The sequence below is a fragment of the Sinohyriopsis cumingii genome, chromosome 10 (assembly GCF_028554795.1).
Source record: "Sinohyriopsis cumingii isolate HCF-2022 chromosome 10, ASM2855479v2, whole genome shotgun sequence".
In the NCBI taxonomy this organism is placed as follows: Eukaryota; Metazoa; Mollusca; class Bivalvia; order Unionida; family Unionidae; genus Sinohyriopsis; species Sinohyriopsis cumingii.
Genome location: NC_142970.1, coordinates 81674696 through 81818874, shown reverse-complemented (window position 1 = coordinate 81818874; position 144179 = coordinate 81674696). Strand labels below are relative to the sequence as shown.

Below are 144179 nucleotides of genomic sequence, written 5' to 3'. Positions count from 1 at the left end.
CAACAGAGAGAAAATATAATGCACCAAGAGTCTTGCGAATGTTCCAAGTCGGAACAGGATCTGTTTCCCATGCCACCCATCATGATGACGATGCAATAATCCCAATGTGTAGAATTTCATTCTATCTCCTCTGTAAAGGACTCAGCTCCCATCAAAAGTCGAAATCAAAACCTTTAGATCACATCGATCTGAATAGGAGCTACTTGTACCTGAAAGTCAAAGTTCAAGATACGAGCAACAATAATGTAGGCGGCGAAAATAAAATCGCTTCCGTCAACAATTTCATGCATTCCTTGTCCACTGGTGTGGATTTGTATTTAAATAACAAACTGGTCAGTAGCAGCATGGATACTAACCTTTACCGAGCATACCTAGAAAATGTCGACGTACTGAAAAGAAGCCAAGAACACCCATTTGTATGTCTGCCTGGTATGAAAACCGGACAAGGCAAACAAGTCTGACATCACCGATTTACTGAAAAAAGTTGAAAATATCATCACAGACCAGAATGCGGGATTCATCGAACGTCGAGAGAAAATCCTACTAGGACGATCGTTAGAACTAATGGATCGCTTGCATTTTGACATGTGGTTGCAAGGCAAGTATGTGCTGAACGGAGTGGATGTCCGCCTGAGACTTAATCGAAGTTGTGCCGCTTTGCATTTGATAGATGCTACTACCGATTACGAAACCATCATCCAAGAATCCCGAATCTATGTTCGCCGCGTGGAGGTGTTACCCAAAGTGGGAAACGATATCAGTCACACTTTGAGCAGAATGACCTCCAAGTGTCCGATACGACGAGTGGAAGTGAAAACCTTCACCATTCCCAGAGGACAGCGATCTATGATCAAAGATCATCTGTTTCAAGACAATAACCTAAACGTTTAATCATTGGTATCGTCGAGAATTTCGCCATAAACGGATCCCTCGATAAAAATCCTTTCAATTTTCAACACTTCAGCGTGTCTAAAATTTAAGTCAGTCGAGATGGCAAAACCTTATTTACCAGACCCTTCGAACCTAACTTTAGTGCCGAGAAGAAATACTTGAGGTCGTACCTGTCCCTGTATGAAGACACGGGACAGTTAGGGACCAACACCAGCCATGGTATTTCGTACGACGATTATGCATGAGGTTACACATTGTGGCTTTTTGATTTCACTCCTGACCAAGGCAGCGACGAGGGACATTTTCACCCTATAAAATCCGGCCAACTTCGTATGGAACTTCAGTTTCCAAAACAACTGGAGGAGACGGTGAACGTCATCTTGTATGCTGAATTCGACAATACGATAGAAATCAACAGTTTGAGAGAAGTGATTCTAGACTATTTGAAGCTATGGAAGACTCTTATCCCTCTTTGAATTGTGACTCCACTTTGAAGGATATCTTGGAACCCACATAAAAAGACAAATACGAAGAGAAGATGGTGATGTCCAGATGGCCAGAACAAAAGGAACATTTAGTCTCCTGTTTTTCCAAAGATCTGGCCGAAAAAATACAATGTTGACCAAGAAACATTGCTATGGATGTCAAAACGATCATCCCAGTCAAATTCAATATGATAAATGCCTGATGATGAGTCAAGAAGAAAAATTTAGACAAATATCTGGATGACTCTTCGGGTCTCATCTCGGAAGAAGCAGTCTTGCATCAGTGGTAAAAAGACTTGCGTGAACATTCCTCTCCTCCATTGACTTGTCTGGAGATCCGTCCCATCGAAACTCTCTTTGCTCTTTGGAGTGTAGGGTCCATTCCCTATCGAAAAGTTGGAATTCGCCGACACCATTCGGTGCCGGCATGGGGTAGCCGCTTACCAGCCGGCCCAGAAAACTTGAACGACCTTTATTCGAGATATATCTGCATGAAATCGATAGGAATATGATTTATTTTCTCAAAAATCGTAAGCATAGCATTCGTCATGTCTTTAATCTGCTGACAGAGGAGACGAAAGTAGTCCTTGCTGAAATTTGACCTGGATCTGGCAATTTGCATCCCGAATCACATGACAATACAAATCTCGCAACCAACATGTCAACGACATCAGAAGTTATATAGTCACGTGATATCGATAATGAACAATTTTCCAAAGTTGTTTGTACATAGAATTTGGACATATTATGTAGAAGTCACTTAATATTTGTAAATAAATGCACACTTAATTCTCAACATATTTATTCTGAGAACAACGACCAGAAACCTCGGTATCGCAGCAGGGTGGAGAAAGCCATTTTCAAGAAGTACCAAGCACGTGTCAGCGATGTTTTTGTTGGTGTCACGTGACTACCACATTGACATGTGCTCTCTGCATAGTGAATCTGGTTTCCTTCAAATTGCTCCAACATTTAAAGATTTTCGGTTGTTGTTTTCACAATAAATATTTTGAGAAGATTCAGTTTTTCATTTTTCTAAACAAATTACGTGACTTTCTTTTATATGTTCGATTTGTTTTCCTTCAGCAACACTAGAAATTGTTTATTGTTGATATCAAGTGACTGTATGACCTCTGATGTCATTGACATGTAGGTTGCGAGAGTGGTGTAGTCACGTGACTAGGAATGCAAATAGCCAGATCCAGGTTAAATTTCAGCAACGATGTATTTTCATCTCCTCTGTCAACGGATTAAAGACATAACGAACGCTATAATCGCAATTTCTGAGAAAATAAATCATATTCCTATCGATTTCATGCAGGTATATCTCGAAGAAAGGTCATTCAAGTTTGCTGGCCGGCTAGTAAGCATCTACCCCATGCAGACACCAAATCGAATTCCAACTTTTCGATAGGGAATGGACTCTGACCCTACACCCCAACAAAAATGTCCAAATATCAAAAACGGGGTGGCAAGGGTCAGAGAAAACTCGGACTAAGAGAATGCTTGCAAAATTTAAGTACACATCATTTAGCATGGTTGTCCAAAAACAATTTACAAAATGGAAAGTAGCTTGAAATATAAATACAACATTAACAGCTTAAAGTGACTCTGTCCAAGTTAGTATAGAATGCATCCAAAATTTCATTTACATGGTAATTTTCTAACAAATGTAATGATACAACAGTGAAATTTACTCATTTCATTTGTTTTTAACACTATAATTTACATGCACCAGAGTAAAATTAGAAGTTATACGCGAGCAGTAATTAGCATCCAAAGCCTTCCTTCCTAGTATATAGAGTGTCGATGTATGCAACGCTTTGGCGACCGTTCTCTTCTGTTCTCTTTTGGCTATCCCTCATGGCTTCACTTTCCTTTTGTTCTCTGTCCCTTCTGTCTTGATGGTTTCCCATGTCCCAGGCTTGCCTATGGTTTCCTCTGACCTCTTGTTTTGAGTTTCCTCTCTCTTCTTCCTTTTGGATCCTGCAACCCTCTTCCTTTTGATATTTTCGCCCCTAGCTTTTCTCTTCGTCTTCAGCCAATCTATCATGTTGTTTCCCTTTCTCAATGAGGTGTCCTATAATTTGTGTGATGTTATTATTTAGTTTTATGTAGGTCTCGGTTTGCTACTGAATGGCATCTGTCAGTATCATTACTAAAGCTGCTGACTGGGTGTTGTTTTCCTTTAGTATCTCGCCATGTTTTTCCATAATACCTCTCAATTTATCAATGCCAGTAACTAATTTGCTTAACTCTTCCTTTGTGCCACAGCTGTAACTACTAGAGGAAACTGATGTTTTGCTTGCAATTCTTCGCCGGTGCATCTCAGCAGCAGTCACGTTTGTTTGTTCAGCGCAAACTTCAATATATATTTTGGCTTTGAGTTCCTTGGATGTTGACTTTGATGGGACTCCTGTTGTTCTACAGTAGTGGGATTAAGCATCACGGTGTTTAGTGGGACTGAAGTCTGTTGGCTGATTTTTTTTTTTTTGGGGGGGGGGGCGGGGCTAATGGGCGACAGAAAAATTCTTTGGTGAACCACAATGCAAGAGTTCATCCAAAAAATTATTTCTGAATGTGACAATGATTGTTCAACAAGTGCACCACTTCTTTCTGCCTGAGCAAATTTCATGGGGGCAGCTGGATGTGGGAGCGTGATTAAGGCACCAAGTTCTGAATCTTCCTGTACAGTCTCCTTCATGGATGATAAATAGTTTCCTGCCTCTCCTTGGCGTGATCTTTCACTCCAAATCTGTTCTGAGTGTTTGCGACCAAGCACCTCCAGGTCACCGTCCCCAGGAATGTATGGATGCAAGTTCTGAAATAGGTTAGCCTCCCCATTCACAGGATGCCCCAGTTCTCTCAATTGATTCACTTTCTCCCTGTGTGCTGGGTAATACTACACGTGTCGCTCCAGGTCATGTTAGCATTGACATCTGAAGGTGCACAGGTTACAGTAAAATGGTACTTGATCGAATGGCACGTGTTTCTTGTAAATGTGAATTATCACCTTGCTCTTCTCTCCAATGACATCAACTTCTGATGGGCAATTGCGACACCAATAAGCTCTTACATTGTGATGGACTTGATGGTAATCAGTCTTGCTGGCATCTCAATCTGAAAAATAATAAGTCAATACCCTGGTCATTTCCAGTGTTATGCAACCATTTGGCTGCATTGCAATCCATACAATTATCATTTTACACTTCACTTCTATATAGATTTAGTTATTTCTTGTTTATTTATTATTAACCAGGTTACTTGTGCCCAGAGCACCTCCACTGTGAATGAAACAACAAAAATATCTTGACAAATTATTTAAATGATTGAATTTATTCAGCTCCATTTTACAACATACATTCATATATGTAATATGCTTCGAGGCATCTTGTCTTTTTCTTCATCCCTATCCAACCTATTTTCTTCCGCATTTTGATTGTCCATCCTGGTGGATTTTCTCCAACATAAGGCTTGATTTTATTACGATGCAAGAGCTTCTCCCTTCCTTTTTCATCTTGTAGAATGACATAATTAAGATCATTTATCTTCTTCTCGACTATAAACGGACCATCATGGAGCTTCTGTAACTTGGGGGAAATACCCTTGTATCTAGACTCAGTTAGGATCCAAACCAAATCCCCAGGACTGTAACAGAACTGACACAATTTCACATCGTACAGATCCCTTTTGGCGCTTTGCTGCTGTTTCTAAATGTTTCCTGGCTACATCATGAGCATGCTGCATCCTATCCCTTAAGATGTCCACATATTCCCCATAAGTGGTAACTTGATCATTTATTGCAACTATTCCAAACACTATCTCTGCAGGCAATTTAACTTCACGGCCTAGAATCAGTAGGTTTGTTGTCATACCAGTAGATTCATGTGGTGTGGCTCGGTAAGCTGCAACTAAATGCATATCCCAATCTTCTTGTTCGTCTTTAAGGCATGCTTTTATCATCCTCAGCAGTGTCCATCACAAAAGCCCACACATTCTCCAAATGTATGCTTGTAACATATCATCCGATCTTTCCATCAGATAATGTTTTCGGTATGTGTAGCCAGAGTGCATCATTCAAATCAGAAGAGCTTCAACATCCACTATCTCACAGTGGATTGTCACCACAGTGAAGAGACCTTTCTTGAATGAAGCTACACTAAACTGAAGCTCGTAGACCTACCTAAATCATTTATCGTTGGAGGACATCATGAAGGTAGCATTTTGGCGATCCCATAGTTATCCCACTTCTACCTCCACTTCTTAGCACAACAAAGTGGATGCATTTTTCTGTGAGCCATTGTTACTGCATGTGGTCCAGAGAGACAGTAACATTCTGTAACTGGATCACTCCCTCTAATGGTGAGTATTTTCCAAATTTTCTGTTGATTTTTCTTCTTCTTCAGTTTATAGGATCCGCTTACCCACCTAACTGGCAAATTTAGCTGCATAATAGCGACGGGTAAGTTATTGCTACATTTAAATTTTTTTTTTTTTATAATTTTTTTTTGGAGGGAGGGTATTGCCCAATAATCCTCTCCAACCCTGCTCTGGTGTTCTGGAATAAATGTCGTATACGAAAAAGCTGACTATTCTGCGTATGGGCAAGCGATGGGTACGAGTTGATAATACTGCACTCTGCGGGAAGATGTATTCATATCAAACGGTCTAGAGTTTTCTACACGTTAATGTAAAAGCTACGCAATAGCATTGACTTTGGATAACAACTGGAGTTCTACAATACATTCAGTATCATTTGGCTAAACACTGTTTGGGTTGCATGCACGTTGGCTAGGATAAGTTTTGTAGACGCAAATATATAATGTCCAGGTCATAGTGATTCTAGGTCCAGAACTGACTTTAGTGCAATAAGACCTCATACTTTATCGATGCTTTTTGTGTATTTCACTTGAAACAAGGAAGAAACTTGTTTATTTTCGATTTGGGGTGCCAAAGGCCAAGGTTACAGTTATCAAATGAAGAAACATGATCAGTGCCGGATTAAACCCTGTGGAGGCCCTTAGGCAGTCGAAATCTTGGGGCCCCCCATCAAATTATCTCCTAATACGTTTTTACCAATATTATTTAGATCCATTGTCGCAGGACCCCTAGGCCGGTGCCTACTCTGCCTATTTAGTAATTCGGTACTGAACATGATTCATGCATTATAATTTCACTTCCAGATCACATGCTTTAAACAATTTATTGGTGGCTTTAACATTAGGCAGAGGGAGAAACCTATACAATAAGGTCTCAAAAGATCAAAGTTGAAGTAAAACAAAATATATGACGTTTATGTATAAAACATATCCACTCTACTCTAATTTAAATATCAATAGCAAGAAATTGGTTAGGGAGCTTTATTGGTGACAGTCAGGTGAAATATCAAGGATTTTATTATTGTGCGAACTTTCGACATGTGTATCTCATTTGTTCACCCACCCATTTATAGTACTGCACCAGGTCCTCTCAGCCAAAAAATCATCAGTGATCAATACACAAGACTCAAGATGGGGGTGTATTAGTATACATTCTGTCTGTAAACAACTGAAAATACGTGCTGAATGTAATTTGAAATCATGTAAAATATGCTTCCAATACCACAGTGACCTCCATTTGTGTCAGATTCGTGCTGATGTTGTGTTGAACCAAATGATATGGTGTATATCATGGTTCTCAATAGACGTGTACCTTAGGTTCTGACGCTTGAAATTTAAAGGTGACCCATTTCTAACCCGTGAAAATTAGATCTTGTGTGGGTACGTGAGAAAGCCTGCCAGTAGCTTCTGGTGGGTCGGTGGTTCTTCCCGGGGTTTTCCAGGATTCTTCCTCCACCTATTATACTGGCCGCCATGTATAGCCTATCTTGTGCTGAAAAATGGCGTTTAACCATTCAACAACAACAACAACTTGTGCGCTTTTTGCGCACATAAATTTGGGCTGCGGCTAATAATATTTAATTACCCTTGATTTGCCTTTGACTTAATTTCCCACTGAGCGCGTGCTGTCCATTACAAATACTGTATGTAACAGTGATTGACATTTGCTCGGCTACTGTTAACACCTTATCGGACAATGATATCGCACCTGTGTAAAATCAATACGAACTCGGCGGAGTTAACAGGTCACTGTTGTCACGCTTAGATTTGCATAAATAAATCAAAGTTAAAGGTTTTGAGATTAATTTTCATGTGTATGATCGTAAGATGCAGTGGGAAATAATCATTACTTTAATGAATTATCTTATCTGACTCAATAACTGCATGTTAAATTTCCCATCAAATTATGATGAATTTGACAACTCCGTGGAAGACAAGGCCCGCTAGCGAAGCCAGCTGAAAAATTAAGTGGACAAAAGCATTAATTGTGTTTTATCGACGAAAAATTTGCTTCATGCGGCAAAACGTTAAACAGTTTGGAAGCAGTTTGATTATCTCCTGGTCAAATATCGGCGTTCGTTTGATTGCGCATCAAATTATAATTGGTTGGTCTATACTGTGGAAAATAATGGTGGCTAGGGAAGTCACTTTCAAAAGGAAGTGTACAAATAGTAATTGTGTTTTATTGGCGATTTATTTGCTTCAATCGGCGAAACATTTAGAAAAGTGGTGTATTTCAATAGATTTATCATTCAGTAAAAATTGACAGGCAATTACACTCGGTAAATACATATGAATTGCAAAGCACAATGGAACCAAGAAATGTAACGACCTGTCAGTGATACATTTTCTGACCGTCAGACTCCAAAGAAACAGAACGTTTATGTTTACTCTGAGACGAAAGAGATTAAATCTCTTAAAGTTGTGTTAGAAATCTTAAAAAAGAGTGGAAAAAGTGAACTTCCGTGTGTGACCAATAATTTTAAAGTTGGAAATAAAGTGCTGGAAAATCAAATCCGGTTGACGTTGAGGGCATATCCAATCTTCACAAACGTGCCCTAAGCCGTCATAAAAATTCCATGACCATCTGTTTATAGTTGAAGCTCGCAAGGCAAGAACAAAACACCAGACTTGTGCTGTTACCGTTGGAACAGTCACTTACAGTAGCCCTTTAGATTTGTCTCACCTTTTTAACTCTTCTTCATAAAAAATACTAGAGAGCTCAAGAGTTATGCTAACTGTAATTCCTCCAGAGGAAAGTCAGTGGAAGACTATTGCGCATGCGATAGAACAGGTCGACACATCTTTTATAAATGGTAAAGAGCCAAAGATCTGTTCGAGAGATTTTTCGTTGTGAAAGAGAAACACTTCTACAAAAATAAGTAATGACCATGTCAGCCTCACTCTCAATTTGTCAGCCTGTTACAAAATATTGTACAAGTGTTTAAATCTATTGAGAACTCACTGTGTTTAGATGTTACAATATGTTGTCACTATGGCTAGCATTCACCATAGCACACTCTTCAAAGGAAAAGATGGGCTCTTGCACCAGGGCGCAGTCATCAAGTGAGGTATTTCACAGTTGAGGGGCTAATGATGATTTCAAAAACAATTTAACGTGATACACGTTCTTATCATGCTAATATATTGCAGTATCAGACAGGCATTGAAAAACAAAAATCTATAAACGACTGGCAGCAGTGATAGTGTTGAGAAAAAATTCGCTTTTGCAACGGTCAGGTTCAGTTTGATGACCAGAGATTGATGGAGCAAAATATTTTGTACGTTAGTATGAAAATTGTTTAATCATTACAAATGTCTTCTCGCTAACATGGTAATTGAATCCCTGAATACAATCGGGTTTCTTTCCAAAATTGTATTATGTCTGAAGGTGTAGTGCGTGCAAAATAGGGAAGCCTATTTAGTAAATTTCAGATCAATAGTATCACGTTGAATAAAGTGGTTAATTTTCCAATAAAAAAGTCAGCATTATAGCAAATGACATCTTATAAGGATGTTTGTTTGCATTAGGTGTGGATGGTTAGCATTTACTGTTATTTTAAATATGACCTGGCTGGCATATATCAGTATCTCCAGTAGCTAAATCCTCAATGTCTGTAAATCAAGCACTTCATTTACATGATGCACATCACATGCCAGTTAGAATTATAAGATATCCGTAGGTGTTATTGCATATACTGTGCATATTACACACCATCCTAGCTTATTACAGCACCTTTGCAGTTGAAATGATTAATTCTTGGCTGAAACACTTCTTTTTTTCTAAATATGAGCTTACCAGAGGATTTCTTTTCCTGAACATTTGCGAAATGATTCCATAAAGGCACAATAATGCCTTTGATGCTGTTCTATTTTCTTTGTTTTCTTTAGTATTTAACGAAGTTATCCTCCATTATCCCGAAATTACCCTCTTTTTATATCTTACCAATCCATTGTAATATTTCTGAGTGGGATTGTGGCAGTAAAGACATCATGTATTCCATCTGATCATATGTAAATAGCCGACGGATGCAAAGACGCGCTAAATTTGTATAAATTATTTTGATATTGCTCCGTGCTAATATCATAGTGGGCCGTTTAAATCTTTTAGCTCCATTATGGTATAGCCTAGATCGAAACCTGTTAATGTAATACTTGGCCTGTGTGTCTCAACATGTATAGTTATAAGCAGAATCATCAGCTAAAGAATATATATGTAGAGCGTGATGTTTTGCAGTTCCATTAAGACCTTATCAACAAGGAAAATGCATCTCTCACAAAGATAATCAGGTAGTACTTGGTATTCCCCAGTTTCCTTAGGCTGTACATACTTAACACTCAGCCTATGTTTGGAAGAATAGCAAAGTATCAAATTATTTATATATTTCGCATGATGATAATCATCAGCAATAGGGAGAAATGTATTCTGCATGTATAACAGGAATTCGGAGACTAAGGTATGCAAACACTAACTTTGCTTCAAGCCTGAGGAAAGCAACTTTTAAAAGCATTCAGTTATGATGCAGAAAATTTCAAGTGACGCATTTCTAGCTCGATTATTTATGTCGAACTTTTATCCCAAATTAGGAGAGATATATCAGTGTTGTGATGTCGGTTCTTTAATTACACTATAATTGTTAGCAAGATAGCTCACAAATTAATGAGTCCAACTTTACCAACGATATTTAAATACATCGAGTGGGTTCGTTAGATCTGGTGACTGTCATTTGAGGGGCCCCGAGTGGCCGAGTGGTCTAAAGCGCTCAGCGTTACGGATCACTGCCATCTTACATCTGTCTGCCTGGTTTCGAGTCTCGGGTTCGGCCAATGTGGGTTTGTGAGACAGCTTGCCAGTAGCTTCTCGTGGGTCGGTGGTTCTTTCCGGGGGTTTTCCCGGGTTCTTCCTCCACCATTAATACTGGCCGCCATGTATATCCTATCTTGTACTGAAAAATGGCGTTAAAACCTACAATAACTACCATAATAACAACAACTGTCATTTGATGTTTCAAGGTTTTAAAGTTTTTTAAGTTTCTAGAGTCAAGAATCTCCGGGCAAAATACCATGTTAAGCATGCATAAGCAAAAAGCACTTACGATGGACAACTGCAATTTTGCAGACATGTTTTGTTTGTATGCATATGTTGATAACGTTACTGGATTTTCATGTCGTTTTTTAACTTTGCATGTATTTGAATTTGTGGGACTTGGACTGATTTCTTCAGAGTTTTGCTCTTATATTTCATTCAAAATTTCCGCCGCGCTATCACTCTTTAGGAGGCATATTTGTGTTAATATGTTGATAACATATTAAGATTTGTAGGTCAATATAAATGTTTTCCATGATTGTTCTGCACGTTTTCAAACGTTTGGGATGTAGACTTCTTTGTACTAAATGTTTTAAGCATGATTAAGCAAACATTACACAATGCAGGCAAATTAAGTTTGGTAGGCACATTTGTACTAATAAGTAGATGACCTGGTTGGATTTGCAAGGCCTCGTATCACTCGAGATACATGTAAACAAATGAAACCTGGTAAGCATACTGTATACAACCTGGTTATATTTTCAGGCCATTGCAGCAAATGTTTCATCTTTTGCACATGTTTGGAACTTTTATTGGTGCAAAACAATCTGTTGCACAATTGAGCATAAACCAATTATTATATACAAGTTAAACTGGGCATGCGTGTTTGATGGATTTGTTGCTGACTTGGTTAGATTTACATGCCATATTTCTACAAATTATACTGTTGTGTATGTATGTATTGTATGCTTAACTTTTATCCATGATTGTAGGTTGTAGCTTAAGCTAATGGCCAAGCCAATATAGGAAGTGGATATATATATATATATATATATATATATGTGTGTGTGTGTGTGTGTGTGTGTGTGTGTGTGTGTTACTTTAGAATTTTAATTTATTGTATACCTTGAACTCCAGTAGTTTTGTTTGTGCATTTAGCTTAGTCAAAATTTGTATTCCAGTAGTACCTCGAACCCTTTCGTCCGACCTCATTCAATTATTTTTGAAGATAATCGCACAATCGACACGATTAGAACGCGGGTGCATGATAGCTAGAAAGGGTATTCAGTTTCTTTCGGCGTGGGATCAATTGCAGCTTTGTCATAAATTATATTTTGAAAATATTTGTGTCATTCTAATTCCATTATCCTGGACATTCCTACTATCCGTAAATGCAGTGATGGATCTAATTTCATGCATATATAAGAAGAAAGACAAATTCCAAACATAATGCATCACTAAGCACAGTCAGGCCTGAATGCTTTAGAGACAGACTAGTCTATTTAGGACATTTATTAAATGGAAACATTTGTATCAAACACGCACACAACGCACCGATCACAAAAACACATGAATATTAAGAATTAGACATACTTTAATATATATGTTTTAAAAAAGGCTAATTATATGCAAATACAGTGAATTGTTGTTTAACAGTTACATTCCGTTGTAACACTTTAGTTAAGATAGTTCTAACATTAGCACATCTGCCATATAATCTTGAGAGGTGTCTTACAAGCAAAATTATCCTGCCCAGAACGTATTACCGTTCCTAGAATCTGAACCATGCGACAATTTTATTATTGCAGTGGCATGATCCTCGAACATTTTTGTTTTTATTAACAAATACAAATAATTTTAGTGTTTGATCATGGTTTGTATTATCTGACTGCACACGAGACAAGGCTAATATTTTGCACTGTTATTAGAAATACCACCGTATATTTCCCTGTTTACGTAATATGCAACCATGTGTACTTGTGTGTCTGTCTGTTTATATGCATGTTGTTAACGTAGCTATGCGTTTGTTGGTTTTTAGGGAATCGTATATCTTGCACTTAGCAACATACTTTGTACATTTAACCTTTTCTTTGAAGAGTGTAAAAATGAAGTTAGTATGTGTCAAGAGTGATACTTTAGTCCCCAAAGCCCAGATTGGATAGATATATGGCAAAAACAGCAATGATAACTGAAGATAAATTTTGAAATATGATTCCACGTTTATCATTTTCATCCGTTGATCGAGAAGAAAATGTGTAGGGAGAATACGATATAACAATTAAATTTATTCAATATTTCTGATTACTTGTTTCGATGCCTTTTCTTAGAACTCTGCTTCTAATAAATTTAAAATGATAATATTGAACAATAGCCGATTTTTTCCTTTCTCAAATTCTCTTGATATGTTGTATGTTAAGTATATGAGGTGACTCTATCTCATCTTTGACATAAGGTTTGTAATCACGTGGGGATGCAATGAAAACAGCATGGGGAACAACGATCGCATAAGACATATTACCCAATCCTCATTTGCCATGTATTTCGCATTTATTGGCCCATACATCAATCATGCTTTAAATTCAAAATCGTCATTTAAACGATTGAATCGTGCGGAGGTGGGTGTTTTTTTTTTTTTTTTGTTTTTTTTTTTTAGGAGTAATGAATATCCGGCATTGACACTGACGGAAACAAGCACAAATCTGAAAATATTTTTTACTCTTTTATTACTTTCAGTTTCTACGCTAAGCTTTCTTATAAGTACGGTTTCAAATTATAAATATGACATATATATTAAGGTTTCCTGAACAACACTATCTTTATGGAATGCATCTCAGTCCCTGATAATTCTCGCTAAACAATAAACTGCAGGTCTGTACACTGTTGTTGTTACCCTTCTGCAAAACAAAACTCCGTTGTTAATATCAATATGTGCATCTCTTTTTTCTGTCATTTGAAATATAAACTATTTGTTTCCGTCGTTTATCCCCATACTTATAATTGGACTTTACATTTCATGGATCCTCACTCCCAAACAACCTTACCAAATTCCGCGTGTAACGGTTCTCGTGGTATTCGAGAAATATAAGAAGAAAGCAACGGCATCAATACCTGCAATTCACTGACATAACACAAAAAATGCAAATACATTTCCCTAAACATGTCGCAAAGAGTTCGCCAGATGTCGTTCACACTTCTCTCAAGGTAAACTTTTCGCATATTTTGTGCATATTAAAATTCGGCAGTTTTGGAAGGAATTAGCAAGGAAACCGTCGTAGGTACTAAGCATAGTATCATCAGTTGCTGATTATAGAAAGCTTGTTCTAGCCTGACTCAATGAATGATTAAAATAATATAATGCTTAAAATTTGGAAATTTATTGAAGAAGTCAATAAATCCACGACCCAGTGAAATGCCAGCACCAGTACTGCAGTTCTATTTTTACACGTAGTAGCTCTCTTACACGAGGTGAATATGACGGACGAGCAGCTATGCGCCAAAGTTGCATAGCTAAATGTGTAAATATTGTAATAGTTAGACACTAGTCCATCCTTGCTTCACGATGATATTTTAAAGACCAGTAGCTTAAACATTCATATTGTGTTCATCTTTCATTGCGGAGCCTTGACTAACTTGGAATTTAAAAAATTGCTAAATTGATTAAATATTCTGCAATTCGTTTCTTGTGTGAAATAAAATTACTATAAAATATTATGATTTGTATATCGAACCACAGATAAACAATCTTGACATTTCTTAATACGTAATTTTATTACACTGAGGGTAGAAAACGGCTATTATTCAATATGATCTTTATTCATCGTTCTCGTTAAATCGAGGAAGAATTTATTCTGAAACGATTAGACAATAAGGCCGGCGTTCAAAATTCAACCAATTGCGACGAACGTTTTCTACTTTCTGATTACAATCATATTATACGATTTTTCTAGTTTTTTTTTTTTTATAGAGCCTATCAATTCTAACAAAGAAACTTAAGCCCAAGAAAGTATCAGGTGTAACAAAACTGAGTATTACCTTAGTATATTAATATAAGCATTCTGAATTGATATCCGAACAGATTGTTGGAAATAGTGCTTTTTCTCGATGGATGGAAGCTAGCGAACGTGTGAATAACAATATCATTCTTAATATTAGAAGACCGTTAGAAACACATTTCCCTTTTAATATTTACATTTATTTGCCAAGGTTTGCCATCCTATGGCTTTTTGCTACTTTTGAGTTGTTATATTTCTGGAACTTCATTTCAATTGGCATGATATATTCATGTTTATGCTAGGGTGCCGTTAGATGATAATACATGCATGCAGACATACAACCATGCATACATATCGTCTAATTCATACTGTTGGAAAAAATTAGAAACCCAACTCCTTGTTCATCTTTACATTTCTTTTGTGCAATTCTTTGATTGCGCATCCTCAGAACATTATTTTTAATTGGTACAATATAGCCATATACACATACAAACATTTCGCAAGGTTACTTTTGGAAGCACGTTAAAAACACATTTCCCTCATCATGTTTACAATGAATTCGATGGCTGTATCTTTTACATTACTTTTAATTGTCACCATGCAGGAACTATTGTGTTGATGTGCAGATAAAGGCAAATTCATGCATTAAAATCATTTCATGCTTAATTTGGTAGAGCGTTATTTTTCCTCCCTTCAATTATAACTGAAATACATATTATACAGCACCCAAATTTTGGCTTTATTGTCGTATCACGTCACGTTTCCTTTGTGTCGGTCACTTAAGCAGCTCATATTTGGGTAAGTTAAAGGCAAAAGAATGTTCTTTACAAATTGAATTACCCGATGTTCAAATATAAAAATAGCTTAAAGTATGCAGATTTCGTCTTCCTTAAAGATATATTAGCATCATATTCTTTGAATTTGGTTTCAATTACGCAACAGATTGCATATATATATATATATATATATATATATATATATATATATATATATATATATATAATATGGTTTATGTTTTTAAATTGCAATTTTTATATCTTTATGTTGTTCGCCTTGAAAATGAATTTCCATAGATCACAAAAGAACATGGTCAGTTTCACAGAGTTACTGCACTGTGCCTGTTATATTTGTTTCCTCTACCATTTTTCGATGACGGAAACGATCACTCACAGATTCGATGAATTGAGAAAGATTGTTATTTGATATATTGTTTGTAATAATATATATATATATATATATATATATATATATATATATATATATATATATATATATATATCTGTGTGTGTGTGTGTGTTTACCGTTACTATTTTAAAATGTTTATGTTTACTTTGAGATGCAACCCCCATTTTAGAATAAACGAAGCCGAAAGAGTTTTTAGGTAGAACCAGATTTTCTCTACTTTGAAGATTTCTTACATTAAATTTTGGCTTTGCGAGACAGGTGAACGTTGTATGATATTAAATATATGAAAGGTTAATATCACTTTTTTATATAAAAAATAATTTATCAAAAAGCAGATACAGACTAAATATTTTTATTAAGATTTCAGTCTTAGCACACGTTATCATTACTTTAGCAACGGTTTTAATTACAAAAAAAGAAAACACATAGTGATGTTTATATTTTGAAACATCCTCCCGAATCAAGACTAGGTGCATCTTCTTTTCTTTAACTGCGCAAATATTCATAGGAAACCTGTAGATAACGGTACAATATCTGAGCAAGGATTTGTGTTTTTATACGACACATTTGCTTTCATCATTCTCTTTTCTCCTTTTAATTCTTTCTGTAGATACTAATTTTAATCTTTTTCTTCCTTACACACTACATGCGATCTATTATCAATGTTTGCAGTCTCTTTTGTTTTCCCATTAAATTGGTGATTATATCCCCGGAATAATAGGACCATAAGGCAAAAATAATCCATCGTCGTTAAACCATTTGATAAAGACTCTCTGACGATTGACGAAGAACTTGTTCCACAAGAGGATTAACCGGGTATGCAGTACTCTATAAATTGTATACGTCTTAAATCTTTTAAAGGCAGTGATAATTGAGACTGAATTTTATTTGGTTTCAATCTGTTTGGATGAAACATGCTATTTTCAAAATGAACGATTGCTAACTGCTAACATTTACCAATAAACATTTACTTTACAGGTGAAGAATCTTGCGAAAGTGTTTATAATGTTTTCTTCATACTAGCAGAGCAAGCTATTTACCTATGCAAAACTATCGTTTCGTCTGTGTCAGTAATCCGTATATATTATATATATATATATATATATATATATATATATATATATATATATATATATATATATATATATATATATATCAGACACGTCAATTTTCTAAGCTTTGTTAAGATGATGCAAAACTATCTTATCATTCCCGTCTTTAATCTATACCTCTTATATTTGTATTAGATTTTAGACATATCAGCCGTCTCATCTAGTTCCTGCATGTGAAGTACTCTTTATACCGCGCCATATCACCCGATACGTCCATTGTTACAGCCTACAAGCCTGGAATTGTTGATATTGTATACGTTATGTAGCTACCAAGCCTTAACAATGTTATATATTGCAACAAGTGTGTTAAGGAAATATTAGGATAAATATACCAGCATAGTATAAGCTGTCATATGGGCCTCAGTCGACATATTTTCCATTTCAAATTCTCAACGTTCTGCTTTCAACTACTTAATTACGCACAGCTTCCGCAACCGGATGTTTTAGTTTTAGAAATTGCGCACATGCGCAACAGAGAAAATATTCCAACAACATTGTTAAGGCTTGGTAGCTACATAACACATACTGCATCGTACGAACATATACGTTGTTGCGGTTTGAAGGCCTTAACAATATCAACAATTCCAGGCTTGTAGGCTGTAACAATGGACGTATCGGGTGGCCATATTGTTGGTTAAACGAGACTACAAAAGACACAGTGTTCAAGATAAATATCTCTTTCTCATCCGACAGTGTAAAGCAAGACAAAATGAATAAATATTATATTTTCTATTGACATATATCACATATATATTTGCAAAGAAGCGTTTATTTTGACATTTGCTTGAAAATATCGGGTACACGCACAACTAAAAATCCCACCGACAGTGCAGGTTTTATCACTTACTCACGTTGCCCAAGCCCGAGATTTGAACACACGCGGACGAAGTGAGATGGCGGTGATTATTAAAAGCTAACACCACCTGGGCCTCCCTGATTATATTTGTGTTTTCGTGAGAGTTGGGATATAAACGGTTTGTAAACGTTACGGTTTTGCAAGGCTTTCACTGTGAATATGAATGCATAAAGTTGACAAAATTTTGCTTTTGTTAAAGAATTTCAGAATAGCTCAGATATTTCAAATTCGATGTATTATTGGGAGAAGTTTGTGCAGTATTAAATTTCTACAATTTAAACGATTGTATCATCCCCAGTTATGAGACCTCTTTCGGTATATATGTAGTTGACATTCAATAGCCTTGAAGATCAAAACTTTGTTAAGCTATTACAAAGAATCAGTTACTAAATGTAAGTAATTTCACTGTGGTGCTAATTTTGACGTTGGAAAGAGTGACTGACAATATGCTGTCCTGAGCTACACATATTCTGACTGTAGCTTTCAGAAAGGATGTCTTTAATATCATTATTGTCCCGAATAACAAATTAGGAAAGAGGGAATCACCTTGACAACCACGTTCAATATAATAAAAAAATGCGAAGCAAATCCATTCTAGACACGTACTTTTGCATATATATATATATATATATATATATATATATATATATATATATATATATATATATGTATATATATAATCAACCCGTAAAATTATACCGTGTATAGTATTCTCTTCTGTAAAGCTTATATTATCTTATATCAGTCTGACCACCTCCACCATAGACCTACCTTTCATAAAGCCTTTTGATTTTCATATATTAATTTTGTCAAATATGTTTTTATTCTGCTTGCTATAACTGATGAGGCTATTGTATAGAAAATATTTAACAAAGTAATGGGTCTCCAATTTTTCAGATATTCTCTACATTTTTTTCCTTTGGCAATAATGTGATAATTCCCTCCCTCGGTGTTACAGATAGAATCCCTTTCTTCAATCCCTGATTTATTGAATTTATTAAAAACTGTCCTAAATCTTTCCAGAAGAATTTACAAAATTCAATAGTGAATCCATCATTTCAGGACTTTTACCATTACTCGTGTTCTTTTGGCATTTTTAAGCTTCCGAAAGAGTCATTTCACCCTCTAATTGTTTTGATTCATCGTTTGTCAATTTAGGAACCTCAGATCTCAGTATACCATCTAGTTTTAATTGTCTACAATTATTATCTTCTTTACTAAATAATGTATGATAGAACTGTTTCACCTCATTCAAAATTTAAACTGATCAGTGATTATTTGCCCCGACCCATCTGTCACTTTTGTTTTTGTTTCATTGATCGTTTAAAAATTAGATTTGAAGAAATAAGAAAAGAAAAAGGAAAGGGGATGATACTCCGATCAAAAAGTAAATGAATAGAAGAAGAAGAAGAAGAAAGCCGAATCATACTGCTGGGTCGTAAATGGCAGCAATCAGTCTCTTCTCTGTTCAAGATACTCTCCTCTACCGACACGGATTGCAACTCACAGCAAACAGGTTGCCTCCGTTTAGTCGCCACTTACATATGAGTAGTCTTCATCACCAAAACTGTAAAGGGCTTTGAAATTAACATGGCAGATAATATTTGCGAAATATAATATATGTAAAGCAAAACATCAATATGAGAAAAAATATTAATATATAAAAATATTAACATGCCAAATTATTAACTGCAACAATATGTGCCATTTTTTGTTTCAGATTCGATGTTGATGCGGCTTATATTCAGCCTAAGTTTGTTGTAAACAATTATTTTCGAACTATGCTTTCTTTCTATACTAAGAAAATATCCCATAGAATGTGATACATTATCAATGGAGTATGCAACTTTATTCATTGCAAACTTTATCGATAACAACCTTTTTCAAAAGTTATCGTTAACAACCTCGAACGAAAGTGAAGCAAATGGTAGGGAATTTGAAATGGTTTCTTACGGCTACATGAACATAATTGCAGTAATTTACTACGAGGGACTTTATTCACCAATGTCGAAGATATATGTCCGACATTGGATTACCTGGTACATTGAGTGTGAATCAGTCTTGATAACATAGCATTTCAAATTCCTCTAAGATATTGTTTAACTTTTTAAAATCAAAATCATTTAAGAAAATATCTTCTCAACATCAATCCGAATATCGCATGGTATCGCTTACTTTGGTTTTAATGGCATATTTTGGAACCCCGTAACTGGAAGACAATCACGAACACTAATGAACGACGATGGAGACCCACATGAATCATAAAATAGACTAAAATGAATAGATGTGGAGACTTATTCCTAAATGGAGACATAAACGAAAGTGAAGAAGCTCAATGTAAAGAAACAAGTACTATTGGAAATAAATGGGTCAAAATAAAATTCAACATACTCATGCAGAAACCTAAACTAACTCAAAAAGAAATGGAGTTCTCCAATAGGCTTTTTTATATTCATAATGTATAGGTAAGATGTTGTAATTGGCAGTGAAGTTAGAAATGTGCTGAAAGGTCTTGAGATAAGTAAGGCTTGCATTCCAACGCAACAGTGTGGGAATACGACAACATACAATGACAAATCCCGAATCTCAAAAGAATAGTAGTTCTTACACCAATGCACTCGTATAAGGAAGAGAACACTAAGGCAAAAATTAAAACCTTTGTATCGCACAAAAGCAAAATTGTGAAGAGATTCCTAATTTGATTTTTAGACACATCATGCATAATGGCACAAAGCTACCTCATGTTGAATTTCAACTTATAAAACAAGGCGGTAGACATATTTTATAAGCTTAACATTAAAGCAGTTATATAGGTATCTACAAATACAGCCAACTTGCTTGCGGGTCGATAACGAGGTAAAAATAATTGTATACAAGAATTACATTAACATGGAAACTACATAAAATGTATTCTCCAGTGAGAAATAAAAGAGACAGTTTGAGGATTACTTGCAATGAAGTTGATTTCAATAAAGCAAAATCAGTGCAGTATGTGAATGGGATAAATTATGCTTCTGATGTAAGTCAATGCACCGATTTGCATTCAGATCAATTTAGAAAACATATCGAGCATCTCGTAAACTTTGCAAAGAAAACTGACAATATCTCCACAAAACATATATAGAATTTATATAAGATAATGTTCAATTTAAGACAGCATATATTGACTCAGTATATGAAAAATCTAGTTTAATATCGCCCATAGGAATAAACAATACCAATGGCCTAGACAATTAAAAACTGTAGCAAATTGCTCAAAATAAAAATACATGCTTATGCTGTAGCCCAGTTGGTCTGCTGAAAATATACAAAGACTATTTGAGGAGCATAAATTACTCTTTCAATGTTTTAAATCTCTTTCCAAATGTCAAAACAGTGTTTACGGCATCTTTACTATGATTCTAAAAGTATAGTTGCTTCTACAGATATAAACAAATACTGGAAACAAATTAAAGGGGACAAATCTAAATTAAAATAGACTTAATTGTTGAGAAAAAAAATGATTAAACAAGAAAAATCTAAGTAAACATTGCAAAAAAGTCTATAAAATGTTAATGATGTCGATGACCAGTGGCTAGAGAATATTGTTGAAATGAGTGCATAAGAACAATACAATAATGGATTCAAATACGTTTTTGCAACGATATGTATTTTATTGAAATACACTTGGAATCAAAATGTTAAAAGTTATCACGGGAAAGAAAACGATACTTTGTGATAAATAATAATCTAAGCAAAAAATAACAGTGAAGTATAAGACAATGTATAAAAGGTAAAGATGTTTAAACCTAAAATCACGGGAAGATTTTTTTGTTTATTTATTTATTTATTTATTGTTTAACATGTGATACAAAATTTTATTGAAACTACACGATCAACTATGCATTTCACTCGGACATTGTTCGTACCATGAACATTTAACTTCTTTAGAGAACCTTCAATCACAAATATTTACATCAAGATTGCGAGTTTAGTTCACGACATAATGGACGGTTTAAGTCCAGTGAAAGATTCAACGTGTATGAGAATACAATTGTTCTTGTGGAAACGTAGAGAAAAGCAGGTATTGAAGATACACCTGTTTCTGTAGACTGTCACAGCAAATCAGAACACGCCTCATGCAGTGTAATTTTCTTGGAATCTACATGAGATGCATAGTAACAATTAAAATTCAGGTACTCTCACGTGCATGGAACAGTTATTATTCGAGATACGCTGAGTTCTAAAATGTCATTCATTCAAAAGGATGCGACTTATAGAGAAAATCGAAAATGGAATCCAAAATATCAGGTATGTAAAAAGTGTGGAAAATCAAGAAGACGAAAACAGTATTCAGTTGTAAACAAATGCACATATTGCATGCACAAATACACAAATAGCGGCATCTGGTCGAAGAAGAAGGAACAAGAGGATATATGTGCCAGCGAAAGTTAAGTTAATTGTATGTAAAATTCTTAAACTTAAATTGCGATTTTTACTCTATATTGTTAAAAAGTTTGCCGAATTTTTTTGTTTTGTTTAACTGTTAAGGCTGAAATACGAACAATCTGTCTAGTCGATAAATCCTCGGTATTTGATTCTGTCAAAATTGAGTTGCCAACATTAACACTGTGGATACATGCGCTATCTTCACTGACAACAGAATCACGCGTTTGTTATCATTTATGCAAGCTGGAACCGCTTCAACTCTTTTCTTGTAATTTCTTGCACAGATGCGTACCCACCAAGTCGTACTATGGGGTAGTTTACATGACAAATAAGTAAGCAACATAGTCTTACTGTACCAATCAAATGTTAGTTGCGTTTCAAAAATGTAATTCGAGATAATGACCAAGTGCATAACAAAATGATATTTGACAACTTAGGAGTGACTGAAATTTCTCCGGAAATCTTAACTGGAAATGTCCCAGTTAGTTGACCCAAACACAACTCACTCAGCTTAATGCGGTCAAACATAATAACACCTAAGTGATGCTAGAATTGGCCAAATCAGAAATGATGCAATTGCAAAAGACCGATGCAATAATTCCATTCGTTGCAGTGATTCCAGTGTTGTTGGAAGAAGCAGTTGCTGCGGTTGCAAAAGGTACGGCGTTAGGGGCTGTCGGAACAGCAACCGGTATGGCATTGAAAGAAGTGGTTGGGGGTTGTATACGAACAAAACAAAAGAAAAGGCCTTCGACTACCATCGGGGAGGGGTTTTCGATTACGTGGTACGATAGGTAGAAGGCCGCACCATTTACCAGTTTTGATTTACTCAGGATAGTAAAGTCAGTTAAGCATGTTCGTGGTGTCTTGATGCGAAATGAACATATATTCATGCCGCCATGAACACGTGAAAACGGTATTGTCAGCCTGGATTTACCAACAGGACATGGCTCTCACTCAGTTGCATACTGTAAAAAGATAACCGTGTGGGATTTCCGGATTCACAACAGAACACTTTTGACGATGATATAAATACAATGTTTAATAATGAATGAATTGAATAGGCAATTAATTATGAATATGTGCGTGTATATATAATCCAAATATTGGATTAATTAACATAAGAACGCACAGACTTAATAATGAAAAATACAAATAAATTACTTTACAAAATAAACCATGTAGAATTTTACTCATCTAGTAAAATGAATTCACTCGGATAGTGAAATTATGCAAACAAGGGGACAGATATACAAATTATCTTTACAGTCCCATAAGATACAATGGCTTCTACTAGCCCCAAAATTAGCCCACGGCTAAAAGATTATATGTAAGGAGATACACTCAGTCATCAACATACTTTATTTCAGCTCAACGGCTGCTACAGTTCAGCTTAACAACTGCTACGGTTAATTCCTGTGGTTGGCTTTTCAGCTTGCATCACGACGACCTCGATCACTCCGATAACTTTGAACGCTCGGGTCACTCTAGACACTCTAGCCACTCTGGACACTCCAGACACTCTGGACAGCTCTACACAGCTCTACACACTCCGGACACCTCTACACAGCTCTACACACTCCGGACAGCTCTACACAGCTCTACACAGCTGTACACACTCTGGATAGCTGAAAATATATCAAATACCGTCTACTATACATGACACGGGCTATAAGGTAAAAAGTAATGACGTTATACAGGGTAAGTTATACAGATTACATTACCGGCACAATAATTACAAAACAACAGGTTCAGAAATAAACCTAACCCTGCCCTATAAGTATCCTACTGTACTAAACATTTCTAAAAAAATGTAGCTTTATAGAAAACATACAAAAATAAACGTGGTAGTACAGTAGTTATATCTTATATACAAGAAATTAATAAACTTACATACCTCTACAGCTGAAGATGTGCAAGTCCTTAAAGTATACCGCTGACTGACAAGACTATCTGCAATGTTAAGAGTTTTACCTACGGTGAGCTATTTATACATAGATGTCGTATGTGCACTGAAGTCATTCGGTTCTTCCCATCGAAAGAACTTCGCATGTGCGGCATAGGATGAACCGAACTCACTATTTCGAAATACAACACCATATACATAAATCATACTCGGGTATCGTTGTACACAAAAAACCAAACCCGATACATGTATTTACTAAATAAAAGAATTTTTACAATTCCGTGACACATACGTGTTGACACTTCGTATATCATTTGAATTTTCACTCTTATGGACTTGCATCGCCAGCTGAAGCTGTTATTTAACGGGTACTAACTCTCCCAGTGGTGGACCTGATGACAGAGTCGTCTACCACTGTTTTATTTGACTGTACCGTTGCGAAACTCGTTTGGATGGACCAATATGAAGTGATCTTGTTGCTGAAGAATTTCATGCACTGAAGAGCAGTAAAGCTAGCTCACCACCAACACCACAAGCACTCACTGATTTTACATTATAATAATTTTAATATATATTAAAATTTCTGTTAACAGTTACAAATTTAACTGAGTTTACTAGTCCTTTTGTCATTCACATCGATCAATGTAAGCTTGTCATATTTTAAGATAAAACTGGTCAACTGTTAATGTCTAATGTTGACTTGACATTCAAGATATTATTGTCAAGTTCAATAGCGCTGTTGCAAAGAACCTGGCTGAGGTCACTGAAAATGATAAAATCGGAGACAGCGGTATGTTGGATGCTTATATCAAAGTGTATGTTAATGATACATATGCAGCAACAAAACAATAGATGGATGAACAAATTTTTAGCCGGCACCACCACGCTAAGTAAGTTCATTTACAAAATACTTAGAGCTGTTAACCAGCAAGGGTGAGGAAAAAATAGCAATTGTTTTTGATAATGTAAATGGTTTTGATAAACCTAAATCTAACATCTTAACAGTGCACAAGTCTGGATCATTTTTATTTAATATAAGGTTATTAAAGTGAATGGAGTCAAGTAACACCATTGATAACACTGATATACAGCCAAAATGCTTCCGAAATAAATTCTGGGCCACTGAGAAAGAAAATGATGCTTAAAAGTGTGTGTGTGTGTGATTTGGATTTTTAACGTAGCTTTAACAATTTTTCAGTCATATCGCTACGATGTCTGCAGTGTGACAGTTTATAGTGATGTAGCACTGGTGCATCGTGCCGCAGACATGTAGCATGATGTCCCACCCAGTCACATTATCCTGACACCAGGCCGACCAGTCCTAACACTAACATGTTAATGTTGAGCGCCAAGCGAGACAGCTGTTAGTGCCATTTTTTGTAAGTCTTTAGTACGACTCGGCCGGGGATCGAACCCACGACCTCCCGCATCCGAGGCGGACGCTGTAACCACTAGGCCACCGGAGCGGTCGCTTAAAATTGTTGATTGGTTCTAGTTTTAAATATATGATACTGGGTCAGTATATATGACCCTTGACTTGGGAATGGAGGAGGATAAGTGAGTTTAAAAGGAAAGGGATATCGATTTAAACCAGAAATGACTAAAGTACATCTTTGACTGGATCTATGAATATATCTATGACAGGGTTTGGACAGTACTTACTTCTTAGGCAAAACAATGGATAACGCACTCATAACTAAGCTTACAGCACTCTGCTGAACAAATTGCCCTATATCATCTTTAGAAATAATACAGTGTTGTGCTCTCTTATTTGTCAGTGTTTGAGTTTGCAAAGGGACATTTCTGTTTAGCCAAAGTGAGCAGAGATGCCTCATACTTGTGTAAACAATGCAGATAACTTCTGTCTTGTTGTGGTGAAGTGACTTTTTCATCACAAAAGTGCAGTATAACCACTATGGTTAAGAAAGCCTGTCACCTTTATTTTGGCTGCAAAATTGGAGATCAGGACAAGAGGTGGGCCCCATACTGCAACACTTGTGCAACAAATCTTCGCCAGTGGAAAAGGAAATTTATACCTTTTGCTGTGCCAATGATTTGCAGATGGCCAACAGATGCTATCAGCAATTGTTATTTCTGCATGGTGACTCCAGTTAGAGAAGGTGTGTCAAAGAAGAAAAGTGGACTGCGCATTATCCAAACATTCCATCATCTATACGTCCAGCACGCCACGGAGAAGGACTGCCGGTTCCTGATGCACCAGAATCATTCTCACTTGAGCCAGACAATTAAGAGGGAGAGGATGAAACTTCTAGTCCTGAACCATCGATGTCACAGACCCATATTTTCTCCTCCTCTGAACCACACCTCATAACACAGGGTGAGCTGAATGATCTTGTCAGAGATTTGGAACTATCCAAGAGTAAGACAGATCTGTTGGGCTCCAGGCTATAGCAGTGGAATCTCCTGGCAGGTGATGGTAGGGTTTCCATGTTCAGTGACCGTCAAAGGGATCTTGTCCCATTCGTGTTCATGGAAGGTGATCTTGTAGCCTGCAATAACATCTTTCGTGTCATAGCAGCCCTCAACATCGTTCATGATCGAGATGAGTGGAGGATGTTCATTGATTCATCAAAGACTAGTCTTAAATCTGTTTTGCTGCATAATGGCAATGTATTGCCATCAGTGCCAGTAGGTCAAGGAGTCCATATGAAGAAAACCTATGAAAATATGAAACAACTTTTGAGGTGCATAAACTATGAGCAACATCAGTGGCAGTTTTGTGACGATTTGAAAGTGTTTGCTCTTTCTGCTTGGTCTGCAAACCGGATTCACAAAGTGCTGCTGTTTTCTAAGAGAAATGGATAGTCGTGCAAGAGATTCCCACTACATCAAGAGAGATTGGCCACTCCGACAGTCATTGGAGCCTGAGATGAAAAGTGTTCAGCATCCACCATTTGTTGAATCAAGGAAGATTTTGTTACCACCCTTTCACATTAAGCTTGGTCTGATGAAGAACTTTGTCAAGGCAAAACACAAGCAGCTTTGAAGTACCTCCATGGAAAATTTCCAAGGTTAAGTGAAGCTAAGATAAAGGAAATGGTCTTTGTTGGTCCTCAGATTCCTGAACTTCTTGGAGATGATGCATTTGATCGTGAACTGCGTGGCAAGGAAAAGATGGCATGGAAAGCATTCCAGTTAGTGGTAACAAATTTTCTCGGAAACAACAAGTCATACAAAAACATGGAGCTGGCGGGAAACATCCTCAAGGCATACAAAAGCCTTGGTTGCAACATGTCACCAAAGATACATTTCTTGCAATCTCAGCTAGACATATTTTCTACCGAACTGCGGAGCAATGAACGACGAGCAAGGCAAGCGATTTCACCAGAACATTACAGCAATGGAGGAACGCTAACAGGATAAATGGAGCCCATCAGTGTTTGCAGACTATTGCTGGACAGTGCCAAGAGATACTCCATTTGATGAATACAAGAGACAAGCCAAGAAGAGCCGAGTAGACACTGAATAAGGACGAAACTATCTACTTAACATATACATATATTTTTTTCCCTTTTGTTTCATAATAAATTTTTATTTATATAACCCTTCTGATTTTTTTAAAGTGTTGCATAAACAAGACAGGTGAAATATTATTATGTAGAGCAACCATAAACACACGAAAAGACCTAGGTTTACTATTTATGATTAAAAATGTACTACCTACACAATATACAAAGACGTAAAATGTTAAAAAAACTTAAATATCTTGGAAACAGTAGCCAATCAGTTGTTTTAATTATCATATTTGAATTCAGCAGATCAAAATCCATAATAAATAGCACATTTTATCTATAAAGCAAACGACTTCTAAAAAAACTGTAGACTAATGTAATCAGATTAACGAACCCGACACGGGTAATCCGTTCTTATATAAAATATCAATATCATTGATAGCTAAAGATGATATTCAGTTCAGTTCTACCCGGCAGGGTGCTTAAACACCCTCGGCATTGTGCTGAAGGTTAAATTTTGTCATTATGTATACGTGATAGATTCTGACCGTGGTGATGTGGTTGCATAATTTACCGACGGAGTGTTAGAACAAATGGCAGTAGATGCTAACATTGATGATGATTTTGTTCCTCTTATCCATACATATCTCCATCAGTGGCGTTACCAGACCCTCGTATACACTAAAATATAATCTTGTTAACTACCAAATAGAAATTGACCCTTGGGACCACCCTGGTGTACCAAAACCACATCAGTCAGCTTGGAAATATCGCAAATGCAAATGCCCAAAAGTTGACTACACCACCAGTTGTTAAAACACTCAAGGATAGATTGTTACAGCGCCAACGTGGTATTAACCGCATCTACTCCGGTTACGTTCGGTAACGGATATTTTAGACCAATATTTACTCAAGTGAGACAAAATAATATCTCGACTGTCATTCAACAGGGATGTACTTAATCGGGTAACAGTTATAGGGTGACAATGATAATTAGACGTAAAACTGTACAGGCGTAATCGGCGTGTTTTTAAACGAAACGTATGGTAGACCCCCAGAACGCACAATTACCGGAAATTTAAATATTCCCCATGAAGCTATTATAATGAGAAAAATCCATGGACAGTAATGTTTGTTTCGTATAAGCTAATTTTCGTTTCATTAAAGTTTTTGCTTGATTATAAATGTTAGCGGGCTTTGTGGCACCGTCTAGTGTCTTATGTTTTGGATCATGTGATTCCATCTATGTATATATAAGTGCCAACTGTGGTTGCAATGGTGCTTATTTTTCATTTTTCAAATTTATCAACTCAGTTGATTTGATTAATTGCAGAGATGGTTAACACATTATTGGTATTATTTTGTCCATATTTACAACTGGACTTGATTTGAACTAAGAACAGGCTGGCGTTTCGGGGAGTACTTAGCGTCCAGGGCTGGCTTGCTGAGCACCTTTTCCTCCTTTACCTCGGACATCGTACACGTGGCGGAATGTGGAACGAATTGCACCCGCCACAAAATCAGGTGTCCTAATGTCACGTCATCGCTGCCGACCAATCGTAGCGGGCGTCACATACTGCTTGGGTTGACACCTGGGGCGTTCAATACAAATTTGACACATGAGTGCGTGTAGTACTATTCCCACTCATGTAACAAGCCTTTCACTCAGGTTGTTATGGACTTAAAATAGTCCTACAACCTGACGGCTTAAATAAAAATGTGTTATATGAACACATTAAAGCCTAGGGGATGTGGCACTCATTCCTTCCCCCAGGAACAATTAAAAAGCCAGCTGTGCTGGCACAAACTAGTGATACATGCACCATTCTGAGCGAACATCACTATACTCCAACTAAGTTAAGTGCAATGTCGTATGTTATAAAGCAGTATAGTGTGAAGATGTCACCTTACAAGTGAAGCAGTGTAACTACCCACCAGAGCAAGCACATTTGGTGGCATTTCACCGTACACGAAAGGACCAAACCAGGGAATTTAAACAGTGTAGGGGCAAGGTCATTCATCGACCAGGAAACAGTTGCTATAAGACTCGACCACGTCAGCGACACAGTCGATGACTCTGTGGCCCAGTTGGCGACTATGCGACTAAGTCAACGACCCAGTGACTCAGTCGGCGACAAGACGCAAGGAACAAGACGATATCCCGCTGAAGCAGAAATCTCTCGCACTCTGGAGCACCAGTCCTGAGCCAGATTCAGCAGGATATCACTCCAAATACAAAGATCTATCCGAAAGAACCCGAGATAGCGAGACTCGGGGTAGTGTAGCCAAGGGAGTTTCCACTACAACAGTTGTGCCAGTAGAAAAAGGTTAATTGGCTAGAAGTTTGTTTGTTAGCTTTAATTTTTTTTATTTATTTCATTACTTGCTATAGTAATGTAACATTGCATGCTGGACTTGACCTTGTCCAAAATTGAGTTCATTTCTACTTGATTTGATTGATTTTTTGATTTTTTTTGTTATATTTCATTTTATGTCAACAACTAATAAACAGCTAAATTATTCTCTATGTTAATGGGCTAGCAGCAGAGAGGGCGAACAACCTCTAATTGGTTCACACTCCATATCGCCAAGTAAGCCTTCCTCGAAAATCGCAAAAAAAACCCAAACATCGCGATTGTCTCAGTAACTGGTATGAGACAACCCTGTCAACGAACTTAATAGACTCTAATTGACCTACCCAGCCTATCGCTGATAAATTTCTTTTGATCGCAAAAAATCGCAAGAAAAGTCAGCGATCGCGTCGGTACCAAGTTGAAGGCAGCGCCCTCTCTGCTGCTATTATCCAAAAATTGTATCAAGACCGACTCGGTATCGTGCTCGAGGATCGTGTAGGTTTATTGCTATAAATCCATGTGGGGTTAACTGAGCCCGACTAAATAAATTTTTGAAATTAATTATGTCCATATCGCCGCTGCACCAAGTCTGATGAATATTTCGTAACGTGCGAGTGTCAACTCCGTTAAACACAGCTAGAATATTACAATTATCCCTGATCACTTTAGGAATTTGTGTATACCGCTGGGTTACATAAATCACATCCGTGTTTCTATGTCTACCTCTGGAAAATATTCTAGCTGGATTGGACTGTTTGTGCAGCATTACATCATCGTACACGACTAAATTGTTAATAAACCCATCAATATCATCAATACTTGACGCTTCATCGATGTCAGTGATAAATTCAACACCATCGTCTCCGTTTTCATTTAACGATTTTGCATTTTCATTAAAATCCTTAAGTACATTATAGCACCGCTGGTCATCTACAGACGGAGCAACCAGGTACAACTTATCCCACCTGAGCCATCTCATTATCAAGTTAAGTAACAGTTGCGTCTTACCACTTCCAGATGGACCTATGACAAGCATACGGACAGAATTTGGCAGCGCTGCATGATGCTTGGCCGGCTCACGCTCTAGTGTTGCAGAAAAATCAATTACATTCATGTTATATAAAAGATAAATAAATATGGATTTATATTGTGTGAAATGCAGGGCGCGTACCCTAACAAGTGTACTAACAAATATTACAACAAAAAATAACAGATCAGCAGTTACACGTAAGTCTGAATGATGTGGTACAAAGAAATTTAAATTTATTCCCGCACAGTCAAAGCCAAAATAGTATTTAAAAAGAAAAAAACGAGGAGGTGATATTGCCGCAAAATTAACAAAGTTACCCGGGACTCCGTGGGCTAAATATCCAGGAGAAAAACACCTCCCATGATAAAATTATTGTGGCCCTGGAACCAGACTTGATATCAGACTTGATAATCAAGATCAACCAAGACCTGGTGAATATCCGATAAATGAAATTGATTGAGCTTGTCATGCTTATGATGTAGCTTATAAAAGTAAAGATCTACAGCATAGACATATCGCAGATGTAAAATTAATTCATGCGCTAAATTCCATTACGAATAAATCTTTCAAAGAATCATTGGCTAATTGGTTGGTGAGATCCGCGATGAAAGATAAGCTTGTATTAGGAGCTGGTAATTAATCAACCGATTATTATTATTATAATGGAATCAATTTATTATTCTCCAAGAGGATATTGGAAAGGTAGATCAGCAATTAGTAAACTCGTCAAAGCAGCAGGTGTCGAACGTTCTACTGCTGAAGAGTGGTTAGCACGACAGGCTATATGGCAAATGTATCTACCACCGCCTAAACGAATTCACTTTGCACATTTTGATTTCAGCGTTCCTAATGAAGTTCATCAGGCTGATATTTTATTTTTACCACATGATACTATACGTCGTAAAACGTACAAATATGCGTTAACTGTCGTTGATGTTGCAAGTAGATAAAAAGAAGTAGAGCCGTTATCAACTAAAACAGCAACTGAAGTTGCTTCTGCAATTGAGCGAATTTATCAACGTGGTAGTCTACGATGGCCACAGCTGCTACAGATTGATCCTGGCAAAGAATTTCAGGGTGTAGTATCATCTTTAACGAAAAAACATAACGTCATCATCAGACGAGGACATACTGCAATTCATCATGATCAGGCAATTGTTGAACACTTGCTGAGCGGTTATTTGGATATCAGTACGCGAAGGAATTCATTCAAGACAAGAGATCTCGCGAATGGGTTGCAAGATTACCAAGTGTGATAGCAGGGCTAAATAATGAAATAACTCGAACAACTACGTTGAAACCCGTTAATGCAATCAAAAGCGCGCGTATATCAATAAAACGACGTGATTTTTCAAAACAACCAGTGCTGGGTAATGTGACTGTAAGATATTTATATGAACCCGGTGAACTTGAAGGTCGTAAAAAAAGAGCGACTGATCCTATCTGGAGTATCACATCACATAAAATTTTCAGCGGGTAATATCTACTGGTAGACCTGCAATCTACAGATTAGATTCAGCTGCTCCTCAACGCGGATTTGCACGTGAACAATTACAAGTAATTCCCGAAGACACACAATTACCACCGCGATCACTTAACTAGCAACAAGGGTGCTAGCACCCGACGTCGATTACATTCAAGACAGGTCAGCATCACATTTACTCGTGTATGACCGCGACTGTTATCGTTTCTGTCCACGGTAAATTGTCTTGGATAATTACTCGAGTACTGTCATAACGTTACACAATTACAGCTCGCACAGTGATTATTTTGCTGATGTTTTAGCGCGTTGATAAATTCAACGTCAAGATCAAAATCGCGTTTATTTTTTTGTCACTTTGTTTATAACTAACTAATTTTTTTCTTATTAAATCGCTGTCAATATCATCATTGATCACTGACGCGTCCATGACATTTCTCCGCAGCTGAGAAATTCTTCTGACTCGAGACACTGCGAGATAAACTAAATTCGACCATTCGATACGATCATCAACGATCCAAACAACTGTATCAGTAATAGTTAACCCCTGAGATGAGTGAATTGTCATCGCGTATCCTAGCGTCCACGGAGATTTGTCAGCGTGTAGCGCATCCTCAACAACATTGACAGGGACTAAAACAACATCATTTAATACAAGATTCTGTTTCTCGGTCTGTCTGGTATATCAACGTCGATATTCTGTCGTCGCGTATCAGCTGGTCTATAACATAACGGTACACGTAACACTGAGAATTTTTCCTTGTGTAACTGAAATAACCGCTGTTGAAGTGTGTCTCTGACTATCTTTCTACTTGCCACTATCGAATCGTTTGGTCTCCACCTTTCCCAAAAGTCGTTCAAAGAAGTTTCTGGAATTATTTTACGCGCTATTTCACAATGAATTTTATTCGGTTGAAGTCTGATTAATTTTTTAAACTCCTTTAATTCTTCATCAAGAGATTTGTGGTCGACATCAATCTCCGAGTAATAATCTACAAAATTCTTCAACCAATCGTGTGGAGATAACCCAACAAACGCTGGTGGTTGGCCGTGATCGCCGCACATTATCACAGCTGTATTTTTTGTTAATAACCAATCAAGAAATGTTTTTAATGTTTCTAACGACACTGTGCACACGTCATCCCAAATGATGATCTTTGGAATATATTTCTCTCCCATTCGGTCAGGAGTCCATGTGCCACCGCTGTATCGAAAAAAGCTGTGATAAGTACATGATTGCACTCCTCGTTGTTTCATCTCCCTGGCGAGTCTGTGTGTTGGTATTAGCACAATCATATCATCTAAATTCTGTCGAAATAATTCAATAACTCGTGTTGTCTTGCCACAACCTCCCGGTCCGCTCAAATAAACGGTTTTGTATCTGGATACTGGATCATACACGGATGGTTTCAACGACAATTTTTATATCTGATTGCTGAGATGAATATCTTTAATCGTAACATCTGATTCTGAATAATGACGTAACGTTTCTTCTTTTATTCTCCACGAACCCCATGATGCATCAGTATTTGTAAAACGAGCCAGTAATTCTGAATATTTTTATCGATATAAAATGAATCCGTGGCAACTTTGACTGCGGTGTGAGGAAATCTATTTATCATTGGTAATAAATTTATAGAAACATAAGCGAGCATTGAGGATCTTAGATGTGTATATTGCGGCGATTCTCCATCAATGTAACTAATAATTGTGTCTAATTTTATTCTGTCAGGTAAGTAAGCGTCTTCCCGATTACAAAATATATTTTTCGCTGCTCCATCAGCGACCACGAATTCATATTCGGCGGGATCCATAATCAATCTTGCACAATGCCGTTGATGATCATATGCACCACCCTGAGTAAATTTACCGATTATTTTTCTACAAAGATCCTTTGCTGTTTTTTCACTGTTACTAAGTTTAATCTTGAGAATATTAGGAGCATCATTAACGATGACATCAATAGGAGTATTTGGACATTCCTGCTGATATTCTTCAATAACCTCATCAAGACTGATACGTTGTGGCGTTGGTAACAAAACTTTAGTTTGTTTTCGGTATGATATAATTGCCTCGCTGACCGTCAGCGATATTAATATTTTACTGTCAAGCATATATCGTAATAACACTATTGGCACCCAGCGTTTTTCTGAGGAGTGTCTACCAAACCAAACATAACAACACGGATGAAGATCTTTAGCGAATTCGAACGACACTACACAAGCGAATACTGTCAAGTCAAAATTGGGTAATGGACCATTAATTGCCACTCTTACCATTTCATGACAGGGATGTCCAAATCGCTTAAAATACCCATGACACTCACCCATCCCTAGAAAACTCCCCGGATAGCACGCGATCATATCAACGGATATCATATCGTCACGATCATACCTAGTATTCCTCGAGAAATCGAGTTTGTGTTGGTTTCCACGAATTTTTCTCTCCGGCAAAATGAGCCGCGACTGACGGAACTATAAAACAATTACTCAGTAACTGCTCAGCGTTTTTCACCCAAAATCTTCCCGCGAGTTTTTTCATTGTTTCATGAAGAGATTCTCGACGATATAAATTGCCGTTGGGTCTTACAAATTGATTATATTCTTCATCAGAACGTTTAAAAAACCACACTGACACAATCGTTTTTATCTATCTGACTAATAAAATCAAACATGTTTTCTGGGGGGTAAAATTTTACAGTTCGATCTCGTGGAAATATTGTTACTGCGCTAGTCCACGCGTGTGCATTGTGATCAATAATTTCAATTGGTGTCCCTTTTCCTTTGTTCTTTGATTCATATAAAATCTCTCCGGTTAACTTTTTCATTATCATTGAAAATTTTAATATACTTGATAACACAGCGACATCATTTATTGTAGATCCGGTATCCTTGACCGATTCAGCCCATTTGTTTATCTTTTCACGTCGCTGATTAGTTAAACCATTTCCACGCATCGCGTTTGTAAAATGTTCGATTGCTCGTTCGGCTACACAATTCAGCCTTGAAAATCTCATTGGTGCAAGATCATCGATGTTGGGTTTATCATTTAGCTGACAAATTCCATAAACAACCTCAGTCACAGGATGCACTCGAGCGTAATATGGTCTGTCAATACCAGTCAGCATTCCTGGGTTGGAAATTTTACTTAACATAGCAGTTTTTCCATTAGCAAGGACTGGGTCACGTTTGTCACGGATAATCCACGTAGCGGAATCTGCTAGCACAATAAACTTTATTCTGAAAAGATATTTCTGATCGCCTTGATGAATATCAAGGTAATCGATAATCGTTTTCGCCCGTGTATCGTTCATTGTAGCATCAATGACAGAGTCCACACCCTTGTCAATGACTTTGTCATCGCGTATAATTTTAAATGTCGACCACGTGTGAGATGCCCAATCATCACGAAATCTTTTTTAGCATCTCTGATAATATTAATCAGATTAATAGTTGGATCAGTCAGAGTACGCCTCCGCAAGTTAGGGTTTAGTCTGTCAAGATCAAATCTGGAAGTTTTCCAAGTCTGGATTGTAGATAATCTCGTAAACTCATCCATGTTATAATTAAGACAAGTATTTAAATAGAAAATATTATATATAATGACTCAAATAAGAAATCAATGTAAGTGGTTGGTGATAGGGTCTGAAACTCCTTGTAACAAATCCTGCGTAAATGAATTTTGCCGACAACATTTGCCTAGTGTAAAAATAGGGAGTCTAGGTCCAAAACCCTGCTTACGGTGTGGTGTTGGAGTTAGAAGTAAAACACAGCTGTGTGTGCAGTGTGGTGGTAAAAGATATAGAGAATTGAAGCGATATTACGATAAAAATAATAACGACTCTGTAACCCCCGAAGATTATTTAGCCAGATTTTGTAAAGATAAGTTATAATTTAGACAAATAATATTATATATAAATGGAGCAAAAAGAATTTGTCCGACATCATATCATTGAGAATTATGAAGCATCTCGTGATGTTACAGACACTTTCGGCTGAAGAAACCAGTTGGTGTTGTTAATAATGCTGGTTATCTTAGATTCGCCGCTGGGAATAAAAGGTATTACAATCATAGGTTTATTTTCGAGACTTTTTACGGGGTGATCAAAGACGGTGTTGTGATCGATCATATTGATAGCCGAAAACATAATACTAATTTATCTAACCTGCAAGCTATCACGCATAGCGAGAATTCTGCACGTGGGAATATTGGGAGCTGTAAAACAATTGCTAGGAAAGCAGTAAGGTCTGTCAATATTTCAACCGGCGAAGAGATAATATTTTAGTCAATGAACGCAGCTGGCAAGTATTTAGGTATTAACCCATGTTCAGTCCAACGTGTTACAAATAAAATAAACAAATCATCGTTTTCATACCTGTATGAAAACTGGTTTTCATTTTCTTATTTCCCAGTAGTGTTAGATACAGATAACGGAGATAACTCTGCCGCGGATTGTGTAAAAGTTGATAGAGTTCCCTTCCTTGACTTTCAGAAGACTGTACAATAATGTTGAAATACACACCATTTCCTATTTTATAGGTATTATATATTATCCAGAAAATAAATAAATTTTCAAATCTGACTTGTTAAGTAGAACTAAATTGAAGTTGTATTATTTTCTTGCAATCCAAAAATAACTGTATAATAATTTCTGAAACATATATCAATATAACAAGGTTCCGTGGCGCCTTGGTAGAGCTCCGAATTATCGTTCTCGAAGCTTCGAGTTCGAATCCAGTGACTGGCATATTGTCGACGTAGGCGATATTTCGCGATTTTATATATAATAGGGGGTTCACCCCAAGCTCGAACTTCAGTAGAAAAAATTCACACTCCCCTCACGTCGTCACCACGGCGTGGTGCTCTTTTGCACCCCCGGGGTTGATTTCGGGGGGGGGGGAGTGTGCTGAAATCTGTTGAATGTAGAGAAGACCTCCGTATGTTGTGCTGTCCTTGTTGTAAATAGTGTAAATACCTGTAAATAGTGTGTTGTGTTGTAAATATTTTAAATACCTGTAAATAGTGTAAATACCTGTAAATATTGTAAATACCTGTAAATAGTGTAAATACCTGTAAATATTGTAAATACCTGTAAATATTGTAAAAACAATGCTGTAAATAGTACCTGCTGTAAATATGCTGCTATAGCTACTGTGCCGTCCTTAGAATTAAGTTAATTAAGGTTGTATGTTGTGCCGTCCTTAGAATTAAGTTTGTAAATACTGTCAATGTGTAAATACAATGCTGTAAATATGCTGCTATATGTACTGTACCTTCCTTAGAATTAAGTTAATTAAGGTTGTATGTTGTGCCGTCCTTAGAATTAAGTTTGTAAATACTGTAAATATGTAAATATGTAAATACAATGTTGTAAATATCCTTCAAAAAAAAAGGTCAGCAATGACCCTCCCATTTTTCTTTTAAATATATAATATACTGTATAATGAGTTACGAAAATATCAATGATATTATTTCTGCTATTAAAAAATTAGAGCGCGACGGCACAAATTTATCTGATGAACTAAATCCTAAAAAACTTATTTCTGATTTTGAGACACTGCAGGAAAGAAAGGAAGATGGGGCATATACGCTGCTATCTGAGTACAGATTTGTGAAGAAAATTCAGACGGCTATGTGTCAATCGCTGGCTACAATAAAAGAAAGTGAAGTAAAGGAATTTGTCAGTCTCTCTCGGGCCATTGAAAATATTAGATCAGAATTATCTCGTGAATCTGAGGCAAAAAAGACAATTTATTCTCGCGTGAGGCAACTAAGAAAGATTATATCCGGAAATGAAAATGAAAGTTAGACTCCCTTGATAAAATCAAGGACGTGGAAATGAAAATTAAAGTATGTCCCTGACTCGGTCAGGAGAATTATTTTTTTCCTTGTCCTTTATCACTGACCAATTTTCAGAAAAATGTGTTTTTTGTGAAATCTGTCCACCTATTACCCTATCAAAATTGAGAAATCAGTCGATTTACACGATTTTGACTACCTATTACCCTATTGGAATTAACAAATTCGACAGTTTTGCATGATATTCGACAAAATAATTATTTTTATCACCGTAATCAGTTAAAAAAATTGTGAAATCTTAGCGACAGCTTGGGTCTAGTCAGTCAGTAAAAACAAATATCCAATTTGACTGTCAAGGATAAGGAGGAGAATTTTTCTTTTACTGTTTTCTTGATAACACTCTTAGATTTGAAAATCCTTAGGATTTCACATATAAATTTATACTTAGCGTTACGTTTCTTAAATCCAGCAAATGCCCGGACTGGTCAGTTAGTTTGAAATTTATTCTTGATAACAGTGGATTATGACATCGTAGATATACCGGATTGATCGGTTCTTGTACAATCAGAAATCCGGGTGGTTCTTTCGGTGTGAACGAATAAAGAATAAATCCTTGCTGCGCTTGATTTATATTGTTGCGTCTGTTTTGTAACTTCCATCAAGTACATCACACACAAGATTGACCGCGACCGTTGGAGTTATATTTACGATTTCCGGAGATACATGGCCACCTTCTCCGTGTGGATTATTGTTGTATCGGAGAATAGTTGCCGGTGGTAGTGTTTTTCTCCGTTGTTCAAGTATTTTAGAAAAGAACTCATCGATGATATCGTTGACTGATTTTCTTAACTCGGGTGCGTTTTACCTGGGAAATTTAGAATTTGGTAGTTCAGCTTCTGTTATCGAATATGCTGTAAAAAATCTTTGTTTATTGAGATTTACGTTGTCAGTGTAATCAATTGTTGCCTGAATTACTTGCTGGTTAATATATTCCATGTCGGATGCAAGCTGATATAATGTTTCTATTTGTTTAATGATTTCACTGCGTGAACTTGCAATATCAAAAAGATGTTCTTGGAAACTTTGCTGTAGTCGCTCTCGTTGTGTTTTATGTTCTTGATTAATAATTTTAAAGTATTCAATAATCTGATCTAGGTGAATAAGCAGACTTAGTTCCTCCTCTGGGAATTCGTTCATAAATAAAATACTAGTGTATATTGTTTTCGCTATAGAAACTAAAATTAATACCCAACATTGCATTTTTTATAGCAAGTAAACGATCCTTGCATGATTGGGTAATTTCGTGGTATGATTGTCTATCCGTGATGAAATCAGACCGCTTTGGTTCAGGTATTGGCGGTGGTTATTCAAGTGCAGCTTCAGGCCAACCTAACACTGTTCTAATCGATGACTGATATATATCCACGACGTAATCGGGAGAGTTTATCTCGATCACGGAAGACAGTGTTGGTTCATGGACTGTTATTGCTATCTTGGATTCCTTTCCTGTGATATTTTGTATTCTGCGCTGTAATTTCTCATTGATTTCTTTGATTTGATAGCACCCGGTGGATATTCCAACAACGTTCCAATCGGGTGTACCATCTGGTTTATTTTTATTTGCAAACACCAACGAATTATTTGCTGGTAATCCACCATATGATTTTGATCTGATATTTGGCCAACTGTGGTATACTCGCAATTGTGCTAACGCGATCTCGCTTACCGGAATCGCAGTTGGAAAATTAATACCGAATTCAGGTTTAGTGGAACTTACTGTTATCATCGTGGTTCTTGCCGGAGTTGTATTTGCGGCTATCTGTTGAAGTAATTCTGTCATTATTGTTTTTATTTTCTTTCAAATGGTGGTTTTCTGCGTTGATTACTTCATTGTATGACTTAACCATTACGGCAAATTCGGAATCTGCCATCGTTGTATCGTTGAGGCTTGATATATCAGCGTCGATAATTTAGAATACGCGCGTGTTGCCGTGTTTAATTTTACAACGTAGTCGTTGAGTATTGTGCTCGTACACTTGGATATCTTTTTCGCGATAATATTCAAAACACATATTGTTACTGCTACTGCAGTTGTTACTGGTGTTAGCGCTGATAATACTACCCCGGTGGACGGAACTAACCGAATAAACTATAACATCCAAAGCAACTACACGCCGCTATTATTTTTTTACTTTTAACGTATACTGGTCAATGATGGTTTTTAACGCTGCTTGCCATTCGCGTACCTGATCATATCTATATTGTTGAACATTAAATGTTGTTGTTGACGCTATCAACGCCATTATTATTTTACGCAGTAACCAATTGAGGTGTTTCAGCTACAAATTCTAAACACCACCATTAAGATGTTGTGGTTAATTTCTTATCAGCTGCTTCCAGAATAAATATTTCTTCGTTTCCGCTATTTAACACAACAGACACAACTCCAGAAAACTTATCGGTTGAATGACACCATGGATACGTTGTAAATATCTCAAATTTTGCAGCACTGAACACAGACAGCCTGTACACACCAGTGACTGTTGAGGTATGTTTGAGTTTTATTTTGTTGTGACCATGATGCAAATCCCAATGACACTGTGTATACTATGTTAGTAATCTGCCCCCGAGTTACTCCGAGTGGGATTTTAATCAGATTAATTTTGTTAACGATCTCAGGAATTCCACTTACGACATCTTCGAGTGTTTTTTTAATCGTATCCAATGTTTTTTATATCAGAGAGTTTTGCGTCAACGGTCAATGGAGTACATAAGAATTCCTCTGCGGTTTCGTTAATTTTTCTAAAATTTCTACAGAGATTCGTAAACATGTTTACGTGAACGTCATACTCGGCCCGCAACGTGGATAATTTACCATAAACGGTGCTGTAGTTAATTTCAACATATTTTTTTGTTGCGGCATCTTCATCAGATGTTGGAACTCTTAAAACCACTATTTTGTTTCCGTTCATGCTAAGTTCGCCTGTCATTGTGTCGCCTGTATTTTTTAAACGATTAGCTGCGCTTCTTGCAATTTCATCTCTGATGGTTGTAAATGATTTACTCGAGTCTCTGATTTTTCCGCTGTCAGTAAACACAGGGATGTTATCCGTGACCTCACCAAGAACACGTCTAACTATGTCATTCCATTTGATATTGCTGGTTTTTAACACACTGTATTTATCCTGAAAAACAACAACCTCATCTCGGTCAATCCCAGAGAGGTTGATAAGATTATCGATTTCATCTTTAGTCACATATTTTGATAAATAAATATCATCGCGTTTTTTGCCTTTACTTCGCTGAGAGATCTTCCGTAAATATCAACCATTATTATCTTTAAGGGCTGTTTAAAACGATGATGAGTTAACAAACCTGCTTGCGGTATACTCGTGCACGACTTTGTAAGGTGGTTTGACTTTGATAACGCGTCAAGTACATTAATTACTTCACGGCCACATATTGGTGGATCGGTTAATGTTTGTGTTGGTAGCGTTGAGTACCAAACTGGAATTTGAAATCCGTTGATGTATTTTAGAAATTCAACTGGAGGTGCTAACCCATACGAATCGAAATAAACGATTCCACGTGGATCAATCGCGTAATCAACCCAATGAGTTCCTGGACCATCGCTGTTATCAAGATTAATAATTCCTGTCTCAACGCTGTTTGGTTGTTGTTGTAACTGATCTCGCATAAAACACCTCTAAAAAATTTATTTTGAGTTGTTTAGCAGCATCAAGTAAATCAAAATTTGACAACGGTGAAACACTCTGTGTGTTTTTCTCAACGACGTTTGGGGTACCATGAGGGCGGTGTTCCCGGTAGTCTTAGACCCTTTCCGTACCATGAAGGCGGAGTTCCTGGTAGTCTTAGACCCGCTCCCTTTTTTATAACCTTTCCCAGCTGCTTTCTTTAATGCTATTCCAGCAGTGGTTCCAACAGCTCCTAACGCTGATGCTTTTGCAACAGATTGGGCTGTTGTGGAAATTAACGCTGGTATTGCTGCGAGAAGTGGAAATATACCACCGGTTTTAATCATGTCTTTGATGGCACCTGGAGCGAAATCAAGTTGAACTCCGGTTTTTGCTTCTCGCGCTTTATTTAAATGTTTTAGTTGAGTTTTAGTCAACGATAACTCGTTTGGACCACCACTAGTAATTTGATCTCGCTTCAATATTATTTTTGTCCCGCATATGCTCGCGCTTTTTTATTGTAATTTTTTCACTTGACCGGGAGTCAGAGTGACATTAACGTGACCATATGACATTTTATAATTAATGTGGTTGGTTTTATTGTATAAATATTTTCCACTGGGGCATCAATGACTCTCATTCGCCCACCAACACCTTCAAGTAACATTGATTTGTCGCCGAGTATAACAGCAATTACTCTGTAATTAACACCACCTGAGGTTACGCGAGCTCGAAAATGTATATCAACGACAGATTGCTTAGCTAAATCAAGATGTTCCAGCGAAAAGTAATAAATCGGGTACAGCGTTGTAAAATCTAACTATGATATTTGTAAACCAGTATCAATATTTTGATCACGTCTCATAAATGTCATCAAACGATGATATGCACGTGCTACATAATTATTCTCAAAATTTAACAATATATCTTCAGATGATTCTTGATGTCCATTTATTCTTAAAGATACTTCAGAGACACCAAGTTTGTCAAATACCATTGGATTCTTTCTTGATTGTTTACTCGCGCAACATCTTGAAGAGCAACAAAGATATGCCTTGGTGCAGAAACACCTTGCTGTGATGATATATGACAGGTAAATAAACCGTCGACGGTACTGTGAACACTATCGGTAGTTGTTGTTAACCATGATAATATCGATTTACCGCCTTGATCCATAAACGAAAGTAGCCGTTGTCCTTTATCGAGTGATGGAGTCATTACCGGTACCCACAACGAAAGTTTAAATAATATTACTTTACCAGCAGCAGCGCCATCGTCTCGCCAGATAGCATCGTTATCATCACCTTTTCGCACAAGTACAATTGTATGTTTGGCTCCAAAAATAACCTTTCGGACATTTCTGCAAAATTCAAAGGTGTGGGACAGTGGAATTGCACATGAAAATCTTTTACATTCACCTTTCCACATTAATTTACGTGTTCTAAATCCTAAATTGTAATTTGGGTTGTCATGAACCACCGCCCATACATCAGCGTCAGCGTTGTTGGCAAAGTTTCTTGGTCGTCTTACAATATTAGGTCTAACATCAGGATAGTCAAAATTATCCTTGGCGAACATCATAGTCGTACCAGCTGATCTAGTATAATCATCTGAATATTTTGCTAGACCCATAATCGTTGTAGCAACGTCAACATTATCTTGGATTGTATCAATTTCTTTTCCATCGATCATATATATAGCACTTTTGAATAGCGCCATGATGCCATTATTAACAAAGCCAACTCTGATATTAGCTCCGTATGCTGTATTAGCAACGACGTCTGTTACAAGTTCACCTTTGACTTCATTAAATGCTTCAGCGGGCAAGAAATATCTACTTGTATCCTGAACTTATAATTCAACTCGTCCACGCTGATTTGGCTGTCGTGCTTCATAAGAATACTACTGATAATCGCGTATAGATTCATCCTTCAGTACTGGTGCATCCATATCAAACGCAGGGTCGGATAGACGCTTAAACATTTTATTATAATTTGTTATCGTCTAACACGAAGACCACTTCCTGATATCAGACTTGTATTTACTAGTTCAACCCTTTGATTTATCAAGGCTGCTAGTTTTTGATTTGCGGCTTGATTTATTACTTTACTGACATTTGCAGGCATCACTTCAGTGCTTGGTAATTTCACTGGTTGTGGTTGGACCGCTTTCGGTCTGCGTATTAATCGTGCTAGTCTGTCCTTGATTGCCAAGAACGCTTTACTGGCAACATTACCAATAGCACCAGTAGCTTTATCATGAACAGCGAAAAAAGCTTTCATTGATAATTGTTTTGCTATCGGTATTGCTTTGGGGGCTATCCTTCTGAATAAACCCTGAACAACATCACCGAGTCCATCTCCATAATTTGCTTTATAGATTGGTAATCGCGAATTTATCACCCTAACGGCTACAGGTCCACGATGAGCATTATGTATAATCATCTTATTTGTTATTCATTTATCTAATCGCGATAACTAGTCACTATGATAGTCATCGACGATTTCATCAATGACTTCCCGAGAAACATTAATGTCCATGATACCGCCTTGAAATAATCATCGACAAATATCAGCTGCTTCATTAATAATTTCTGGAGAATTATTTCCAGCTCGTTTACCCCCAATCAAAATTTCTAGTCGTTGTACGTCAGAAAGGACGTTGTTAGGACACGCAATAAGACCACTTCCCAAACTACTACCAGTAGCACCAGGCGCATCGTAAAACTCTTCTGGAGGTTGTGGTCGAGTAGTTTGTTTCTTTTGTTGCTGCGGTGGAGGAGGGTGTGGTTGTTGCTTTTTCTGTTGCTGCGGTAAGGAAAGTTGTATTTGTGGTTGCTGTATTCGTGTAAAATATTTATCTATTCCGTTAGAAAATGCAATATATCTAGTATCACTGTTTCTAGCCTGATCAGCATCATATTATATACGAAATATCCACTTGTACCAATTTTCACGACCTACAGCATCACCGGTATACTTGGATTTTAAAAATCTGTCTCGTTGATCATAACTTCGCATGGCAAACTCAGCTAATTTATTTATGTCTTTAATTTCCTTTATGGAATTAATACTTTTTCGGCAAAATTATCGTTTATATCAACTTTAACCCTGGCTTGTTCTGTTTCTGTTTCTGGTATGCGATCTTTTATATCACCGATTTCAGTACGAACTTTGCCAATACCTTCAAGTATTTCTTCACCGACAGGTGGAGGTTGAGCTGCAGCTATTTCAGTTGGAAGTTCTCGTAAAATCTTTTTTGTTTTCTTAGTTCTCGCTGCTATTTTTTCAGTTTGCTCAGCGGTTTGTTTGGAAAGTGGAAGAAGACCTTCTGTAGCTTTTGCAACTTTTTCAGTAACCGCTGTAACAGGCTTAAATAATTGTTCTGCACCAGTTGCAAATTCAACTTGTGCTTCTTGTCTTCCTTGTAATTCTTCTTTGACAACATCTCGTACGGGAAGTTTTTTTGTTATTGCCTCTTGTCGCTCTCGAGCTAATCTATTGGTATATGCTTCTCCGATGTTTGCCATTATTGATATAATAATGATTTAATTTATAGCAGCAGAGAGGGCGCTGCCTCCAACTTGGCACCGACGCGATTGCTCACTTTTCCTGCGATTTTTCGCGATCAAAAAAACTTATCAGCGATAGGCTGGGTAAGTCAATTAGAGTTTATTAAGTTCGTTGACAGGGTTGTCTCATACCAGGTACTGAGGCAATCGCGATGATTTTTTTTTTGTTGGTATTTTTTGCGATTTTCGAGGAAGGCTTATTTTGTGAAATGGAGAGTGAACCAATTAGAGGTTGTTCGCCCTCTCTGCTGCTGGGCTTAATATTGGGATCGTTATTAATGGAAGATGTGGGTCAAACTTTTGGAGTTTCCTACGTGAATTATACAGGTTATCGTTTTAATTTTGTTAACATCAGGATCATTCTAGAAGGTTATTTTTCATTAGGTAATGAATTTTTTTAGAAAATGCTAATTGTGACTCGAGGTCAAGTAGAGAACGATATATTCTTGTATTTGTAAGTACTTGGTCATTCATGTTTTAACATTTAGCACCTTCAAGTTGTATTATGTTGTGACCAGTTTGGGCTGAATTTTATTTTCTTCAAATTATTGAATTCAAGTGATTTTTTTCTCTGGAAATACAAAAGTGCTCTGGTAAAATTCTTGGATAAAGACATTCACTGGAATTTATAATGAATTCAACAAAGGCTGTTGACACATCAGCACTCCATAAGCTATAACAGACACGTCATCGCCTTCAGTTTTGGATCTCTTCAGGAATTGTACTGAGTTCTATTCAGGGCTTTATATTACTAGGACTTGTGTTGTAATTCTTGGATTATTCTAGGATTTAATTTGCAATACTGTAAGTTCTTTTTCTCATTTTCACTTTGTATTTTAGGGAAATAAATTATTTGTTAAATTTTACAAGGACTGTTGTTTTTCACTCTTTTCTGTTAGTTATTTATTTTAAGAGCATAGACTCATAACAGTATTTATTTCAATATGTATCTATCTCCAAATTTATTTAGCTTTTTATATAAGAAAATTACAGGAAAAAAACATAAATGTTAGGTTTTGAAACTGTACAAGTGTATAAAAAAATAATCCCTTAAGAATATACTAAATATCACTAATTTTCGATACAATAAATGCTTTCATAGTAAGATTTCATAAATTGTAAAACAACATAAAATCTGAACAGAAGAAAAACAAGACAAAACAAAACAAAATACCAAGTACATTCCTGGTCCAAGTATGGGCACTAAATGCCAAGGACCTATTTCACACCAGGTAAACTCCTCCTTGGTTATCAAACAGCACTGCACCATTTTAGTATATGTGTGTGTATCAGATAAGGTTGCAAAATGGTCATTACCACTGGATGGTAACAATAAACTAATAGAGTCAATCACCTGTCATTGCAATTTATAGTAGTTGCCAAGAAAATAATTAATATTTGTCTACAAACTTTCTTGTAAAGTGGCCTGCCAGTGAAAAATGTCCTTTGCATTCAATAGAAAGCAACATTAAAGCCTAAACTGAAAGTATACATTTATTGAGTTTAGCCTATTGGCTTTTGTGCATAATACCATAGGAAGCAGGCATGATTTTTCTGGTTCAAGATAGGTTACTTCATTCAAAACTTTCATTAAAAATATGAAACATTCGTTATCTCTACAATATATAGATCACCTCTGTCTGCGTGGGTTCGAGTCTCGGATTTGGCCAATGTGGGTATGTGAGAAAGCTTGCCAGTAGCTTCTCGATGGTCGGTGGTTCTTTCCGAGGATTTCCCGGGTTCTTCCTCCACCATTAATACTGGCCGCCATGTATAGCCTATTGTGAGCTGAAAAATGGCTTTAAACCCTACAACAACAACAACAACAATATATAGAGATGCGGCCAGGATTTTATCTAAAGGAGGAGAGCTCTCCCCCTCTTTGTAACAAAAATAATGGGGGAGTGGAAAAAAAGGAGGGGGAGGGAGGAAACAGCCATAGTTCAATATTTACTAAACATAGTAATATAAATGTTTCTTTCTTCCAGCTCCGCTCTGTTAAAGCTCTATTGCAATCAAAATCTTTTAAAGACGTTATCTCAAGTTGTATAAGCATTAATCTGTTGAGTGTTTCTAGGCCGAGATCCCCCTTTCAATTTGTCTAAAGGTGCATTTGCTTAGCTAGTCTAGCTAGCTTGAACAAGCTGAGAAACTGTTTTTTATGGTTGTTATGTACAATTTTCACAGCTCATAGCTACTGTCTTTTGGATACTTCTCTGAAGAAAAATTATTTTAAATTGTCTGCATTTTAATTAGACTTGCTATTCTGTCTTTTCTACGTTTAGTTTCGAAATAGGGATGAAAGAGAGAATGACCAACATGCCATCTGTTTTTGTTCATCCAGCATGTACTTCGGACTCACATTCAACATTTTTGGGTTCAAAATCACTCTTCATTAATACTTTCCCAACTCCAATAATTCAAAACAGTTCATAACTTTAACGATCATTATCTTTGTCAATATCATCAGCCATTATATGCTGAACAAAACAAAACTGTTATCTTAAGATGAACCATGCTAAGAATCAGCCATTTTGATGTTCTAGGTAGCCAGTATTTTAAACGTTTGTAAAACTTCCGTGAGGCAATGTCCATCTATGGCAGAATGTTTGTTCCGGAGCTCAACGTTCCAATAAAATTTAGTTTAACAACCATTCATGTCAAGCTAAAGAACCCAGATGTGTAAACAACTGCCTACCTGAAAAGACAGAGATGTGGCGACAAGTACTATGATACTCTTTCTATGACTACATCGTAGTCTTTTTTTTACTTTTATTTATATAAAACAAACAGTCTTTAAAGCTGACAATGTGTCATTTCTAATCTCATTAACTCCATAAGAAATTTTATGAACTCCTCTTTGTGGAAGTGGCTGTTTTCAACATGTGGTTTATCAAAGACAACCATCACAAAAGCTGATGCTTAAAATATTGAAAACAAAGGAATCAGTCAGCACATATTTTACTGAATACCTCTTGATGACAAAGAGGAACTACCGGTATTATCATTTTATAAAGATCACTCCATTGACACAGTCATTTATCTTGAATAAACAAGCTATACCATGTCTACTTATCTTTTAAATGTGAAACTTTGGATAATTATGACAGCATCCTGTAAATGTCTTCTTAAAATAGGACTGCTTCAGTGGCCAAGTGGTTAAAGCATCCACCTTGGATGCAGGAGTTGTGGGTTTGAACCCAGGCTGAGTCATATAAAAGACTTATAAAAAGGGTACTAACAGCTGCCTAGCTAGGCACTCAGCATTAAGAGGTTAGTGTTAGGATTGATCGGCCTGTGTCATGATGCCCCAGTGCAAGACATCAGTGTAAACTGCCACACTGCAGTCATCATAGCGATATGACTGAAAAATTGTTAAAGCTATCTTAAAAGTCCAAATCACACACACATGTCTTAAAATAATTGCCGTTCATGAGAACATTGGTCAAACTCCAGTTTAATTATACAATCAAGAGAGCAAATAGCATATTAAACAATTAAAAAAGGAGGGGTCTCTATCTATGGAAAGTGAAAATGTTATAAAAAAAGAGTCATATGTATGCCTATACATACTTTGACAGAAAATTCTGACCCTAAATATTTGTTAGCCAAAACAAAACAACAATGAACAAAGTAATTTTGAATGTCGAAATGTTGATGGTAATTATACAATGTATAATTTAACTCATAATATATAACCAGGAAGAAAATTACCGTGTTTGGTTTCTTTTGTTTTCTTCCTGCTTGTAATTCTTTGCAACAATTACATTATAATCCATACTGTGTATAAACTCTGAAGACTTTGAAGACATCTTCTGGTATCAACTACACATATGTATCCAAACTAAGAGAATGTCCCAACCTAGTGCATAACACACTCTGCAAAACTGACTTGATTGAAACCTGGGATTTAATAGCAATAAGTCTAAAAAAACCTTTCATGAAAACATTACTTATTTTTAATTTAGTACCAGAAATGGTCTGTATTTTTAATTTTGTTAAAAGCAGTCCTTTAGTACTCAGTTAAATATTAAATGAACAATTTTAAAAAATCCTCCAATTTCTTACATCAAAACAAACATTAAAAAAATTAAATTCTAAATTGCTTTCTTTGTCTAGAATTAGCATTAAGTCTTCCTATTCACTGTAAAGTATAGTTTTTGTGTCAGCCATATGACATGAAATAATCAAATTTTTACATTTTCTCTCGAGTCTCAAGAAATATCAGTGAAACTTTATCATCTTATCGACTTTATCAGTCATCTCAATGACTTATGGAGTAGCTCTGTTAATAAACAGAATTTAGTTTCATATGAAAGAAATCATCATGCCTTCTATACCATGTTGTTACCCAATGTTTACTTGATTTATCTCACTTTCGAGCAAAGTTTTCAAAAAAGCATCTGATAAAATTATTTTGTAAATATCTGTCAAACAAATAATACAAAATCTAAAATATTTAAAATTCTGTTTGACAATTGGAAACAATCATCTTACCATTACCTTACTGACTATATATATTTACCACCAAATAAAAATAACAAATTAGCCACTTAGAAAGATATATCATGAAATAAATTATGTATTTAATACAAAACACAAAATGAAAGAACAAAAGCAATAATTGTATCCAAACAAATTAAACAATAACACATTGAATTCAAATTGGTTAACCAATTTTTAATCATACTTAAGTGAACCAATAAAACTGGGTATAACAAATCAATAATAACTAAAGCATATGTAATTAATTGTATCTCAAAACACTAAAGCAGTTTCAGTCAACAAGCAAAACAGCATCTGTAGTAGATATAAGACCTAAAATTAGATATATGCATGTACATTATATAATGCTAAACCACAATAAATTAAGAATTGCTTTGGTCCATGTTTCTCATTTCCATTCTTTCATTCATTCTTGCTTTCTTTCTCAATAAATATCCCTTTTGATCTCCTCCATCACCTACATTCTTTTTCTTCAAACTTGTTTCAAAACTGAGGTATGCACTCTCTCTCTCTCTCTCTCTCTCTCTCTCTCTTAAAAAAGGAAATAAATATCACAATTTAAAAACTTTGAATAAACAACAGATGATAATATGTTCAAATGAAAAACAAATTCAATTACTCATGGAAATCATTCTAGCAATCAAAATATTAGCCATTTTCCATCTTTGCTAACAAAGGTTCATCAATCCACTTTGTGACTCTCTGACCCATGACTTATTTAGCTAGTTAGAACAGTGTTGTAAAGAAGTGCCCCCTTGTGGATAAAAGAGTTACTGTCTCTAGCAAGCAAAATCAACTGATCAATGAATGTGCTTGTTACATTATGTCTTCCGTATGCAATATGGTGCCTCATACATAGTTTTAATATACTTCCTTCACTTCATTAAATTCAAAACTTGGTTCCAGTCCCACAATATGTATTGAACCAGCCTAAGACTAGAAGAATGACAAAGAAAACATGGTGACTGATCATTATTGTAAAATCTCAGAGTTTTGAATGCTACTTTAGTAGCATTAAACTCAGCAGATATATACACCAAAAAAAATGGTAACCTGTCCAATTCATGAATGTCTTGTTCATTATTCAAACATTACCATATGAATACTGGGGCCCTGAGTGGCCAAGTGGTCTAAAGCGCTCTCTGTTACGGATCACTGCCATCTCATCTCTGTCTGCATGGGTTCGAGTCGAGTATTCAGCCAATGTGGGTATGTGAGAAAGCTTGCAGGTAGCTTCTCGTGGGTCAGTGGTTCTTTCCAGGGTTTTCCCAGGCTCTTCCTCCACCATTAATACTGGCCACCATGCATAGCCTATTGTGTGCTGAAAAATGGCGTTAAACCCCACAACAACAACAACAACAACCATATGAATAAAGCTATCAAGAAAAACACTGGTATTACCAATTATTGATCAAACTGTTGTCTGCTTGAGAAATATTTTAGTTCTCTGACAAAGACTCATATTTTTATTGATTTTATAAGCATGTTAAGTCATATCAATTACATAAAAAAACAGAAATACCTTTGCAACAATATCTGTCTTTTCATAGTTACAATTCTGGCAATTAAAAAATATTACCAAGTATGGGAGCATTCTGTATCACATAATCAAATTTAACAGTCACATGCAATGTGAAGAAAAAGAAAATTATAGTTACTTTCAAATATGTATATTAACATATTAAACCTAATGTAAAAACAAAAATATCATTCTCACAGGTTTTAAAAAGAGGAAAACATTGTTTATAGAAATGTTTATATTATTTCCACTTCATGACATAAACCAATACTGATTCTTGCAGAGAATGGGAAAACAACTCTGTCACTGAAAATCCTGATGGATGCACCACAATGTACAAACTTACTTCCCTTGTGTGCAAGACTGCAAACTGAGATCTCGATGGATGCATCACATTATAGAAACTTACTTCCCTCGTGTGCAAGATTGCAAATGGATGCAAAACACTATACAAACTCACCTCCTGGATTGCACCAAGATCTTTATGAATGCACCACATTTATACAAGCTTACATTCCTAAGTACAGGGCTGCACATTGGACAATGACAAAAATAAAGTTTCCCATCTCAAACAAATAAAAGGTATTAACTTAGATTATATGCACTCAGAAATCTGACATACTGGTATATTTCTTGTGTTACTGATATAGTTTCAAAGGTGTGGCAAATGAAAGGATGGTAAACTCCAAACTGTTATTGTTTTCTTGGATTCAATCAATCAAAATTAAGGGCATCAAATTTAAATTAAAAGGCAATGTCAATTTAAGAGGATGGACAGGATTCAATCTGCTAGTAGAATTATCTGTCAGGGCTACAGACAAATGTTTCAATATAAAAACTGTCAGGATGCGTGCATAATAATCTATCATTGCAACATACAAAGTTTGAAAAAACAACTTTCTCAGGATGAATGTAATATATTTCATACTTTGTATTACCTTTTTTAAATTCACAAACAGATCACAAAAACAAATAAAAGATGTTAATTACATACTATAATACAGTAATACACCAGCATTGTCAAACATTTATCTCCAGATTTGCTGACACCTTCAAGTTTAGTATGTTAAATACAATGAATTTCTGCCCTCTGATACCATAGTGAGGTCATCAAACAATGATAAAATCTTACTATGACTCTGGTGACAGAGCTGTATTGTCACTAGACAGACATGGAAAATAAGAAAGTGTACTGGTTTTGTCTCAACAGCATATGAGCACAAGTGCTGGTGGAAACTGATCAGTCATATCAGTGTCGAGGTCACCTTGAACCTGAAGATAGAACCTTGACTGTAATACCAACAATGCCATCAAATTAAGAAAGAGAAATGTATCATGGTTTATACATGTACCTAATTCAGCCTTCAAGATATAAAGTAGAACAAAAGAAACCTGAATACTTTTACCTGTGACTTTGCCCATGAAGAGTGAAATCCCAAATGTTAAATGCAAAGCATCAACACATCTCACAGTCATTTTATGCAAGTATAACTAATTTTATCCATTTATCATACACAGCTCTTAAGCTAAAGTGCAAAAGAAAACAAAATAACGTAATATATTTATTTGTGACCTTGACCTTGACCTTGAAGATATGATCTCCAATGTGCTTTGTAACACACCTTTTAGCAATTTATCTCAAAGATCTAAGGTTAGTGGAAAGAAAAGTGTGCAGGAAAACTAAAATATTGAGCCATCACCTTAACCTTCAAGATAGTGCATTGTTAGTATAAAGATATTCTAATGCTCATCGCCTAATCTCAGAGGCTAAAAAGTTATGGGGAAGAAAAATTGTAATGGAAACCTAAAATGACCTTGACCCTGAAGATAGAAATTTAAATATGGTATGTGAGATACCTTTTAATTATGATTTATAAATACAGCAAGTTTCAACACTTAATTTCAAATGACTTATGTTTGATGGAAAGCTTAAAGTATTGAACCATGACCTTGAAAACAGAACCCCTGATTTAGTACATGATACACATTCTAATGACAAAATATAAGATTGCTTGGTTTCATCCTTCAATCTCAAATGGCTTGAAAGTTATACAGCAGAACATCTGAAGGAAAATTTAAATTTAAATTTACTGAAATGTGAACCTGATTTATAACATGAAACAGAAAGTGTGATGCAAAACTGTAACTCCTGACTTTACTGTGAAAATCTCCTGACCAATGTAATAAATGATATATCTACTACATTTTAATGATGTATTAAGTATGTCAAGCTTCATTCTCTAATCTCAAATCTTTCGGAATTTATGGGCAGAAAAAAGTGATGGAGGGACAATTGGATGGATAAGCTACTACTATGATATAATTAATGATTTGTGATCCATGGCTGAGAAACAATGACCAGTAAGTGATCCATGGAACAGTTATGATTACTGGTAAGTAATCGATGGAACACAAACAATTACTGGTAAATGATCCATGGAACACTATCAGTCAAAATTATGTGATGCAAGGAACACTAACAATTACCAGGAGGATATCCAAGGAGCACTATAAATTAACTGCCAGTAGCCTTGATACACTGACAAATGCTAGCAAATCATTTATGAAACACTAACAGTTACCAATAAGTTAGCCATTGCACACCTACAATGGCAGGTAAGTAATCTAAGGAACACAGGTAATTACCAGTGAGTGATCGGTAAAACACTAACCATATATTTCACCGACAGCAGCATTATTGTTTTAAATGTCATTATGAATTCTAATACACTTTCAAAACCTGTCAATCAAAACCCAAACTCTAACTACATTAAGAATCATGATAATTATACAATGAAACAAAAACAGCCAATCAAATTAAGAAAATAACAATAAATCACATGGCTAGCATTTTAAACAGTCCTTTTAGTAATGATGAATGAGTAAAACATTACCACTATCTCTCTAACTGGGTAACAAATATGGCAGAAGATGGCTTAGCAGATAAAGCCATCTCAAATTTTGGAGTTGGACATGAATGTGGCTGAGTCATATTTTCTTTCTGCTTCTTCAGCCGAACCTCTCTTTTCCTTGCTATGTAAGCTGCCAATTCAATCATCCCTAGCCGCTCAGCTCTCTCCTCGGGCAGGTAATATCTAAGTTCCATTTCTTCACTTTCATGTTTCTTCTCGTACTGTGGGATGAAAAAAGTTATGATATACAAAAAGAATAAAAATGAGTATTTCACACTGTATTGTAACAAAATAAAATCAAATAATAAAAGGGGTCCTGGTGCACAATCTTGTTTAAGAAGAAAAATGATAAACATGACTGGCCTCTTGGGAAAAATGGATAATGCTTTGTCCATAACTTAGCAGGTATGGGTATTATCTTAATTTTTGTATTGCAATGTGTACCAATATATTGTAAGATGCATCACAGTACAACTGGACGATTTTAGTAATTGCAAAATAGTATCAAAGAGTGAACAAGAAGTCAAAGCTTCAATATAACTTTCATGTCATTACAATCTCATAAAGTAAACAATGACTGTTAATGTGGACAAGTCTAAATGTGGACAAGTCTAAATGTGTATGAGTCTCTGAGTTAAACAAAAGTGTAGTTTGCATCTTCTCAACTCTGGCCACATTGGGGACTAGGATGAGATGATGTCGACAAACAATACCAGTCAAATTCACCATCCTAACTGCAATTTTCAATTCTGTATCCCAACAGACACCATTGTTATCAATTAATTTGATGGGGCCCCGAGTGGTCGAGTGATCTAAAGCGATCGCAGTTACGGATCACTGCCATCTCACCTCTGTCTGCAGCGGTTCAAGTCTCGGATTCAGCCAATGTGGGTATGTGAGAAAGCTTGCTAGTAGCTTCTCATGGGTCGGTGGTTCTTTCCGGGGTTTTCCCGGGTTCTTCCTCCACCATTAATACTGGCACCCATGTATAGCCTATTGTGTGCTAAAAAATGGCGTTAAACTCCACAACAGTAACAATTAATTTGACGACCTTCATGAGTCATGATCCTTCAAAAATTCTTCCAGATATGTGATTTTACTGGTTTTTTCAGCACCTGATCATTTAAAACTGGGGACTCCACTGCAGCCAGACTGGATATAACATGCAGATAAAGCTGTTTCTCGGCAGATACATCTTTCAGAAATGCACTGTGCATTATAGAACAACACACAATGAAAGAGACAAACATTTCCAATATACAAAATAATGCTTAAGTAGAAGTTTTAGTTGTATGCTATTTGAAGAAATATAAAAAAACTAATTGGTTAATTGGCAATGTACTGTGGGACACATAAAAGCAGTCTCAATACCACAACATACCAGTTACAACACAAATCCCTGCAAATTAGCAGGACAACTTCTCTAAAACAGATGTTTTTTCAACTAAAAAAGGAATCATGATGACTAACATAAGACTATGCCTGTATATAGAGGATATTTTTTCCAAATCAGACAAGAGATGTTTATGGGATAAAGATGTGAAAATATGTTATGATACATGGTGTGAATGGCATAGGTGAAATAAATCAGAACCAAACACTTGACTATACAGTATGTGGAGAAAAATGTGGTGGACACTGGCACAAAGTTAGGTGACTTAGTTAGCAGGCTCTTGAAGGTCCTCTTAAGACAAGATGATGTAGGTGACAGAAAGGTACTTAACAAAGCTAAAATATCAATTCAGCCTGCACAATTTAGCCAGATGACTTGTGTTTGACAATAATAAAATAAGGAATGATGTGTCTGAGTCTGACAAGAAGTCCATTGATATATTTAGGACATGTAAGATGTCCTGTCTAGGGTTCACACTAGGCTGCACCCAACAACTAATGACCCTTAATTTTCATATTTGGTGCAAGCAATTTCCCTACATGGTGCCCATAGGCAATTTAAAAAGGACCCAAGAAAATAAAAATCAATGCTCGTTACAGTTCATACTTGAATGAACCGAAGGCATCCTAAGCTTACTGTACTGAAGCATAAATGTCACCAGCTGACAAAACTGTCTTATAAATTTCAATTAGCAACTCAAAGCACATAATCCATGATCATTTACAAAATCTTCAACCAAACCACTGCTAAATTTATTATCGAAATAGTGTGAACTGGGGAAAAACAAATGTAGACTTAAATGTGAAAAAAAAAATTCTTTATTGAGTCAAATGGTTACTTGAGTATGAGGAATTCAAAATCCTGGTGTGGAAGGCACACAACAGGAGAGGATGATAATGATCGCAGATACTCTAGTCATGGATTTGTTATTTTTCTGAATTAATATTCACTTTCTTATACATAGTATACTTTGAATAAACCACTGCTGATTCAGACTATAGCACAGTTTTCAACAAAAATTTCTTGTCAAATAAAACAACCATGCCCTGTATGGTGTACATGCTTTTTATTAGCATACAATTGTGGAAACCCATATCATAGTCTGACTCAACAACAACTGATTTCAAGAACATAATGTTGGAAAATGGATTATTTATTATAGAAATGGACATAATGCTGGCAAATGGACTATTTATTGTAGAAATTAATAAAAGCCATGACCGGACTGCTCTCATAATGAAATACATTTGCATGTACTGAATAAACAAAAAAGGGTATGGGTATATGCAACCCCTATCTTCTTTTAAATCACCCCCACTTTTTCATCTAGTATGGGCACATTAAGCCCCTCATTTTCCATTTCTGGAATGAACACTGCTTATTAATGATATATTTTGGTCTGAAAAGAAGTATGTCAATGATATATTTTGGTCTGAAAAGAAGTCATGTCAATGATATATTTTGGTCTGAAAAGAAGTCATGTCAGAGATATATTATGGTCAGAAAAAGAAGTCATGTCAATGATATTTTCTGGCCAGAAAAAGAAGTCATGTCCATGAAATATTCCGTCCAGAAAAGAAGTCATGTCAGTAATATATTCTGACCAGAAAAAGAAGTCATGTAAATGATTTATCTAGGTTTGATAAGAAATCCTGTCTATAATTATTCAGGTGAGATAAGAAGTCATGTCAATAATATATTCAGGCCAGATAAGCCCCTGTCAATGACATATTCATGCCATAAAAGAAACCCCTGTCAATGATATATTCAGACCAGAAATGAAGCACATGTCAATGATATATTCAGGCCATATAACAAGCTTCTGTCAATGATATATTCAGGCCATATAACAGCCTCTGTCAATGATATATTCAGGCTATATAAGAAGCATCTGTCAATGATATATTCAGACCATATAAGAAGCCTCTGTCAATGATATATTCAGGCCACATAAGAAGCCTCTGTCAATGATATATTCAGGCCATATAAGAAGACTCTGTCAATGATATATTCAGGCCATATAACAAGCCACTGTCAGTGATATATTAAGGCCATATAACAAGCCTCTGTCAGTGATATATTCAGGCCATATTGTAACGTATATCTGATTTAATCATGTCTATTTTTAATTTAATTATTTGTCAGTTTTAAATTTTTTATTCTATTATAATGTAAATTTTTTCACTAGAGATGATACTTTTTCAGAAAACTGTTTGGCCTTGACTGTTAGTTTATAAACACCAGGTGTTGATCTAAATTCTGACCTGGATTCAAAATTAGTAAACAAAGTTCTATTTTATTTTAAAATGATTGGTTGTTGTCAAGGTCATGATGGGACTATGTGGGTTAAGAAGTAAACACTTTTTAAAATTTTATTCTGGGAATAAAATCATCGGTCTAATCAAGGCCATATTTTGTGTATGTGATATAAACATGATCATGTGACACCCCCCTCTGATTTAGTAATTTGGGGGAATTCCGAAACTGCATCTTATGATAGCATATAATCAGAGAGATTTTTCAGTTTTGGGGGGCTTTTCACACTGATGTCAAGTTAATTTGTTGTAGCCAGATCTTCAACTATAATTTTCTTCAGATCATTTGGATTTCAAAAGGATTAATTCTTTATTCTTTGGAAATATTTTGAGGAGTGCTCACACATAAATTTTGGAAAGACATTGCTTACAAATTCAATTTGGATTTCCAACACTGGAGTGCCATTATTTGTATTTCTACAAGGAACTGTAAATAAGCACAGTACTGAATAAGCACAGTACTGACTACAGCATACGTCATCCATCTTGGATTTTCCATCAGGATTCGAACTTGAAACTATTAGAACATTTATTACTAGGACTTTTGCAATTTAATTCGTGGATTATTCTTAGATTATTTTTGGATTTGATTCTTGAAACTGTAAGTTCTTCTCCTTTCTTCATTTTTACAGAATTTTCCAGGAAAATAAATTATTTGTTAAATTTTAAAAAGCTTGTTCTTTTCACTCTTTCTGTGTTACTGTTTATTTGAGCCTAAACACATAACAATATAAGAAACCCCTGTTAATGACAGATTCAACCCAGATAGGAAGAGTTGCCAATGGTATATACAGGTCAGATATTAAAGTCATGTAAGTTATATATCTGGGCCAGAAAAGAAGTCCTATAAATTATAGGATTCCATTTATTTTTGAGTGTATCAATTTTCTATTTTTTATTGTTGTTGTTATTTAAGTCCTTGCAAAAGTAATTCTGTTCCCGCAAAGGATTATTGTTCACTGGGTCTTTAAATTCACAGCAACAAAACAAAAAAACAGTAAATTCAAAGTATTTTTCTCCAGTTGTTTTGAAAGCATAAAAGGTACCACCATATTATATGGTCCCTTTATAAAAGACAGTTGTGGTCACAATTTTCCATTTCGTTTTTTAATAGCAATACTGTTTATAACATACCTCAGTATAAGGTAACCTCACATAATAAGCTGTACACTTTTTATGTTTCTCAATATCAGTGTTAAAGTAAGGGATTATTGTATATTAACATTCATTAAAAGTATTATTGTAAGAGTGTATTGTATGCTGTCATCTCAATAACAATCTGTGTGTGTGTGTGTGTGTGTGTGTGTGTGTGTGTGTGTGTGTGTGTGATTTGGATTTTTAATCTAGTTGTAAAAAAATTCAGTCATATCACTATGATGTCAGAAGTGTTGCAGTTTATAGTGATGTCGTGCACTCAGGCATCATGCCGCAGACATGTAGCATTATGTCCCACCCAGTCACATTAATATCCTGTCACTAAGCCAACTAGTCCTAACACTAACCTCTTAATGATGAGCACCTAGCGAGGCATATGTGAGTACCATTTTTATATGTCTTTGGTATGACTTGGCTGGGGTCCAAACCCACGAACCCCCATATCCGAGACAGACACTCTAACCAATAGGCCACCAGAATGGTCATTAACAATGTGATAGTAAGGGAATATTGTATATTATCATCCCATGAACAGTGTTAAAGTAAGGGAGCACTGTATGTGTGTGTGTGTGATTTGGATTTTTAACGTATCTTTAACAATTTTTCAGTCATATCGCTACAATGTCTGCAGAGTGACAGTTTATAGTGACGTCTAGCACTGGGGCATCATGCCGCAGACATGTGGCATGATGTCCCACCCAGTCACATTATCCTGACACCAGGCTGACCAGTCCTAACACTAACCTCTTAATGCTGAGCACCAAGCGAGGCAGCTATTAGTACCATTTTTGTAAGTCTTTGGTATGACTTGGCCAGGGGTTCGAACCCATGACCTCCCACATCCGAGGCAGACGCTTTAACCACTAGGCCACCAGAGCAGTGGGAGCACTGTATACTGTGGTCCCATGAAGAGTATTATAGTAAGGGAGTACTGTACATTATCATCCCATGAACAGTGTTAAAGGGAGCACTGTATAATGCGATCCCATGAAAAGTGTTATAGTAATGAAGTACTGTATATTAACACCCCATTAAACAGTGTTACAGTAAGGGATTAGTGTATATTGTCAACCAATGAACCAAGTTATATTTAGGGTGTACTGCATATTATCAATCATTGGAATCATTAACGGTGGTAAAATAAGTTGCAATTCAAAAACAAACAAAAAAAACAATATATGTTCTCTCTCCATGACAGCAGTGGTAACATGGAAGTCGAGAATGACAACAGCGTCAACTTTTGTGCTTGTTTCTTGTGACAAACTACAAATGCAACCAACTCTGGTAAGTCATACCATTCTTACATAAGACCATATTTTGGAAGGCAGAAAAAAAACATATGTAAATATGCGATTAATCATCTCCATTTATTTTGCAAATTCTTTATTAACTGAAACTCTGAGACTTATCAGATAAATAACGACAACTGGCTGACATAATTATTATATAATTTATAATCTAGTTGTACACCTATTTTACAAGAACCCTTAAGATCATCATCATCATCATCAAGCATGTGGTATTTACTACATTTCTAACAGTTTCAACTTTATTAAGGCAAATTTTACTGGCATGTTAGTAGTTACATCTCACTCTAGCATTGTTAATAGTGATATCTCATGCTAGCTTAATAATACTTATATCTCACATTGGCTTGCTAATACTTATATCTTGCAAAAAAGTGTTAATAGTTATATCTCATACTAGCTTGTTAATACTTATATGACATTAGCTAGTTAAAACTTATATCTCACAATGGAATGTTAATGGCTATATCTCACTTTGGCATTTTATTAGTTACACATCACAAAAAATGAATGAAAATTATAGTTCTAGCTTACATTAATTTGGTACACTATAAGTTATAAATCATAATTGTATGTTAAAAGTTAAATTTCAAACTTGCATATTAAAAGTTATAACTCACACTGTCATTTTATTAGTTATAACTCACACAAGCATGTTAAAAGCTACATCTCACATTGGCATGTTAAAAGCTAATCTCACATTGGCATGTTAAAAGCTATATCTCACATTGACATGTTAATAGCTATATCTCACAATGGCATGTTAATAGCTATATATCTCATATCAAGGAAATATTATGCTAATTTTCTATGGCCAACAATTTTTGAAATATCTCCTACTTCTCTTATGTTATATATATACTCATTATATGAATCATTTCCTCATTAGAAATGGGAATTAATTAAATCATCACTGTGTAGGGTAAAATGTTTCACTAATGAAGTTTAATAATACTGGCAGACATTTCATAAAACATTGTTTCTGCCACCAATGTTTACCTCCTTTCCTTTTTATATGAAGATGATAGATTCAGGCTCCATCTCTCTTCTTGAACTCTTCCACTTTCTGATATACTATATATGACTCATCCAATTTTTACTTTACCTTTTCTTTCCTACATATGTCAGCTCCCAATCCCACCAGCCTGTAGGCAATATCCTCTTTCCCGTAGTCTATAGCCAAAAACAGCAGGTCACGATAATCTTGCATCAGGGGACATAACTGTGACACAAAACTGATCAGAAACTGTTTGCAAAATATCATGTTAGAATATCATCAAGATGGAACATGCATATGTACATGCATGCATCCATCCATACATACTACATACATACATACATACTCCATATATACATACATACATACATACATACATACATACTACATACATACTCCATACATACATACATACATACATACATACATACATATACAACTTATGCTAATGCTTCATAAAGAAGACAAACCAGTTTTCCTATGCATACCAGTGAGTCATGATACCCATTACACAGAGGGTCTATGGGACCAACATAACAAACAGCAGCAACTGGTCATATTACACAGTTGATCAACGTATGCAGGAATATCATATATGATGTTTGAAAGGGATGGAAACATGGAGATCACTATGAGCAGGTGGTCGTTACAAGCAGGTGGTCAAAATACTATCTTTAACTATTTTTCAGACAGTTATGATCAGGTGTGACTGTTGTGATTCTGAATTACTTAAGCCTGTTATTTTTCACTCCCCTCTGTATTTCCTATGTGATACATCTGCTATTTAATATGTAAATGTATGGTCTTTAACTATAAGCTCAAAGAAGGTTTTATCTGTTCTCCACAAAAAGGAATACTTGTATGCAAGTCTTATTGATCAAATCTGCATTGTCTTCTTCATGACTGCTACAATAAGAATAGCTCAGAAAGAATGCAACATATAATTATATTGCTTAGTATGTCCATTGCTTATAGTATGTTGTCTATTGCCCATATTCTATTGGCTGTTGTCTACAGTCTATTATCTATTGATTATGGCCAGTATGTCTATTGCATATAGTAAGTCTATTGTACAATTTGTCTATTTCCTATAATCTATTGTCTATGGGCCAGAAGCTTCTTGTGGGTCGGTGGTTCTTTCCAGGGTTTTCCCTGGTTCTTCCTCCACCATTAATACTGGCAACCATGTATAGCCTATTGTGTGCTGGAAATGGCATTAAACCCTACAACAACAACAAATCTATTGTTTACTGCCTATAGTCTATTGCCTTTTGTCTATAGTTCCCAAATTTTCTGCACCAAGAATGTATGGAACTTTCAGGCAACTGGTATCATTTAAAAGCATCGGTAGTAGTAGTAAATAGGTATGGTAAAAGATCTTTCTGTTATGATGTGTCAATGGATGGTTGGACATAACAACAAAACAACTGTGTTTTCTACTGGGCATTAATACAACTATTTAGAGTTTAATTATTATCAAAACAAGCTGACCAATCATTATTATTATAAGAAGCTGACCAATCATTGTCATAGCAAACTGTCCAATCATTATCATGATAACAAGTTGACCAGGGGCCCCAAGTGGTCGAGTGGTCTAAAGTGCTCTCCATTATGAATCACTGCCATCTCACCTCTGTCTGCGTAGGTTCAAGTCTCGGATTTGGCCAATGTGGGTATGTGAGAAAGCTTGCATACTGGCCGCCATGTATAGCCTATCGTGTGCTGAAAAATGGTGTTAAACCCTACAACAACAACAACAAGTTGACCAGTCACTATCATAACATGCTAACCAATCACCATCATTATAACAAGTTGACAAATCACCATAATATAACAAGCTGACCAATCAATATCATAATAACAAGTTAACCAATCATTATCATTATAACAAGCTGACCAATCACTATCATAACATGCTGACCAATCACCATTATTATAACTAGGTGACTAATCACTACTCACAATTTTAGGAAATTCAACCACTGGATATGGAAATTTTTTGGTAGCTTGGAAGAATTCTTTTAAGCCTTTCTTCTTGGCCCTTATGATCTTCCTTAATTCTTCATACTGAAAGTCAAAACGGAAAAACCACTTTATGACCTTTTGCATACAAGGATAATATACAAGCATTTATTTATATACCTTAATGTAATTATGGTCTTTATGCAAGCATGTATTTATATACCTTAATGTAACTATGGCCTATATGCATGCATTTAATTATATACCTTAATGTAATTATTGCCAATATGCAAGCATTTATTTATATACCTTAATGTAACTATGGCTTATATGCAAGCATTTATTTATATACCTTAATGTAACTATGGCCTATATGCATGCATTTAATTATATACCTTAATGTAATTATTGCCAATATGCAAGCATTTATTTATATACCTTAATGTAACTATGGCTTATATGCAAGCATTTATTTATATACCTTAATGTAACTATGGCCTATATGCATGCATTTATTTATATACCTTAATGTAATTATGGCCTATATGCAAGCATTTATTTATATACCTTAATGTAATTATGGCCTATATGCAAGCATTTATTTATATACCTTAATGTAATTATGGCTTATATGCAAGCATTTATTTATATACTTTAATGTAATTATAAAGAATATATATATATATATATATATATATATATACACACTTAATGTAACTTTATCTTATATGACTGAATGAGGGACTTTAAAATGTATGGTTTTCTTGTATTCACTGTAATGACTTTATACTCAAAAGACTGTAACAGCTGAAGAATAAGATAAAAACTTGTATAAATACACATAATGTACAGGAAGTGAAACATAAAAGCATGCACATGATAACAAGTACAACCAGATGGACAAAGAGCCGTATTGGACAGACTTAATGACACAAGGAACAACAGAGAGACAGAAAAAAGTTTTTAAAGGAAGTATATTTCAAAATTGTTAAAGATCAAATTGAAAACTGTTTGTTTTGTAACTAAATTTGATATGGTCTGCAAAGATGTATACATGGTTATAAAATGGTGATAAACTTCAAATGGGAACAATTTCACAGTATATATATATATATATATATATATATATATATATATATATATATATATATATATATATATATTCCATTATAGCACAGATAGATATCAAGATAAAAAACACACACAAAAACTGATAGAAGGAGACACAACTATATATCAAAAGACAGATAGAGATTCTAGGAAAAGGGTGGAAATTGAAGAACACATCGTTCATTTACAACATTTTTGCCATCAATTTCAAAGTGAAATTAAATATATTCAGTAGTTTTCCAAGGCATTAATAGTAATTCCAGCTTAAGGTCATTGCTAGTTCCAGCTGGGGGTCATTGCTAGTTCATGTTGGAGGTCATTACTAGTTCCAGTTGGAGGTCATTACTAGCTCCAACTGGAGGTAATTAATAATCCCAGTTGGTCATTACTGATTTTAGTTGGAAGCCCTTACTAACTCTATTTAGGAGTCATTACTAATTCAACTTGGTCATTACTAACTCTATTTGTGGGTCATTACTAACTCTATTTAGGAGTCATTACTAATTCAAGTTGGTCATTACTAACTCTATTTGTGGGTCATAACTAACTCTATTTGTGGGTCAATACTAATTCAACTTGGTCATTACTAACTCTATTTGTGGGTCATTACTAACTCTATTTAGGAGTCATTACTAATTCAAGTTGGTCATTACTAACTCCTTTTGGAGGTCATTACTAACTTTATTTAGGAGTCATTACTAATTCAAGTTGGTCATTAGTAACTCTATTTGGAGGTTATTACCAACTTTATTTAGGAGTCATTACTAATTCAAGTTGGTCATTACTAACTCTATTTGGAGGTCATTACTAACTCTATTTGGGGGTCATTGCTAATTCAATTTGGTCATTACTGATTCTAGTTGGAGGACTTTACTAATTATATATGGGAGTCATTACTAATTCAAGTTGGTCATTATTAACTCTAACTCAGGGTCATTACTAACTCTATTTTGGGGTCATTACTAATTCAAGTTGGTCATTATTAACTCTAACTCAGGGTCATTACTAACTCTATTTTGGGGTCATTACTAATTCAGGTTTGGGGTTCATTTGGAGTCCTTACTAATTCTAGTTGGGGGTCATTATTAATTCCAGCTGAAGTCATTACTAATTCTAATTGGGAATTATTACTAACTCTATTTGAGGTAATTACTCACTCAAGTTGGGGTTCATTTGGGGTTATTACTAACTTCTGGGGGTCATTATTAATTCTAATTAGGGGTCAGTACTAATGCCATTTGTAGGCCATTACTAATTCCAGCTTTGAAATATCAACTTTTGTAAAGTCATGGTACTCACAAAAATGAAAGAAAATTTTGCTGTATGTAAAAATCAGTCATGACCCCACTGCAAAATTAAATCTTTTCTTAATGTTTTTTAGAGGCCTGAAATACCTTGTCAACACAGGTAAGTTCTATGTCCATCCCATACACCGCCTGAAACACAGAAACATAACATACAAATATGGCAAATGCATTTAATTCATACATCAAGTAATATACACTCTTAAACAAGTGTTTAATAACTTTACTATTGCGAAAGTTCAGTAATTACTTGTGCTATAACATTCTCAATAATTATATAAAATTCTCAAATTATTTTTCACAAATACACACACACACATATATGCACACAATGAAGAAATTATTAATCAGGGTTTGTTTTTTAAATTGATCTAAAGTTTAGCTATAGTGAATATTCAAGTATAAATTTCACACTTATACCATGAACCACAGCTGCTCTTAATGCACTGTATTAGCTATAGTGAATATTCAAGTATAAATTTCACACTTATACCATGAACCACAGCTGTTCTTAATGCATTGTATTAGCTATAGTGAATATTCAAGTATAAATTTCACACTTATACCATGAACCACAGCTGTTCTTAATGCACTGTATTAGCTATAGTGAATATTCAAGTATAAATTTCACACTTATACCATGAACCACAGCTGCTCTTAATACACTGTATTAGCTATAGTGAATATTCAAGTATAAATTTCACACTTATACCATGAACCACAGCTGCTCTTAATGCACTGTATTAGCTATAGTGAATATTCAAGTATAAATTTCACACTTATACCATGAACCACAGATGCTCTTAATGCACTGTATTACCTATAGTGAATATTCAAGTATAAATTTCACACTTATACCATGAACCACAGCTGCTCTTAATGCACTGTATTAGCTATAGTGAATATTCAAGTATAAATTTCACACTTATACCATGAACCACAGATGCTCTTAATACACTGTATTAGCTATAGTGAATATTCAAGTATAAATTTCACACTTATACCATGAACCACAGATGCTCTTAATGCACTGTATTAGCTATAGTGAATATTCAAGTATAAATTTCACACTTATACCATGAACCACAGATGCTCTTAATGCACTGTATTAGCTATAGTGAATATTCAAGTATAAATTTCACACTTATACCATGAACCACAGCTGCTCTTAATGCACTGTATTAGCTATAGTGAATATTCAAGTATAAATTTCACACTTATACTATGAACCATGGCTGCTCTTAATGCACAGTATTAGCTATAGTGAATATTCAAGTATAAATTTCACACTTACACCATGAACCATAGCTGCTCTTAATGCACAGTATTAGCTATAGTGAATATTCAAGTATAAATTTCACACTTAGACCATGAACCATAGCTGCTCTTAATGCATTGTATTAGCTATAGTGAATATTCAAGTATAAATTTCACACTTATACCATGAACCATAGCTGCTCTTAATGCATTGTATTGCACTTGTCAACAGAAGGTATGGGTTCCAATTCCTGCACAGACATAGCCGGATTGGTCACCAATGTGTGTCTTTACGAAAGGCACTTTACTCCAGTTGCTTAAGCACAATTTAGCTTGTAATGTGCTGATGTGTAATATTCACTCACTGAATGAGCAAACAAACAAAAGACACTGTGTAACAACTGATAAGCTGCTGTGTCATTATTCACCAACAATCAAACAAGAATATTGTGCAGTAACTTGTAAGTGTTGATGTGTCCCATTATTCACCATAGAAAGAAAGGATGCTACTAGGGCACTTTAACGTTATTAAATTCCTCCTATCTAAATGGCATGAATGCCGATCTCAAAATGATCAATGACAATGCTGAGTTATCTTCCATGTATCCTTAAAAAAATTGAATTTCACTTTTTTAAAAAAGAAAAGTTGTGCTGTACAAAAACATAAGTTTCCTTTACTTACAGTGTTTATGAAAAATTACCAAATCTATTGTAATCCAATCTTTTTATTTCCTTTCTGAGGTCTTCAGATCACATTGTACTGTACAATGCATAACAGCATCTTGAAAGAACAGATGAAAAATTACCAACAATATATAAAAAATCTTCTTTGTAATTAATAACTGGTCACTTAGCCTTTCATGCCATATGAATTTTACAGCAAGACATGTACCATAAATTATGTACTAACTTACAAACCGACTCCAACTGCAAACTACATAGCCCCAGATCTGCCACTGCATAATAAGCTGGCAGATTTGGGTCTTAACAGTTTGTTACGAGTAATCAGGAGAACAAACATCATGAAACCTGATCTACCAGTGCATTATGTGATGGTAGATCTGGATTTACATACATCTTATTCATGAAAATGGAGACATGTGTGTGTGATATTTGGATTTTTAACGTAGCTTTAACAAAATTTCAGATATATCGCTACAATGTCTACAGTGTGGCAGTTTATATTGATGTCTAGCACTGAGGCATCATGCTGCAGACATGTAGCATGATGTCCCACCCAGTCACATTATCCTGACACCAGGCTGACCAGTCCTAACACTAACCTCTTAATGCTGGAATGCTAAGCAAGGTAGCTGTCTGTACCACTTTTATAAGTCTTTCGTATGACTTGGCCAGGGATCGAACCCATGACCTCCCGCATCCGAGAGAGAGATAAAAGAGTTTATATAGGGATACAGACTTTAAAGATTAATTTCCATTTTTCAACAAATAACAATCAAAACCTGAGCAACTGCAATATATTTAATTAGGAACACAGCTCAATCTGTTTAAATTAAAAATCTTCAACATAATGGAGATATCAAAACAGTGATGTTGGTCATGTTCTGATGTCTTTTTGATTCTCTGATAAAATTATAGCTCATAAAAGCATCAACCAGAACATACAAGTTTCACATGATTACTCTCTTTAACATGCCTTATTTGACAGGTTACTTAAACATCAGCTGAACATTAACTTTTATTGGCGGCTGTCACACTTACCATCAATACTCACTCATAAGCCATGTCCAAAATGCAAACTGCACAGACCCTGATCTGCCATCGCATGATACATCAGCAGATCTGAGTCTATGCAGCTTGTTAGGAGTAATCAGTAGAACAAACAACAGAGACACTGATCTCCTGGCACATTATGCCATGGTAGATCATGGTCCATGTTGCTTTATGTTGGGCTTATAACTGAGTCACTATATATGGTATTTATTATAAACAGATCTTTATTTTTTTTAGACTGGTATATATAATTAAAACAAAAGAAAATTCAAATGACAAGAAATGAAGTTGTATAATTCATGGTCATACCTTACGCTCCTGTTCAATCCATTCTTCTCTATTAGGAAGCTTGCTGTATTCCTCTGGCTTTTGTTCCCTCTAAAAATATAAAACATCTGTTTTTTATTTACATTCTTGAACGACGTTCCTACATGAGAATATATGGTCAGTTTTCAGCAACCATCTGTCTAACAAGTATATTTAAAGCCTTCAGGACCCACTTTCACCAAAATGTCTGAAAGTTTAGGTCTAGACTTTAACCAATCAGATCTCTTAATTCTACACTTAGGTTTAAATTCAGACTCAAGTTTTGTTGGCAAAATCATGGCTGATTTTCACACAGGCACAAACATGGACTTTAATATATGAATGCTTACTGCACAACCAATGTTACAGTTACCTCCCTTGCACAAACACTTCAGAGTCTGATATTTACCCATTACTAGTTTTCCATTCTCATCATTTTGTGATTGTATTTACCTCCCTTAAATAGCCACCTCTCTTATAGAGTCACACTGATTCCATCTTAAAGGTGACTTGTAAAGTCAAGTTGTACTGTACTGAAATCACTCATAACAGACATATCCTTGTTAAGGGCACCTGGTTTTAAAGAACATTAAAGAACCTATTTTCTTCATTGATTTTCCACAATGAATGCCCAAATAAAGGACATCTGTCCATATATAAAAATATGCATAGTTCCTTGAGTATACCTTATACACAAGTTTGACTGCAAGTCGAGAAACAATGACTGGAATTCACTAAATGTTGTTAAGAAAGAATATTTATATAATTGAATGTTGGTAAGATTGAATATTGATAAAATTGAATGTTGGTATCAAAAATTGAATATTGATATAACTGAATGTCAGTAAGATTGAATATTGATAAAACTGAGTGTCAGTAAGATTAAATATTGATAAAATTGAGTGTCAGTAAGATTAAATATTGATAAAACTGAATGTTGGTAAGATTGAATACTGTTAAAACTGAATGTTGGTAAGATTGAATATTGATAAAACTGAATGTTGGTAAGATTGAATATTGATAAAACTGAATATTGGTAAGGTTGAAGGTTGATATAACTGAATGCTGGTAAGATTTACAGAAAGAACTGTTGATTTCATTTATTTTCACAGTATACCATTTTTTTAGGTTTTTCAAAGATTGACCTTTTTGTCATTTACAGTTAAGGTCTACTTTTAATAAGCATCTTAAACACCTATCACGAACAGTGGTTCTAACATTAACTTTTATGTAAAAGTATGAAATTAAGGTAATAATAACCTCCTTTTGATAACATATGCACAGTTATACTAGATATGCTACACTTCAATACATTTTGAGGCTCTACCTTAATCAGTGTCTAAGAAATTAACATCAATACAAACAATTCTGTTAGGTCAATGAAACATAAAATGCAAGTCACAATGACATGTCCTTGAAACACTGATGTATTTCCAATCAAGATGCATTCCTTTACTAAATGTAAAACCCTGCCATAACTAGTGCTGAACAAATATACTTAATGGCCAGAATTTGTCTAACTCAATTAAATGTTAAGTCAAGCAATGAATAATGTCTGGTAAACTAACTTATGTGCAAAAATCAGCCAAAAGTTACATTAACCTACATTTGAGTTACTCATATGTTACTCACAAAGATACATACCTTGACCAAGGTTCATAACAGCTAGTACAGACAATACCTGAGATACTCAGCACAACACTAAATTTGCCTTGAACATTGTTAGGCTATAGCCTTCACCAGCTTTCATGATTTTACCATAAACTTAAGCTCAACACTCACCTTGACAAGTCATAGCTATTAAGATAACTTGCTTCAGAACTCCAAAACTCAGACTGAACAGTTTGCATACAAATAGTCAATATTAAAACTGAAACTGATTCTGTAAAATTAAAAGTGTCTTATGAGGATAAGACGTAGAGGGCACATCAAGTAACACAAATATTTTCATTGCCACTTGCATGTTAGGATTTGGGAACTGATCCTACCGTTTCCACAGAGGGATCACCATTCACAGCATCCTGAAGTGATCCCACCATTTTCATAGAAGGATCATCATTCACACGATCTTGAAGTGATCCTACTATGTCCAAAGAAGGATCGCCAGTCACAGGATTTTGAAGTGATCCTACTGTTTCCAAAAAAGGATCACCAGTCACAGGATCTTGAAGTGATCCTACTGTTTCCAAAGAAGGATCGCCAGTCACAGGATCTTATAGTGATCATACTGTTTCCAAAGAAGGATTGCCAGTCACAGGATCTTGAACTAACCCTACTGTTTCCAAAGAAGGATCACCAGTCACAGGATCTTGAAGTGATCCTACTGTTTCCAAAAAAGGATAAAATATCACAGGATTTTGAAGTGATCCTACTGTTTCCAAAGAAGGATCACCAGTCACAGGATCTTGAAATGATCCTACTGTTTCCCAAGAAGAAAAAACAGTCACAGGATCCTTAAATGATCCAATTGTTTCCAAAGAAGGATCAAAGATTATAGGATATTAAAGTGACCCTACAATTTCCCCAGAAGGATCATCATTTACAGCATCTTCATATTCACAGTTTGTAGCATCCATAAATATTTGAAAAAATTGGAACCAAAATATAGTGAAATTACAATACATACTAGTTTTGCTTTACTTAATATTACATTTTTATAAATGAATCAATTTTCTATGTAACACAAACCACATCTTTTATGGTACTGTCTGCTCCAGCTTCCAACAGGTACTGTAGAATTATCTCCCCTGAGTTATCTGTGAGCGTATATGCATAGTGTAGACATGTTCTTCTTGCCTGTAAATAGACATGTAACAATGAGATATACTTGGCAGATTTACACAATCATGGCTCTTCTTGACTGTAAATAGGCAGATTTACACAATCATGGCTCTTCTTGACTGTAAATAGACATGTAACAATGAGATATACTTGGCAGATTTACACAATCATGGCTCTTCTTGACTGTAAATAGACATGTAACAATGAGAGATACTTGGCAGATTTACACAATCATGGCTCTTCTTGACTGTAAATAGACATGTAACAATGAGAGATACTTGGCAGATGTAGACATGTTCTTCTTGACTGTAAAAAGACATGTAACAATGAGATATTCTTGTCAGATGTAGACATGTTCTTCTTGACTGTAAATAGACATCTAACAATGAGATATACTTGGCAGATGTAGACATGTTCTTTCTCAACTGTAAATAGAGGATCTCAAATAGGTAATGATACTATATTGAATTACTGAAACAAGTTGAATAATGTCGAGTTCTGCGAGCTTTGGCAAGATTAAGCTGGACATTATTTAATGAGTTTTATAAATTTAATATTAAATCATTACCCATTTGAGATTCTTTTTATTACATAGCTTTTATTTCAGTAGAAATTATTTAGCTAGAAAGAAGAATGAATAATTTCATTCATTCTGAGAGACACTGTAAATTTCATTTGTTGTGCATAAAAAATAGTCCCAAGAAAAGTTGAAATAGTAAAAGTAGATTATACATTTTTGCTAACTATAAATCAAAGAACAAGCGTCCATCCAAACAAACAGAACATATTACAAAAAACCAAATCAGTATTGAACACAAAATCTCCGATGCATGTGATGTCACATTGTTTGATATGGTGCACAGTACTGGTTTGAGTTGGCCTACACAACACAGTGCCAGTGTTTACCTTCAAATTCCATATAACAACTAAACATTATATTGTTGCCATATTTTTGTGAAAAGATGATTGCTGGATGCAGAAATAAACATATTTACTATAAGGTATTTGTGGCCGGATATTTGCAGTATTTAATTTGGAACATTAGACTTACACAAATCTCTTTTTGAGTCAGACTTGCATTGCATATTTACCGCATAAATATGCTGTGGTTGGATAAAATTCTGTCAGTTGGGGAGACTGACTTATGTCTACATTCTTCTGTGAACAATGGTGAGTTTATTTACTTCTGTAAGTTTACATTTAAGGGGCCCGGAGTGGCCGAGTGGTCTAAAGTGCTCTCCGTTACAAATCACTGCCATCTCACCTCTGTCTGCGCAGGTTCGAGTCTCAGATTCAGCCAATGTGGGTATGTGAGAAAGCTTGCCAGTAGCTTCTTGTGGGTCGGTGGTTCTTTCTAGGGTTTTCCCAGGTTCTTCCTCCACATTAATACTGGCCGCCATGTATAGCCTATCGTGTGCTGAAAAATGGCGTTAAACCCCACAACAACAACAACAACAAGAAGTTCACATCTGAATCATGCTTGCATACATGGTGGATTCCATGCTACAGATATACTAGCTCTACACTCCCAACCCCGCTATCAACTGAGTAAGACTGTAGTTTTACTTGTAACAGCTCTGCTTGGTGGTTTTAGGCATTTTTCATGTTATGATATGTTATACATGACATAACAAACCCCTTTTGGATTAAATTAGCCATATTGAAACAGAAGTGACAATTTTCCCACAATTCCCTTTTGTGAGTCAAATCGAAATATGGCATGTTTTCCCACAGTCAAAGCCAATCAGTAAAGAGGCTACATCACAATAATTTCATGGTCTTATTTAAACCAATCAGAATCACATAAAGTGATATGTTAAAATGTGGTAATATATGAACCTGCTCATGCTACAGGAAAACTATACCAACCATGTGTAAATAAGATATACATGGAAGATGTACGATTATCTCTCTGAACTATCTATACCTGCCATAACACAATGTGTCATAATAAATAAAAACAAACATTATGCTGTTTACAGGTGAATTTGACTTGTATGCAGGTACATACAGTATGTGGGTTGCTGTTCAAGATAATGAGATACCAAGTCATATGCGTGTGTAGACAGAGAATAAAATCATGAGGAGATTAAGATAACACATAGCGTGTGTTAAGATAAGGTGAAATAATTTTTAAAATGTTTGTATCTTTATTGCAAAATTCCTCTTTATCTTTAGAAGATAGACATAAAACAGAATACCTATTTATGTAGGTTTAATCAAGCAAAATGGATCTCAATCAAGAAATGAGTGATAATTTTTCTTAAGAGATTTAATAATTTATTCGATATAACAGAGCATGAACTCATGTAATTTGAATGAATATAATAAATGACTGCAAATGTATGCCAAAATTATATCATAATCCACATAGTAGTTTTATAGATATGGCCAATTCAATTCAAGCACTGAAGTCAATGGTCAAGGTTAAACACCATTATGATTAATATAGTTTTGACTTCACTAAATCACATACAGTCTATCACTGATACATTGTACTACTATTTGACTGTTGTAATGTTCAATAAAAAAACACAGAAGAATACTATTAAACTATTTAATAAACATGATCTACATTATGAAGATGATTGTGGAACCAGTTTATAAGGCTCCTAGAGTTGTGCAACCTACTCCAGAATCTACATCTTTACACTGTGACAAGATAATTATCAAGTTACAATTTTATCAGCGTACTCCGAGATAAGGCAAAGACATGTACATAGATACTGCTAAAACATTTACATTGATATGGAAAAGACATGTACAAAGACACTGCATAAGACATGTACATAGACACTGCTAAGACATGTACATACATACTGCTGTGACATGTACATACATACTGCTAAGACATGTACATATATACTGCTATGACAAGTACATAGACACTGCTAAGACACATACATACATACTGCTAAGACATGTACATACATACTGCTATGACAAGTACATAGACACTGCTAAGACACGTACATACATACTGCTAAGACACATACATACATACCGCTAAGACATGTACATACATACTGCTAAGACATGTACAAAGACACTGCTAAGACAGGTATGTAGACACTGCTAAGACATGTATGTAGACACTGCTAAGACATGTACATATATTCTACTGTAACATGTACATTCATACTGCTATCACAAGTACAAAGACACTGCTAAGACATGTACATATATACTGTTATGACAATTAAATAGACTGCTATGACATGTACATATATACTGCTAAGACATGTACAAATACATCGCTAAGACATGTACATACATATAGCTAAGACATGTACATACATACTGCTAAGACATGTACATACAAATAGTTATGATATGTACTTACAAATTGCTAAGAAATCTACGTACATACTATGACATATACATAGACACTGCTATGATATGTACCAATATTTTACTAAGACATATACATACATACTGCTATGACATGTACATACATACTACTATGACATTAACATACATAATGCTAAGACATGTGCAAACAAATAGCTATGACATGTACATATATACCATAACAGGCACATACATGCTGCTAAGAAATGTACATAGTACATACTATGACATGTACATAGACACTAATATGACATGTACATAGACATTGCTAAGACATGCATACATACTGCTATGACATGTACATACAAATAGCTATGAAATGTACTTACATATAATAAGATATGTACATACATACTGCTAAGACATTTACATACATACTACTAGGACATGTACATATATACTGTGACATGTACATAGATATACATACAACTATGCCATGTACATACATACTGCTATGACATGTACATGCATAGTGCTATGACATGTACATACATACTAAGACATGTACATACATACTATGTCATGTACATAGACACTGCTTTGACAAAATAAAATTATATTCAACAACTATCAAAACTTTAAGTCTCTTTCAACCAGCTGTCATCTTGTCACATAACCAGAATGGACAAAACAGTTTCACAGGTATATAAAATTACTACCATCACAGTAAAAGAGCATGCATCAAAAATGATGATGATTTGCTGACTGCAGGAAATAATCTGAAAAATCATCCCAACAATTGTACCGAAAATAAAACCTCTTGTGATAACTGCATTTTCTATACATTTTACATTTAATAAAGTCAGCTTGTCACAAGCAATTAAAAAATTATAAATTTGTGGACAAATATAAAATGTTTTGAGTACCAATAGTTCAAATATGATATATTTTCTGCTAACTCTGTGGTGAAATAGGAATTGCTTGATCTTTACAATATTTCTTCTAATAAGTGCCCAGACAGCATTTTAAATTTCTAAAGAGGCATTTATTACAAGACCGCATAATGTGGTTTTCTCATTGACGCTTCTTTTCAGAAACTTAAAATGCCCTCTGTGCACCTATTAGAAGAAAAACTGTAAATGTCAAATATTCCTCTAATTAATATTCTAATTTTGACTTACACAATCCTGAGCATTTATGTCCACATCATGACCAGAACTGAGCAGAAATGTAACTATGTCCTCTCTACCGTACAGCACAGCCAGTATTAGTGGTGATCTCAGCCCCTGTTGACAAGCATGCCAAGGATAATTTCATTATTTCATCAATACATGCTCATTTTTAACTATCGTTTTCAAATACAAGACTCTGATATTGATACTTACTAATAGGTAAAACAAATTCTGAAATATGTTTCTTATAGCTCCATTAAAGCATCCATAGTGAAACTCAACTTACAATGGCATAACTACCAATAATGTCAAATCCTTAAATACATGACTGTCGTCTCTAATTCTTTTGATCCACACCTAATTATGCCATGATACTTCATGCACCCTAATCAATTTACATATCTAACATTACACTATTGATCCATACCTAATTATGCTTTGACCCTTCTGGCCTCCCAATCAATTTACATAGTGATTCACATCAATTATGCCTTGATCTGTCATGACTCTTATCAAATCAATTTACACAGTTAATATCATAGCATTGATCCAAACCTAATTATGCCTTGATCCTTCATGACCCCTAATGTAATCTACATAGTTGACATCATCTTAATGATCTATGCCTAATTATGCCTTGCTCCATTATGCCTCCCAATCAGTCAACATAATTAAATATTATACTACTGATACATACCTAATTATGCCTTGATCTGTCATGCCTCCCAATCAGTCTACATAGTGATTCATATCTAATTATGCCTTGATCCTTCATGCCCCTTATTAAAGCAATGTATATAGTCTATATCATACTTTGATCCATACCTAATTATGCCATAATCCTTTGTGACCCCTAATGTAATCTACATCATTCTATTGATCCATTCCTAATAATGCCTTGACATTTCACGCCCCCTATTAAAGCAATGTATATAGTCTATGTCATACTTTGATCCATACCTAATTATGCCTTGATCCTTCATGACCCCTATTAAATCAATCTACATAATTAATATTATACTACTGATTCATACCTAATTATGCATTGATCCTTTGTGACCCCTAATGTGATCTACATAGTTAACATCATTCTATTGATCCATACCTAATTATGCCTTGATCCTTCATGCTCCCTATTAAATCAATCTACACAGTTAATATCAAACTACTGATCCATACCTAATTATGCCTTGATCCTTCATGACCCCTGATGTAATCTACATAGATAACATCATTATATTGATCCATTCCTAATAATGCCTTGACCCTTCATGACCCCTATTAAAGCAATGTATATAGTCCATATCATACTTTGATCCATACCTAATTATGCCTTGATCCTTTATGCTCCCTAATGTAATCTACACAGCTGACATCATTCTGCAGATCCATTCCTAATTATGCCTTGATCCTTTGTGACCCCTAATATAATTAATATAGTTAACATCATACTATTGATCCATTCCTAATAATGCATTGACCCTACATGACCCCTAAAGTAATCTACATAGTTAATATCATACTTTGATCCATACCTAATTATACCTTGATCCTCTGTGACCCCTAATGTAATCTACATAGTTACCATCATTCTATCGATACATTCCTAGTAATGCTCGGACCCTTCATGACCCCTAAAGTAATCTAAATAGTTAACATCATTCTATTGATCTGTATCTAATTATGCCTTGACCCTTCATGACTCCTAATAAATCTACATAGCTGAAATCATACTATGTTATGAACACTAGACTTGAGACCAGATGAGTGCAGGTTAAATTCCTGCCAAGACCAGACCAAATGAGCTGGCATGGTCTTTCTCTCTGCATGATATTTTACTTGCCTAGGAATATAACCTTAAGTGTGTTGATGTGTTATTATAATTCAAAAACACTGGTGACATAATACACTGTAATTTCTTACTGCGATGAAGTTATAGATCCATCAGATTAACTACTGCATCAAGATGCATGTGACTCTATACAATTATTTTAAATAAAAGATATGTGACACACAGGAATTTTTCCTGACTTTGCATTTGACTACATAAACTGAGGCCATTCTGATTACAACACAAAGACTTTCTCATTCACATCCTTTACCTCAAACAATAAATATCAGCAATACCAACATTAAATTCACACAGTCAGTACAAAACCTAGGTATTACTCTGGACAGTACTCTCACATTGCACCAACATGTCATGAACATATGCAAGGCTACATATCTTGAGCTGAGATGCATCAGATCCATTTGCAAATATCTTTCAGTTGATGCCACTAAAACACTTGTGTGTTCATTAGTACTTTCAAGACTGGACTATTGTAACTCAGTTATGTCTGGTTCATCTCAATATCTACTCCAAAACTTCAAAAAGAGTCCCACGATCATAGCACACCTCCCCGCTGCTCTGAATCCTATACTGGCTATCCATTCGATCCAGAATCAAACACAAAATTTGTTCTCTGTGCTACGTTTCACTGACAGACTCTAGTCCAACAAACCTATCTGACCTCACCCATGTGTACACACCAGCAAGATACTTACGCTCCTCTTCTGACAATCGTATATTCATTATTCCCTTATGAAAACAAAGTCATATGGACAGCGTTCTTTTGCATACCAGGGCCCAGCAATGTGGAATGAATTGCCCACTGAACTTAGACATAAAGACACAGTGATCACATTCAAGAGTGCTCTCAAAACTCACTTATTTCGACTGCAAGAACAAACTTAAAGACCTAATAATGTTTCCTATCTTAAATATTCTCAGCATGTTTTATTATGCTTTCTAATTTCATGGTGTTTGTGTTTGTAATCGTATTATTATATATGTTTTTTATCTTATAGGTGTTGTCTAATGTTGTAAAGCGCTTAGAGCATCTAAAGATTAGGCGCTATACAAAGTCCTCATAATTATTATTATTATTATTATTATTATTATTATTATTCTTATATACTGTTTCAACACTAACGGCCTGAAGGCTAAACTTTGATGTAGCATCTGAAATAGAGAGATATCATGCACAACCCACCTCTTCTTTACTGTTAGGCAATAACTAACAATCTACCTTATCTTTTGCATTGATAAGATGTTGTGGTCCATCACTATCCTCTAAGAGCTGCTTGATTCTTTCCACTGGTTGGTAATTGGTGATAGATGAATGAAGCTGCTTTACCTGGGGCTGAAAGTATAGGAACAGTGAATTAATCTGTCTGTAATGGACAGTACAAGTGACCTTTATAGATATGTGTCCTTTACAAGGAGATCTCTCAGATATGCTTCATGCATAATTTTATAATACCCAATGAAATCTCAATTAAAAAATGATCCAATACTAAAACATTTATGGATAATTTATTCAAGTGAAATCTAAATATGTTGCAACAGTGGCAAGTATCAATACAAGCAATCAAAATTTACCTTAACTTACATTCATATCACCTGATGACCTTAACAAGAGAGACAACTTTTTGCGACTAAAGGAGGCACATGCAAATAGCCATATTTTCATTAAACATAATAAATAGTCTATATCTCATGCATTACAAATTCTGATATTTCAATTTACATAAATATTCAATATATAACAATGTATCACACATAGGATTCAATATTAGTGAATCTGAAAACTAAAAATAATATGATACCTGAAAATGATGGCAACAGCTTTAGTCAGTCTGAATGAAGCAGATTTTAATCAGCTTTATTTTTCTTTCAACTTTTAGTAACAGTCTGCATTATTTCCTTACATCAAAGAACATAATATGAAAAATCAAATGCTACTGAATTATTTTGAACAAATAGTTTAACGGGCTTTCTATTTTTAGTAATGGCAGCCACATTTGATGACAAATATGTATCATCATAATAAATAAGAAAACCCACAATACCAGAATACTTTCTGTCAAATGTGTGCGACTGCTTTTGAAAAGCTTCTGTGAAGAAGTTCTGTAAAGGTTTTTTATACTTTAAGAAATGGGATCCATATTTTATGGTGGACTGGCATTATTTTGTACAAATCTGAAGCCCTTTGTTCTGGATATTGGCCATATTTTGTTGAGCAGCTTTTTAGGACAGGTCATTCAAATACTTAAATGTCTATTTTTAGCAACAGCAGTTTCATTAGATGGTGAATTGCATTATCTGTCTCAAATTACAGCCTCCACATAAACATTCTTTTTGTAAAGATTGGTCAAAATTCTTACGAGCATGCAGCCAATGGCAGATTGGCATGGTTGTGCAAATATTAATTTGAATGTTTTTGACAAAATAATTTGTGTAAGTAAGATCAAAGTCCTTTTGGTAGGTTTTTTGATGAATTCATACTCATATTGGAGTGATTTGCTGAGAGACAACAAAATTTGTTTTGATTTTATCAACAGTAACTAAATCTGAATGATGTCTGGCATAATTTGTTTAATTCTGAAAGGTCTTCGCACAGAATGTTTTATCTTAAATTTGATCAATCTCTGTGCAATGTTTTTTTTTGGGGGGGGGGCTTCTGTTTTTCGGTAATGGTGGCTACATTTGATGGTTCATTGTATCACTTTTACACATTTGCAATCCTTTAATGCCCCAATGCTTTCTCTCAGATGTACCAGATTGAAGCGCAACAGTTTCTGTGTAGCCATTAACAGGTGTTACTATTCATAGTATAGACAGATCAGCATAAGTTGTAAAAATTTGAAAGTACTTAAAACCTGGATACTTTCTGCCAAAATTGATTAGAATTGGTCCTGGTTTTTAAAATAGCAATTATTGATAAGCGTATACACAACTGTAAAGACATGTGGAGACATACCATAAGCTAATTTATAGCAAGGTAAGATAACAATAAAATTATACCTGAAATGATGGCAACCACTGTGTCAGTTTCAAAACATCATCAGTTTCATTTCCTGAGGCATAAATAAATGTGTCCCTGTACTGTGAAAAGAAAGAAGACAAAAATGCTTGTATAACATCAAATTAGCAGAAAAGTTTGAATTAAAGTTTATCTTTTCATCCTGTACTAATTCTTTTTGAAATCACATTGTTACTTCAAGCCGTAAATTTAAGACCCAATGAAGGGTGTTCTGGCTTTAGAAAAATGATGATTCTGGCACACCCATAAATTTCAGTAACAACCAGTGGTAATTTTGTAAATAGTCACCACCTCTGATACCAATTAAATTAATAAATTCATTGTATACAGAATCTAGTTCATTGGAGGATGAATGCATTTATTACATAATTTAGAACCAAATGATTAAGTATGGCCATTTATCAAAGTATATTTTTATACCTCATAACTCAAAAAGTAAAAAATGTCTGAAGGACTTATGATAACACTGTGAGCGACTAGTGAAAAATTTACATTTTAATAAATAAAAAACCATGATGATGTAATCCTTTTAATTTCAAATTTCTTCCTTCTTGCCATCAAATCAGTGAATTTCATCAAAAAAGAATCCAAGTTTTGTAGCTCTAAATTTCCTTTCATGCGCCTCTTGACCTTGTGCCAGAATACCTAGCCACATTTTGGCTGGTCAAGGGTCATCAGCACTTCTATACTATTATAAGTAGAGTGTCAGAACATGTTTATAGTGATGTCTAGCACTGGGGCATCATGCCACAGACATGTAGCATGATATCCCATCCTGTCACATTATCCTGACACCAGGCAGACCAGTCCTAACACTACCATCTTAATGCTGAGCACCAAGTGAAGGAGCTGTTAGCACCATTTTTGTAAGTCTGTGGCATGACTTGGCTGGGAAATGAACCCAGATACAATTACAATCCAGAAAACTCAGTCACTTCATAACAATTGAATTTAGTTCGATATAAATAAAGCTAATTCATACAATTTTTGTGGATATAAATTTTCAAGGTTTTGCAAAATATGACTTTTCCAATGGAACCTACATTCATAGAACGAGGAAGAGGTCCTAGTCTTTCCAGAGAAAGATCTTTTTTCTTGGGTCTTTCAATCTGTGATTTGAAAAGATCAAGAAATCCCAAAATATTTGATACCCAATGAAAATGGTACTAGTATTTCAAAATAAGATTGGTGTTCAAATAAAAAGAACTAGCCTGAAAAATACTAGAACTATTGCTTGAAGAAATATTTCATTAATCAAACACAATGCATATACACTAAGAAGAGAAGAGTATTAAATCTCACATTTCACTGATCATTAATCAATGCCACTATATCAACATTGTGTCAATCAAATCTCATGGTACACACAAATGTATGTCAGGCAAATAATCCCAAAATTAAACAAGTCTCAAACCACTGATAATAAGGTCCAATCTTTAACTCACTGTCAAATTATCCATTCAACATGATTTAGCTTGAGTAATGAGGTTACAAGTATCACTAACACATTTCACTGATCGTCACCATAACATTTTCCTTTTCTTTGAAGTCCTCCATGACCTATTTAGCATACCAGTTTTGGAGGTATGATTCTAATTCTTCTTTGTATTCTTCGATTATTGCCGAGTCTAATGGATGAAGTGGTCCATATATGAGCCAAGCACAAACAAAGCATTGATTCCGGTATTTTTCAATTAAGTTAACATGTTTAACATTTAGACGAACCCACATGGCATAAGTGATTGATGTTAATAGGTGTTTTATTTGTGCTCACAGACGCAGTAGTATTGTTTTAGTGTTGTTTGCTGTGTTGGCTTCCATTAATGTTATTCACCCAGATGAATACACAGTGTACGTATTGAACTTCTTTGATTTTTGCCCAAACATGTGGTAGTATTGCATTTAAAAATTCAAGTGACTGCTGTTTGCCTAAGCATAGTTGTATTGTTTTGTATTCTTTATTTTGGATATTTTCAGAGTTTAAACCATGAAATTAAATACCTACTGATATCAAAACATTGACAGGCAAAACCACACATTTAAGCACACATGAAAATACCCTTTTTGAACAAAGCCAAGAAAATTCAGCCCCACGAAAAAAATTAATACAACTGTTACAGTAGTCATAAAAACTTGAATTTTCCTGGCAGTGTATCCTTATATATGAAGAAATTCTGATGATTTCCTCAAATTTTATGACTTTCTCAACTTTGATGACTTTTTCCAATCCTGTTTTGAGAAAAAAAGTTTATATTTGTTCACTTTTAAAGTTAAAACTGTGATTTTTGCATCCTTCAAATAGTTCAGCCTCTGTCAAAAACACTGATATATTTTCTGAAGTATCATCAGCAAGACATCTCAAATTCAGGAGAAATGTTTAGAATGTTTGTAAATCAAGAGCCTGGACAAGGGTTTCAAAGCATGTGCCTTTAGGATTACCTCCCTTATCTCCCAGACTGAAATCCTGGGAACAAAACAGTTCCTTGAACGAAGTTAGATTCAGTGTCAATATGATGCAATTTTGTGGTTTTCTTCAAACTAGTGTCTGTCTGTCTGTCTCTCTCTCTCTCTCTATCAGATTCTCAAAGCATGGATCTTGTTCTGAAGACAGTGTCATGACTGGTCATTGAGACAGTCTGCTTGAGGAACCATGATTGTGTGCAGAAATTAGGGATGGTTTTGCAACACATATATTTCATTGACTAGAAAACCTTTAGCATCTTTGAAATCATTAGAAAAACTTTCCTCTGTCATATCAATGTATCCCTTCCAAGCAGAAAATAATTACTTTTCTAACTCCAACATTAAGACTTCACCACATAAAACTGACAATATTTCAACAGTTACTTGAGACTGAGGTTTTAATTTCATGACTATAAAGGAAATGATATATAGGGTCATACATTTTACTTACATTGAAGAAAACTTCAAAGCTGTCATAAGCATTAATCACCATTGACTTAAGTGTTGAAAGTTGAGATGTTCTGATCAACTTTATGTAATGCTGAAATGTAGTAGAAATGTAGTAGAAATGTAATCAAAATGTAATAGAAATGTAATACAAATGAAAGCTTTAAGTTTATATATCAATATTTAATAAATACAGTCTTTCAAATGCTTATTATTATGTGACAATTGGGTTACGTATAATTTGTATTGACCACATCTTTGATCCAACCATGCATACAATTCTTATCGAAAAGTCTGAATTTTGGCAGACTGCATGTTCATAACTGTTACACCATCCCTCAAACTATGGGTGAATTTGACAAGAAAAAAAAACTGAATAAATCATGCTGTTTTGCAATATTAATGCCAAGAAAAATCAGAAATGCATTTCCAATTATTGCTGTGAACGTTTAACACTACATGGAAAAAAATAATATGCACCCAGAAATAGTATTGCATATATTTTATCTTCATTAATTGGCAGCCTGCATGAGTTAGTCTTATATCCTTCAATGGCATACAAAATTCATATACTGTGTATATAAAAGCAGCTTTTTGGCAAAAAATCTTGTAACTAAATCCAAATGTTGGATGTGTAGTGGAAATGCTTAATATGTTCATTGTAACACGAACAGTGACACTGTAATATTTACTTATATAGTAACCTGCATAACAGTTACAGAAACCAATGTCAGTGTCAGAACTTGAATATTCTTTTGTAACAGTAAAATGTCATAACATGAATGTTCATTACAACTGGTGTTTCATCGCAATGTAAATATTCTGTTGTGGTGAATGTCGCTGTAGGAATAATTTATAATTGTACTTACATACAAGCACTTATTATTTAAATAGTCTAATACAGAAAGAAGAAAACAAAAGAAGAGACATTATAATATTCTGGAACATTGAAAGTTACCTTGTCAATCATGTCTACAACATCCTGCCGCCTTGCAAATCTTGCTATATCTCTTGTTGTCAGTCCCGTCTGAAACAGAAAGTGAATGCCTATGCAAACTCTCCTGTTGATTATGTTATTTTCATCATACTCGCACTATGGGTCGGCATCCCGAGTGGCTGTAGATGCAATTTAGCTTTTTATTATCATTTTAATTAGAACTCTGTGAAATTAAAGTACCCTGGCATATATTTTTTTTAAACTGCCTTCCTGTGGTACCATTATTGTGTAAATGGATAAGTCCTTATGAAAATGTAATAATTCAAAATTATCAACCTATGATCCACTTTCTGCAAGCAGTTGCCTTACCTTAATGTAAAAAATTGTGAAGCTAATTCAAAATGCATCTTGCATCTAAAAGTTATACTATATAATTAGCTTTTTATGATGTGGTAATAATATAAGACAAGCTACACAGAATTCTAAAACTCATACATTTATGACCAGTAAAGAAACTAAAAACTTGCTCAGAAATTTTGCTAGGACACGCAAACTGTGCAGAAAATCCTCCTGAATACATCTTTGTTTGCTAATTATTCTGTGAATGACTAGTACCATATTATTCACTGCAGCATATTCAAACTTTTATTTTAAGATTTAATATTACTTTTTAAAAAACTTATATATTATTACATTGTTATTGTTGCAAAATTTCACAACCGTGAAAGGTAAATCAGTTAAATTGTATCAAGCTAGCAGTCAATTGCTGTGATTAGCAAATGAAGCAAAAATTTTTAATATGGGATTATCAGTAACATTTGGTATAGTTGGACTGAAGATTATAACCAAATTTTAAATTCATTACCTACATCAGATACAATATTATTGTTGATACTGTATTGTTTTTCATTTGGCAAAATATACTTTTCAAAAACCACGAGGTTCTGTATCACATGGCTCAGCTGTATTACAATCTATGCAGTTAATATGTCTTGATGTCTTACACAATCTCTGTCTGTAATATCACCTCCATGTTCAAGGATGTACTCAAAAATTTCAATAGGAATGCGCCCATTTCCTTTGTCCAATGCAAACATGAATGCTGTTCTGCCTCTCTGCAAATAATTCAAGAAAATTAATCATGACTATTTTTTGATGATATTATAAACTGACCAGCATGTGAAGAAGAAAAAATCTCCAGAAAGCAATACCTAACATGTTCTCCTGGGCATAATCAAAACTCCTTGCAAAGTAGTTAGGGAAAGAAAATTAGATCATTGTGACCTACTTTTGTCTTGTGATAGTACACACTGGGAATGTATATGTAACACTATCACAGAAACCGAGCTAAATGTAAAACACTTATATAATTACTGAAGCGTGAAACTGGCCACATTCGAAAAGTGAAACCTATGACTTGCCAGTCCTTCACATATAAGACAAAAAATATGTTTCCTTTTTACTTTCATACATTTCAGAAATCTGTCTACCTGAACATTAATATTAATGCATATATCCCTGATGCTTGTCCAGTGACACAAAGTTTTTTTATAATCAAATCACTTATCGCATGATCAACAATCTGACTGTTATATTTAAAGCAAGGTGTTCTAGATCATTCAATATAATCTTGACCAGTAATTTTTGTCTTTTCTACTGTAATGAGAGAACACTAACGAAGCACATGCACTATAACAAGACCTGTAACGGAATCAGCTACAGTATAAAGGAATCAGCTGCAATGTATTGGAATCAGCTACAATATACTGGAATTAGCTACACTGTAATGGAATTAGCTACAATGTAATGGAATCAGCTTGCATTGGAATCAGCTACAATATAATGGAAACAGCTACAATGTATTGGAATTAGCTACACTGTAATGGAATCAGCTACAATATACTGGAATTAGCTACACTGTAATGGAATCAGCTACAATATACTGGAATCATCTTGTATTGGAATCAGCTACAATATAATGGAATCAGCTGCAATGTAATGGAATTAGCTACAATATAATGGAAACAGCTACAATGTATTGGAATCAGCTACAATATGCTGGAATTAGCTACACTGTAATGGAATTAGCTACAATATACTGGAATTAGCTACACTGTAAAGGAATTAGCTATAATATACTGGAATCAGATTGTACTGGAATCAGCTACAATAAAATGGAATCAGCTACAATGTATTGGAATCAGATTACAAGGAAGATGTTAAAAATATCCATTTCCTTGAATGACTAAATGTGTACATTGATGAGATGCGTGTCTGTGTGTAAGCATCTTTGTTAGTGCTTTTGTGTTTTTAAACTTAGCTAAGAATATATCACATGACTTTTGTGATCTTGGATAAAAAAAAGTAATTATCACACGTTGTTGTAATGTTACAATGAAAGCTGCATTTGTTGAATAAAAATTGTACTACTGTGTTATTTATGATTAAACCCGATGTCCTCTTTTCTTGACCCAGTTTAGTACCTAGGAACTGCTGTAAAATTCCAAAGCAATAAATTATTTTCATCTAGAAAAATCAGGGCCCCAAGTGGCTGAGTGGTCTATTGCGCTCACCATTATGGATCACTACCATCTCACCTCTGTCTGCATAGGTTAAAGACTCAGGCTTGGCCAAAATGGGTATGTGAGAAAGCTTGCCAGTAGCTTCTCGTGGGTCAGTGGTTCTTTCTGTTGTTTTCCCAGGTTCTTCCTCCACCACTGATACTGGCCACCATATATAGCTTATCTTGTGCTGAAAAATGGCCATAAACCCTACAACAACAACAACAATAACAACATCTAGAAAACTGTTAAATGACAGATAAGATGCAGAGCATTCACAAATCAGGATTGAACAGACTTTGGTTAAGCTATATTAATATTAAATTTTAGAACACTAACATTTAATTAAGAAGAGTAAATGTGTGGATATGATCACAATGACAGACACTATAACAAACTATGCATTATGCAACAGCAGATCTGGCTCCATGTAGTTTGCAAATGGAGCTGACTTACAAGCAAGCATATATGGTAACAACCTTGATAAGCTTTATTTTATGTCAAATTCAAATTAGGGAGGCATTATACTTAATAAATGAAGGGTACTTATACATTGTTGTGCAAATGATGTTAAACATAAATAAAGTTTAGACATGATGGTATTGTATACAGAAGCATTTTTGAATATTCTTTAGAAATTCACATATTGTAAATATATCTAACCTTGCCACTTAGGATGTACTTAGCACAAGACTACAGAAACCCACATGTTGTAAATAGATCCAACCTCATCCTTCAGAGTGAAGTTTAACACTAGACTATAGAAATTCACATGTCAAAAATATATCTAACCTTGTCAATCAGGGTGAACTTAGCACTAGACTATAGAAATCCACATGTTGTAAAAATACCTAACCTCATCCTTCAGAGTGAAGTTAGCACCAGACTTCAAAACAATCCATAATATGTCAAGGGGAACATCATGGTGGAAAGCCTCAAAATAAAGTGGGCCCTGCAAGAAAGAACAGTTAAAGTCTACAGAAGGAAAGAGTATATATGTTTATTTTGCTTAATGACATATTAATTAATGAAAAGCTGTACAGTGCTACAGCAATGGCACTGAAGCACCTTGCCTGGAGACAAACCACAGCAGTTAGCATGGGGTGATCTGGATGTCAATAAAACCCATCACCTTTTCTTTGTGAGCCAGGGATAAGAACCACTAAGCCACTATGGCTTCCTGGAACGAGTGTAACTGATAATAAAGAGACAATATATATTATATACATTTTAAATAATTTAAACTGTACAGAACTTTAGATTTTGCTATCTTTTCTAGATGCAGATTATTTCAAAATTGTATTGCAGATGAATATGCATTTCAACCATTCAAGTTTTGTCTATTAAGAATATTAAACATTTCTGTTAAGACCATCCTAAAGAGAAATTGAAAAATTATAAGAATATATTTAACACAATATGTACTTGCTTAACAGTGGAGTCCAACAACATAGACCCTGTTCTGCAGCCTTAAAGTACTATGGCATATCAAAGCCTAGTATGCTGACTGGTCCCAACAAATTACACAGAGCCATGTCTACCTACCCATTATGTAATGGCAGATTTGGAACTGTGCGGTTTGCAGTTGGAATCAACATATAAGCAAGAACATGCAATACAACGAAACCCTTGAGATCATAACCTCTGTAAAGCAATTAAAACTTAAAATTACAATGTCAGAACTATGCAATAAAAGCCTCCAAGCAAGACAGAAGAGCAATCATACTGTATGCAACTCTAGTTTCTGCTTTGATACATGTCATTTCATAAAAATAAATAATAATCATCACTTGTTCATTTCATTACACATACCCAGAAGTAAGTGCTGACCATGACTTGCATGCTGACATCTGCTCCAGCCTTACACAGCATTTCAACAAACCTTTTGTCCTTAAACCTAATGGCATACTGAAGGATGTGTTTTCTCTGTGAGACCTAAACAAAAAATAACAATAAATCATCTGATAAATGTTTCAATTCGATAATTAGTTTACAATCATTAGTGGAGCAAATTTTTTTGTTGAATTATTTATCATTATTACTATTCACGTTTTGCTGTAAGTCTTATTCTAACTGCTCTTGTTGTTGCTGTTATATTTATCCTCCTTTTCCTCCTCCTCACCTTCCTCTATCATATACAACCTATGCTTTGCAGCACACATGAAAAACAAATAATCATGTTCATAATACGTTGCTGACAATGAACTGATTATCCTGCTAGAAGCATTTCATATCACTGTCTACCTGAAACAGGCAATATTTAAAGTGAAGTAGTTTTGCCAATTATTTGAAATAAATGATGGTCCAAAGTCCAGAAGGTTTTAAAAGTTAATTTTGAATAGGCAGAATACATCTCTTTACTGAAGTATTTATACAAAACACACAGTTGCACATGTTGAGATCTATTTCCATGCTATCTTTTTATTGGTGTGGTCCCTCTCAGACTTGCATCATAGAAGGGAGTGCCAGAAGTTAAAGGATTTTATGTGTTTTTGTTTTCACCCACATGTAGGTGTTGTTTGTATTACGGTTATTAGAATTTTGATTTAATTAATTTTGATCTTGGGTTTATACACAACCCTACTCTAGTGTTTAGAATTTCCATGACTCTGGCTGGTCTTGGAGTTTTATTACAAAGAGTTATCCTTGCTAGGGACCCGTGTTGTCCGGTGTTTACCAGCAAGATACTTACGCTCCTCTTCTGACAATTGTATACTCATTATTCCCACTATGAAAACAAAGTCATATGGACAGAATTCTTTTGCATACCAGGGCCCAGCAGCATGGAATGAATTGCCCACTGAACTTAGACACAAAGACACAGTGATCACATTCAAGAGGGCTCTCAAAACTCACTTATTTCGACTGCAAGAACAAACATAAAGACCTAATAATGTTTCCTACCTGAAACATTCTCAGCATGTTTTTTAATTTTTTAATGTTTTTCTAATTTCATGGTGTTTGTTTTTGTAATAATATTATTATGTTTTTTGTCTTATAGGTGTTGTCTAATGTTGTAAAGCACTTAGAGCTTCTAAAGATTAGGCGCTATACAAAGTCCTCATTATTATTATTATTATTATGTGTGTGCTATTTGGTTTGTAAATTATCCTTTGTTTTTGTTGTTGTCTGGTATGGCTATTAGAGATCAAATTCATTCAGTTGTTACTTAATTAATGATTCCGTTATGGCCTGGGAAGTTCCGCCATGACACTTGTGAGCTCTTCATGTTAGTACCATGCTTCCCGGTCTTTTGGAACCTATAATTTTAGTGTATGTGCATGCAAAGGAGGATAGATAGAAAAGGATTGAAACAGATATTTGCATCTTAGGCATGTGCATGTTTTGTGTATTTATACCTCATATTGTTTACTAGTTTGTTCCCTGTGTTTCTGCTTTTGTAATGTTCTTGTTGCTGACCTTGCTTTTGAGGAGATTTGGTACTACCCATACTACCACACATGAGTCACGTAACTTAGTCGTCGTACCATCATATGTTCCTTATTAAGCAAAACCATATCCCTGTCCCTTGCATGTGTAATTGTTGTTCTAGATAATGTGTTAATTATACAAGGTATTTGTTATAGATAGTTTGTTAGTTAAGTACAAGGACCTCTTTAAGGTATCCTATTATTTAAATTGCTTTGAAGGTGGATATTATTTGATTTCAAAGTCTTCCCTTACTATATTCATTGTGGAGTTAATATAATTTATTAATTCATTAGAAATCTTCCTGTCATTAATATTATTTTTAAACAGAAATTGCTTATCTTCTGGTATACTGTATTTATTAAAAAATTTATTCTTTAACTCCTGTCTTTATTTTAGGACATCTGAGTATTAGGTGATCCTTTGAATCCAAATGATAGCTGCATAATCTATAATGCAATATAACACTTATAATGTGCCTCTTGAAGGCAGCCACACCTGTCAGCCACCTATCATGCAGGTATAGGAAAAACCTACTTTTTATGGAGGCCGATCCTATATCTGCCCAATTTGTCTATTATGGTCGACCAGTTTAGATCTGGATAGCGAAATTCTATCTCTTGTTTCTCCTGGAAAGCCATATCATTTAATATAGGATAAATGTTCTTCCCTCTATCCCAGATTCTTAAATTATCCCTGTATAATAGTTCTAATAGTTTAGTTAATTTATTATTCTTGTAGATTGCAATGTTAAAACGACATAGATAACCATAGATGTAAATGTAAATTGCTTGCCATGGTAATTTGGAGGAGTTATTCAGCTGTTTAAATCTATTTTGTTTAATACTTAAGTTAGGTAGGGCTAGCCCTACTTTCTCTTTTGATTAGCATAGACATTGTTTTCTTTACATAGTGAATTTTTGTTGTTCCTAATAAAGCTAAACATTTTATTTTCTATGTTACTAATCATGGCTTCTGTAAGTTGCACCGAGCTCATTATGTAATTCAAGTGGCTGTACATGTAGGCTTTAGCTACCTGTATGTGGTGCATTAAGTTAATCTTCATGTGAGACCAAGTTTCTATTTGCACTTCTATCTTGATTAGTAACTCATGATAGTTCTTGCGAGTAGAATTCTTCCATAAATTATTCCTAATGCTTTTACATGTTCCTTAATCAGATATTTGGGAGAAACCAGGGTGGTTACCCTGCCAGTTGCCTGTTAGGAAGATTTCTATCCTGTCATGGTTGATTGCTGAACTAGAGGACTTTTCGAATTGAGTGAATTCATGCTGTAAATATTTAAAAGATGATCTGTCTCTGGTAAAGTTAGTGCACTCATCTGCATGTAATATAGTTTTAAAATCTTGTTTCAAATTTGTTATTTTTTTCCCTCAATGTTAGTGTTCTTATTAATATTTATATTCAGGGATTCTATAACTATCACATAATAGCAGCACAGTCAGAGGGCAGCCCTGTCTTACTGAGCATTTTATATTTATTTCTCTTGTAAGGGCATCATTAACAATTATTCTAAGTAAGATTATTATATATAGCCTTAACCCAGATAATAATGTTTAAACCAAAGCCACATTTTTGTGGGGTTTTTAAAAATGAAGTCATGTTCTATCCAATCAAATGCTTTTTCTTGACCAAATAGAAAAATGACTCCTTTCTCTCCTTTAATATTAAAAAAATGATTATGGCAGATATTGATATAGTATTATTTATAATGTTTCTCCCTATCCCCCCATAGCTTTGGTTAATATCAATTATTGTGTCTAAACAATTTCTTATTCTGTTAGTTCTTATTTTACTTAAAAGTTTATAGTCATTATTTAGTAATGTTATAGATCTCCAGTTTTTTAATTCTTTCCTATCCCCTTTATATAGTAGAGTAATAATCCATTCTATTAAGCTTTTTGGCATTTCCCCATTTAAAAATATATTATTATAAAGAAGTTCTAATGTGTCTACTAATTAGTGTTGAAACTTGATATACAAATCTTATATTATACTGTCAGATCCTGGGGATTTCCATTTTCCAAATTGTTTATTGCTTTTAGAATTTCCCCAGGTGTAATAAATTTGTCACAATTTTCTCTACCATCCGATGGTATTTCTTTATGATCAGTCTCTCGTAAATAACTGTTTATTGTATCATCATCAATGTTTTGTGTTTTATATATATTGTCATAATATTTTGTTATACATTCTAGTATATCCTTTTTATCCTTATAGGTTGCATCATTTGACTGAATAGACTATCTTTTTATGTTCCCTCCTTTTCATTTCCATTCTTCTATAGATTACCTTACCCTTTTTATATAAATGCCCATATTTCCCTGCCCTCATTTTTATCCCCTGAGTAGTTTCCTTTTCTAATTCTTCCCATTGTTTAATTAATTCATCTTCTAATTCTGTTAATGGTCCCTTTGTAATTATAAGTTTGAAATATTTCTCTTTATGAAGTCTCTGTTTTACTAAAGTACTTCGTCATATGTTTAATCTTCTTATTAATCAATTCCCAATCATTCATAACATCTCCTGCATGATTTTCTTTTAAATTATTTAGGTGTGTGTGAACAGTGCTCACATACTCGCTGTCGAGCATAAGAGCACTGTTCATTTTCCACACACCCTTTCCCCTCTTAATTGTATTCATGAGAAACAAGTCAAGTAAAACCAATTTATGATCAGAAATTTGTTCCTGGATGATAACACATTTTTTAATTGCATTAATTTGCCCTTTTGATAAATAGAATGTATCTAAATGGCTTTCTTTATTACTATCATATTTATATGTATATTCCCTACTCTTATTATTCAGGTGTCTAAAAGCATCTATTAAATTGTTAGTTTTTATATATATTTGGATCCATTTATGCAGTTTTTTATTAGATTCCATGAGTCCTTTGCTTTTATCTAATTCTGTCACTATCCAATTAAAATCACCTCCTACTAGGCAGGGTTCAAAAGTATATCACTGAATATAGTGATTTGCATTGGTAATGAAGTTAATTTCCCTTGGATATATGCCTCCCAGCAGTATATATATGGTGAAAATATTCCATTTGTTCATTTGTATATGGACTAAGTGTCCTTGTAGTTCATTCAGTACTTTAAAATTATCAAGTTTTAAGCCCTTGGCGGTCTGCTGAACAATTATAGCCACCCCAGATTTACTTTCTGTTGGGTGAAGACTAAAACGTCAAGATCTTCTTCTAGTTTCCTCACCACATGCTCTGGCATTCCATGCGTTTCTTGTATTAAAATCATGTCATAGTTTTCAGCTTGTACTATAATTTTATTGACTTTTTTATTACCATTGATGTTCATAGTCAAGATTTGCAGGTTTAATCCCTCCATATTGGCTATGTATTGGTATTAAAGTTTATTTAAGTGTTTATAATATAAAGTAATTAGACACTGTGTAAATTAGCAAGTATCTGAAAAGTTAATAATTGGTAATTTCTAGTGGGCAGCTCTCTCTGCACTATATTCATCTAGACTGACGATCCTACTTTTGTCATCCTTCGTCAAAGAGACAGTACGTCTAATGCCTTCGTTAAAAAAGAACCCATTATAAAAAATATGTTGCATCCTAAAACATTTACAAATACATTTAAGTTACAAAAAATTTATCCAAGTTAGCCTGATTAAATGCATACAAGCTTATTAAAATCATTCAATTTCTCATGAAATCAGTTTCTATACATTGGTAATACAAATATGGCAGTCACTGTCTTCAAGAGAAGTAATTATGAAGACTTTTTTCCACTGAATCAATATCTACCACACATTTGTAATTGGAAGATGATACAAATGATGTCAGTCACTGACTTCAAAGGGAAGTAAATATGAGGACACATCAAGGGAAGTAATTATGAAGACTTTTTTCAACTGAATCAATATCTACCACACATTTGTAATTGTAAAATGATACAAATGATGTCAGTCATCTAATTTAAAGGAATCAATATCTGCTGCACATTCATAATTGGAAGATGGTGAAAAAAGATGGCAGTGACTGACTTCAAAAGGAAATAATGATGAAGACTTTTCAAGGGAAGTAATTATGAAGAACTTAAGATAACTATGAAAATACTTTGTGTAGTGATTTGGGATAATGTTCAGATGTCCAAGGCTATCCCTGTTTCTTAAATAGGAAATAATGAATCAAATCATAGTATATTTACAAATATTTTATTTATGTAGCAAATGCTAACAATTTACTTTTTTGGTCTCTAAACAGTCTTGTTTAACTGGAGAAAACTGCCACACACAGATAGATGGGCAAATATTGAATCTTGTGTCCTCTGGTATCAAGATTCAAACTCAGTAAAGATTAAAAAGGATAACATCTGTACAAGCTTGTGTTTACCTCGTTAAGAAAATTCACTCGACACCTTGTCTTCTTCAGTGCCTCTTCAACTTTTTCATAATCTCCCTCCAGAACACCATAAATCATATTCTGGAAATTGATGTAGAAAAAATAAATTATATTATATACTTAACCACAAAGTCAATGCCAAATTTTCTACTATGACTTTCTTTTAACTGCTTATTTTTCACTTTACAGTTGATCTGAGGCAATGCCATTGTTCATTGTTCATTTTATTCTTCAAATATGACTGGTTTTTTTAAACAAATGTTAAAGGTTGTTACTTTAATGTTCATAAGTCAATGAATAACATTAAATTAAATCAAACTGCATGCATATCTTTTGCTTCCAACTATATAATAAATGAGAATTAATATGCAGTGTTGAATGTGGAATTGAAATGTAATGTACACATCAGAAGGATGAGGGAGGGGAAGCCTTCAAAACTGTCAACTAAAAATGAGAAAGATTCAACTGTCTCTTTTTCAAGTTACATTGATACATTTAACTGCAAACAAGATAGACAATGAATTTTGACAATTTCAATAGCTACTACCGTTCCATTGTGTCTCAATACAGATCACTCAACATTGTTAAGTTATATAATGTCTTACAATACAAGTATGACCAACAAAATGCTGACTAAGCATCTTTTAACACAAAAAAAGGTACCTAAGACTGTAGAGTTTTGTTAATATGCAAATATATATATATATATATATATATATATATATATATATATATATATATATATATATATATATACAGTCAAACCCACTTATCTCGACCTCGGTTATCTCGACAACCTGCTTATGTCGAGCGTTTTGGTCCGGTCCCGAAAAAATTCTTCTTTGTTATGCTATTTTTTACCCGCTTATCTCGACCTCTGTTAAGTCGATAACCCGGTTATGTCGGGCATAAGTTTCGGTCCGAAGTAACATGTGGACCCGCTTAATTCGACGAAATGCAACTTTTTAATGTCAATCTCACAGAAATTGTACAAGAAATAGTCAGCAAAAGCGATCGATTTGTAGAAAATATGAAGTAATATCAGTCTGCTTTTGTTTACTCCGGTGCTGATCTGTAACGAACGATTCAAAAGCACTTACGTTTTCATACATATGCTCGGCACCGTCGACACTTGCCACAAACAATTTCATTTTTTTAATGCATTCAGCCATTTCACTGTAGCTTGGGATAGTGATAGGCTGATCATCATCATCATCATCATCATCTTGCTTGCATGATTGTATCTGCTTCGTTGTCACCGATTGGATTATTTCCTCATCAGTAAGTTCACCATAGGCATTGGCATCATCATCCATGTGAACATAATTAGAAAATTCATCCCGAGCAATGCCTATGGAGTCCGCAATCTCATCAGCCATCGCTTCAAGACCTATTTCTGATTGAGGCTCTTTAATTTCTTGTGCAATTAAACACTGCTGGTGAAATCCTTCATCAGAAATTTCCGGAAAAATACAATGGAACCAGCAGTTTTGAATGGTTTTCGGCGATACACTGTTCCAAGCTGCACGGGCATACATGATGGCGTCGAGCAGAGTTGGTTTATAGGATCGCTTTTCCTCATTTGCACTCACAGTCAATGTACATGTACATGTACATGTATTTTCAAAAACATTTATTGATCTTTATCTGCGAGATACTGTCATATATTAACCTGGATATAATACAATCTTGGTTATTTTGCACCTAACACCGCGTTATGCGTGAATGGCGGGTGCCTGAAAGCAATCGGTGGATGTTTCTCTCTCACTCTCTCGTTTGTGATTTTCTTTGATCCATTTTTCAATCTGATAACATATTCAAACCTCTGAGTACAACCAAACATGATTTGTTTTTCAATATTCACATCAATTATAAAAATGCGTCGTGTGTTATCTGACATAAGTGATGCACACTACAGTAATGGATGCATACGCTACATGTGATATATGGAGTTCATAGATATATTTTTTCTTTAATAAATTACTTATGATGATAAAAAAGGAATAAATGATAACAACACCAGGTTAGTTCATTTCATTTTATTATCAATTAAGCGTTTTGTTTATTTTATTGTAACATGCAGTGGGAGGGGATTCCAGTAAACACCAGCAAGAGACAGGAGTAATGCTCAAGCACATTTTTAAAATTACCGGTTTTTATGAACCCGGATATCTCGGGACCCGGTTATGTCGATGATTTTTTTACACCCCCGACGTAATCGAGATAACCGGGTTTGACTGTATATATATATATATATATATATATATATATATATATATGGTGAAAACATTTTAGAATACCAGTGTGTCTGTGTGTGTATATATATATATAGGAGACTTACATGTTACACTGTGCAGTGTAGAATATATATATATATATATATATATATATCGATAAACTCTGTAAAGACTGACATAATGTTTTGGCACCTTGTGATGTAGCATTGTGGTTCACGATAATTTGCATTTTCCACTACTTCCTGGCTATATCCTCTAAAAAAATTAAAATGGAAATGCTTTTTAGTGGTACGGTTTTTCAATGGTTTGAATGATTTTTTTGTCCCCAATACCCATTTTACTGACTTCAGTGACATGTGCCATCAGAAAACCATTACTGCCCTAAACATTTTAAATTATGCCAGTGTTATCCCTTGACTTTATTAGTAATTTACCATGGTAGGTTGATGCTCATCAATAATGCCGACAATGTCATGGTGCCCTAGAGCAGCAGCAAAATGTCTCAATGTCTGACCATTCTGTTACAAGAAAAATAAAAAATAAAGAAAGAATAAGAATTTACTGAATGGTTACATAAATTTGTAATTTACTCATATAACTGATGGTGACCAAGTATTCACAAGATACTCATGCTTCTGTGTAAATAGTCAGTATTTTTTTAAACATTTTGAATAAATAATTGAAGCTGGTCACAGTGACCTGGTTTTAAAGTGCAACACATATTTGTCCCAAGATGTACATAAAGTGGATGTTTCACTTGTCTCATTCATTATACTACTATCATATTAAAAAATGCACTCACATAACAAGTTTGATGGAAAAATATTGACAAGGTATCATAGAACCCAAACAGGATTTTAATAAATACCAAATAAACTCTATGAATAGGTAACAGTGGCTCAATTCTGATGACCAACATAAATTTTCTTTAAGGCAGCCCCATACCATAAATCTGGTTTCAATACATGTGTCAAAATAAGAGTGACAGCGCATAAAAAGATATGTTAACAGATGAGTGGATGAAGTTATACCAATGCTTCCTGAAATCGGAAAATATATAAGTATCTAAAACCAACTATATTTCTATTTTCAGACAAAAAGTTATACGAGCTTGATTTCAACTAGCTTGATCAGAGCTTGTTTGCAACAAACTTAACTTCAAATTCTTGTAATTAACATAACAACCTATAAGCCAAGACACAACATTTCCATATGTACTTGTTTACAAGTCAGATCCAACTGCCAACTTCATAGTACCAGATCTGCTGTCACACAATCTTTTGTCCTATCTCAGTCTATGCAGTTTGCTAGGGTAATCAGCAGAACAAACAGCATTTACAATGGCAAATCAGAGTCTATGTTGTTTCGCAGTTTCACTAAACTTCACCACAACATCAGTAGGATAAGTGAGTATGTTGTTGAATGATCTGTCTTACCGTCAAACCAAACATATTAAGAATCTAGGTTTAGGAAATAAACATTTACTTACCAATAAGTTAAGTCCAACCTAAAACAACACAGACACTGATCTGCTGTCACATAATGCACTTGAAGATGATGATATATGTTGTTTGTTTTATTGACTGCTCCTAATTTACTGATTGCTCCTAACAAAATACACAGACCCAGATTAGTCAGTGCATTATGCAATGCCAGACCTGAATCTGTGCAGTTTGCAGCTGGATTCAACTTAAGAGTAAAATATGGTAAAACCAGCTAATGCCATCTCATATTATTAATGCCAAAAAAGTGACTGTATATCATTTAATCCTCAATAATGTGTACAAGTGTAATGGTATGATGTGTACAAGTGTTATGGTACAGTGTGTACAAGTGTAATGGTATCAAGTGTACAAGTGAAATGGTATAGTGTCTACAAGTTTAATGATATTATGTGTACAAGCATAATGGTATAGTGTGTACAAGTGTTATGGTATAATGTGTACAAATGCAATGGTGTCATGTACAAGTGTAATGTTATCATGTGTACAAGTGTAATGGTATAATGTGTACAAGAGTAATGGTATCGTGTACAAGTGTAATGTTATCATGTGTACAAGAGTAATGGTATCGTGTACAAGTGTTATAGTATAATGTGTACAACTGCAATGGTAACAGTATGTAAGTCATGATCCTTTGAAAGATGATTATTTAAAGTTTTGTGAATTAAGTCAGTTAACTAGTACGTAAAAAAGATATAACTTTTCTGATTTTCTTACATAACTGTAATGTGATTTTTCATAGATTAGGGTTTCCTGTTAAATTTCATCATCACTAAACAAGCGTCACTTACCAACTTAGTTCTAAATCAGTCCTTGACAGAGGCAGAGATGCTACCAGGAAGTTTGTTAAGAAGGGGAGGTAACCCATACCTTCTGCAAGGAAGGGGGGAATAAGTGGGGACAATGCTGAATGGGAGGTGATGGGTAACAACATTTTCATAATGTTATATGTAATTTAAGTCAAACATTTAACGACTTTATATCACTTCTTTGACAACAAATATGTAAAGTATCTGCATACCCAATTTAGAACTGGTAAATATTCTTCTGTGCTTCTTATCACTCCAAGTCTTCAAAGCCTCTAAAATCTGGAAACGGTCTATATGACCCTACTGTATATGAAGAGAGATCAGTTTATTCACTGTTTCTGATGTTAAGAGCAGTCTAAATTCTGTTTTGTGAACTAAATATCCTCTCACAATCTGTTGTTTGTAATTGGAAAACCATTGCAATTTTGGCCAATTTAAACAAGTTAAAGGAACTTGTCTTCATGATATTCAAATATAATTTTCCACAACTCAATCAAGTTGTCCCTAGAATAATTCTATTGTCAGATCACATTTGTTGCACAGCTGTATTCAGCCCAAGGTTGCAGTCTTTCAAGAACACAGGTCAACCATTTTCATTAGTAAATGGATTATCTGATTATCTTTCTTATCTTCTCAACAGAGAGCACATAACATCCCTCTTTTTGGGATCTTTCGATAACCAGTTGTAGCTAATAAACCATGTGACTTCAAAATTTGGTTTCTTTTCTACTCTTTTTTTTCAGCCTCCAATTCCACATGCTGTGAATGAGGTGCTGACTATTCCATGTAATTAGTCTGAGCAATGTCTTTAGTACACATCGGAACATGAGAGCTTTCCTCTTGCTCCACAGTATTGATCTTCATCATACCATAATGAAATCAGTTATGTTCCAATCTGACATTAATAAAACTTGCTGCTTGTTAAACTCCTATACAGTTCTGTTATAGCTAAATTTGTTTTACCCCTCTAGGAGACAATTAAACAAGGCTTTTTTTTTATTAACCCATGATTCCTTGGCCTGGCAGCATATATGCAACTAGCTAAAGCTCTTCTATAAATAATCTGATCCAATTAGACTGCTCATTATGTTTACCTATGAAGACAGTTGAAAATAACCAACTGCAGCCTCCAAAGATAATGACAAATATTGCAGTTGGTTCAGTTCAGACCATTTATGTACATTTTTCTTCAAAGTTAAGGCATTAGGACAAAATAGATTTCATCATCTGAATATCCAATATGTGTACCAATCACTCTCATTGGTCAACTGATCTAGCTTGCCATGAGAACTATCTCTTTTCTGAAAAAGGGCACTTGTTCAAAACACTGTTTAGGTTAGTTACATATGACCAGAGTCCATGTGGAACAAAGTGGGTTGACAAGCTTTGGCTGAAGAAGGCTACATTTATGAAAATGTTCATGAAGATTGTGACCGACATATTATGTACCCTAGACAAAAATAAAATATTACCTTTCTGGCATCCACTTTGCACCAGCAGTGTAAAAGCCTGTGAAAGCTTGGAATGTCATGGTCTTTAACCACCTGAAATATTCCTGGCTGTAAGGAAGAGAAGAAGAAAAAAACTCAAGCAATAATATAACAAAACAGGCCTAAACCGTTAGTAGACTTGATATCAAAACAGGTGTAGGCCTTGATAGACATGATAACAAAATATCCTGGGTTTTATGTGGCTGATATTTTGTTTGAATCAATGTAATTAAAATCACTTGCAGAGATGATAAAAAGACTCGATTATATAGGCTACAGTGACATCAATTTTAGTACAAAGAGATATCAGCTACATCATATTTTTCTAAAAGTCATGTTGGTTTATACCTTCAAAAAACTCAGATCAAACTTTAAATTAATTAAATTGAATCTTCCAAAATAAAATACCAAATACTTCATAATCAAGCTACAAGCATCATGACTTACAGCTGTGTCTTGATAAAAGTTCACTTCTTTTGTGCAGTATTTAAGACATTAGTGTACTGTAATTAGAATGCATTACTAAATACAGCAACTGAACTGTTGGTACAATACTGTCTTGTAAGAAGCAGAGAAGTATCATTACAAAACAGTGTAAAGTTTATAAAGTATATATGCATATTTAAAGAATTAAAAACTGGAATCTCTCTTCATATACATGTTTACATGTTACATCTGTTATGTAATCATGCTTGCATAATTTTTAAAGAGATTAAGAGTAGAAAAACACATAATCAGATAATTACTGATGACTGGCTAATAAATTTGGATCGACTGAAATGCATGTTCTTTGAATTAATTTCTTTTTGCAAGCATTACTCTTTTGTTTTGAAAGAAATTTAATTTTGATGGCATTTAAAATTTGTGAATATGCCCGTTAACATTTTTATTTACAGCAGAAACATATTTCATTATTCTAAGGTCTGTTCAATTAAATATATTTGGGACCCAGCGATGGCACTTTTAATGTACTCAAGTTAATCGTAGATGTAATTTAGAAGTTTTGGATTATTTTCATATGAACCCTTTGAGTGGTCACAATACAATGGCATGTCATTTCTAATAAATGAATTCACTGGGTACCATGTTTTGTTCAAATGGAACAGTCACAGAATGAATTTATATTATTAGATGAAATTTGTATTTTACAGTAATCATAAGAATCAGTATCCCACTAATTAAGTCAATTTATAATATTATAACAGTATATATTAACTTCTCCAGCAACCTTCTGTGGGTCAGTGATTCTTCCTGTGATTCTTCCTCCAAAAGTTATACTGGCAGCAATGTATAGCCTTTAAAAGTGGTTTTAAGCACGCAACAGCAACAACATAAATTGCATATTAATTATCTGCACATTCCCAATCTATTAACATATTAATATTTCACCATCACCGACCCAAAACCCATGTCAAAGATAAGGTCATCACATAGAAATTAGTCATATATATTAGGCAAGAACCTAATCTCAGAGATCAGTTTTACTAATCGTCTTAATTGTTCTTCCTCAAATTGAGATTTTGAAATATCATTTGTATTGCTTGGTTTGAATTTTTCCTTGAACCTTAAAGAAGCATTATGGATATTAATAGCCATAATATCCTGAGTTTTTTTTACTGAAAAACTGATGATTTTCTAAAATGTAAGGAATTACCTGACTCATTTTTCAAGAATAAAAGAACTGAAGAGATTTGTTCCTCATTTTTACTATATCTAACTGTAGCAGAAATCCCAATATTGTCAGAAATATCAAAAGCAGGATGATGTAAAATCTCAACTTGAGGAAAGTTTGAGAGACTTTCAGTGAATCTGGGAAAAGATTGTGGAGTATGTCAGTTATTTCTGCTATTAATAAATTACATCATTCTTCAAGCCTTGGTAGTAAAAAGACTTAAGCATGTCCCCTCCTTGGCTGAGACATGTCCCCTCCTTGCCTGAGATATGCTATAAAGCAAATGACACTTTTTGTTGCATTGAACAATAACATTCCAGTCAGGAAATTAACACCTTTACAAACAGACAAATTAAACAATAGGATCACCTCCAAAGTAACAAAGCACCAGACATTTTCAGAAACATATTAGTAATAGTCATTCTCATGTTTTGAAAATTAGGAGATTTTTATTGAGACAGAAAGAATCTGTGATTTTCCATACCATTCCCTGAAATTTTATAAAGTGAAAGAGTTATTAAATATCATATTGAAATAAAGCACATGTAATACTATATATAAATTGCTTATAAAGTGAACACAACTTCAAACTGCAAAGACCCATATCTGCTGTTACACAATGCATTGGCAGTTCTGGGTCAATGTGGTTTGTAAAGACTAATCTGTAAAACAAACAATATAGACCCTGATCTGCAGGCACATTATGTCACTGCAGATGAACATCTATGTTGTTTGCAATTAGACATGACTCTGAGTATATATGGTACATGGTGGAATGATTCTAATTTTAAGTATACTGTTACACTTAAATAAAAAGTACAAAACTGCTTGATCAGAGTAAGCTTACACATACAGTATTCAAAAACTGAAACAGATACAAGCATCAAAAATAGCACTTAAATCCATGTGAAAGGCATGAGAATATTTTAGAAATCTAATTTAGCAACTTTTTTCAAAAAATATTCCTTCCAGTTGTTTTGGGGGAGGTGGGGTGGAGGTTATATCACTAAATAACAAAACAGACATTTTTAAATGTAGAAACAGCTTACAACTTAACGGTAAACAACCTGTATGACTTACATGACCTTAAAGGAAGCAGTTTACATATGAACTGGAAACAACCTGTATGACTTACATGACCTTAAAGGAATCAGTTTACACATGAACTGTAAACAACCTGTATGACTTTCATGACTTTTAGGGAAGTAGCTTTCATATGAACTGGAAACTACCTGTATGAATTACATGACCTTTAAGAAAGTAGCTTTCATATGAACTGGAAACAACCTGCATGAATTATATGACCTTTAAGGAAGTAGCTTTCATATGAACTGGAAACTACCTGCATGAATTACATGATCTTTAAGGAAGTAGCTTTCATATGAACTGGAAACTGCCTGTATGAATTATATGACCTTTAAGGAAGTAGCTTTCATATCAACTGGAAACTACCTGCATGAATTACATGACCTTTAAGGAAGTAGCTTTCATATGAACTGGAAACTACCTGTATGAATTACATGACCTTTAAGGAAGTAGCTTTCATATCAACTGGAAACTACCTGTATGAATTACATGACCTTTAAGGAAGTAGCTTTCATATGAACTGGAAACTACCTGTATGAATTACATGACCTTTAAGGAAGTAGCTTTCATATGAACTAGAAACTACCTTATGAATTACATGACCTTTAAGGAAGTAGCTTTCATATGAACTGGAAACTACCTGTATGAATTACATGACCTTTAAGGAAGTAGCTTTCATATGAACTGGAAACTACCTGCATGAATTACATGACCTTTAAGGAAGTAGCTTTCATATGAACTGGAATCTACCTGTATGAATTACATGACCTTTAAGGAAGTAGCTTTCATATGAACTGGAAACTACCTGTATGAATTACATGACCTTTAAGTAAGTAGCTTTCATATGAACTGGAAATAACCTGTATGACTTACATGACCTTTCAAAAAAGCAACTTGCAGATTACATTTTATCAGGAAACAGACAGTTTGATTCATCGTTCATAAAACAGTAGTAAAAATTTATCATTCAATTTTATTTTATTTTGTTGGCAAAGAAATCAATTAGAAAATGATTACGATATAAACAAATGTATTTTATAAAAAATTAGGAAACCTTGATGCAGAAATATTGGTAAAACTTAGCAGCATACATAAAATATCCATAACACCATATTTGGTGTGGTAAAAACCATTCCTTATTCTCATTCTATTGATGATAAACTTTTTTTTCACACAGAGAATTTCATCTCTTTTTGAACTCCATGATGAATGGATTTGGAGAAATCTTATATAATATAATTTAATGTACTATATATACACCTGTTAATAAATCAAGTTCAAATGTAAATTGCACAGAACCAGATCTGCCATTTTCTAAAGTACCAACAGATCTGGTGCTATACATTTTATTAGAAGAAATCTGTAGAATAAACTAAGCCAGGAAGGAAGAATTACCATAAATTTGTCAATCATCATGAGATGTTCTGTCTCCAAGATGAAATGAAAGCATAATAAAACTCTGACGGCAAAGAATAAAAATTCCTTCAAAAGAATAAACAAAGGGAAATAACTCTTACAAAAAGGTTCCATCTGACAGGGGTCTATAATACAATAACCATTTTCAATCTGGTGAAAGGCTCAGAACTTTGTTGTATGGAGCATTTCTTACCGGCATTGAGACCCAAAAACATCTGTACATTTGAATTGAGCTATAAAATTCCCATGCGTGTATTACCCTATATAGTCACTTATAAGTCATGTCCACTTGCAAACAACACAGACCATGATCTGCCTTGCATAATGCAACAGCATACATCTGGGTATATGTTGTTTGTTCCAATGACTACTAATAACAAACTCCATATAACCAGATCTGCTGGTGCATTACGCAGTGGCAGATCTTTGTACAGTATGTAGTTGGTCTCAAAGTACAAGACAGTTTGGATATATGTTACCGTATGTCAACTGAATAACAAAAAGATAACAATGTAAAACATACATTTTTAAGCGCAATTCCATGCAATAAGACATACACATCACAACAAACATCATGCTGGCATTCTTTCACATTTGTTAGCTGACAACACTTTAACAAACAAGACTGACCTTAGAGCACACTTACGAGGATGTTTAACATCAGCACATATGGCCAAGTTTTGACCCCATTGATTTGGATGCTCAAGATTAGCACATATGGCCAAGTTTTGACCCCATTGATTTGAATGCTCAAGATTAGCACATATGGCCAAGTTTTGACCCACTGATATGGATGCCCAGTATTAGCACCAGGATCCATTACGCTGCAAAATCTGACAGGATTCCCAGATTGCTCAAATCCTTACATTCCTGATTACAACAGAATCAAACACCCTGACACCACTAAACAACATTATTAATTGGCCAATATTAAGGATATTTGTAGCAAGAAGACATCACAATTCATGATTAATTTACACCTAAAAAGCTAAATAAATGCAGTTTGTCAAAGTGGTTAAGGCACTGGACATTTGACCAGTAGGTTGTGAGTATGATACCCATTATTAGATCAGCAGAAGATTGGCTACCAAGGGGTGTCCTTGAATAGGGCACTTTGTTCTGATTGTCTCAGTAGGATATAAACTTCAATGTGTTGTTTTGCCATAAAAAATGAAATCACCAAATTGTGTATTTGTAGATCAAATGCAGCTCTGAGAGCCTTGAGAGGTTAAAAGTCTCTGCTCCCATTTCTCACAATGTGGATGTACTAAGAGATGAAAGAGCAACATAACAGTGAAGTTTTTTGGTGGTATGGAGTCTGAACAGCTCAGTGGTTAATAAACCAGACTGCTGATCATTAAAATGCTGCCTAGATCTGGCCACATCAGCTATCATGATATGTCCTTGAGCCAATACATCTTGCACCCATTGCTCTGGCATGACAGATCCTCTCGCACTGATGATACATGTTATCTTGATGAGACATGCCATCTTTGTGAGATGTGCTATCTTAATGACACATGTTACACTGATGAGACATACTATCTCAATAATTCATCATATAATGATGAGATGTACCATCATAATAATACAATGTTTTGGTAAGATAAGTTATATTGATGATGCATCACTATCTTGATGCTATTTGATGAGACATGCTATTCTGATGTTATTTTAGTGAGACATGCTATCTCAGTGATGCATGCTATCTTGATGAGACATGTTATCTTGATCAGACATGCCATCTTTGTGAGATGTGCTATCTTAATGACACGTTACACTGATGAGACATACCATCTCAATAGTTCATCATATAATGATGAGATGTACCATCATAATAATACAATGTCTTGGTGAGATAAGTTATATCGATGATGCATCACTATCTTGATGCTATTTGATGAGACATGCTATTCTGATGCTATTTGATGAGACATGCTATCTCAGTGATGCATGCTATCTTGATGCTATTTGATGAGACATGCTATCTCAGTGATGCATGCAATCCTGATGTGATGCTGTTGCACTTTAACATGCTATTTTGATGAGATGTACTATCTCAGTAAAATATGCTATCTTAATGACACGTACTACCCTGTTTCTATTTTGGCAAGACATACCTTTTTAATGTTTTTAGCATACCAGATCTGAGCAATCTGAGAATCCTGTGGGGTTTATTTTAAACACCAAGGTCTTTAATGCTTAAGTCAAAATATTTAAAGCCATAATTAAATACTAAAATGTTCTCAGCTACAGGTTTCTATGTAAACAATCTCTTGTTCAACAAATATAGAATTTCTTAGTAACTGGTAACTTTGATAACAGTCAAAAGTAATTCATTACAATATTAACCTATTGGAATAGATACTTAACAATGATGAATTAGATTCAACCTAAAACACAATACAACATGTGATTAGCATATCAACATGACAACATATACTGTAAAACTTTCCTCAACTGGCTCCACTGTAAACCAGCTTTATCTGCAGACTGGACACATATGTGATTTCTCTGCAGACTGGACAAATATGTGATTTCTCTGCAGACTGAACATATATTTGATCTGCAGACTGGACACATATATGATTTCTCTGCAGACCGGACACATATTTTATTTCTCTGCAGAATGGACACATATCTTATTCCCAATAAAACTATTCTAATACCAATCATCCTCTGCACACTGATGACATCTATAAATGGGGCCAAAACTTTTGATTCTGTCAATGTCCAGTTTAGGAAATTTTTACCACAATTAATATTATGGTGTACATATCATAAAATCTAATTATAATATATACTTGCTTGTAAGCCAAGTTCAATTACAAACAACACAGACCATGATCTGCTGTCACATAATGTGCCAGCAAATTAGGGTCTATATTGTTTGTTCTACTGATTACTCCTAACAAACTGCATAGACCCAGATTTGTTAGAGCTTCATGCAATGGCAGTGATGTGAGTCTGTCAAGTTTTCATCTGGACTATGCTTATAAGCAAGTATGTATGGTACATATCATGCATACCGAGAATCAAGGTTTGTTCACTATATATTTATCACAGTACAGTCCAGATATAACGAAGTCCAAAGGATATTTTAAAAAATCATGACATCTGAATTTTGATATAATCAAGGGAAAATATTTCATATTACAGAAGGTACTTTTTGGTGTGCTTCATAATATGTTATTTTGTTGCATCCAATTACGTTATAAACAGAATACCGGTATAGGTTAATAAGAAATAAATCAATAGACTGATATAGCAATAAATACAGCTCAATTATGTACTTCATAGGAGCAGTCTGTAATTAGTCTAGGGACAAAACCTGAATGTACATTTTTATACTAAAGTTGAATAGTAATATGGTAGTTTGTTTCCGTTTTACCTTGTGTGGGTCAAACAATAGTGACCACATTTTCCGTCCAGCTAATTTGGGCTGAGAAGTTTTGTTGCATATATTAATAGATTTGCATCTGAAATTCTGTGTGTATTATATACATGTATATACACACAAGTTTTTTCTAGACGGGAGCTACATTCAGGCTGAGTTTGGGTAAAATATCCCCCTGCTAAACTGTGTAGTCGCAGCTTTTAATACAGGATCTTGGTACAAAGCTTGATCCATTAAACATACAATTCACATTGTGTATCAGAGGAGGACTTGTACTGTTTTACTAAGTCATTAAACACCAATATTTTGTAGTACCATGCTTTAGTAATGCACCACAACATTCATGTATGAATATAAGTAACTTACACCTTCCATGAAATTGGGGCCAAATAATGACTGTTTACCCAAGAAAATACATTAATAACATACAGTCTTGAACAAATATTGTAAATCAAATCTTACATATGTCATGAAACATTTAATTTAATCCAACTCTTTGTAATATGTAATTATAAAAAATAATGAAAATAACAAATTATTAAAAGAAAGAATTGTGTTTCAATCACAAAAGATGATACTATATTATTTACACATTCCTTCTTGTTATATGCAATTTATTTATACTTCTATCTAACACGAAGAAATTTAAGGAAACTGCTTTTGAAAATTCACTGATACATATTACGCAAAAAATATCATCATAGAATGAAGCTGTCATGTGTTGCTTTAAAAACCCATGCTATTTTTCAACTAGTTTTTGTAAAAACTAAAACTGAAAACAACCGAGAAACAGCTCCATTATAAAATGTGGAAATAAACAGCAGTTATAAAAATCATATTTTAATGAGGGATCTAGAAACCATGTTCTTAATACTGTTCAGCACACGTCAATGAAGTTGAAACTAAGGGCAAAGACACTTATCTGATTGTAACTACATCTCAGAACATTCAGTACATACGATACAGTCTTTATTTGCCACTTTACAAAATTAACATTTAAAACATTTGTCAGAAACCTGGAGAACTTATACCTGAAATAACCTTAGAGCATTTTGGAAGTATCCATTTCTGGATAAAATGAAGAAAAATAACAAAGATCCTTGCAAAGGTCTGATGAGGTGGGGCTAAAGCTGCTGTGGTTTGAAAAAAGTCAGCCATGCCACGTTGTTTAAGTTGGTAACATTATGGTGCAGTATATTTAAACAAAGACTTCAAGCCCAGTCTGAACTGTAGTGTGTGTTACTGGTGTATTCAAATATATTCTCCATTTTTACACTTAATGTAGTTACTAAAATATCTCTGTAAGACAAAAAAAATTATATTATCCGAGAGAAAAAAACAATTTATTTAGATAATGGGGTATCCATCTTTATATGGACATCAGAGTTTTTCTTTTATTCTCAATTGCAATTCACTTTTGGTCTCACTAAATATTATTTGCACATGTGTAACAGGTAAGTAAATAAAGAACATTATATGTGGTATAATGACACCCTGATTTGAAATAGATTTGGATAAGTGGTTTTAAAGATTGTGGGTTTTCAATTTTATTACAAATACAGTAAAACCTGTTTTGACAGACCACTGCTATTAAAGACCACCTGACGTGACAGTCCAGGTTCAAACTGCACAGATTTATTGATTATATAGATTTATAACATGTCATGCAAGACCACCTGTCTTGTGAGATTATAATCATTTGTCTTTCTAGACAGGTTATGTTGCCATCGAGTCCTTTTACTTGTAAAAGATTGACAGATAAAACTTTTAGAATTTTTCTAGACATTTGGAAGTTTGTTTTTTTACTCAAATACTCAACTGGGCAACTTGTGAACCTTGGATGCAAGATGATCTCATGACTTTGCTATTTTGCCTTTGAGTCTGCACTCTCGGAGTATGTCAGCCATCCTTTGTAATTTGACATACTTGAATAGGATCATCCTAGTTTCTTTGCAAAAAGAGGAGCAAGTGGTTAAGAAGTAATAGATGTTAAGATATTTGGAAGTCATTAACTGGGCTGTTCAGTTTTCTGTTTTATTTGTTAATGACATTTCATCTAAATGGATATGCTGCTGCACTCATGTACAGTCTCAATGAGCTCTGAATATTTGAAATATATAGATTTGTATCCTGCCAAGGGTCTCCTCCACTTCTGGTTTGATTAAGTAGTTCTTTTTTTCCGATCATAGTGCTTTATGTCTATATAGGACCAACTAGATGTCAAAGGAAGTATTTAGAGAAAACCCAATGTGGATATCATTAGGACAAGAGGATTGGTGGACATGCAATGGACAATCCACCATCACATATTCTCTTCTGATATTTATCCCCCATGGTTAATACAAAGAAAAATACCTTGTACTTTTCATAAATCATGTGCCAGACTTTGTTCTGGGTACCAAGTTCTGCTGCTATCTTGCCATCCTGAAATTTATAGTAATAATTAGATTTTTTAAATAACTTTTAATATGTCAAAGAAATACATAAATGAACAAATCTAAAAATATAAACAGTGATTTGAAAGAAATACAAATTTAATTCAGATCTACTGCTTCGTTTTCAAATTATAACTGCTAATTTCATGCATTCACATCTATCTATTATGAAAGCTACCACCATGAATACAGCTGTGACATCACTAAGTCACTAGAATCCATCATCAATACAATGACCTTTATACAACGCTGAAGGCAGGAACCAATGTGGTCAGGTGGTGAGCATACAAGGGTCAAACTAAAGTGGTGCAGCTATGAATCCTACCACTAAATCTGCCAATGTCCGCTATTGAGATTGTTGTTGTAGGGTTTAACGCCATTTTTCAGCACATGGCTATACATGGCGGCCAGTATTAATGGTGGAGGAAGAACCCGGGAAAACCCCGGAAAGAACCACCGACCCATGAGAAGCTACTGGCAAGCTTTCTCACATACCCACATTGGCCGAATCCGATACTCGAACCCACGCAGACAGAGGTGAGATGGCAGTGATCCGTAACAGAAAGCGCTTTAGACCACTCGGCCACTCGGGGCCCCCACTATTGAGATGTGCCTTGGACATGGCACATTACTTCAAATGGCTTGGCATTAAATAACCTACATTTGTTGATGTACTGCAAACCAACAAGCTAAATCAAGATATCCATTTTCATGATTTAAAGACACAGTTGATTGATGATCAATAAGTCTCAAATTAACCTGTAAATGAATGTGCCAGGTTATCAGGTCAAACAGCCGAAGATTGGTGTTAGCTTGTGATGTTGAAATAATGTTACAGTGCTGAGCAATTATTCTTCTGTCACCTCTAACCCTAAAATCAATAGGCTTCTTCCTTATCCTCAGTGCAAGATATTCAAAGTTTGGTCCATGTAAGTGATGTAGAACTATTTGTTACTGTGCAGAAACCATTTTCTTCTTTTCAGTCACAGTGATCTTGAACTTTGACCTTTGATCCCCTATACTGATGGGCTTTCTCAATAACCCATACAGTACCTTTATGTGTTGTAATTTTGTATACATTTTGCAGAGTTTCAAAATTTTATATTTTATATTGCTGTTCTTTGTGTTTACATTTATTTGGAAGGGTTTATCTTCCTAACATTTTGTGTTTGTGTCTATCTGTGTGTGTGGGATGGATCTTTAATGTAGTTTTAAAAATATTTCAGCCATATCACTACAATGTCAGCAGTGTGGCAGTTTATAGTCATGTCTAGCAATGGGGCATGATGCCGCAGACATACATCATGATGTCCCACACAGTCACATTATCCTGACACCAGGCTGACCAGTCCTAACACTAATGTCTTAATGCTGAGCACCAAATGAGGCAGCTGTTAGTATCATTTTTATGTCATTGGTATGAATCGTCTGTGGTTCTAACCCATGACCTCCTACATACGAGGTGGACACTCTAACCACTCGTCCACCAGAGGGGCCCCGAGTGGCCGAGTGAATCAAAAGTACTCTCTGTTATGGATCACAGCCAATGTGGATATGTGAGAAAGCTTGTCAGTAACTTCTTGAGGGTCGGTGGTTCTTTTCGGGGATTTCCCGGGTTCTTTCTCCACCATTAATACTGGCCACCATGTATAGCCTATCATGTGCTGAAAAATGGCATTAAACCCTACAACAGCTAGTCCACCGGAGCAGTGCTACTAAATTTTGTGCAATTCTTAATTATTATTTTTTTACGTCACCATTAGTTGACAATACAAAATCACTATTTTACTGAGTTGTCTTAAAGCACTACTTTATACATACATACACAGGTCAAGAGGCACTAATGATATTAAGCAGAAACCATATTTCCTTCATCAGTCACCATGACCCTGACTTTTGACCTTTTGACTCCAAATGAGAAAGGCTACTTCCTTACTCTGATCACAACCCATCCGCAAAAACTGGTAACAGTAGATGATGGAGAACTTGAGATATGGTTCAGAAATGAAATTGGCAACAGACAAACAGATGGACAGACAATACCATAATATAATATGCTACATGTTATGGCAAGTGCACAAAAAATGTTATCATCTGTAGCAGAAAGAACACTACCTAGCAAAATATGTAATAATACTGCTTACTGGATTTGAAATTTCAATTCATCCAGCTGCCAACTAAATGAACTATTATTATATATTATTACATATGATTTACAGCTTTGTTTCTCAAAGTACCCAAGAAATACGCAAGCATTCGCATACAAACACATACACACACTGAAAAACACACAAAAATATTGGTAAAAAATTGAACATAATATGTAAGAAATGTTCATTAACAGGAACAATGTTGCATTATGCAAGCATTATCAAATCTGACTGTACTAGAAAAGACCCACGCACCACCTATACATTTTTGAAACACATAAATGAATTTAAAAGTGCCTTGTAAGAATTGCTGAAAGACATGACTAACTGAAATTTTACACGGATTTTTCACCAAATCTGTACATACATGAATTAGTAATACAAAAGTGCAGACTTTTTGTTATCAAAACAACCTTGTTAAACTTACACAGTCTGACTATCTTGTCAGTAATTTCTTTACACGATGTCTCTTGACATTTAATATGCCACACGATTACAGATATATTTTTAAAAAGTACCATTAAAATGAACTTGAATTATTTTGCATTTCACTCAGTGCCTAACTGATTTCCTATAGAATTAATGTAGAGTGTTTTCTTTGCATGCAAAAGAATAGATTTGTTACAAAATCTGCATAGCTGTTCCAAGTGATAGATCGAAACTAGAAATATGGGTAAATAGACCCTTTACCTTGTTTTTGATATATGGATCTATTCCGCAAGCCATCAAGTCTCCCACATGGCAACATTCATTCTGTAATGCCGTCACATGCAGTGCTGTATTCCCATGCTACAAAGGAAATACATGGAGAATATTTTCTTTCCTATGTTGATACTAACTATATTTATCTTTGAGTGGCAAAGCCACAAGTTACAATATGTTGTGTTGTGTATCACTCAAAAATATATCCAGTGTTAATACAGGAAAAGAAAATTTTCTTTTTGTTACATATTTTACTAAATTTGCTCCTAAATCAAACCTTAGTTCATTCAACTCACTCCTCAGCACCCCCCACTCCACTTCCACTCATTAAGTTCACACCCACTCCTAAGCAACCATGCATAATCCACTTCCTCATAAGTTCACACTCACTCATCAGCACCTCCACACCCCCATACTCCACTCCCTCTCAGAAGTTCATTGATGTTTCAACTGTATTCATAAAATGTGATGATCTAATCTGTTGTATACTGTTACATGTTTGACTTTTTGGTAAACTATTTTACATACTGTTACATGTTTGACTTTTTGGTAAACTATTTTATATACTGTTACATGTTTGACTTTTTGGTAATTTAAAACTATTTTACCCCATCCTACCATAAAGCAAAATTGATTGAGCAGTGCAGCATAGCAGGGTTTTAACGTTGCTGACTATGTTGTACCAGAAGCATAACTTAAGAGAGAAGTGAAAGGATGCGAGTCCAATTTTTTGCCAAACAATTTAATTTCCATGGTTGAAAGGTACTGGTTTCAATTCATTGCTATAGCTCACAAAATGTCATTTTTCTTGCTTCAAGCATAATTTATGTAGGCAAGCACAGTCAAGCATCACAAGGCATAATGGTGAACAGGAATGAAAACAAAATTGTCACCAATAACTGTCTTTATTTCACACAATATGTAATATATATATATCTATCTATATATATATATATATATATATATATATATATATATATATATATATATATATATAGTCAAGGTGGCCGCTATTGATTAACTGGCTTGAAGCAGCTGTTCCATTTTTATGATATTTGTGCTTGTTGCCTGTTATCATCTTCGTTACTGTGTTCATTTTGTATTGGCTGTTAAATTTGTATGTGTTTCTTAATCTCCTTGCTTTGGAAACGAGAACAATTAGACTTTTTCTCAGCTGTCTTGCTCCACTGTTTTTGAACAAACCGCCATCACGTGATACTCGCCAGTCAACCCATTTATGCTATGATGGACCCTCATTATTGCTTTAAATGATCACTCCTTGGCTTTCCACACTACATTGTGCTCTAGACTAAAGAACTGGGACTACATACATCATTACCTAAATGTAAACAGAAGCAAAAAAAGAAATGTTGTTTCAGAGCTGGCCAGCGTAGAATAGGAAGAAGAATCCCAGTTATCTCCCTTAATTCGGCACACCCATTTAAAAAAATTCAACCGTTAATTTAGATAACCTAATTCAAATCCCTATTAATTCGTCAACCTTTGTGTCAACTATCCAAGAAATACCTATGCGCATTGCATTATTCAATGCCCAGTCAGTAGGACCACCGGAAAAGTGCACAGAAATAGTTAATTTTATCAATGACCAGAATGTTGACATATTTTTCCTGACAGAAACATGGCTAAAAACATCAGGCGATGAGCCCAAGTGTGCGGATCTAACACACCCACTGGTTACTCCATCAAGTCGTTCCCCCGTAATTCTTGCGGAGGTGGAATTGCTGTCATAACAAAGAACTCCATGATAAAACGTCTTAACTACACCACAACATTCAATTCTGACCACACATCGTTTGAACTAGTCCAAACCACACTCACACTGGAGCAAAGGTCAGCCCATTTTTTCTGCCTATATCGCCCTCCTCCTAGTAGAATAAACAAGCTGGCTGACTCTCTCTTTTTGGAGCAGTTTCCGAATCTCCTGGACTATGGAAATTCGATAGGTGGCAACCTGATTATTCTTGGAGATTTCAACTTTCACTTTGACTGTCCCGGAAACTCAAATACATCAAAACTCATAGATTCCATTAATGTGTTCAACCTCAAACAGTCAGTTAACCAACCCACCCATAAACATGGTCACATTTTAGACTGGATTCTTCATAGACCTGATGATAACATTCTACGGTCCTCCCTGGTATCCCATGACCTTGCATCAGATCACCTCTGCATTATATGCCATCTTGATGTATCAATCCCTAACCCTCAACCTTTATCTGCTACTAAGAGAAAACTCCATATGATAAATAGAACAAAACTAATGCACGACATCAAAGCTAACCTAACAACTTGCTTACCACCTACCGCAGAACAACTCGATAACTGTCTGCATTCATCGCTTGACAAACATGCCCCAGCTACCAAGTGCAGAGTATCAATTCAAAAGTATTCTCCATGGTATAGCAGTGTTAGGGACCAGCTTCGCACTGCTAAAAGAGACCGCCGTAAAGCCGAGAGGCTCTGGCTTTCCACCAGACTCACTATTCATAAGAAAATCTATGAAGTCGCTAAGAAGAATGAACAAATATAGTCCATGCAGTGAAATCAGCATACTACACTACTAAGATCTTGGAAAGTTCCAGTTGCAAAGAGCTCTTCGAGATTACTAACAAGCTAATGTCAAGGAACAAATCAACATCACTTCCAACTACCTTCTCTCCAGTCAACCTTCCAGACATGTTTGCAAATTTCTTCCGTGACAAAGTACAAACCATTAGAGATAAGCTTGACACCACAATTTCAACTGACTCGTCGTCACCATACAGATGGGATACAGAATTTGAGCGGCAACGATTAGCAGCATTTGAACCTGTCTCTATGGATTTTGTACATACAATCCTGATGAAGAATGCAGCAAAGTCATGTGAACTTGATCCAATTCCAACATCACTGCTGCCTGTGTGCTTAGATCCAGTATTGCCTTCACTAACTAATGTTATTAATACATCTCTCTCATCCAGGGAATTCCCATCATTTTTCAAAACTGCCATTGTAAAGCCTCTGCTGAAGAAACCAACACTAGACCATAACGATTTAAAGAACTACCGCCCAGTTTCTAATCTCCCATTCATATAAAAAATCCTAGATAAGGTTGTTCTATCCCAGCTTGTATCTCATCTAAATTCAAATAGTCTTTTTATCAATGTACAATCTGCATATCGCCCATGCCACAGTACTGAAACTACTCTTCTAAAAGTAGTTAATGACATTCTCTCTGCGTTGGATAGCGGAAAGATTACAGTCTTCACCCTCCTTGATTTGTCTGCAGCATTTGACACAACTGACCATGATATATTACTGCATTGTCTCCTGCATGTATTTGGCATTCATGATACAGCCTTACTGTGGTTCAAGTCCTACTTGGTCAACAGGACACAAATTGTATCTGCAAATGGAATACACTCCAGCCAAGTTGATATATGTTGTGCTGTTCCACAGGGGTCTGTTCTTGGACCTGTACTCTTCATTCTGTACACTCAGTCACTCTCAAGTGTCATAAATCATCATCCAGTGTCTCACTAATTGTATGCTGATGACACCCAAATATACAAATCTAGCCACCCAACTGAAGTTGATGCTACCATCCAAGGTGTAGAGAGGTGCATTTCTGATGTGAAATCATGGATGACTTGTAACAAGCTGCAGATGAATGATGATAAAGCTGAGGCCATTCTGATCACAACACAAAGACTTTCTCATTCACATCCTTTACCTCAAACAATAAATATCAGCAACACCAACATTAAATTCACACAATCAGTACAAAACCTAGGTGTTACCCTGGACAGTACTCTCACATTGCACCAACATGTCATGAACATATGCAAGGCTGCATATATATCTTGAGCTGAGACGCATCAGCTCAATTCGCAAATATCTTTCAGTTAATGCCACTAAAACAATTGTGTGTTCATTAGTACTTTCAAGACTGGACTAGTGTAACTCAATTCTGTCTGGTTCAACTCAATATCTACTCCAGAAACTTCAAAAAATTCAAAACACAGCTGCTCGGATCATACTTAGAGTACCACGATCAGAGCACACCTCCCCACTGCTCTGTACCCTACACTGACTATCCATTCGATCCAGAATCAAACACAAAATTTGTTCTCTGTGCTACATTTCACTGTCGGACTCTACTCCAACATACCTATCCGACCTCACCCATGTGTACACGCCAGGAAGATACTTATGCTCCTCTTCTGACAATCGTATACTCATTATTCCCAATATGAAAACAAAGTCATATGGACAGCGTTCTTTTGCATACCAGGGCCCAACAATGTGGAATGAATTGCCCACTGAACTTAGACACAAAGACACAGTGATCACATTCAAGAGGGCTCTCAAAACTCACTTATTTCGACTGCAAGAACAAACTTAAAGACCTAATAATGTTTCCTACCTGAAATATTCTCAGCATGTTTTTTATATATAATGTTTTTCTAATTTCATAGTGTTTGTTTTTGTAATAATATTATTATATGTTTTTTATCTTACATGTGTTGTCTAATGTTGTAAAGCACTTAGAGCTTCTAAAGATTAGGCGCTATACAAAGTCCTCATTATTATTATTATTATTATTATTATTATTATTATTTAAGTAAAACTTCCAGTATAGGAACCATGGATCACTTGGAATATTACTCAACCTATGTACTATAAATGAACTATAAATCATGTGGAATATTACGCAACATACATGAGATCATGGAACAGGATCCACTGACAGTGATGAGTGCTAGTATAATGTTTTATCAATGAAGAAAAGAAAAAATTAGTAATTGGGAGGATGGAGGCTGAGAGTAATGTGACATCCTTAAAGCCAGGCTTCTTGAGGATGTTAAGGGGAGAAACAATATGCTTTATTTGTCTTATTAAAAGTGTGCTTTTATAAATTATGACATGCATAAAATAAAGCATTGAATTTAAGATAAATTTAAAACAACAACTGTAGTAAGTGCAAAAATACAGCTGAGGAGTACTTGTCATTTCATTAAAGACTGTACAGATACAAATACCAATGACGATGTCATAAATATCAACATCAGTTATTTTTATGTCTGACTCAACAATCACAATATCACTGATGAAAACACTGCCTGTAAATGTCAAGAATCTAAACTTGGATTATGCTTTCAACCACTGACATTTAGCAGCAGTTGAAAATAATCAATTTTCAAATTCATCCATCAAATACATTTATGCTTTGTTTCATTGGTATTTTTTTAGTATCGTCTATCAATCTGCATTGGGGCCCCGAGTGGCCGAATGGTCTAAAGCGCTCTCGGTCACGGATCACTGCCATCTCACCTCTGTCTGCGTGGGTTCGAGTCTCGGGCTCGGCAAATGTGGATATGTGAGAAAGCTTGCCGGTAGCTTCTCGTGGGTCGGTGGTTCTTTCCGGGGTTTTCCCGGTTCTTCCTCCACCATTAATACTGGCCGCCATGTATAGCCTATCTTGTGCTGAAAAATGGCGTTAACCCTATAACAACAACAACAACAATATCAATCTGCATTGTTTTGCATTACCACTCTCTAAATGCACTCATCATTTCATGTCCATTTATTTTGCATTTAACTTTGGTTGCATTCATTCAGCATTTTCTTTTTGTTCATTCTAGATTCCACTTTTGTTTCTAAATGCATTGTTTTCATTTGACTAATAAAATAACTGGTTACTGGGTCTGCAAGTCCTTTTATCAAATTTCCCTTGTTCTGTGCCCCAGTATTCAACAGATTGTAAGACCTATTATCAAACTTACCCTATTCTGTGCGTGGATGTCAATCCCAGTGTTCACCAAGTTGTAGAACACACTGGGCCGGTACATTGTACAAATGAAGTGGATATATGTGTTTCCCTTCTGAAAAAGAATAAGGCTGATAATATGTTTGCCCATTTATAATACTATATACTGTGCATGCCTGAAAATTACTTGATTAGTTAATAAAACTAATGAATGTCTCTAATTGGAAGACAATTCTCTCTTCTGTTATATTTCGAAAAGAAGCCAATTTTTACCTAGCATGAGCCTTACCTGAGCTGCAATGAAAGGAATCTGATTGGCTGTTTGACCTGATAACCTGACACCATCATTTACAGGTTAATCTGAGACTTACTGGTTGTCAATCAATCCTAATTAAATGAAGAAGGCTAATTAGCCTATAAATCCATGTACTATGCTAACAGCCAATATGTACCAAATTCTTCAAACCATGCTTGATTTGTGCCGATAATTAAATTCAAAATATTTTACCAAATAACAGCTCATGTAAAGGCTAGCCTTTCAAGCCAACTGTAAAGTTACAAACTGAACCTATAAAATTATATGTCCAACTGATATGACAGCTACATATAAAACATATAGAGATCAGAAAGATTTTTTTTTAAAGTGAACTTGTTATCATGAAAAGTTAGCCTAAAATGATCATTCAAGTAATTATTTCAAATAACATATGACACTCATTCTGTCCTGAATAAACAGAAATGCAAAATGATATGGTGTTGATGAAACATAATTCATCTTTGAAGTCTGCAACTACAGACAATATTTCAATAACAGAAATCATCAGTGCCCAAATCTACTCAAAATATCAAAGCACAAACAGGCCATTGACAGCCATTCACAAAGTGCTCGCACAGTGTTGGGTCATTATTACACCCATTCACACAAAGTGCTAGCACAGTGTGGGGCTAGTGTTAAACATTAAACAAAGTATTTGAACACCTGCTTAATGGATGTCAGATGCATGCCTGCACTATAATATAATGAACACATCAGGCATTTATTTTCCATCATAAACTGAGCTAGGCTGTTTAGATGATAAAGACATGAAGTGAATGTTTCCAGTGTTCTTTAACATTGATCAGTCCTGGTTTTAAACAGTTAATATCAGGCTGATATTAGGGACATTATGAATGATGTATATACATATGAAATTTTGACAAGAAAGCTTCCATTCTTCTTTCTTTAAGACTCTTCCTGACCTCTGTCAAAAATGGCTAAAATTTTCTTCATCCAGTTTTCTTCTATCAATAGTTCAATTTCCTGCCTCTTTCCTGTGTGTTCCAACTATTTCATACATCTCCCTCTTCCCAAATTTCTGCCTAGTCAACTTCGATCTTCCGTGTTTCCTTTTCTCTTCTGGTTTCCATACAATGGCTACAGTAATTAGTCTCTATACTGGTCATCTCAGTACATGGCTTATCCATATCCACTACTTTCTTTTAATTTTTCCAGCAGCAACTTAATCTGTAATTCTGCAAAACTCCTCATTTAAGATCTTGTTTGGCCAAAGCATCTGCAGTATTGTTCTCAAGCACATGTTGTTGAAACCCCTTAGCTGGTTTTCTTCTTACTTCAAAGAGCATCAAGTCCCCCAGTAAAATTATATTTATCTAATTTAAATTACTCTTTGGTCTAATTGTTTGTACACTTGTTATTTACTTTCATCGGTGGAAATAGTCATAGAAAAAATTTATACAGTAAGAAAATTCAAACACAAAACATTTCTGATTCTATCTGAATGGCTTGATGAAGTACCAAAGATTGGAATAAAATATTATAGTCAATAAGATACTGTAATGAAAACAGTAATTATACATGGTCTTACCCTGTCTTTATTTAGGACATCCTCTCCATTGTTTATCAGGCCTTTTAGTAAATGAACATCCCCATTAACTATGGCTTGGCCAATTGGGGTCTGAAACAAAGATAAACCAGATGTAAGGTATAAAATGAAAAGAATAGAACAAAAATTACCATATGCACTCAATTTTAAGTTCTACCATATGCACTAAATTTTACGTTCACTCCGACTGCAAACAAGATAGACCATGATCTGCTGTCGTATAATGTGCCAACAAATCATGGTCTGTGTTGCTTATTCCACTGATCACTCCTAAACAACTGAGAAGACCCAGATCTGCCATTGAATTATGTGACAACAGACCTGTTCCATGCAGTTTGCAGTTGGACCAGATATATAAGCAAGAATATATGGTATAGTACTGCAGATTTTACAGAATGAGACTTAGTAAATGTATTTCTTTTGTTATGTAAAAAAGAAATGCAGATAACAGTAAACATATTTTGAAATTCAGCTAAGTGTGTAATGAAAATCAGCTTGTTTTGTAGACATATAGTCATCATATCTCTAACACTAGTCGTCATGACAAAAATCCAGTTAAATATAACACATGTACTGAAAATTCACAATTTTCAGTGGATTTATGTTGTTGTTTTTTTTGTGTGGTACAAATAATTGTGAATTTCAAATTTTATGGAGTAGAAATTTTAATGAATTTCTACATTTTGTGAGGTACAAATTTTAGTGGACTTTAATTTAATTTGATTTCATGGTGGCCTCAAACCACAAACTAAAACATCCAACAAAAATTATCTTTCTGAAGAAATCGTAAGTTTCAAAACTCCTTCTTCAATCTATAAATTTAAGTAGCCATGAAAATGTAATTGTTTACAAAACCTTGAAAACGTATTCCAACCAAAAGGTTATTAATTCACAGTACAATGAAATTATACTAGTCATACACTGGGAATAAACTGTATGACATGGTGCTGTGTTTTATTTGTGATGGGCTGGAAAAATCAGAAAGTTCTAGTTTACTTGCAATATGTTGGAAATAAGCCCAATCTGCCGCTAGCCAAAACATCTACATACATGTACTATACTAGAATTACACCAATTCTTAACTTAGCCCTTTAACATATAACGATGTTGTCACAGAATAAGGCAAGAAATAACATGGTTTTGCCTTAGAACGATTTTACTATTTTTCGTTGTACATGCGTACACTGTTACCTAGGGTGAATAATTGTTTTTCCAGGTAAGCAACTACACTAGCATGTATCTCACCAAAAAAAATTACAGCGAGAGACACTAATAGCGTGATATGCATGGGTATTTTCCCTGACTATTACTCACTCTCCTATGGATTTAAGGTAGATTCCATTTCTAACTGACACTGGTCGTCTTGGATCTTGTCAAGGAGTGAACGTTCTCCATTGTGTCCTCCATCCAAAGGGGTAAGTGTTAAATTCATATTTTATTTGATATGTGAAGCTTATTCAGGTTTTAATGTCATATCGTGTAATGATACATTTACTACTATGAGGATTTGAAACATTGTGAACTTTGAATTACAAGTTGCTATTAGAGTTTCATTTATTAGCATATATCCAAAGATTTTTTCAGAACCCATGACCAGTTTGGTTTTATTGTAGCTGTTCAGGGCTGTTTATAGCTGACTGAAGCTGTTCAGGGCTGTTTCGTGCTGATGGTAGCTGTTTTGGGCTGACTGAAGCTGTATAGGGCTGTTTAGGGCTATTTAGAGCTGACTGAAGCTGTTCAGAGATGTTCAGGGCAGTTTAGGGCTGATGGTAGCTGTTTAGGGCTGACTGTAGATGTATAGGGCTGACTGTAGCTGTTTAGTGCTGCATGCTGTCTATACGTATGTGTCAGGGCTGAGCAAATCCCATAGCCATTTTTGAAGTCAGACAAGTAAAATTTTCCAAGTCAATAGTCCGGGACAAGTGCTTTTTAAAACGGTTGGGCTAGTCCTTATTTTCATGCTTTAATCACTATATCAACCTTTATTTGGCCAATCATGCCCTCTGGGTATACTGAATACTTGATTCTACCCCTCTTCGTGTTTACATTTACATCCTGTTACAGCTTGACTGCATATTGGGCTAAGCGACCAAATTATCGGCAAATCAAAATACGTCAAACAAAAGAAAGCCAGTATGATCAATTAGCAGTGTTGTAAGCGGTTTTGTTGCAATGAGTTTACTCAATCTAGATCATAACGAGCGGCTCACTATGATTTTAATCCAGCGAGTCAGTGTAATTAAATTAATGAAAAAACTTTACCGACATCAGTGTTGGTTTCCTTTACGAACTGATTAAATGACAGTAACGATTTTTTAATTTATAATTGATTATACAGATGATTAACTTCCACGTGCAATATTGTGTTTGAAGCGAAACAGGTACGCTAATTAATGAGCTGTTTCAGTTCATATTTAAAAGAGAAAATTGATATTATGATCACTTTAGAAGTAGTTGTCAAGCAAATTGATAGTTACTCTGTGGATAAAATGAGTTTGCTAAACTATTTTCGCAAGGAAGGTAATAACAGCGATTTGGCAAAGGTAAATTTGTTTGAAAATGGAGGGATAAAATGTAAGATGGATACTGAGTGTGCGATAGCTATTTCTGAGTATGAACGAAGATTTAGTTCAATGAACTTAATCAATACTTCTTTAAGGAATTCCTTAAACCAAAAGAGTTTACAAATGCTAATGAACATTTCTGCAAATGGACCACAGCTTGAGGACTTTAACCCAGACACAGCTATCAACTGCTGACTTAGTACTGGTGCAGGTGGCAGGCATATACATGGACATATTTTCAAATCCATCAGCTAAAACATATATCGATGAACCTAAAGAAGCCAAATGTATAACAACCAATGTTTTTGAAAATTTAATTCTTTTAAAAAATAATAATGTTGTATATTATTTTTTTTTTTTCTTTCTATGGATTAAGTACATACATCTCATTAAATCTTGGCAAGTGATTACCATTTTGGGACCAGTGAAAAGTAAGGTGGGACTAGTGAAGAGTAAGGTGGGACTAGTGAAGAGAAAAGTGGGTCTAGTGTATTTTCTGAAACCACTTGTCCTGGACTAGTGGTTAAAAAAAAATTTGCTCAGCCCTGTGTGTATACGTGTGTCTGTACATGTGATGGAGCCATGAATGTAAACATAGCCAAAAGAAGGGTGATGTATGCTGTCTGTATGTATGTGTATATGTATGTCTGTACATGTGGAATATCCATGACGGGTGTGAGTGGCCAATAAAAGTATGGGCCAACCCAAGGACTCAGTGAAACTGTATGGTTCATCAGTTCATGAATCATATGACTGTACAAGTGTCAAGAGGCATATGCTTGTTCCAACTGATGTTTCAATTGAGTACATTTTCAACTGCATGAGATTATTTTGAATCTTATTTGTATTATAGGAGATTATGTGAAATCTCGCTTACATTGCATAATCTAGGAGATTATGTGAATCTCATTTACAGCGCATAATAATATTTGAAACATATTTGAATTCCTTGAGACTATTTGAATCTTAATGATATTCCATATGTGAGATTATGTGAATTTCTTACACTGCATAATATTATTTGAAATGTATTTGCAGTCCATGAGGTCATTTGAATCTCACTTTCCATACATAAGATTACATGAATCATATTTTCGGTTTTCAATTTGTGAATGTTTTTGTAGAGTGAGTGGATCAATTGTATGTTGAGAGCATGAGAGAATCATTGTATTATATATACTGGTGACATAACAGCATGCACTGGTCATGAACTGAAACCATATACTGATGACATACCAGCATGCACTGGTCATGAACTGAAACCATATCCTGGTGACATAACAGCATGCACTGGTCATGAACTGAAACCATATACTGATGACATACCAGCATGCACTGGTCATGAACTGAAACCATATCCTGGTGACATACCAGCATGCACTGGTCATGAACTGAAACCATATACTGATGACATACCAGCAAGCACTGGTCATGAATTGAAACCATATACTGGTGACATACCAGCATGCACTGGTCATGAACTGAAACCATATACTGATGACATACCAGCATGCACTGGTCATGAACTGAACCATATACTGATGACATACCAGCATGCACTGGTCATGAACTGAAACCATATACTGGTGACATACCAGCATGCACTGGTCATGAACTGAAACCATATACTGGTGACATACCAGCATGCACTGGTCATGAACTGAACCATATACTGATGACATACCAGCATGCACTGGTCATGAACTGAAACCATATACTGGTGACATACCAGCATGCACTGGTCATGAACTGAAACCATATACTGATGACATACCAGCAAGCACTGGTCAGTCATGAAATGAAGCCATATACTGGTGGTATACCAGCAAGACAGTGTACTGATTATGACCTGAAAGCACATACTGGTGAAACCATATACTCTTGGTACATCAGCGTGTACTGGTCATGAAATGAAACCATTGATTGGTGGCATAATAATAGTAATGTGGTAATATTTGTGGTGATGCATTAATTAGAGAAAAATTATTTATAGACTGGGTGCATTGAAACTGATTGTGTCGATTTCAAGAAAATCATGGCTAAATAGAGAAAGTCAAGCAGAACTCATGCCGTAAGATTATATCTTACATTTACATTTGGGCCATTTTGTCCACTCATTTTACAATCTTGATATGACCCCCTTCATTGATGTTTTATCTCTATGGGATGGAGACCACTTAAAAAGGAAGTCCTGATGAAATTGGTACAGCACCTAAACTTTAGAAACACTAGGCATTTTACAATGTTTCAAGAAACATATACAATTACAAGATTACAAAAACATGAAATTACAAAACATAATGAAGATTTTAGGTTTGTTTAGATGTCATGCTTGTTTGGTTCAATCTACTGATCACACAGAGGTTTCTATTAGGAGCAAACAGAGATGGAGGGCTAGGGATGATACACTGAGGTGGCATTTGATGCAGAGTTGTTCTGATGCAAGTTCATGGAACACCAGTGAAGACTGTAGAATAATAGCATCAAGTGTATGAAGAACAAAGTCTAAAATATAGCCATCTGTATTGGTGGGTTGGAAAACTGACTCTCTGAGGATGAAAATAAGAATAGATTCTAGAAGTTGTGATGTGTATTGACTTTCAGGACAGTCAATGTGAAAATTGAAATTTCCAAGAATAATCAGGTTGCCACCAGCAGAATTTCCATACTCTAAGAAGCTAGGAATCCAAAATGAGATTCCGTTGGATTGAGTCTTCAATTAGGAGGAGGGCAGTAGAGGCAAACAAATAATGGACAGACATTTGTTCAACTGTGAGTGAGGTTTGGACCAGTTCAAATGATGTGTGTTTGAAACTGAGAGTTGTAGTATGCATAAGTCAGTGAATTATGTGATGACAACAATTCCACCTCTGCAGGAGAGATGTGAGATTAACTTGATGATGTAACCAGAGGGTGTTAGATCACATTTATGTGGCTATCACCTGCCATTTACATTTAAGTAAAGATGAATGTAGTCTCATGTTGTCAAATCTAGTTCACAACATTGTATTGAGGGCCATGGAGTTGTTACTTAATGAAAATTAACCAGGGTCCATCGTAGCATAAATGGTTGACTGCCAAGTATAACCTGATGACATCATGTGCAACATAAAAGACATTTTTAATACAAAATGACAGCGAAAGTGTTCAACAGCTCTCCCCAACCAAAACAACAGCAAATGAAGAAAGAGACTTGAACAGAACAACCAGTGCACGATGAAACCACCAATGCATATGAACAGAGTCAACAGACACATACATATGACATGAGAAAAGGCACAAAACCCAGAGCAGCTGCTGCAAGCCTGCAAAGCAATGGAGGCCATCTTGAGTCATAGAGTTACTAGCATGTACTGATCATAAAATTAAAACATCAGATACCCTTTCTATATGATAGATACAGGCTTTGTTTACTGAACACTGTGAACTTAGTTAAATTTACAATATGGAAATAAAGTAAATTTCTTTTCCATGATAAATGTGAGACATTTACATGGAACTTTCAAATTTACATAAATTTGCTGGAATTTGCTTTTGATACAAATTTCACAATGTCTCTAAATAAAATCCTATATTTCCAAAGCAAAAAAATCCTAATAGTTTTATTCTGTTCTTCATATGATCTTTAAAATTTACCTTTGCCAGATCCCACATTTCACCTGCCATGATGCACTTTTATTCCTTCCTGAAAAAAAACCCAATTCAAATAAAAAATTACCATGTAATATTATTGGTTGAAACTAGGTAAGTTTTCCAAGATGCAAATTTAATAAAATGAGGTGTCTGTACTGAAAACAGGAACTTTGGCTTTTGTTTTCATATAAACTGCATTAAATATACTGCTGAATATAGAGAAACTAATTAATGGCCATTTTAATTGGAATTATCATACTGAGTTTATCTTATACAATCATATGTCTTTGCTAAGTGAGCAGATTTTTCTGGTTGTTATGAGCAACCAATCTAAGAAAATGTCTACCCTGGTTATTGACACAATCTCTTGTACTTTAGCAGCGGCAAGTTCAAAACAAAATTCATAATATATTAGTATTTCTAATGATGCTGTATTTGTTAGCTAAGGATTTGTGAAGGAATTCAGTCAAATCAAAACTTCACTATTTACTAATTTGTGGCATCTGAAACTCTGATCCAAACTTTCGTTGTTTTCTCTAGCTTTATGAGAAATGGTCATACTTGCCTCAGGTGTCTCCAGTTTGGGGGTGTGAGGGTGGGGGGCCCTTCAAGTATCTAATGGAGGTAGGCTGTTATCTGATTATTTACTTGAAGCTATTTTTTGATAATTATGTCACCACAATAATAACATCTACATGAATTTCATTTAAATTACTGCAGTAAAAATCCACACTAAAGAGTTCTCATTTGAGACTATAAATTATTGTTCAATTATTATCACTTATTGAAGACAGAATATTTTAATTTATTCATTTAATAATTAATTATAAGAAAATATTAAATCTTGTCCAACAGTTTGATACTAAAGTAGTTTTATCAAAGTCTATTTATTCCTGATTGTTGAGTAATCTGCAACACTGTAGTCACAAAACTTCCAGACAAATTTTTTTGACAGCTATGCAATTTTTAAAATTGAAGACTGGCCATCAAATGTATTACGAAAAGCAGAAGAAAGGTGTAGTAATGAAGGTAATTCAAAATTTGTAAACTACAAGTACATGTTGCTTTTATTCTGACATCAAAATGCATGACATATAATCCTGTTTACACTGGATACAGCTCTTGGCTGGCCTCATCTAGCAATGTCAACATACCTGAACAATTCATTTTGTTTTATGTATTTCTTGGGGTGTTTATATCTTCTTCTAAGGCAGTGATTCACAAAGCAATGTAAATTTATGTGTAATCAAATCTGAAGGGAGCCTAAAAGTGCAATTAATAGAATATGGGGTCCATGTAATCTTTTTTTTAAATTAAGAAGTGGTCCTCATTCTCAGAAAGGTTGGGAACCATTGTTTTAAGGAATATTGACTGGGAATGAAATAAAGCGAATAACTGCCATTGATATGTGTGTACAAGCTATACCTAATTAAGACACACATAGCTTAAACAGATTTTATCAATCACGACAGGCCTGTATTACATGTATAACTTGTACTTTAAGCAATTACAAGATGTGAAAAGAGCCATGGATTTAATTACCAAGTACAGCGGTCCACTTATACAGCAACCCCTTCTGCACTGGGAAAGTGGCCATATATGACGGGTGGCCTTTCTAGAGGGGGGACTATGTTTTTGACAAGTATGTGTATGTAGTAAAAAGTTAAAAATAACTTCAAAGCATTGAATACCTTCGTTTAAAAGTAGCACTAATTTTTAAAAGGTTCTTCTTGTCTTAAGAACTGACTTATTTCAAGTTAGCATTAATAGCTCTTATTCTTAAACCTTTATATATGGATTGCTTGGCATTTAAAATAATTCTCTTTCCATTTGCTCCATTTTTCCACTGACACAGAATATTCTCTTTCTGTTACAATGTTGTATAATTGAGTCTTGCCAACATAAAATTTTCCAGCAAAAACTCTTGAACTCTCTCCATTGTCGTCAAGTCGAGTAACTTTTACTTTTTCTTCTAATATATCAATCCTACATTTATGTGATGACATGTTTAAATTAAATAACATTTTATTTTATACTTTGCTAATTGTTAAGTACTGCAACTAAATTATGCAGAAGAAACTTTTGTAGAGTCGATAAAATGCTTTGTTTATAAAGGAATTGATATAGGTACTGTCACATGATTTTTTGGTCTTTCTCTGGTATCCTGTTTTGTTCAAGGTTAATTCTCTAAGTGTTAATCCACAAAATCTATATTAAGCCTATGTCAACTGTGTAATGATCTTAACATCCAGCTGTAATCATCAAAGAAAAACACTCAAACCCAAATCTCTATCACAACACTGTTGACCCCATTTCCTGTAAATGTTGACATTAATGATATAATATTAACCTTAGTGGTATACGTACTTTAGCCAACACTTCTTGCAGTAATGAAAACCTGACAACAGGAAACAGACATAGGTAAAAATAATCAGATTACTTACCGTACCATATGAATTAAATAATGGTTCTTGATATACATTAAAATAAAATGCGGCCTCTTGTGAGGGATAAATCTAAACACGTAGTCCTACAACATAAGACACATCACCCAAATTTTTTTTCCTGGGGGGTGATGGGTCTTACTGCCCAACTAACGACACTGTGTAGCATGTTTTGATGTTGACTAACAGTGTAACAAAAGTAAAATTTTCAGGAATATCACACACAACTGGCAACCAATATCAACGCTTTTCTACAAAGTAGAGTTATAATGTTTTTGCCAGACTTTACTTACCCTGATGTCTTTTCTCTAATAAATTCACATTCTCACAAAAGAAATGGACCTGTTTTCAAGTTTCATTGGTCTACATTTCAGTTGGCTGGAAACCGATAACCCGATAATGCTGAGATCGGGTTAACTTGAAATATTATTCTTCAATGAAATGAATAAAAATATAATATATCTATTGGAACTGCAAGCAACATTTTGTTTCATTCAAGAAACATATCCACCACATTCTTCTGCATACCTTGACTATGCTCACATTGCAACAAATTTAAATGTATGTCAACAGAACATGAAAATGCATCAATTTGCTAGTGTTATATTTTCGTTCTACCAGGATAAAGACAGCACAGTAAGTATATTAATTACACATAAATTAGTGGAAAAGTGTTGATATAGGCGGCCAAGTGTGTGAGATATTCCTGAAACTTTGACTATTCAACCAACACTGGAACAGGCTATACAAGGCCATTATTTGGATAGTAAGACATAACACTAAAACAAAAATAACATGTGCTATGTCTTACATTGTAGGATTACAAAACATACAGTGCCGTTAGTTAGACAGCAAGACCCATCACCCCCTCCAGAACAAAAATATCAGGTGATGTGTCTTACGTTGTAGGACTACCTGTGCCTCAACAACGTTGAGGTTACAACACTGTGGCAAGGGTGTAGTAGTCCTACATGTAAAACATAGCACATGTTGATTTTGTTTAGGTGCTATGTCTTACTATCCAAATAACAGCTTTGTATAGCCTGTTCCGATGTCATTGACATCAGAATGAGTAATCAAAGTTTCAGGAACATCTCACAGCCTATATTGATGATCTTCCACTAATTTATGTGTAATTAATATACTTACTGTGATGTCTTTATCCTGGCGGAATGAAAATATGATACTAGCAAATGGACACATTTTCATGTTCCGTTGACATACATTTGAATTTGTTGCAATGCGACAGTAGTCGAGGTATGCCGAAGTAGGTTCAAGTAGGTACATGTTGGGGATAAGTTTCTTGAATGAAATGATCCGTTACTTACAGTTTAAATAGGCATAATATATTTTTATTCGATTCGTTAAAGAATATTATATTTCAACTTAACCTCATTTCGGCATTCCCGGCTTTCATCCCTTTCCAGTCAACTGAAATGTAGACCAAAAACTTTAAAATAGGTCCATTTCTTTTTTAAGAATTTGAATTTATTAGAGAAAAGACATCGGAGCTAGTAAAGTCTGACTAAAACGTTATGACTTTAGTTTGTAGAAAAGCGTCGTTATTTCAGTTGTCATTTTTTTAAATATTCCTGAAAATTTTACTTTCGTAACGATGTTAATCGACATAAAACACGCTACACAGCGCCGTTAGTTAGGCTGTAAGACCTTGACGCCCACAACATAAATATCAGCGTCAGGTCTTACATGTAGGACTAGGGTGTATGTGGATCCAGATAAAGTGAATAAACACCATGTAAAGGTATGCGGAATCAAATTCTGTCAGAATGACACTCATTAGTATTACTGAAATCGTCAAAACTGAACGCCTACGTGACCTGTATGACTTGTTCTATGAAATACATCACTATCGAAATCATGTTCCACAAATACAATTAGTGTACCGTACATGTTTGCTTGTACGATTTTATACTTTTCTCACAATTGTTTACCTTCTCCTCCCTTGCATTCGGTTAATATCGATCACTTTATGTTCGTTATGACTTTAGTTTGTAGAAAAGCGTCGTTATTTTAGTTGTCATTTTTTGAAATATTCCTGAAAATTTTACTTTCGTAACGATGTTAATCGACATAAAACACGCTACACAGCGCCGTTAGTTAGGCTGTAAGACCTTGACGCCCACAACATAAATATCAGCGTCAGGTCTTACATGTAGGACTAGGGTGTATGTGGATCCAGATAAAGTGAATAAACACCATGTAAAGGTATGCGGAATCAAATTCTGTCAGAATGACACTCATTAGTATTACTGAAATCGTCAAAACTGAACGCCTACGTGACCTGTATGACTTGTTCTATGAAATACATCACTATCGAAATCATGTTCCACAAATACAATTAGTGTACCGTACATGTTTGCTTGTACGATTTTATACTTTTCTCACAATTGTTTACCTTCTCCTCCCTTGCATTCGGTTAATATCGATCACAATGTTTCATGTATGTACATAACATTCGATCAAAAGCTTTAGAACCAATAAAGCTGGTCAAATATTCTGACGTGACAATCAAAACAGCCTCCATATTGTAACTAATCCAAACAAACATGGACGTCCTTGATTTCTTGTTCGGTTTGCACCTTCTATTGACCAAATCAAGTGCCATTGTGAAGTGTCAACTGTATGTACATGAAGTGCAATGACAAAACACAATACCATCAGTTATTTACCAGTGTAGAGAATGCAGAATGTTGGGTTATTTTTATTTTCCTCTGTGGATTAAGTTATAGACTAGGTTATTGCTCCTTTACATGTGGGCCCCTCTGCCGCTCCCGACTATATTAGCTGGTAACCGTAGAGGTGTCCCCTTCATTGAGCCGAAACATTTTAAAGGCTTTTATATGTTGTTGTATCCACTTAACGTCTGTAGTTGTGGGTATTTCGTAAAAACTCAAAGGAATATAGATTTTTAAAAAATTATTTAGGTATATTTTGAAATTCTTCAATGTTACTTTCCCCATGTCCGAAAAGATTAAGATCTTGGGAGTGTACTCCCTTCCATTGACATAAATGCCAAATGCCGGTTTCATCTCCCATATTATATTTAGTTGCCAAAAAATCTTCCCAGTGTCCAGTGTATGAGGTGTGCGTGTGCCATCTTGTGTTCATGTTGTACCCTGTGTAAATGCTTGATTCATCGACGAACGACTTTTTATTTAAAGACTGTCAGTATTGCTTCTGGGAGTAAAATATATCGCTGCATAGAAGATATCGAACAATGATCAGTGTCAAAATAATTGTAGTTGTGGACTGTGGAAACCAGATATGGACTGAAGAGGCAATCTTCTGATGGACTTTGTTATAACTATCATATATTGATCTCCGGATTCCTTGGAGTCGGCTCGACGAATTTTCTTTAAAATTTTCCAACAGTTGGAACAGGTCTCTAGCTGATACTGTCTAAGAGGCGCTCAGTTAATATCGTCTAGGTAGGGTTCAATAATTACAGTCTATTCAATCGATCCAAATTGTACGTGTTTATCATACCCGGTGCCTGTAGGCTGCCCTTTTATCAATGATTCCTCCAGACAAGATTTATCGGGACTTCTTTAGTGGCTCGACACTATCCCCTCGATATAAATTGTCAAAGAAAGGCCAATGCCAAGACTCTTAAAATAGGAGACGTAATGACCCATCTGTATAAGTAAGATATAATCTTCTTGCGGAGGTGTCGTACCGCCTGCCCCTCCCCCCCCCCCCATTAAATAGCCCCAATTTCTAGAAATCGGCCTGACGATTTGTTTAAAATAACTTTGGCTTCAGTTGGAACAGATCCAAGAACAGAACCTTTCCATTAGACGCTGAAATCAAAATCGTCGTTCAATTCGCACTAAGTATTGACAGAACTGATCCACTCTGAGCCTGTTTTCATATCCCTACCCGTATGCTTATTTCCCCAGTTCCAAGGACTTCAAGACATATGTCGATGTCAACTGAAGGCTTCCTACACTCGTAAATACTTCAAATAATTCTCCTATAAGCACATTAAGACCATACAAGATAAATCTTCAATTTCACACTAATGTGTTTGTTTTGTTGTTTGTTTGTAGTTTCACGTTTGCTTGAGTCATTAGTAACCTTTCCAAAACTGAATACTAATATTTCACGCCATGCACTGCAAAACACGACCCAAACACATACCACAACTAATTAATCCTGTCTCAAATTACTAAATATGTATACCTACCAATATATTAACCCTATACATAGTCTGTGAAATGTTCCTATTCAGCTTTATATAGCTGGTACTAAAAGAACACTCATAATTATCCAAATGGGTTAGAATAACAATGACAGTGAAAAATGACGAAGTTAGTGAAAACGCACAGAAGTGACTGATGGAAAATATTTTAAAAAATGATCGATAAGGAAATGACAGAAATAACAGAAAGAAATAACGAATACCAAGAAGACTGAAATAGACACGGAAATAACCAAGACTGAAATTAAGAAATCGAAAGAGGTATATAACTGATGCGGACACGAGATCCTCACAGAAACGAAAGTGAGAAATTACGATAATGGTTTTGAATAACGGAAATCACCGAGCCTGAAATATCAGACGGTAATGACAGAATGACTGAAACACGTGGTAAGAACATCAAGCCGGACATGAAAATCGCCAAAATGATTCCAAATTGATTCGTCGAAACTAAATATCTGCAATAAGGAAAATGGATCTGGAATTTATCAAAATTAAACCTGGCACTAAAACATATTAGCACAATACCATAAAGAAGTCTGAATCACCAAATCGAATTTACATATCTTAACGGACTACAATTTTATTCAGGACCCTGTGCAGTTTGTACCACAACTTATATCTAGAAAAGCAAAATATTGATTAAATGTGCATGGACATTTAAACCAACCTCTTGCAAACAGGTGTTTCAATTCCATTTCACCCACGTGAATGGCTTGGCTAATGTTAATCACAAGAAATGAATCTTGAATCCCAAAGATATCTTTGTAATCTCTACTAGCTTTATCCTAAAGAATGCTAGGATGCCGCAAGAGGAGAGCACAGTACGGACGACCCATCCTGCTAAACGGTTGCTTAGGAAAGTTACCCAAGTTGATCAAACTTAAAGATACCATCCCACACGGATTAATTCATTTAACAGATGTGCATGAGGGTTCAATGTAATTGACAATTATGACCTGGTCTAAGATGTCACCGTTTTAACATGAGCACATCCATTCCCCTATACATGGAAATGCAACAATACTGTTTGCATGCGGATCGAGAAGGTTGGTATAACAATTTTCAATATATGCAGCAAATCATGCATTTTTATGCACCAAAAATAATAGCAGTACTGAGTTCTTATTCAGTCACACGTAGATAGGTGTAAAAGCTGCAGGGCGTCCCTGAGAAAACTAAAGATGTTGGGTCAATAAGTCAATACCAGACAATCTTTGAGTGTTGAGTAGAGTCCAGCTCTCGCCGACATGGAGAATGTCCTTCGTGAAGAGGCAGGTGATAAAGCCTTGATGCGCTCTGTGTAGATAACATTTGTCCGCATAAAACATTTTTCTTCTTTTCGTCAGCGTGACCTTGAATTTTATTCCAGAACTAACCATCTTCTTTATTACCTTAATTGCCATTCATTCACACAAAGTTTAGTCATTGACCTCAACTTCAGACCCAAAAATGTATAGGTGTCTTCCCAACACTATGTGCAAGCCACCCACAATTTGCTGTTGATATATGTCATTTAGAGCTAATGTTATTATATGCAAAAAGTACTTTTATGACACAGCGACCTTGATATTTCACCTTTTCACTCCAAACTTAAAACTTGTTTATTTTTTGATATCAAGTGCATGCAATCGACAAAGTTTTGTATCTGCAGATGAGACATATTTCGAGTCATTGTTTCGAAACCCTTTTTTTCTTTCTACGAGTCACAGATCCCGGTATGTGATACAAAATGACTATTATGATGCAGACATTATTTTCTTCGAACAATCAGTGATTGACCTTTGACCCTACTCCAATTGCAAGCCATCCACAAATTGCTATTGAGATTTGTTAGAACTAATGCTGTTGTCCAGAAACCGGTTAGTTTCTATCAGATCTAGTGACCTTGACGTTTTCACTAACAAAGGCGATAAAGATTTTGTTAAACTTGTCGACGTTTGGTATCTGGAAATAAAGAACTCTAATTATTGTGCCTGAATTGGTTTTCTTCTGTCATACGCAGTGGCATTAACCACTGAGCTCTTATCTACCCCAAAAATATGCATTTTAAATTTCAGTTAGTATACAATCATCAGGATAATTGTATGCAGCTGAAACAATTGTATTAATAGCAATTATACTTTTTAAAAAAAACATCACGTGTCCAATTTCACTCTCAAAATAGGATTGAAATGGGAAAGACAAATTTACTTTTTTTCTTGTAACAACTATTATAATGTACCGCGAATTTAAACATAACAATATTATTACCAGTGATATCTAACCAATATCTCTATTATCAAATGCACCCACAAGGCAAGGCAAAATGAGCTCGGCAAGGCATGAGAATGGAAAACACAAGGCAATGTGATATGGTTAAGGCAACGCAGAAGAATGGACTGCACAAGGCAAGGTGATAATGCTTAGACAACGCATAAGAGAATCCACAAGGCGAGGTCACATGGTTAAGTTAAGGCATAAGAAGTGAATGCACAAGGCAAGGTGACATGGTTAAGGCACTGCATAAGAGAATTCACAAGGCGAGGTCATATGGTTAGGTTAAGGCATAAGATATGGATGCAGATGTCAAAGTGACATGGCTACGTTAAGGCATAAGAAGGGAATGCACAAGGCAAGGTGATAATGCTTAGACAAGGCATAAGAAGCAGCAGGAAAGGCGAACAGACCACTTGGTTGAAATATAATTTGCTTGAAACAAAACATCATACGAAAAAAAATAAGGTCACAAACATCTTAGGGGTTATTTTATTTGCATGTACTTTGTTTACATATATGAGGTCGCGCCGTTCCTGCTGCTATTAATTTAAAAAATTATTATTATAATAAAATGGTACATCCGGAATCTTATACTGCAAGATTAGCTCGAGAACGATTAGAAGCAATTAAGAAATTCCTTCCTGTTAGAGATTCATTTAGAGAAAACTTACGAGCGCAGCAGGAGGCACAAGTTGAGTACGAAGAAGACACTAAAAAACTATTTAAACCCGTCACTGCAGCTACTGAGAAAGTTGCAGCGACTACTGAAAGAGCTATATGGGGAGATGTTAGGGATGAGGAGGAGAGGAAGAAGGGTATTCTTCCAGTATTAAAACAAACCGCAGAACAAAACTGAAAAAATAGCAAGAAGAAACAAACAAACAAAAAAGATTTTAAAAGATCTTCCAACTAATATATCTGCAGCTCAACCTCCACCTGTCGGTGAAGAAATACTTGAAGGTATTGGAAAACTTCATACTGAAGTTGCCGACGTGAAAAAAGAACTTGCACCTAAACCCAAACCAGTAGAAGAAAATATTGAATTGATTGCAAAATTTAACGAAGGGTTTATCAAGTATATCAGAAATCTCGAAGAAGAGGATTTACCCGCTGCAACATTAGCAGGTATAATTGAAAAAGATGTAGTTTTAAAATCAAAATATGCTACCGTGAGTGATGAAAATTTCATCAAGTGGATATATCGTGTGTATTACAACAAAAAACAGGTTAGAAAGGGTGATCCAAGATATGATATTTTTTCAAGGAAAATAAAAAGACTTGATAATGAATACAGATTACAACATCAACAGCCATCACCTCCTTATTCACCACCTGAGCAAAAGTCTTCTTATCAACTTCCTCCACCTCTGCAACAGACAGAACAACAACAATCTTCTTTACCGCACCAAAAGTTGATGTCAGAGCTTAAAAGGTCTGAAGAACTACTTAAAAAAGCAAGGGTCGAAAGATCACCCTTAAGACTCTTTGAGAAAAGGGCGGAAACAAGGAGGATGAAGGAGCAACGGGGAGTGGTCTGGGAAATACTTATGTTTGTCCTCATAATATCATCAATGACGTGTCACGGTTAGAAGTTCTCATAGGGGGAAAACGTGCCGGAAATAACTCACCAGAAATAATTAATGAAGCAGCTGATATTTGTCAACGATTATTCCAAGGTGGTATTATGGATATCAGTGTTTACCGAGAACTTATCGATGAACTCGTTGATGATTACAGTGACTAGTTGTTAGATAAATTCTAATTAAAATAAGATGATTGTACACAATAATCATCGTAAATCTGTACCTGTCAGAGTAGTGAACTCACGATTACCAGTCTAAGAGGTATTTTACGGAGATGGACTTGGTGATGTTGTACGGCGATTATTTACAAGGATGGCCCCAAAAGGAGGTGCATATTTTTTTTTGCAATAATATTAAGAACACCTGCAATCGTTGTTGTAGTTGAAATACAGATTGTCACAGCTACTGGTGCCATCATTGTCATTGTTGATAATATCACACCGGTTCCAGCAACAACAGCGGATACTGAATAAACAATCACGTCAACGATAACTAGTCGTCGTCGATATTTTTTTATTTTTACTGTAGATTGTTCGACGATATCTTTTAATTTTACTTGCCATTCACGTGCTTGAATGTACCTGAATTTTTGAACGTCGATTGGGGTATTCATTATTATTTTATGCAGTAAACAATTGAGGTGTTTCAACTACAAATTCCAGACACCACCAGTAAGATGCTGCGTTTAATGTCTTATCAGCTGCTTCCAGCATAAATTCTTCTTCGGTTCCTTTATTTAATACAACAGACACAACCCCGGAAAACCTATCGGTGGAATGTCGCCATAGATACTTTGTAAATATCTCAAATTTGCGCACTGAACACAGACAGCTTGTACACACCAGTGACTGTTGCGGTATATTTGATAGTTTTATTCTGCTGCGACCATGTTGCAAATCCCGATGATACTATATACACAATGTTGGTAATATTCCCGGGAGTTACTCCAGGTGGAATTTTAATCAAACTGGTTTTATTAACGATTTCAGGAATCCCCGCAAAGATGTTTTCTTGTGTTTTTTTTAATCGTATCTAATGTTTTTTTTTTATATCAGATAGTTTTGCGTCAACGACCAACGGATGCCAGAAAATTCATCTGCGGTTTCGTTAAGTTTTCTAAAATTTGCACGGAGATTTGTGAACGCGATTACGTGAACGTCCACAACGTGGATAGTTTACCATTAATGGTGCTGTAGTTAACGTCTACATATTTTTTCGTTGTGGCATCTTCGTCGGATGTTGGATCTCTTAAAACCACTATTTTATTCCCGTTCATGCTGAGTTCTCCCGTCATTGTGTCACTGGTATTTTTCACGCGATTAGCAACGCTTCATCTCTGAAAGTTGTAAACGATACACTTGAATCACTGATTTTTCCGCTGTCAGTAAACACAGGGATATTATCCGTGACCGCACCGAGTACTCGTCGAACTATATCATTCCACCTGATATTGCTAGTTTTTAGTTTACCATATCGATCCTGAAAAAAAACAACCTCATCTGGGTCAACTCCAGCAAGATTCATAATATCAGCGAGTTCATCTTTAGTCGCGTACTTCGACAGATCAATGTCATCTTTCTTTTTTTTAACGCCGGTAGAAGAAGATCTTCTTCCGTAAATATCAACCATTATATAATATCTAAAATCTGTTTAAAACGAATCGGTTGCTTGTATAATCATGCACGACTTTATGTAGCGGTTTGGATGATTTTGATATAGCATCGAGTACATTAATTACTTCACGGCCGCATATTGGCGGATCTGTCATTGTTAGTGTGGGTAGCGTTGAATACCAAACTTGCGCGTGAAGTGGCGCGACATACTTGATAAACTCACGCGGTGGAGCTAACCCGTACGAATCAAAATAAACGATTCCACGTGGATCAACCGCGTATGATACCCAATGAGTATCGGGTCCTGAATTCGAGTCGAGATTAATAATACCTGTTTCGAGTTCATTCGGTTGTTTTGGTAATTGATCTCGCATAAAAAACCTCTGAAGTTCTTTATTTTTAGATGTTTAGCAGTATCAAGTAAATCAAAATTTGACATCGGTGTGAAGTTTAGGTCCCTGGAAGCCTCAGACCTTTTCCTAGATAGGTTCCTGGTAATCTTAGGCCTCTCCCCAGGTACGTTCCTGGTAATCTTAGACCTCTTCCCTTTTTATACCCTTTTCCTGTTGCTTTCTTTAGAGCCATTTCAGCAGCGGTTCCAACAGCACCTAACACGGATGCTTTTGCTACAGCTGGAGCGGCAGCAGCTATTAACGCTGGTATTGCTGCAAGAAGTGGTAATTTACCACCTGTTTTAACCATATCTTTAATGGCACTCGGAGAAAGAACAAGTTGAACTCCAGTTTTTGATTTCAGTGCTTTACTGATCTTGGTTAGTGACAGTTTATTTGAACCACCACTAGAAATCTGATTTTGTTTCAACGTTATTTTTGTTCCGCATTTTTTGTTGAATTTGATTGAAGTTTCTTGACCTGACCGGGAGTCAGAGTTACGTTAACGTGATTGTATGACATTTTATGATAAATACTTGCCACGCTCCAAATAATGATTATAGATTTTCCACTGGTGCATCAATGATTCTCATTCAACCGCTACCACCCTCAAGTAACATTGCTTTGTCACTAAGTATAACCGCGATTACTCTGTAATCAACACCACCACCTGTATTCACGCTGGCTTTAAAGTGTATATCAACAACAGATTGCTTCGATAAATCAAGATGCTTCAGCGAAAAATGATAAATCGGATACAAAGTTTTAAAATCATGTTGTGATATTTACAAACCAGTATCCACATTTTGATCACGCCCCATGAATGTCATCAAACGATGATATACACGTGCTATATGATTTTGTTCATAATTTAGTAGTATATTTTCCGTTGGTTCTTGTTGTCCGTTTATCCGCAAAGAAACCAACATCTAACATCTAGTTTGTCAAATATCATATGAGAGTGAGTTTGTGAGTTTAATCGATTAAAATTTTGCAGCGCAATAAAAATATGTCGCGGTGCAGAAACACTTTGCTGTGATGCTATATGCCATGCAAACTGACCGTTAGTATTACTTTGTATACTATCTGTGGTTGTTGTTAACCACGACAACAGAGACTTACCACCTGTATCCATGAAAGAAAGCAATTTTTGTTCTTCTGCGATCGTTGGAGTCATTACCGGCATCCACAACGATAGTTTTTTTTTGTACTACTTTACCAGCATCACCAGCAGGTCTCCAGAGAGCATCGTTATCATCACCTTTTCTCACAAGAGCAACCGTGTGTCTAGATCCAAAGATAACTTTTCTTAACATTTCTACAAAATCCGAAGATGTGTGATAATGGAATAGCACACGAAAAATTTATCCTGCCTGTATTCAACATTGATCGGCGTGTTGCAAATCCCAAGTTGAAATTTGGGTTAGCACCATGAACCACTAGCCACACATCAGCATCAACGATATTGGCATTGTTTCTTGGTCGTCTTATATTATACAGATCGCTTTCAGGGTGATCAGAATTATCTTTTACAAACATCATCGTGGGACCTGCTGATCTTGTATTATCATCAGAGTATCTTGCTAGACCAATTATTGTTGTAGCAACATCAACATCTTTCTGAATCGATTCGATATTTTTTCCATCAATCATATATGTGGCGCTATCAAATAGTGCCAAAATGCCATTGTTGACAAAACCAACTTTTACTAAATCTCCGTAATTAGTATCATCGGTTTTTATAATTTCACCTTCTACCTCAATAAAAGCCTCAGCGGGTAGAAAATATCTACTTGTGTCATGAACTTGTAGTTCAATTCTTCCACGTTGATCTGGTATTCGTGCGTCATAAGAATAAAACTGATAATCACGTACCGATTCATCCTTACGGACAGGTGCTTCCATATCAAATGCTTCGTCGGATACGCGCATGAACATTTTATTATAATTCTTTTCGTCTAACACGAGAATCATCGTGTTCGGGAAATTCCACTCCCTGATATTAAACTTGAAATATTATTCCTTGGTTCACCAAGTCTTTGATCTGCTAGTGCTGCTAGTCTCTGATTTGCAGCTTGATTTATTATTTTACTGACGTCTGCGGACATAATTTCAGTACTTGGTAATTCTACTGGTTATGATTTTCGTCTTATTAATCGTGCTAGTCTATCCTTGTTTGCCGAGAAAGCCTTACCAGCAACATTGACAATTGCATCAGGAGTTTTTTCACGAACAGTATCAATAGCCTTCATCGATAATTGTTTTCCAGTAGGTAGTCAAAATTATACAAATCGATCAGATTTTATGGGGAAAACATATTTCAGAATAATAAAATATAAAATATTTCAGAATAAATAAAATATTTCAGAATAATAAAAATATTTTAGAATAATAATAAAATATTACACGTGCTCATGTTCAGTAACGAAGTTACTTTGGGTCGTTTCATCAGTAACGAAGTTACTCGCTGACATAATTTTTCTTAATTTTCTTACACGAGCATTAATCGTTTTTTTTTTTTTTGCCTCGTATTCACGAGATAACCCCAAGCTAATTTTTTCTACTGCGGCAGAGAGAGGGACGAATTCCTTGACCTGATCATCTTTTTACTGCAGCTAGTGACTGGAACATCGCCGCCTGAATTCGTTTTATAAACTTGTATTCAGACGGCAGTGTATAACCACCATCAATTTTACGTTCTTCTAAAATATCATAATGGATTCAGTTCGTCAGATATATTAATACCGCCTTTTTCTAATTTTCTAATAGCAACAATTACATCATTGATATTGTCATGGTTCATTATTTAGTATATATATATATATATATATATATATATATATATATATATATATATATATATATATATATATATATATATATATATATACATCTTTCATAGGGGCCCCTTTAGGGCCTGTGTGTCTCCATGGGGTCATTTCTTTGAGATCTTTCTTATGGTCTTCTCGGCACCCTATGATCGTTTCTTTTTGGCCACATTCTTTCTGAATGTTTTTTTGTGGGGTACCCTCAATGAGATTTAGAGCTTACACATCCACGCTACTGTTTATTTTGGGGGCGTCACAATTTCTTTCATAAACATATCTCCAGCGACTTATCTAATCGAAAGGAAATGTTAGAATATTCAGAAGATTGTCTATGCACTTCATTCATGCACACCTCCCCCCCCAAAAAAAAAAACCCCGGGGCGAATGCAAAACGCATTCGCCACGCGGCTTGCGTGGCGAGAGGTGTACATGAATACTTTCGGGCTGGCGCTCCCACTTTAATAGAAGAAAAAAAAAAAAAAGCCTATCCAACGGTACCGTCGAGAATCTGCCCCTTACGAAATTCGAACC

General features: G+C 35.1%; 1 protein-coding gene across 2 annotated transcripts; it reads right to left on the bottom strand.

Moving 5' to 3' along the window:
• Positions 1 to 50102: 50102 nt before the first annotated feature.
• On the bottom strand, positions 50103 to 133302 carry LOC149790473 (uncharacterized). Of its 2 annotated transcripts, none has more exons than XM_089972526.1 (23): positions 133168 to 133302; positions 128311 to 128359; positions 122093 to 122182; positions 120244 to 120342; positions 114446 to 114544; positions 111526 to 111594; positions 101582 to 101668; positions 98233 to 98316; positions 95553 to 95642; positions 89553 to 89675; positions 88597 to 88692; positions 86184 to 86294; positions 85201 to 85269; positions 84247 to 84336; positions 81314 to 81394; positions 79536 to 79649; positions 76474 to 76578; positions 71909 to 72016; positions 69224 to 69292; positions 66014 to 66055; positions 63510 to 63614; positions 61656 to 61772; positions 50103 to 54601 (listed from the first exon to the last, which is right to left on the bottom strand). In XM_089972526.1, the coding sequence occupies exons 2-23, from the start codon at positions 128338 to 128340 to the stop codon at positions 54365 to 54367; spliced, it is 2115 nt and encodes a 704-aa protein (XP_089828652.1). In that variant the 5' UTR covers positions 128341 to 128359; positions 133168 to 133302; the 3' UTR covers positions 50103 to 54364. The 2 variants fall into 2 exon arrangements, with proteins under 2 accessions (XP_089828652.1, XP_089828653.1); XM_089972527.1 differs by lacking the exon at positions 133168 to 133302 and adding an exon at positions 132704 to 132736.
• Between the last annotated feature and the right edge of the window lie 10877 nt (positions 133303 to 144179).

Excerpts from the sequence above, each read along its gene's own strand:
- LOC149790473 (XM_089972526.1), bottom strand. The coding sequence starts at position 128,340 with ATGGCAGGTGAAATGTGGGATCTGGCAAAG. Across the intron at positions 95,643-98,232 it reads ATGAGCATCAACCTACCATG|AATATGATTTATGGTGTTCT; the intron begins GTAAATTACTAA and ends ATCAATTTCCAG. Across the intron at positions 72,017-76,473 it reads ACATAAATGCTCAGGATTGT|GCAAGAAGAACATGTCTACA; the intron begins GTAAGTCAAAAT and ends GTCTATTTACAG.